General features: G+C 41.2%; 6 protein-coding genes across 14 annotated transcripts in view; 3 read left to right on the forward strand and 3 right to left on the reverse strand.

The window, feature by feature from the left end:
• Positions 1 to 3,653: 3,653 nt before the first annotated feature.
• Positions 3,654 to 20,269, reverse strand: rab15 (RAB15, member RAS oncogene family). Its single transcript, XM_085247834.1, has 7 exons — positions 19,925 to 20,269; positions 8,435 to 8,495; positions 7,018 to 7,078; positions 6,308 to 6,385; positions 5,671 to 5,760; positions 5,431 to 5,496; positions 3,654 to 5,324 (listed from the first exon to the last, which is right to left on the reverse strand). Exons 1-7 carry the CDS (start codon positions 20,046 to 20,048, stop codon positions 5,163 to 5,165), a joined length of 642 nt encoding a protein of 213 aa, XP_085103960.1. The 5' UTR covers positions 20,049 to 20,269; the 3' UTR covers positions 3,654 to 5,162.
• A 1,690-nt stretch (positions 20,270 to 21,959) lies between these two features.
• On the forward strand, positions 21,960 to 44,185 carry fntb (farnesyltransferase, CAAX box, subunit beta). The gene is made up of 12 exons (XM_085248197.1): positions 21,960 to 22,339; positions 24,087 to 24,151; positions 27,367 to 27,439; positions 29,559 to 29,650; positions 33,811 to 33,957; positions 34,767 to 34,850; positions 36,475 to 36,561; positions 36,684 to 36,813; positions 40,364 to 40,496; positions 41,044 to 41,155; positions 41,267 to 41,381; positions 43,818 to 44,185. Exons 1-12 carry the CDS (start codon positions 22,241 to 22,243, stop codon positions 43,983 to 43,985), a joined length of 1,305 nt encoding a protein of 434 aa, XP_085104323.1. The 5' UTR covers positions 21,960 to 22,240; the 3' UTR covers positions 43,986 to 44,185.
• A 2,447-nt stretch (positions 44,186 to 46,632) lies between these two features.
• max (myc associated factor X) lies at positions 46,633 to 63,606 on the reverse strand. 8 transcript variants are annotated; one of them, XM_085248202.1, is made up of 5 exons: positions 63,424 to 63,606; positions 63,104 to 63,130; positions 55,480 to 55,587; positions 50,066 to 50,189; positions 46,633 to 48,251 (listed from the first exon to the last, which is right to left on the reverse strand). In XM_085248202.1, the coding sequence occupies exons 1-5, from the start codon at positions 63,457 to 63,459 to the stop codon at positions 48,064 to 48,066; spliced, it is 483 nt and encodes a 160-aa protein (XP_085104328.1). In that variant the 5' UTR covers positions 63,460 to 63,606; the 3' UTR covers positions 46,633 to 48,063. The 8 variants fall into 8 exon arrangements, with proteins under 8 accessions (XP_085104328.1, XP_085104325.1, XP_085104324.1 ...); XM_085248199.1 differs by having other exon boundaries at positions 55,462 to 55,587; XM_085248198.1 differs by having other exon boundaries at positions 50,066 to 50,204; positions 55,462 to 55,587.
• A 10,154-nt stretch (positions 63,607 to 73,760) lies between these two features.
• On the forward strand, positions 73,761 to 84,283 carry LOC146558135 (hepatic sodium/bile acid cotransporter-like). The gene is made up of 8 exons (XM_085247844.1): positions 73,761 to 73,843; positions 76,078 to 76,284; positions 76,373 to 76,459; positions 76,843 to 76,955; positions 79,214 to 79,418; positions 80,128 to 80,306; positions 80,427 to 80,626; positions 81,509 to 84,283. The coding sequence occupies exons 2-8, from the start codon at positions 76,096 to 76,098 to the stop codon at positions 81,568 to 81,570; spliced, it is 1,035 nt and encodes a 344-aa protein (XP_085103970.1). The 5' UTR covers positions 73,761 to 73,843; positions 76,078 to 76,095; the 3' UTR covers positions 81,571 to 84,283.
• Positions 84,284 to 110,422: 26,139 nt separating this feature from the next.
• LOC146558136 (hepatic sodium/bile acid cotransporter-like) overlaps positions 110,423 to 144,179 on the forward strand; it is a 37,494-nt gene continuing 3,737 nt past the window's right edge. Inside the window, exon 1 of one of the 2 annotated variants that reach the window (XM_085247423.1) lies at positions 110,423 to 110,562. The gene's annotated coding sequence lies outside the window, so the exon portion shown is untranslated. The remainder of the gene's footprint in view (positions 110,563 to 144,179) is intronic. The other variant, XM_085247424.1, reaches the window with a different exon arrangement.
• LOC146558137 (uncharacterized) lies at positions 113,412 to 127,063 on the reverse strand. The gene is made up of 14 exons (XM_085247421.1): positions 126,961 to 127,063; positions 126,512 to 126,674; positions 124,571 to 124,763; positions 123,709 to 123,805; positions 123,559 to 123,620; positions 123,179 to 123,293; positions 122,883 to 122,944; positions 122,214 to 122,316; positions 120,411 to 120,475; positions 117,339 to 119,325; positions 117,198 to 117,257; positions 114,871 to 114,951; positions 114,218 to 114,283; positions 113,412 to 113,902 (listed from the first exon to the last, which is right to left on the reverse strand). The coding sequence occupies exons 1-14, from the start codon at positions 127,061 to 127,063 to the stop codon at positions 113,676 to 113,678; spliced, it is 3,384 nt and encodes a 1,127-aa protein (XP_085103547.1). The 3' UTR covers positions 113,412 to 113,675.

Genomic DNA, 144,179 nt, shown 5'->3' on the forward strand with positions numbered 1-144,179 from the left:
GGGAGTCTGGAGACACATTAAAGGAAAATCCTGAGTAAATCAGTGGAGAAACACAACGAATGCAGATGTTCATGAGTGGAACATTGATTCACCGAATGGTTTGATGAGCATGAAAATGATGTGATTCAGATGTTTAACCCAGTTGAATATCTTTGGGAGATTTTGGACTCAAATGTTAGACACAGAGATGTCTTTCAGCTGGCTTGGGATTGCTTTGATGTCCCACCAGAAGAGCTGGAGGAGGTGGTTGGGCAGAGTGAGGTTTTATGCTTAAACTGCTGCCTCAATAACCTAGACCCTGATGGATGGATGGATGTTTGACCACCCTACAGCAAGTGTTTTGATCCTTCCATCTTGGCAAGTCCGTCACAAGATGCACTGAACCTTAAGTGAAGGTGAACGAATTTGCTAGTCTGTGCCTCCTGTGACACCTCCATCTTCTCGGGTCTTCTCAAAATCCAATTTAGTTTTAAGCAGTCACCTCAAGGCACTGGAAGTTAAGGAACATATAATAATAGAGCCCCAACAATCAAACGACCCCCTGTGAGCAAGCACTTGGCGACAGTGGGAAGGAAAAACTCTTATTTAACCAGGAAGAAACCTCCAGCAGAACCAAGCTCAAGAAAGGGCAGCCATCTGCCGCGACTGGATGGAGATGAGGGGAAAGAAGAGAGCAGAGGGAGGCAGGACAAAATACCCACTGTGGAAGAGAGCTAGAGTTTAAGAATAACTAATGATTAAATGTCCCGAGTCCCTTAAAATGTGTGTATAAACACATATAGAGTGAAAAGAGGTGAGTGAAGAAGAAACAGTATGGGAAGCCCCCATCAGTCTAGGCCTATTGCAGAAGAAAGGGTTGAGGTTCAAGTTTATCACAGACCTCTTGCACCAATACCACAGGAGGTCTATTGATAGCCACCCATTTGTATGTAAACTTAGCAGAACAGCAGTGGGGACAGAGAATCTCCTTGGTAGATCCTGCACTTCATGGTGACCTATGCTATGGACTTGAAGGTGGCCTCTGGTGTTGTTTGCCACATCCCCACTGAGTTCCTGATGAAGGCTCTTAGGGTCCTGTTGATCTTGTATAGTTCTAGGCATTCCAGAATCCATGTGTGGGGCATTGAGTCATTGGCTTTCTTGTAGTCAATCTAGGTGGTGCTGTGGTAGGTCAGTCTGGTCTTGCAGTCTTGGGCAACTGGACTGTCTACCAGGAACTGGTGTTTTGCACTTCTAGTATTGTTGCGAATTCCTTTCTGTGCCCCGCTTATGTGCCTGTTCATCTTAGCCGCTATGATACCTGAAAGGAGCTTCCATGTGGTACTGGTAGTTGGATGGGACTGGTCCCTTCTGGAGTTCCTTGAGGATCAGGACTATCCAGGCTTCAGTCAGGCATTCTGGGTGTCTCTTGTTGACTAGCAGCTGGTTCATTTGAGCTGCCAAACGCTTATAGAGTGCAATCAGCTTCTTCAGCCAGTAGGCGTGAAACATGTTGGGGATGGTGCTGTCCAGAAGAAGAATGTTAGAAGGTTCTGTGATGAAGTGCTGGTTTGTTCTTCTACCTTCTATCTCTCTGATGTACCTCTTCAATCAACTGGCCAAGGCTGTGAGTCTTTGCTTGGCAGTTTCCAAGGCTCAGGTATGGGCACCTTGCTCTATTTCTTAGGCACCTTTCTGCAGCTCCAATTTTTGATTAAGTTTCCTCTGTGCTACCTTGACCTCAGCCTCTAATCTCCTTCTCCATGGAGGTTACTGCTCCTTGTGCTTGTTCATCTTGTAGCCAAGCATCTCAGTGACCACTACTGCTGTGGTCTAGATCAGCTGGTTGGTTTCAGTGATGGTTGCAGTAGGGATTGTCCGTAATGCTGCAGTTCCATCTTCTAGTAGACTTTCAGAGGGTACTTCATGGAGTCTTGGTAACCAGTTACGGAGGATCCAGGTTTCCAGCTTTGCCATGATCCTCTTTCAGGTCAGCTGCTCTCGCGATCAGCACTCCTGCTTCCATCATACTTAGGGCTTGGTACGCCATCTCGGGTACACATTTATAACAGTTATCATCAATGCATTTTATGTTTACTATGAAACATGTATCTGAGAATTTTAATTTATTGGGCACACCTATAATATGTATCCTTCAGCATGAATTATGTATAAATTATTGCCTCTCAGATCACGGTCAGAGAAAATGGATGGATAGCTCTATTTTCTAAAAGGAAAAGAATAAATGAGCACACTCAGCAGAAAATACGTTTTCACTAACATTTGAAGGAGAAAAATGTATGTGCGTCTGGTTGTACTAAAATTTAAAGATTCAGTAACTTGTGCAACTCACCACATTCAATGCCAGTGTCATTGTGAGAGTTGCCATGCTACCAGTGACCACCAACACTTGCACAACAGATTGTCTCATGTTTTAGCTTAATGTGGATTCAATAATTTACATACTTGTTAAGTAACAAATGCTGACAGCATCCTTAACTTGTAGTTACTGGACTGAAATTGCATTTTTTATGGTTAGGTTTATACACTGGCAACATCTGGCCAACTAGAGGGAAAGACAGTGGTTTGCTTTGATAAAGAAATTTCGAACACAATCCACTTTAGACTCATTTTCTGTCTAAAGTGAGAGCAGTTCAGCATATGATATGATACCATTACCCACACATTGATAATTATATAACAATACTGTAGGGCTGTTCGATATATAACGATATATATCGGATGATGATATAAAAACATCTATCGTTTCATTTTACGCTATCATTTGTTTCGTGGTGTCGCAAAAGAAACTGTTTACGGCAATATTTTTTCATCGTGTTGATGGTCACTGTAGTGGCTACATTCATTTCTTAAAGTTATCTCTTTCTCTTATATGTAATGTAACCACACTACGGATGGACAAGCGCCTGTTTTTATGCGTTGTGGTTAGCAACAATGAAGGTAACACCATCGCGTGTCCGCTTGTTCATGTTCCACATAAACCTTTCACAATAAAGCTCAAGATCCTGTTGAGACTTTTCAAAATAAACTGAATCACGTGAAAAAGCAGATTATTCACGGATGAGAAGTAAAAAAAGAGCCGCCAGGTGCTAAAAAATAAACCTTAGACTCAAACGTTAGAATAGGCTTTTCCCCGCAGCACGCCGTGTAATAAATACAAAGAAAACGGCGGTTGTTACAACTTATGTCTAAAAATGTATAGTTTCATGCATCGGTTAAAACACTCGACTCCGGGTAAAGGACGCGCAGATGGAAACACTTCACGCAAGTCGAGCTGCCCGAGATTCACAGAATTTACAGAAAATGTTACATTTTTGTGATTTATATCGTTATCGGGACGATAGAATTCTTATATCGGTATATGAGATTTTGGTCATATCGCACAGCCCTACAATACAGCAATTCTATGTTACTGGACACACTGCAATACCATCATCTGGTAAGAGTAATAATGGCCATTAAAAGACAAAAAGCAGGAAACGTGTCATTTCAGGGATTCTGATAATAATTATTAAAAAGGGGTTAAATGAGCAAAGGTTTTATGTTTTTGCCATTAAAATCTTGTCTTTAGTACCTGAACATTTAGCATAGTACAATGTAGTGCATCTCCAAATCATATTTAGTGATTACCAAGAAGACATCTGAGCACAGTGTCATATAACTGCAAGTATTTACTCATAAACATCAGACATCATTTCTTCAAGGTTAACATGTTGCATGTAATATAGTTACACAAATGCAATTAAAGTAGTCTGAAAGAAAGAGAAAAATAAAGTTCCTGAAAACAACACAGATAAGTTGTGTATCTAGAGTGTAGTCCAGAACATAATTCGCTACGACATACCGCCGCTTCACATGTTGCACACGTTAACAATTGTTTTGAGTAGCATTTAGTAATACTAAGTTGCAAAAAATGTAGCCAAAGTTCATCTTTCTGTGTCTACTCTCCAAACAGGCAACTCTGGTCAAATACTTCACTTATATTACGGTTAGGTGAATATTAACTTCATTGAAGTTACAATGAAAAGAAAGGAAAGGAGTGTGAAACGCATGCAGAACCCTCATTCGTCCTTTGTTAAATCTGTGAGCAAACAAAAGAAAAGGCATCTCCACTGAACTCTGTACAAAACAGCTATTAAAAGAACAAAATGATCGATACATTATTATCTTCACAAAGGGAATATTTTAGACCATCGAGAATACCCATGTGGACTTTTTATACAGCCTTCTACAGTGAAGTTCATGACGTACACTTGCTCATGAGTCTATCAATCTACATTGCTTTTAAAAACGTGGTATGTACAATGCAATATGCAGTCAGCGATCCACCTGTACTATAGTTTCTTCTATAAACAAACTCTATAAAATAATAAAAATACCTTCTGTTTGCTACAGGGAAACTATATTATTTTGCTCTCGATGTTTCCCTCGCCATAGACTGGTAAATCAGACCACTTAGATAATATTACAAGCTGCAACACTTCCTCTGTTGTCATGATATGTATGAAAACAATGCAAACAAAATGCAATAAAGTGGATGCATATATTCAGAATCATTTCGCTCCGTTGAAGGAAGCCACTGCAAGTGCAAATAAAACCAAAAACGAACGGAAGAAGACCGCTGGACATCTCGAGTGCTGTTTTTGCAATGCATATAGCACCCTCTTGTGGTAATTTCTTGTACTGGATCTAAAGCATTTGAAGGTAAAAAAGGGGATTTCAACCAGTTCCTCTGTACTCTACATCTGTGTAACTTATAAAGAAAACATTATCAGATTTTCATTTTCACCCCTTATAGAAGTTTTGTGTCCATTGCCAAATTTGCAGTGGATAGAGATCACATTTGGTTACAAAGACATGCTAAACTGTTCAGAAAATGGTGAACATTCAGCTACAAGGAGGCAAACAGTCTTTGTTCAGCAAAATATTTCTCGCTTGACCCTTAAAACTGCTCTCAAGTGACTTGTTAGCACTTTTGGCCCTGCCCCACCAAACTAAATTAAAATACTAAGATGAAACATAGCTGATATCAAAATTACAGACACGTAAGCCTCATCCTCTGGTGAGAAAAAAAGAAAAGAAAAAGGAAACACATTTTTCCAGGAGTGTGCAAAGTGTGTGGCATGTGTGACATATGTTCAGTCAGGATTCAAGGTTTTCCTCTAACACCAGCAGCCTTTGCGTTGGTCGCCAGCAGCACTGTCACAGAGTCCCTCCTCTTCCTCCAGAGCAGTGAGATTGAGCTCGTCGTTAACGGACATCCGGAGTAGATCCAGGTCCTTTTTGTTGGCTGCCAGCACCTGCTCAGCCAGTCGTGTAAAAGTCTTTGGAGGAGACACATAGACATGATGAGACACCCCGTGATGCAATTACAGGTACATGCATTTCTGTGCATGGCCTTGAGAGAAGTGTCTCCCCGTGTAACCTCACCTCTGTTATATTATGATTGGTGAAGGCACTTGTCTCAAAGAAATCCATTCCATAAGCCTTGGCCAGCTGGAAGACAGATTACGGTGAAAATGGGAGCAAATGGAAAAAAACTGAGCACGTTATGCTTCTTTAGTCCCTCTCTCCCGAATAATCCCAGGTATCTAAACAGCAAAGCAGAGCCACAAAATCGAACTCAAGTTCTGCTAGGTACACATAGCCATCGATGCCAGAGTGACCCACCTTGATGCCTTGCTCAGTGGCCACCTGCCTCTTGTCCACTTCATCCGACTTGTTCCCTACGAGGATCTTCTGGACCTTGTCAGGAGCGTACTGCAGGGGTTTGTGATGTGGACACGAAGAGATGTTTACAGACAAGGGAGAAGAGCAGAAAACAAAGCGATAAGACAGCAGAGAGATGTTTCAAATGCCAGGAGAATGCAGAGAGCGCGACAGTGTACAGGAAATGAGACCTAGATTAAAAGCAAGTGGGAAGCGTGCCAGCATCAATAGGTGATATATTTGGAGAGACCCATAGAGGAAATTACATTCATAATGACTAAATTAATAGCATAAGATCACCTGGGAAACGATAAAGGGGAGCGGAAGATGAGAGAGCTTTATGAAGAAAAAGTGAGCGCATGTGGAAAAACCGTGTTCTTTCCGATATTTATGACAAACGAAGACGAAACACCGTAAACGCAGAATAGCTGTCAGGTCAGTGTGTTTGGTTTCTATCACACCATGCCAGCCATATGTTCTTCGTCAAGCTGGAGCCTCTGCACACTCGGTCCATTTGTTACTTCGGGCCTTTCGACAGCGTTGAAGAAAAATGTGCCTGATTTATTGAGTTCTTAAATGCCAAATCACACTGACTCACCTCGTCCACGTCGCTGGCCCACTTCATGATGTGCTGGAACGATCGCTCACTCGTGATGTCATATACCAGGAAGATGCCCTGAAAAGAGACGGTCAAAGATTTTAAAACAACAACAACATGCATATTTTTCAAGCACCTTTGAGATCCATGTTTACAAAATGTTGCTTGAACCCTTTTTGGAGCATTTCATAACACGTTCCTATGATTCCCATAAACAAATCAGACTAGCACTTGGAAAACTGGCTGCCTCTACTGGCAGTGTGTTCTGTGTTGTGAGCCACAGTCTGGAAGAGAAATCCACTCAACTGTTTTAGAGCACAAAACAGGATAAAGAAACTTTCCTTTCAATTTCATTACCAGTTTCTGGTAAATAGACAATTAGGTTTCAGCCAGTTTAACCTCTTTAGCAGCCCAAAACAAATTTCATACTGCTGCGAAAGGGCTACACACTCCTTTGAGGAAAGGAAGAACATTTACGACACCACTAGTCTCAGATAAAATCCTTTTGTTGTGAAAACCTCAGGGTAGCGGCTCCACTATGATTCCTTTAAGAGAAGTAACATAAGCAGCTGTAAGGATTAGGCAAGGGTTATTCTTGTAGCTGGAACAAACTGAATCTAAAACAGATTAGACTTAAATTTGTACTGTGTGTGTGCAGAAATAATATTGCATCAATTTATGGCAGAGTAACTGTAGGAGACTTAAGCTACCTGCGCTCGTCTGTAGTACTGCTTAGTGATGGTCTGGTACCTTTCCTGGCCCGCAGTGTCCCTGCAAAACAAACATATATGAATATTCATTTTGTGATTATAATACAATGACATGGAGTGCAGGAGGCAGGTAATTAGAAGTGTTGAGGCTAAAGAGGACACTTAGCAAAATCTCGACCAGACACCTAAAATACCTTTTCAGCTTTTCAGACAATAACAAAAAAAAGGGCAAACTGTGGTCAGCAGAGCTTTTTTTAGTGACTCTTGTGCAGCTTTTGCAATGTCAAAGTTAAGACTTCAGGTAGACAGATGTATGTGAAATGTGGGTTATAGGCTCTCTAGATAAAATGCAAAAAAAACCAAAAAAAAAAAAAAAAACAGCAGTTGATCTGTGATCTGGTTAAATTCATAAAAGTCTTTTCTAAAAAAAAAGAAAGAAGTTGAGCGATTTAGCTGCATTTTAACAATTTTTTGCATGAAAAGAAAATTCCCTCATGCATTTCGATTTCTACTTAATTCTACAACGTCAGTGTGACGCATCAGTGGTTAAGTTTGGGAAAATGTCATCACTCTAGTTGTGAGTTATGACAGGGCACAAACTCCAGGTTTGGTGCTACAAAAATAGTAAAACATACGTGACTAAAATGTACGTGCTATCTTCTAGGTGAAGTCAAAACAGGTGGGCTTTAAACCTGGATGCTATCTGAAGGCCGCCAGATGAAGATAGCTGAGGTTGGAAAAAGAAATTTTATCCTATGGAAGTCTCTGGGAAAATAGTTTTCTGTGTTACAGTTTTTGGACTCAATCATTCATTTTTGATCTGGGAAACTATTAAAAAAATATTTTGTAAATCTTGGTCATACTATGTCTTCAAATCGAGAAATATCTGTGGTTTGAAATCACTCTTTCATCTGTGGTTGTGCCTTTTGGGTGACCTGTGATATAATTATCTGACAAATAGCACGGCTTATTGTGCACTAAAGTTTCTTTCAGCTTTTCCTGTTTAATTTTTAAGAAACACAGATGACGTTCCCAACACAACCCTATCAGGATTTGTCTCTCCCGCTAACTGTAAACAAGGGAACTTGTGTAGGCCAAACGTGTTAAGCACTATGCTGATTTTACTTTATTTTATCACTAATTAGCAATTATGCAATTTATGAATACACCTTGCTAACCAAGCTTGTTATCTCCACCCTTCAATCCAAATATGGTCCCTTTGTGCTCAAATAACCCCCCGAGATGGCAGCGGCCTTAATGCCTGACATGAGGTTATAGAACAGTAGTCCACATATCAGTAGCTGGCATTATGGTTTACATAATACTTTTTTAAATTTTTCACATGCAGTCTATGGCTAACCCTTCAAACAACATACAACACCTTATAATAAGATTTTGTCTCTTTCCAGTTTCTTACCATATCTGTATGCGGACTTTGATACCATCTACTAGTAGTGTCTTCATTTTAAAGTCGACCCCTGCAAGGGAGAAGATACGATGAGGAAACACAGCATCACATTCACAAAGTAGCTTTATTTGATAGTTCTCCCAGAGACAGCCTAAATGCTCTGACTGTTGTCAGAATTGTATACACTCTCCTTTCGGTAAGCGACCAACATTAATTAACCAAGCTTGTCCGACAGATGGACGTTTACCACTATCTGCTCCAGCTTTGCAACATCATAGGAAACATTAACACAAAGAGAGGCACATCATCCCTGTATAATCAGCCTGAGAGAAGGTCGAGCTAATGATCCAGTGAGCAGAGTGCTCGTTTAGTTCAGTCCTTTGTATTGACTGCGTGGGGGAGGGGTTGGGGAGGTGGAACAAGAAAAAAAAAGAGCTATATGATAACTGAGCACAACATAACAGCAAACAGGAGGGATGGGAAGAAAGAAAAGAGAGCTGGGAAGGGGTTAAGTAAGCAGTCACTCACGCTTCAGTGATCTCTGATCTATTTCAGACAGCTGAGTGTGATATTATTCACAGAAAGTCAGACAGGGGCAAGTTTATTTGTTATCATGAGGACTGTCCATTTTTAAACATATATGAGAGTTTTTAGTTTTTAGGCATTTATACTTTGCTTGTAAATGTGCAGCATTTTATGGAGACATGGACAAACATACATGGAAATGCAGTATATAAAGCAAAAACTAGGTTTTGCACAAGTCTGTTGAGCTTGAAAGTCAATATTTGGTATGAGCATTTTAATTATTCAAGCCTCAGACAAGCTTTCTTGTAATGTCTTTAAGCAGATTCAAAACTTTAAAGCTCTACTTTGGATGTTGGCTGCCTTTTGTTCTGTTCTCTGTCAAGATGATCCCATACTGCTTCAATAATATTGAGGTCTGGGCTCTGGGGAGGCCAATCCATGACTGATATTTGTGCACCGTGGCATTTTTTATTTACCACACATGCATGCTTTTACTAGGTTTGTTTTATAAAATGTTTGGAATCGTTGTCAGGACAGAAAAATGAAGCTTTTACTGCTTTCCACATCTTACCATGTTGACATATGCCAGGTTTTTCACTAATAGTTCTTTGTGAATCACATTCTTTGTGCAAAAACACTATTTCATACAATTTTTCCTTGCATTAATGAAAGCAATGCTTAAAATGCTAAGTTTTTGTTAAAGGCTTCTAAGACCAAAATGCAAAAAGACACAATTTAAAATTGGTTCTTCGCTGAGTTGGCTGTTATTTGTATACACAACACTGGTTCCCTTGAGTTAGGTGTCCTTTTTAATGCTCTAAAGACTCATAGGTAAGTCTTAAGTGGTTAACAAATTAAAAGACTTTGCAACAGTGATGTGCAAGGAGTGGACTTCAAATGAATGACAAAGCAACAAATCACCAAAGATAAACATTGAAAGAACTTCAGAAACTCTGGAAAACTCTTGTTCAATATAGCCTTAAAAATTATAAGAAATTCTGGCTCCTTAGAAAAAAACATATAATGAGAAATATATATATAATGGGAAATGAGGACTTTTTGACAGTAGTGTATATGTAATAAGACTGTAGAAGAAGAGCCTGAAGCCAGGATCTCAGAGAAACTGCAGTAAACTGAGTCCTGTTTTGCATGGCAATACCCCCAACCCCCCTGAACATCAATAATAACAAACAACTGCTATAGTAAGTCTTTAACGTTTGGATAAGATACAGTAAAATTCCTAAACAAAGCAATCAGATTTTACATTCAACTACAGTCATTGTTTTCCTCATCTCCTTTCTCTATCTATAATGCAGACTAATGCAGTTAAGTCAATACAAAGCACACCCACAGGCTTCTATAGGCCGCACTAATCCCTGGGAAATCAATTAACTGTTCATCCCAATTAACCTGATACTCAACACCCCTGTGCCACAGCCAGCATCACGCGCACAGAAAGAGCTACCGGGTCCAATCGATTCACAGAAATGGAAAACGTCCTGCTTGTGTTTTTTATTATGAGGTTCATTTTCTAAGACACTGACATAAGGAAAAGCTGGCATATCTACTACAGCTGGCCGAACTTGTTTTCAGATTATACTTGGGCTAAGAAGGAGTCCAGTGAATGTTGCTGGAGGCTAGAGTGAACTGGCTTGACAATAAGGGGCCTCATTTAAAAGTTATACTCAACCTTTGCCTTTGACCAGAGAGATTTCAGACTAAATGAAAGGTCAGCATCACAATCAGCAGCTTGCTGCGCCCGAGGCTTGAGACAAGAGAGGAGACCATTAAAAAAAGATGCTGTCTTCCTGCATTGTATTAAGCAAGTCAGATAGTCATTCATGGAAATTGTAATGATTTGAGCAGAAAATGCGGATATAGACAGAAAGCCTAATGGGCTCTGCAGTTTAGCAGTGAATGTCTACAAATACGAATCTGACCAAATCTGGAAAATCAAGAAAACTAAACTGACAAATCATTAAAGTCTAAGTTCTATTTCGAGAAAAGCAAGTCATGCTTCAGCCTACACTGTCTTCTTTCAGCTGCTAAAAAAAAAAAAAAAAAATCAACTTCAGTGGGTTTTTCATCCAGTCAGACATCCTGCCAGCCATTTTACAAAACTTATCCTATTGACAGGAAGAAGGGGTTTTTCCATCAAGCTGGCATTGGACAAGCAGGAACCTCTGAAGCTGAAAAATCCAACAAAAACTGCAGTTGCTAGAATGGCCACTTGAGGCTTCAAAAATGAGCCAGTCCCGATAGACTTTCATGTTAAAGGGCCAACTTTACAGCAGAAAAAAGTGTGTTTACAGCCTGGTAGAAAAATTGTTTGAGCCTCTTAGGACAGTTTCCCTCTTCATAACAATTTAAAGTTGTTTTATTCATAACTTATTTCTCTGCACACTGGAGTTACGAGTGTGGTCACCTTAACTTTCAGTTCATCTCCGCTAAACGAAGTTGGCTCTCCAATGTGTTTGTGCCTTTTTGAGCATTTAATGGAATAATCAGATTAATATTGATGCAGACCACCAAAAAGGTTCGTACTTCAGCTTTGCATATCTATGCCTTTTCATTGCATGTATACAGTTCACTTTGCTAACCAAACTTGCTAGCATTAGCACCCCAGCCTGTGGGCATTTTTAGCTCTAAGAAAAACCTGTCAGCGGCCAAATGGTAACACTGAACCTCCGCTATGCAGAATTCAACACCCATGCGTGGCATCACCGTGGCGACATTCATCTTTTATATTGCTTTTGATTACTTTATAACAACTGTGCGAAATGAGGCAAATTTAGTTGTAGTTGCAAAGCACGTAGAAACAAAGACAGCCTTCAACATAAAAATGTCTGTTTTCTGAGCTTCTTTTCCCCACATTTTTCAGTCTGCATTAGAAAAAATGTAGAACGCCCTGAATACTGCTGTTCAAAGACAGAATTTTTAAAAAAAAAGCATGTGTAACTGCTGTTACAGCCATAAATGTTGCAACTATCTGCAATCGGTTAAAAAAGCCTTAAAAGGAAACACACTAGTACATTTGATTGACAGTCTGTTACTATTCGAAATGTTATTGCTTTTTATTGTCATGAGGGAATATATGCTAGAGAATAGAGCTGAATCGTGTCCGTGACTTGCACACATTTGAGTTAGCGATATGAATACTGCATACTAAATCCTGCGCTCAGCTTTTGTAGCTCTGTAAAAAAAAAAAACATTAATCTTGAGGAACACCTTGAAAAAAACAAACGCTTCTTGTCAGCTTTGCTTCTTCCCTTCAGAGGCACAATGTGCACAGTATGAGAGACAGCAGTTAATTGAACACGGCAGCATTTCACAATCAGCAGTTTGAGAGCCATGTAAAAACAAATGGCTACACACTCAAAATTGACTTGACTAATTACTGGGATGACTATGTTTGACTGTGCAAGACGGATTAGGCAGTAAAATATGTCAGCGTGCTGTAGGTAATGGTGACAGGCTCACTAACAGATGGATGGACGGATGGATGCTCTGGCACTGACACCCAGTCACTGGGGGATGGATCTGACATGCATGACTAGCATTACTAGCAGAGGACAGACAACAGCTGTCAACAGCTGTTGTCTTTGGGGAACACAAGGACAAGGGGCAATCCTTCTTTGGCAATAATAAACTTGTCATTAATCTGTATTGAAACACAATCTTATTGGGATTCTTCAGTACCAGGAACACATAGAGGAAAAAAGGTGGCAAAACTTTTTTTAAATTTAAGGCTGATAATAGCACATGAGGGAATAAAAGCAAGAGCGAGGATGTGAGAGCAAAACACGGGGTTTGAGGGATGTCAAGGGAGAAAACCAGTGGAACATGTCTTTTTAACATGGCTAAAATATCTGAGCCGGAGGAAAAATTCTACAGAATTTTAGAAAAGGTCCAAGAGAAAAGGTTGTCAAGGTGTTTTATGACTGAATACCAAGTTATGCAGCCAACATGTGACTGAGGACCAGAGAAGAAAAAGACACGTCATTAAGTTAGCATTTGTAATGTGTCTATTCATAGGAAAGGGGTTTATGCTAGTTTATAGTTAGTGAAGTAGCTTTTACATTCCTTGGCACCTGTTGTATTTGACAGTTGCAGGATGACACAGTCTGCTTTAATGGGTTGAAAAGAAGGTTATCCAGGAAAAATGTTGCTTTAACACAGTATAACAAAAACTTTGGATGATTAATACTGAACCCTTGGAGTGATTTTATAACAAAGGGTCTTCTAACTACACTCAAGCCAAGTAGATGGCAGAAATGTACCTTACTAATAGATGTCAGCTGCTTCAAAGAAGAAGGAAACAAATAAGTATAGAAATGCTGAAGGCAAATGCTGATGAGTTTAAGGAATCTCCACTTAAAACCTTTTTTATCAGTACTAAAATGTCACGTCTTAAAAAAATTATTTTAGAAAGATTTAATTAAAATGAAATCTGTTTAAGGATCTTGAGGTGTATGAGTGCATGTATGAAAAACTTCTGCAAAGCCTCCAGAAAGAGTTGTGTAAAACATATTCAATTCATGGAGCTTACTTCAGTCAGCAGTGGTTGAGAGTTAAGACTGAAAGTTTGACAGAAGAAATATTTAGAGTTGCAAAAGTAGTAATCTCACAAACTTCTGTAGCCTGTACCTAATCTGTGCTTGAGGGTGGCAGCTCAGCCGTGTGATCTGAGCCACTTCTCGCTGAACTGTCTGCAGCTGAGCCACATTGTGGATGAAGGAGGAAGTTGTAATGGTGATAGAAAAAGGGGACCTTCTTCTGGTTTTGGTGCGTCAATCTTGGCTGTGCACTGTGAATCTTTTTGTGTCCGAGTAACCATTGAAAATGACTCTCAGTATGAAACGTTCAGGGTCAATTGGTCAAAAAGTTTATACTCTATGATTAAATGTTAGATACAAATTCTTGTGCACCTAATTTAGGAAAGAACCAATTCTAAATGGTATCTTTGGGGAACTGGATAACTGGAGAAAAAAAAAGGCCTAAAAAACAAAAACAAAACTAATCTACAGCAAATGAACAGCATCTGAAAGTCATTCAGAAAGAAGGAAATCATTGTCGATGTGTATGCAGGAGGTCAGCAGAGAGGAATATCACTGAATCTCTCCAGTTGTACATCTGTAAAACAGAGTGCAGGCTCTGTCGTGGTTTGGGGCTGAATTTTAGCCAGCGGTGTTGGGAATCTTTTCAAAACTGATTAATTTATGAACACAAAGTACCACCGGATTTTGTAATACCATATAGAAAAATGAAACAACAGGTCAATTTTTCAGCATCACAATATTCCCAAATACTTCAAATGCAAGCACACGTAGATAGTAACACTATCAGTCATGGATTGGCCTTCCCAGAGCCTGGACCTCAAAGTTACTGAAGCAGTGTGGAATCATCTTGACAGTGATCAGAACAAAATCCAAATTAGAGCTTTGAATGTCCTTCAAGAAGCCTAGCAAACTAAAAGACGCCTATAGTAGTAGAAATGAGGGTTGACTCAAGACAAAACGCTGTATACTGTGTGTATTTATATCTTTTTCCTGTCTTTTTTAAGAAAGACACATTAGAGACGTGACAGGAACTGCAGTAAGAGAAACATGCAGTAAAGTCGCCAGCCATCTGAAACTTCCTGACAAATACAACCTCAACTATAGCCACCTCAGCTGACATAATATACTCGTAAGATTACGCTATCTGTGCTATGGACAGGCGCAGAAAAGCCAAGTCTATGACAACACCTCTGTTTCCCTGATAACCTCCTACAATAGGATAGCCATCTGTGCTGGCCGTAATCCATTTCTGACCCTTTAGAGCACTGAGCTTATCGAGCAGCAGCGAGCTACGTGTATAACCATAACACCACCGGGATAAGTACAATGTGGACAGCTGCTTATTGAGCTATGATATAAAGCAGCACAGGGCTGATATTTTATTGGTGTTTTGACAGCCAGGAGGTCCAATGAGGCCAGTGACAAGACTGGCAAGGTAACAGTGAGGAAGATTAAACTCAGCAGTGTGACTGAATACCATTACTAAATCATCTCTGCAGCTGCTCTTTGTCAGACAAGTGTGCACGCTCCAGCCCCCGAACACAGCTATCTGTGAAAATAAAATGAAATACCTCAACAAGAGAGGAAGTATTACTCATTCAGGTGCGATCAGAACTCTTGCTCCAATTACCGTGGCCTTGTTTGACTCTTAATATTCAATCTTTCCATTTTTAGTCAGCTGAAACTAGAAAGCTAAGTCATAGTTTCTCGTTTCATACATGCAGTGGCAGTTTTAATGACTATAGCACTGATTTTATTTCATGGTAAAGAGACCAAGTGACTCACACTAACTGCCTATCGAACACCTCTTTCAGAAGGCAATGAATCTAAATATGCTGGAAGAAAGTATTGTAAAAGATATAGGAATTTTTTAAGGTAAGTAAGGTGCTTTATTTTGTGAATACTTCAAATGCTTGTGTTAAATCTAATAGAAAATAATAATAAAGGCAAGTTTCTGTGGAGTCTAATGATTTAAAAGCATATTAGAGATGACCCACTACTTCAATTAGTGCATAACATACAGAAATTTAAAAAATAAACTGGACCCAGGCCAGACATGGCTAATTAAGGAAGTGTAAATATTAAGTTCATATTTAAAAGTAATGTGGTGTTATTTCGTACCTAGTGCTTAGATTTTGATTGCTGTGGATGTGTTAAGTGGTTTCCAGTGTAACATGGCAACGGTGAATACTAATGAAAAAAGGGATCTTGTCTCAGTGCAAGAAAGACAACAAACTTAACTCAGGAGACGCAAATGTGGACACGGATTAAAGCTTGATTTAGTCTTCTGTGGGAATTTTTAATCCTACGCTGCAAACGTCTACGCCATTCAAGTCATTGCAGGTTGCTTTGACCGGACGTATAGTTACACTTCTCACAAGGTGCACATCAGGTTACGTGGAAGGTTACGCCATAAGCTTAAAAGAGGTTCCTGACTATGTCACAAGTTATAAAGTAGATTTCTGGCAGAAGATTTGTAAGTCACACATGACGGTCTGCACTGCGTGAGTATTTTGCCTTCAGAAGTGCTTTAATTCTGCATGATACAAACTTAACAAGTTGCTGGAAACATTCCTTAGAGATTTTGGACCACACCGACATGATAGCGTCACATAGTACCCGCAGATTTGTCAGCTGCACGTCCAATCATGATCAAATCTCCTGTTCCATCACATCCCAAAGGTGCTTTACTGGATTAAGATCTGATGAGCATGGAGGCCATCTACGTGCAGGATATTCAATGATATGTTCCAGAAAGATGATTGAGCTTTGTAACATGCAGTCTTGCTGGAAATAAAAACAGAAGATGGCTAATCGGCCATAAAGGGATTGAGATGGTCAGCAGCAGTACACGGGTAGGCTGTTGTGTTGGTGCTAAGGGGCTCAAAAATGGTGCCGAGAAAATATCCCCCACACCATTACACCACCACCACCAGTCTGAACTGTTTACTCAAGGCAGGATCAATCATGCTTTCATGTTGCTTATGCCAAATTCTGACACTATAATCCAAATGTTACAGCAGAAATCAAGACTCATCAGGTCAGGCAACCTTTTTTCAGTCATCTGTTGTCAAATTTTGGTGAGTCCACTGAGAGGTAGGCTCAGTTTCTTAGCTGACATGAGTGCCACCTGGTGTCCTCTTCTGTTGCTGTAGCCCATGTGAGGCTCAACGTGTTTTCACAGATGCTTTTCTGCATACATTGATTGCACTGAGTGCTTATTTCAGTTACCTTTTCCTTTCTATCAGCTCAAGGCAGCCTGGCAATTCTTCTCTGTTCTCTGACTGTAAAGTTTGGAGATGGCTATGCATGAAAATCACAGCACTTCAATAGTTTCTGAAATACTCAGACCAGCCCATCTGGCACCAACAACCATGCAATGTTCAAAGTCCTTAAATCACTTTTCTTCTTCTTACTGATGCCCTGTTTCGAATTCATGTCCATTGTCTTGATCATGTCCACATGCCTAAATGCACTGATTTGCTTCTTGTGATTGGCAGATAGATATTTGTGTAAACGAGCAGTTGAACTGGGTTTTGCAATAAAGTGATTGTATATATAGATTTACAGCATGCAAAATTTATCTTCCAATGGTTATTAAAGTATCGGCGTTAAAATTACATTAAATAACAGGCTGACAATATTACAGTGTATAGCCAATATTTTACACAGCACAGTATTGCGATGTTTTTATAGAAGGAAACTTGATCTAAATTATAGTAATTTCAGTGTAAAAATAACTGTTTAATGCTAGAAAACCTGTCTGCATGTACTTTACAGTAAATGAATGCAATTTGACAGTTTTATATTTATGTATAACTTAAAATTGCTTCCTGCAGAAATGGCAGGGACTGACCTGTCATCAAATGCCAAAGAGCATTTACAGGTCACGTGACAACAAAATGCTGTAAAAACACAGGAAAATGCAGTTCTAGAAACAGTGGGCGTGTTTTCCCAGCTATGTTTTTATAGTTTTGGTCTGAACCAAGCCTGTTAGTTTAACAACATGTCAACATGACAATATCCTCCACGCAATGCCAGCTAAACAACAACAGCTAGTTGAAATCCATCAAAACAGCTAGTTTTGATGGATTTCAGGTGTGGAAACACTTAAAAACCCTTCCCCCACAAGTCACAGCTGACAACCTTAATTCATGCTCTTGTGGCTATATGGGAGAAAATTCACCGTCTTCAAATGCCTTGCAGCAGATTAATGTCTACAGTATAACAACAGCAATGAAAATTCATATATATGTTTTCAGGTATCCACATACTTAGAAATATCTATTCATTATCACACTGTTTAGGAGCTGTTAATGTCTGCATGTTGTGATTGTAGCATTCTGAGTAACAGCAGGAGCATCAGCTTAATGAGAGACAAAGGTTTTATAGTGTTTTATGAAGGAAAAAATGAGAAGCCATGGGAGCAGCAGTTTTTGGGATAATTAGGAGCAGGAAAATGAATGAGTGGACCGTAAAGGGGTGTGATAAATAATGGAATAACCAATGAGGGGGACAGGGGAGAGAATTTATATCCCTCTGTCAGCGTGAAGGTTGGGAAATGATTCATTGAACCGCTGAAGGAAAGCACTGATGATGGTCACTCTTGAGCTCCTGCTCTCTCTTTCCCTTTGGAGTTTGTGGGCCCTGTTTATCAGAAGAATTAACTTTTAATTATTTCATGAAAGACCTCTCAGTGTGGCTTATAGGCACCACCTGCTGCCAACAGCTCTTCTGGCCCATATGAGTCTGGATTTCACTGCCTGCCAGACGGCAGATTCTTACCACATCCAGCTGTGCTTGTGAACACTGGGTATGGTCTAACAAAAGCACAAAAAGATCGATATAGTCATCATTTTCAACATACACAAACAGCTGGGATTTTCCTTGTAGGAGACAAGAGAAAGGCTTGCTGCATAGGTTGTAAGCATCACTCTCTCCAGGGTGGAAGTTTCCTGTGGAGTGCTATAGGTCTAGGACTTAAAATAGTATACTGCAGCCTTTGCAGCTGTATGCATGTGGGCATATATCACATCTGGCTGGCAAAAACATGAGGGAAGACAAGCCTTTAAATGAATTTGAGCTTAATAGAGTGTGGATTATTTACAGGAGCATTATTCAAACTAATACAAAGGCATTTATTTAACTACTAAAGGAGTCCAAAAATAAAAAGGAAGAAACAAATAGAGACACGGTCGTGTTTATATTCCCTTTTTATATTGGATCTTGTGAAGTAATATCCGCCTGTAAATACATGGCTTAGCACCGGATTCATGATTCATTGCCTCGACCTTATCTCGACAACATGTTCTGTGTGTCTTTTCACTACAAGAGTCAGTTATCACTCACAACCAGCAGGAGCATTTCCTGACTTTTTCTTCACCCACCAGCCACGGCAATGTTTGTATGCTCCCTTCTTCATTTCTGGCAAATTGCAGATCTCTCTATTAACTAAACACACACACAGAGCACAGCCTGCAGACTCTGCAGCAGCATGTGAGTAAAACCCACTGCTTACTGTATATCCTTATTTCCCTCACCTCAAAGGAAAACATGGTAATGCGCCTGTCGTGACTCTGAATCCAAACTACGAAGCGCACAGCCCATATTAGCTATGAGAATGAAGGCTGGCTCGGCTTTGCTGAGTCAATAGTCATCGACGGGGAAGTGGCAAATCTACGAGTTTGTTCTGCAAACAGAGAAGGAGCTGAACATGTCAGCCCTGTCAGTCACAGAGAGAACATCTGATTAGTGCATACCAGGATTGTGTAACTGATATTTAGTCAGTGATGTTTGCAGTTTTAATCATTTGACAAACTCTCATTTTACAAGATTTTACATTTTATTTAAAGACCTCACAGAATGGGTCACTAAATTTGTGCCAGGCATTGAGTTGAGAAGGAACTTTGATCAGAAACCACTTGCAGCCAATTAATGTACACCTGCTGACTCCAGGGCCCCAGTTTAACCGGTAACAAGGATGCTGATGCAAAACGTCCACTTCTCATTCATATATATGAGAATATATATATATATATATATATATATAAAAATCTTTTTTGTTATTTTTTTTGAATGGCACTCGTTTGCATAGTCAGTGCCAAGCGCTGGTAGTTGGTGAACTCATCTGCATGGCTGCCAAGTGTTGGCTCTTCCCCTCTCAGGGCTTCTCCAAACAATCCAATCACGCTTTTCTATTTCTGCTGTATGAATTCACTGCTATGGTTAAGTAATAACGCAGCACTTTCCCGTTCAACCTTATTGGATCTAATTGGTAAAAAATTATTGGCCACAAAAAAGGGACACACACACATATAAAACGATGAAAGAGGGTTAGGATAAATCAGGAAGCTGATCAACATGAAGTGCAGAAAACAGGTAACAAACGAGTCCTGCTGGCAGTGCAGCGTCTTACCGATGGTGGAGATGTGAGATGGGTGAAATTCGTTGTCCGTGAATCTGCATAACAAGCATGTTTTCCCAACCCCAGAATCTCCGAGAAGCAGGAGTCGGAAGAGCACATCGTACTGCTTAGCCATAGTGTTGCACGTATTGTTGAAATATAAAAGCCGGAGTCAGCTAACTCAGCGATGGACGAACGACCCCTCCCCACCTGCATCCCATATCTGCTCAGAAGCTCAGCATAAACGGCTTTGACTTCGCTTTTTTTTGCTCACTGGTGTTGGGTCGGTGGTTAACAAAACAAGGATGCCCCAGCTCCACAGTCAGCCTCCACCTTCCACTGGGCGCGGTGGACCGCTGTCAGGTGAGACTCGATGATAAAAAGACACTTCCGGTGATGTTTTTCAACATAAAAGTGGCCCTTTCGCGCTACTAGTTTTGAATTTTAACATGTTCTGTACACGCTGTTGGCTTTAAAAGTTCTGATAGTGACAACAAATAATACACCAGGCCCAAATTTCCCAGACTTTAGCTGTTTAAATCTGCCAAAACAAAATCTAAAAATGTTTATGAATTACAAAACATAAATTGGTTGTTTAAAAACGTGTTTCTAAAGCTAGGAAAAGACATAAAGCTTGTCTTTTTTTTCCTTAGGCAGGTATGGTGCTATTGGTGTCTTGCAGCACATTTCTGGGATGCAGTAATAACAACAATAATAACAATCAAGTCCAAACAATCTGCTACTTTGAGTAGATTATTATTTGTAGCATCTACAGGGCTAGGCGCCACAGAGATAGGTTGGATATACAGCCTGTATCTGTCCCGAGACAGGATCTACAACAGACTGTTCCAGCTATACTGCTACAAGGTCAGACGTAGGAAATCTTTCATACCACATGCAATAATTCTCAGCACTTAATACATAACAATGTATATGTCTGACAGACAGTCATCTCTATAATACTAACAACAACAACAACAATTATAGTCCTAAAGTTTTACTCAGGACCAAACCATGTTACCTTTGTGAATGTGACCTACAAGCATACTTTAACGGCTAAAATGAAGTGGCAAAACGTCCTGGCTTTATAATTATGAGCTACAAGCATACTCTGATGGGCAAAGTTAACCCTTGTGTGGTGTTCGTATTTTTGTTACTCAGCCAGTGTTCATGGGTCTGGTGGACCCGCTAGAGTTTTGGCTTTCCAAATTAACACTATCAAACAATTTTATGTTAAATTACTCAACAGATGTTTACTTCATCCCAATTACAAGACATATGAACAGCAAACATGGTTAATTTTTCCCTTTACCTTTGTTAGATCACATTTATGAATTAATGTGCTTCTCGTTTTTCTTTTATATAAAATGTTATAAATAAATCAGTTATAATCAAGTGGAGTGAGTGGAAAGACACAACACATTTACACGTGAAAAAATAATTAATTGTTTAATTTTTCTTTTGAAAAAACTGAACACGGGTCTCACAGACCTGAACACCATACAAGGGTTAAGTGGCAAACCGTCATACCTCCTTACATTTGTGCTGGAATGACTCTGTGACAGCAGAAATGTGCATAAACTACTTACGGTAGGACGTTTTGCCAAAGTAGGACGTTTTGTCAGAACACCGGGCCTTAAAAATAGAGTTTAGTAAATGTGCAAAAGCTTAATTAAGCCTCTTAACATATACACATAACATCAACAAACAAATGTGCAATTAATTATAGTCCTATTTTATTGTATATAGTCCCAGGAACAGCAAGATACTGCGCAGGACCCTCAACCTCCCAGGCGTCTGGTAGAGGACACGAGTTTGAACTATAGACCGCCCGCAGGGTCGAGAGAGGAATTTGTTATATGTAACCGTGAAACCCTTTCTTAAAGGTGGTCGATTTTTATCTTGAATAACTTTCAGTTTTAATTTGGAAGGCAAAACGGAACTATTTCCGGTATCCCCCCGCCCCCCACCGGGTAGTTTACCAGCAGGAATATTACCTGCGGTTACATTGACTCTCAGAATGCCAGTTAATGAAATTAAATTAAAATGGTCACAATACACACGCTCATAAACACTTAAAATGTATGTTTACCACTTTTCCAAGCGGCACCGCTCGTTTCTTTACATTCTCGCGTTCAGTGAATAAAACGCCACTAAAGAAGTTTGTTCCTTTGGAGACACCGTAACAGTTATCCACGCAGTTTCCGCCCAACAGGAAGTGAGCGGAGTCCAGCGAAAGTGTGAGTGAACTGTCAAAACAAACCAATAGCGACAAAATTATATCTTCACTCAGAGCGTCCGCACATCTAAAGAGGTCCCTTCACCACCATGGACAACATGCCTAACCCTCTGTGGTGTTTCCGTGAGCAGCAATCGGCAGAAATGTTCTTGGATGACGGGGTAGAGACGGTGACTTCTGTGGAGCAGGTAAGCACACGAGCGTTAGCTTTTCTTTTTTTATAAGGCAGTGTGGCTAATGCTAACGTGCGGCTCTCCAGTCTGGGTGTAAAAAAGTGCACAGAAACTCAGCTGCCATACACACAATGCGTTATATTGCTAAAATGTCGGCACTTTGATTGAAAAAGTAATCAGAAACTTGTTTGCGGGCATTAGTTCGCCGTGCTTTATCCATTTAGCCCATGGATGGCTAGCTTTGTTCCTTAATGAGATTAAGTTTGAATGTAGCTAGCTGCTAGCCAACTAATTAAAATAGTTAAGCCTGGGCATGACATAAAGTCTAACTTTGTCTTTAGTTTCTTCCCAATTAAAACATGATAGCAGGAGAGGGCTTTTATTTTGAAAAAACCTTATAAGACGTCAATTTCTGACAGCGTCTGAACATCTCTGCATCCTGGGCACTGTTCTTGAAAGTTACTCCACTGCAATCATTTTAGATCAGATCCAGTAACAGTTATCACTTCAGTCAAGGCACAAGTTAGAACTGCATCAATAAAAAAGGAAACTAGGATTCAGACTGCCGTTTTTGCTCATTTCTAAAAAGTTCATCTGTCTTTTTTTTCGGGGGGTGCAAACATTATTGTTATGTACGTTTTTGCTATTTTCAATCCAGAAGAGATCTTTCTCTCGAGTCTGTGTGGGAAGGTGCGACAGCTGCTGCAGCATGCACACACATCTTAATCCAGGGTGTCAAAATCACTGTTTGTCTCTTACAGTGGGTATGCACAATTCAGTGATTTATCAATATTTTAGTACCTGAATTTGTTCATACTTTAGGAAAACATTTAAAAGTGCCAAGTGAACAAATGAAGACCTGGCTGTCTTAGGAAATGAGGTGGAAATGAGAGCAGTGATGGCGGATCAGGCAGATGAAGAAGAGGAGGAGAAAGATGCAATGAGAAAAAGATAATGAAAAGATACAGGTTACAGGTACACTGTTAAATGGTCATATATAGTTTAAAAGAACTATTATGATAGTTATGTTAGAGTGTAACTTATAAGATGTGCTATTTATGTTTCTGGTCTCTGCAAACATACATAAAACTCGATCAGGTGGAATGACAGTGTCCATCTAGGTGCCTTGTTGCTTTTGCTAATTTTGCTGATTTTTACCCCTTTTGATGACACCATACACTTAAAAAAACAGTACAATCAGAAATGTATGCATATTGTAGCATATCCCCATAGCAGGAAGAGTAGTGACTATTGGTGATGTCACAAGAAATTTCACACATTGCAAAGCCCTCAAGAGGGTCAAATTGGACCCTTTGGCTGGCTTTTTTCACCCACTTGTCATATGTTTTACATCCCTGGTCTAAATTAAGCTATACATGAACAAATAATGTCAAAAGTTACCCATTTTATTATGATAGAAGTTTTAAATATTCCTGGCTGCTAACGTTGATAAAGTAGCTCACGCTCTTTCAGTCACTTTCCATAATATAGGTCATGTGTAAGGCACAAATACGAGGTTATATGTTTTGAATTGATTGAGTTGACAGTTTTGACCACAAAACACACATGAGCTGTTAATGTTCAGGGGTTTACACATCAATCGCACCTTTTCTGGATTTTGTGGCTGATGCTAGTCCAGATTTTTAAATAGGAAATAATCCTGTTTTCTGAAATGCCTAAAATATGTTTTTTTCCCCTCAAAATAAGCTTCATAACAACCAATCACATGCTGCTTTTTTTCTCTTTTTTTTTTTTTTTTTAGAAAAAGGTGGAGAAATCCATTCAAGAAGTCATGAGTGTTTACAAGCAAATACACAGCTTACCACAGTAAGTATCCGCAGTGTGTTGTAGAATACAATGGAGCAGAGTCTGTGAGCTTTTTCAGGCAGACAGCTCAGCCCACTACAGCCTGTGATGTGCCTCGTTCTCCACACTTCATATATCAAACACCACCTTCAGATTTGAATGTTTAATTAAACTGCAAATCCCCATCTCTCCCTCTGACATGTTAATGCTGATGCTGCCATGTGTTGCTGCCAACATTTTCAATCCCTAAACTGCACCAACATCTACCTGTAGGCTCCAGAATTTTAATCATCTCCCACTAATTTCTATGTTTATCCCGTTTGCGGGGAGTGATGAGCTCTCATTATAGAGATTTTGGATATCCGCTAAAGGAGGAGGGGGGTTGTTTCTCCTTTTGTCCAAGGGGAACAATTAACAATTTGAAGTCCTCCTTCACACTGCAGTACATTTTTAGAATCACACATTCCATCATACAAAATGAGGAAAGTAGATTACAGATGTAAGGATGTAGGTGATAAACACTGCCATCATTGATTGGCAATTTATTTGCCAATGGGCCGATAGCAGACAGTAAGGAAAACGTCGACCAATACCAATTTTCAGTGCATCCCAAAGTATTTTTCACTATATGTGGGATTGTGTCATTTATGGGTAATGTTGATGTTTGAAAAAGGAGACAGGATGGGTTCTTTGGAGTTCCTTGTCAGGTGACTCTTTTGAAGCAGAAAAGTAGAATTGCCTTGTCTCTTTATAAAAATCTCAAAATCTTACTTTGTTGTTGTTGTTGTTGTTGTTTTTTTTAAAGACTCAGACCTGGTTTCCTACATTGTTAAAGTCATTACCTGAAACCAGGACACTAAATTGGCCTGGTTATGACAGAAAAGTGTGCATTTTCAGACTCTTGCTGACAAGTAGGCCAGACGTTGTGTAGCCATAGCAATAATAATTACGTATTCATCAGTCACTCATAAAGGTGACTACATGAACAGCCATTATGAGGCATTTACAGGAACACCATTATTGGCCGTAGATGTTATTATGTTTTTTGTTTTTTTTACCCACAAACACCTGCTGTTTGTTTGCTATTAGAGAAGGCTGCACTGTGATGCACGATGGCTGTTATCTTAGCGGCGAGTAGATCTGCCCACGTAGTTTGCTTCTGCTATCAGCTGCCGTCGCTTCTCAATGAGGTGACTCATCTCATTTCTATGACAACTGCTAGATGTGAATGTCAGCGGTACTGCAACCAATGGAGAAATGCATTTTAGTACTACTAAAGAATCCGTGATATTCATCAGCTGAGGTCCTGCTTTTAGTGGTGATAATTGTTTTTTCAGCCTTGGCCGGGACTTGACCTCGAACAGGTGGGAGGCAAGATTTAAAGTTTTTAGATACGCTTTTTAAAACATAGTTGCAAAGTGCTTTATAGGACATAATAAGTGGATCATATGAAATATAAAAACAGTGAGTGATTTACAGGATGGGTAAAATGAAGTATTTAAGAATAAATAAAGGCGGAATGAGAACATTTTTATTATTAAAAATTACTTTCTGTAAGAATAAGTTTTGAGGAGGGATTTGAAAGTAGGGTCTTAACCCTCAGCGCCTCTGGTTAAGGGATCCACAGCTACAAGCTCTAACAGAAATGTCCTGATGGGGGTACGACAAAGCAAGTTTGGCAAGTTCTTTGAATTAGCTGGGTCGACAAAACCTATAATCAATGTCAGCAATCTGTAAAAATATCTTTTTGTTGTGCCTTCATTTTTTGTTCCGCTGTTTGTTTTTCTTTCCTTCATTAGTTTATTTCTTTAGATAATTTGCCTGTAATATTTTTTCTTTCTTTATGTGCTTTCTTTCTCTTTTAGTTCTTCTATTCTTTCTATCTAGTCTTTCTCTCCTTCTTTTATTCACTGTTTTTTTCCATAGCTTTTATTCTTTCATTAATTTCTTTTTCCTTCCGATCATTTGGTCATTCGTTTTCTTTTTCTTTTGCTCTATTTATTTATTTGTTTGGTCATTCATTTATTTCTTTAATTTGTTCTTCCCCCTTATCTTTTTAGTTGTATTTTTGTTTGTACATTTTGTATTTTGTTTTCTTTCGTTCACTAATTTTTGGTTTCGTTGTGTACACTTGCGTGTAGCCTGTCGAGCTCTCAGCATTTAAAAGGGTGGGTTGAACATATATTTGTGTGGTGGACAGACGAGGTTTTAGATGTGGAGCTCTGCTTCTGTCATGTAGTGATCTGTGACTCATTCTGTGTTGGTAGAAAGCGCATATTATAACAGGTGTAGCGAACACTGTGTGGAAAGGTCAAGCAGAGAATCAGTGGGTGGGTATCAGTTGTCATTGATGCAGATATATAGTCAGACTTATGTTTATGAAGAGCTGCAGACTGAATTTTCCTTCAAACATTTAAAGATTAACTATGCGGCTCCTTAGTTTCTGTCATTCTGTTATAGTGTTTTAAGGCATTCTTTCATTCATATGTTTATTTTTATTAGTTTTTGCCTTAATTTCCTATATATTATATATATGTCTACCTCAATTTAATTTGATGTTTATTCGGGATAAGAATACGATATGGACCAGTATCACATACCACAGCATTAATGGGTGGTTTGTGGTGCTGCTCCCTAGATAGTTTTAAGAGTTTTATGCATAAAAAATCTATCGACAACAAATTAAAAAAAAACACAGTGCTGAAAAATATGATAGACATGATGACTTTCTTTTCTTTTTTTTTTTTTTTAGTTTCGTTGAGAAATACTTTAAAACTTGAAAGGCTAAGCTGATGTTTTGGTTTGCCTGGCTTTGGTTTCTTTTTTCTTTTTGTTCTTAATGAGGACAGGCCTCAAAGCTCTCCTAATAGAAAGTGAATAAAAAATAAGGAAGGAAATAAACAGAAGTCGCTAATTAGACTGCTGAGGATCTGAATATCTGAAACGAGTGAATAAATAATGCAGAGTTTGATCACAAACCCTTGCGTAGACGATCATTTTATTTGTGTTTCTCAGATTTTGGGCTACCTGGTGAATAATTAAATTTTGACACATAAATCAGTTCTTCTTTTTTTAAAATTTAAACTTACAAATGTTAGAAAAACAAGTGAATTGTGTGTCTAAGTTTTGAAATTATGAGTACTGACACTTTTCTGATTTTGTTTTTATTTATTTAAAAAAAAAATAATTTCCAAGTTGTTTGACATTTAACTTTTTGTCCCTCGTTTGTTTTTCAGGCCAACGTTGTTGCGGGAACAACACTACCAGTATCTCAAGAAGGGCTTACGTCATTTATCAGATGCTTATGAGGTAAAGTAAATTACTAATAAATAAAGAAAACACACACAAATTATGTATTGTAGATATGTAGATGTAGTTTTATTTTTTCTTATAAACCTGTATTTCAATCAAAGTAGGCGTTGTATTTACACTCATCAGCCACTTTATTAGTTGTACTCCTTTTGCCTTCAGAGCTGAGCTGTTCAGTGCTGGAAACATTGCTCAGACGTTTTAGTCCATATTATGATGATAGCATCACACAATTGCTGCAGTTTTGTCCATCACACATCCATGATGAGAATCTCCTGTTCCCCTACAGTGCAAAGGTGCTCTATTGGATTGAGATCTGATGACTGTGGAGGCCATTTCAGTACAATCAGCTCGTTTTCATGTTTAAGAAAGCAGTTTGAGATTGTTTGAAGTTTGTGATCTGGTAAATTATCATGCTGTAAGCAGCCAGCAAAAATGTTCAGTAAGTGTTTATGCTCAGGTGGTCTTGGAAGGAAAAGCCTCTGGACTTCTTTAAGTTTCTTGAAGACGTTTCACCTCTCATTTGAGAAGCTTCTTCAGTGCTCAGAGCAACTGGTGGAGAGACCCAGATTTTTAAGCCCTGTTGGGAGTGTCCCTAAGAGGGTCGTGGAACCCCCACTGATCCTCTGCCTAATCACACGAGCCATGGTGTGAAAACTGGTCTGGGTCACAATCAGCCAAGTTTTCGGGTGAACTCATTGTGAGACCTTGCCCCACCCTATTATGTGACTTACTGTGGTCAAATGGCCCAAAGTGTGAGTGGGCGTTAAGGCGCCTGGGAAGGGATCTTGACACTGGATTTTAGATGGCAGACAGTTGGTGTCGTAAGCCACAACTTCTGCTCAAAGATGGTCATTCACAGTGGACATAGATGGCCTGTTTCACTCCTCTTTCAAACCATCTGTCCTCTCTGTCCAAAATGTGAACAGGTGCTCAGGTGGTATTAATTGAATCCCAGTGTGCCTACGCCACCACTACCAGCCCAAAGTGTTGATGCAATGCAGGATGGAAATGTCTCAGCAGAAGTTGAGACTCATCAGGCAATGTTTTAGTAATCTTCTGTTGTCCAGTTTTGGCGAGCCTTTTGGCGAGTGAATTGGAGCCTCATTTTTGGCAACCACTGTGGTCTTCTCCTGCTGTAGCCCATCTACTTCAAGAACCAGCTTGTTGTGTATTCAGAGATGCACTTCTGCTTACCTGCTATCAGCTCGAAGTAGTCTGGCCATTCTCCTCTGACATCAACGAGGCATTTCCACACAGAGAACTAGTACCGAGTGGATGTTTTTTATTTTTGCGACCATTCCCGGTAAATTGTAGAGAAGATTGTGTGTGAAAATTCCAGTCGATCAGCAGTTTCTCAAATACTCAGATCAGCTGGTCTGGCACAACCATTCCACATTCATTGTTTGAATGATTAGCTATTTGCATTAGCTATTTTGCAAATAGCTTTGTGTAACTAACAAAGTGGCTGGTGAGTGTGTGCTTAATATCGTGTGCTGAACAGTAGGACACCAACTCTCACTGCCTCTGGAAAAATGCCGAATTGTTATCCTCTGCTTTAAATAGAAATGCTGCAATTTTCAATTGGCCAAAAAAATATAGTTGTCTGCTTCTGGCAAAGTCACTGCTTTTTTTTTATCTTTTACTTTTTTAATGTGTGTGCTTTTTGTTACTCTAGCCAGAAGAGAGAAAAGCATTTGTGTTTCTCCTTTTCTTCAGCTCAGTACCTTCATTATTTCAGTGGCGTTTCCTTTGATCACACAAAAGCAGGCAGACAGCCAATTTGTGTAGTTAAGTGTACGCAGTGCTAAAGAGAACAAACTGAGTTTGAATTATATGTAATAAAATCAGCACAAAAAGCATCACACAACTAATATTTGCATCATAAATGGCAGACATAATCATAAAGTCCATTTACCAACTGCAGAAAATGAGTTTGTATGATGTTTCTGTGTGGCTCACTCCCATCATTTTCCTCCTCCTGCCCCTTGTGTGTCTGGCAGAGTTGTTTTTCTCTCATCTGTGCCTCTGACTGGCTGATCTCACAATCTCATTTATAGCTGTAATCGGTCATGTGATGCCCATTTGATTTTGCGTGTGTGTGTGTCTGTGCGAGTAGTGTCTGGATGCTAGCCGACCGTGGCTTTGCTTCTGGATTCTTCACAGTCTGGAGTTACTACAGGAGCCCATTCCTGCTGCCGTCGCCTCAGAGTGAGTCACACACGACAACAGAGTGGAGCCAAATAATACCCGTGCACTGCCAACGAATTTTGTTATTTATTGCTTTTTGCATAGTTCTCATAATTATTGCAGTAAAGCAGGTTTGTTGAAGATGCCACCCACCAATACCCCACCGCCCTTTATTTATAAATATCCATAAATAGTAAATGTAGAAATATGGTATAGTTGTGATATGCTAGCTTTACTTAACAGAGTTTTTTAGTGGATTTCATTTTCATTTATTTTTTTAAAGATTTCTACACAACATCCTTGATGACTGCATTTTTTTTTTGCTTTGCAGTTTTCTCTTTTGTATAGCAAAATCTAATATAACCACACACAACTTTCAGGTCCACCTCCTGGTAGCTAGGGAAGTGGTGTTTTTCTGTTATGGTTGATCATTGGTAGTTTGCAGACAGCTTGTAGACACATTACCGCCCCCTTCTGGTAGTAGTAGCAAACTCTTATGTTAAACTAGGCCGTAAAAAGGAGACGGTTTACAGTTTTGAGCAGGATAATCCTCCTTTCTGGCTCCAATAATGAACATAATGTAGTTTATCTTATTCCATATGATCTGAAATTACCGACCACCCTATAAGTACAGTGGTAAATGTCACAGAGTTAGGAACCTGAGGCTGTTTTCCCTCAGACTTCCTATAGAGGCCATTGAAAAAGAATGCAGGTTTAGGGCATCTGCTTCAGTTCTCAGACCCAGGGGCTATGCACATTTGTATAATTGTACATATGAATAAACCCAAAATTTCAACATATTTTTCTAAAATGCTCCAGATGTGTTTAAACGTGTTATATTGCTTAAAACAAGTTGGAAGATCAGACTACATCTGTACAGAATACAGTTATACTAGCTCTTCCTATGTCTCAGGTTATACACAATAAAAAGAGATTATTAGCTCAATTAAAATGTCCTTTATACTTTATTCCTTACGCTACAGTCACACTGTGGCAAACAGCAGTTGGATACTGAGGCACAAACAAAATGAGTGTGAACTTGTGATTTTGTTGCCTTTGAAACGGTTGCTTTGAAAATGGGGACCAGGTCTGTGACCACTTGCTGTCAGTTTGTGATTGAAGTTGGCAGATACTTAAAATTCATTTGTAACTGTGACATATTGTAAACACTGCAATTCTGTTGCCATCTACCTACAGAAAAATTCATATTAACTACTTCTAGCTCAGCGGTCCCCAACCCCCGGGCCTCGGACCGGTACCGGTCCGTGAGTCGTTTGGTACGGGGCCGCGAGAGTTGAGGCTCAGGTGTGAAATGTATGGTTCAGGGTTTTTATCGGTATTTTGTTATCGTTTTTGTCGTTAACTCGGTTTTCCTGGGTCTTTTCACATGTGTTATGAATAAATCTTCTTTTTTTCGGTACCGGTACTGGTTTTATTTTGTTGTATTTATCCGTGACGCCTTAAAGGCCGGTCCGTGAAAATACTGTCGGGCATAAACCGGTCCGTGGCGCAAAAAAGGTTGGGGACCGTTGGTCTAGCTGGAACCTCATAGATCTGGACCCAAAATTTCCCCCCAAAATAGTGATGTAGTTCCTGCAAGATGGCAGTTTAAGTGCTCAGCAACCTTATTTTTATATAACCAGAATGCAACCAGTTGGCAGCCAGTTCAGTCGAATCCCCGATTGCAAAGAGCCATGTCCATGTCACACATGGGATACACTCCTTGGTGCAGACTGACTCTGACTGACTGCAGCGTGTCAGGAATCTGACTGTTATGAATTGAAGGGGATCAAGTGCCAGCAGTGCGAGTCAGACTGCAATTGTTTGTAGACAGGTTTCTCCCACCGGGCGACCTATTCAAGAGCCTCGTGATCACAAGTGGCCCACCACAGGTTCAGGGTGTTGGACGCAGACATTATACTACATTACATGTACCAATGTTACTGTAAACTCCTCCTATCCTCTGGCTCCCTTCCTAAAACACAAGTCACCATTTTATAAAACAGAACCAGAAGTGGTAAGAGATGAAAGATGTTGATTAAATTACCATATAATGACCTTTTTTTTTTTTTTTTCCTGTCCAGCTGCAGCATTGGCCTGGGCTTTGCTGTTAAATCATCCCTTGTCCTTGTTTCCATAGCCAACTTCAAGAAGTTTAATTTATTCTCTGTAATAGAAAACTCGCAGTAATAAAAAGTTGGGGTGTTGATGTTTGAAGCAGTGAAATGAAGGTTTTTCCAAGAGTTATTATGCCTGATATGTGTGATTAAAAGTGATGACAACATTGTGCATGACTGGCAGGTGTACTTATAAGTACTTTTTTTTTATGCTGACACGGCTTCAAACACTGTTGCTCTCACTGCCACCAAAATGTCATTTGATTAAATTACTGCCAGTCAAAGTAGCACTCTGCAAACCACGTAGCGAGTCGCCGTTCCAGGCTGCCAGCCCACGCTCTCATTATAACCGTGAGGCGTGCCAGCACACCGGCTGGCACTGCCCGGGCACCAACGTGATGGCTTTGTGCTCACACACACAAAAACACTGGCCCTGTTCAACGATCTATAACAATGCAACCTACAAGAGATTGCTTTCTCTGGTTTATGAAGTGTACACTGTTCTCAGGTCAGTGTTGGCACCAGACCGGTTGGCCAAAATTAAAGTGGGCTTCCCTTCCAACTCACTTGGCTCAAAGCACTCTTACAGTTTTATTATTTTTCTCCATGGCGGAGGATGAAGAGGACATTTGTGAGCGAAGCAGCGTGGTGCATGGAGGCTGGAAAGAAAGGGACCTGTGGTAGAGTTGGTCTATGCAGTATGACACGTCAGCTAAAGTGAAATAGCCCAGTGGAGCGTGTTTTATAGCCTTCCAACTTTCTGCCGGTCTGAGATAGAAAATAGGAGCTGTGATTATTTAGTAAATGGAAACTGTGTAGCGTGCAGAAAAAGTGGTTTGTTCAAGTCAGGTGAAATAATTAGCGTCAAACTTTTAAACAGAAAGAAAAGCTGCTATACGTACATACTTATACAGACTGGAATCTGTATTGTACAGGATTACTTGACCCTCAGATGACCAAGTGGAGTAATTTATGACGTATTTTTGTGCTTATCAGCCTCATACCACATCCTTTATCTATGAAAGATATTCTAAAAATGTGCTAATGCAAGTAATCATGGTTTCTAATCATTTCTATGCAAAAGCAACGTGATCGTCACCTTCATATCATTTTGATTGTCACATTGGGTATTCGATATCTGCAGCTGCTAACAGACCTTTCTACTGAAGGTTCTACTGTTAGCCTTGGTTTACGGCAAAACATTGCAATGCAGTGATTAGAAGCAGAAAACTGCAATAAGATTGAAGACTATAATGTTTAAAAAATACACTATCCATGCCACAGTAATGGGCCACTTACTGTTTTTAAAAAAAAAGCTATAAAGCATGTAGGAGAACTACACTGACAAATTACTGGTAGTAAATGTTTTTGTGATTAAAGATGTGTAACTGCAACATACGACATGGCTGTGATCCCCATTTCTTGACACCTCCTTGAATATTTGGTTCTAAAAATAGTATTTAGATATCAGCATTATTTTTATTTATTTATTTATTTTTAGAAATCGTGTCAATATCTTGTGTAACTCAAGGAAGTGAGCATCAAAACTCATTATCTGTGCAAACATACATTTCTGCAGATTGCCTAAACGTGCCAAAAATTGCGAACCCTTTGGGTGTTGACACAGATCTGAGGTAAATGGTAACTGTAACTTGCCGTCTTAATCAAACGAATAAATAAATAAATTATGTGTTTTACAAAAAAGCTGAAAAAAATAGTAAAACAGTGAATTTGAAAGTTGATTAAAAACAGTAATTATATTTTAGCATTATTGCTGCTGGATTAGCCTTTACAAACATTAATATGATTTTTGGCAATTACTGTTAATTTAGGGCAGTTGTGGGGTAAACCTTTGGGTGGTGGGCTAGTACATTTGTTCAAACTATCAATACAATTAATGAGTGTTTTATTGCTGCCATGCAATTTCAGCAATCCTGCATGTAAGAAAGAGTATGCTGGTGTTTGTAGTACATTCATGCAGTACCATTTGGCTGCTCTTTGTGGTTGTCAGTTTGTATATTAAATAAATAATGATATTATAACCTCTGTATCTTTGCTCTCCAGTGTGTGTCAGTTTCTGGCACGCTGTCAAAGCCCAACAGGGGGTTTTGCCGGGGGACCGGGGCAACACGCCCACCTTGCACCCACCTATGCTGCCGTCAACGCCCTCTGCATCATCGGCACAGATGAGGCCTATAATGTTATAGACAGGTATGATCACACAGTGTGCTGCTAGGGTGGTAAAATGACAACATGACAAACACAAAACAGCTTCCGTTAAAGCAGCTCAGTTTGTTTGAAATTAATATGTCAGACAGCCCCTAATTTATGTGATGATATTTATTGGATTTCTTTTAGACTTGCATAGTTTATTACAGTGCTCTTATTGTATCTTGGATATTTATTTGTATTTTATAGGCTATTTAATATTGTGTCCACATGCCTGTGGGCTTTAGATTGGAATTAGCTTGCAGTTATCCTATGAGATGAATCTTTTTGTGCAGTTTGTTCTCTGACAAATAAAGATGAAACTAAACTGTGGCTGTGTAGTTGAAATTCATAATTTACGCCTTTAAATTTGTTTGTGTAACTGAATTTCCCTCCTATGCTATAACCACTATAACACATTTTCTTACAGTTGGAGGGGGTTGTCGCAGCTACGGATCATGTTAATGTTATTTAACCAGCAGCTCATTATAAGACCATTTCGAAACACTGTTTACATGAGTTGTTTTTCTCCTAATTGACTCTGCGTGATGGAGAAAAGGTGACGCTTTGCGTGTTTACAGTCGAGCAGCGATTCCCGTTTCTTCGCAGCGACGCAGATTTAGACAGCGGGTGTTGACTTTGCATTAGTGCTTTATTAAATTTGCAGCACCTACTCTTCCACCCCCTGCCCTCTCTCTCCTCTGTTTATTCTTCACTCCATCTACAGCGCCTCCTCCTCCTCCTCTTTACACCATGAACTCATCCTTGTTTCTAATCAACCCTTCTCCCCCTTCTGTTTTGACTTCCTCCAGGGAGAAGCTGCTAGATTTCTTGTGGTCAGTGAAGCAGCCAGATGGCTCCTTTGTGATGCACGTCGGTGGAGAGGTGGATGTCAGGTGAGGCCCCAGAAGATAAATTCTGATTCCTCTATCCTTGTGTTTTTCTGTAGGTTTTTATTTTTTAGAATTTGCTTTTCATCACATAAGAAAATTTATATCGTTAACTACATCTTTGATGACTGCTTGGACACCAAACATCTTTGGTGTCCATACTGTGTTGATCACAGTAAAGGGGTCATTTTTGAAGGCTAATTTCCCCTTAAGCACACTCTGCTTTGTATTTATATTCTCCTGTGTTTTCTTTTAGTGTTGATAACAGGGGAAATAATGAGAAATGCCCACATCTCTTTTACATAATAGTGGATTTATCTCATTTCGGATGTGTGTGTGTGCTTTTTCCTCTTTGAGGCTGTTATGTGGGGCTTTTTGTTATGTTTTTGTTTTGTTCTTTGAGGTTCAGTTTCCTTTGAACAAAGAACTTCAGAAGGTACTTTTTCATTCTCAGAGGAGCCTGATATCTGTTTCCAACCAATTAGCATCGAGGTGCCGTTATGTATTACTAAAACTGTCTTTCTCTTAGGCAGGTTTTGCTATTCAGTTTTTGATAAACCATTTTGTGTCACATTTTTCTAAACTGTCAACAAAGTTATCCTTATTTTGAAAGTTTTTTTAGGGGTTGTAATTACAGGATTTTCTGATTTGATGTTAGTGTAAGTGTGGTGATATACAGTGTTATGCAAAGATTTAGTTGCCTTATTCGTGTTTTCACTGTTTTTGCTAGAAGTCTGATATAGCTTAGCTTTTAAAAAAAAAAAACACACATTCAATTTAATTACCACGAACAAGTCTGGCTGCTGTCACTGTTCACGAGCAGCACTAAATGTATTTTCCAGATGAAAGTACTCCAACAAAAAGTGGCTTATACATTCTAGGGGAACTTTTTATTAGGTACAGCTTGCCAGTTCCAGGTTGGATCCTGTTTTGCCTTTTTTGTTTCATAGATTCAACAAGATGCTGGAAACATTTTCCATAGATTCTGGTCCATATTAACGTGATAACATCACATAGTTGCTCCAGATTTGTTTTGTTTCGACATCTTAACAGGAAAAAAAGTAACTTGTCTTTCTACAAACCTGGTTTAAGGTTTTTCCCAGCACACATAAGCACATCGGTTCAACTTTTATATCATATTTGAAAGAAATTGAAATCAAATAAACCCCAATTATTAAAACAGTCTTTCTTTCTAGTTATTTAGTTAACATAGTTTTGTGAACCCACATGAACTATAGCCAAGGTGTTCATCATAAAGATAGAAGATTATTTATATAACACTTTTTGAGTTTTTGGACGATCTCTGCAACCAAATAAGGAGTTTTATGCACGTCTGATACCTGAGCTTTTCAAGTGATTTATTGACAATATCAAAGATTTAAAAAACACCTTTCTTGAATTCTAGTTTAGTTATGATTCCTTGCAGTCTCAACATTGCAGGGAAACAAAATATGTAACAGTCAAAATGACTGTGACTGAACAGCAGGGGAACATAAATGGCAAACTGGATGTTTGTTTGGTCTGCTGGCAGCCTAAAACACAGTATGATGATGTTTAGCGAGAGCTTCCTGCTCCCTCTCAACTTTATCGTGATCTTTATCAGCCTGATTTGTTTTTTCTGCTTTTTTAGGAGTGCATACTGTGCAGCTTCGGTAGCATCGCTCACAAACATCCTCACACCTAAACTGTTTGAAAACACAACCAACTGGATTCTCAGGTACAACAACCGACCACAGCACTCTGAGTAAATTATTAAAGAGCATTTTTGTCCTGCTTTTTTTACATAATCCAGTGTATGGGTTTTTTTGTTTTTTAACTACATGGTTTTCTGATTTCTAGCTGTCAGAACTGGGAGGGTGGTTTAAGTGGAGTACCGGGTTTGGAGGCACACGGCGGTTACACGTTCTGTGGTACAGCCGCCCTTGTCATCCTGGGCAAAGAACACATGCTGGATCTGAAAGCCTTGCTGGTGAGCACATCCTCCCTCCCCGCCTTTTCCTCTCTATTGTAACCTCAAATGCTCAGTCTGTGTCCCAACAGCAGAAAAAGATGCTATCATTGTCAGTCACAACAGGGGCTTTGTGCTAAAGTTTTATCGCTTTCAAAGTTGGGTGCTCAGTTCTGTGACGAAGCAAGTACAAAATGTCATTAAAAATCAAATACAATGTTGCAACTCACAACAAAATTTCATCTTCTGAAAAATGTGGAGAAATCTCTCTATGTCAGTCTTTCCTTCTCCTATTCGACAAACATTAATCTGATCCACTTATTGTTAAGCTTTTCTCATACTTACTATCTTTGTGATGATATTTACTGACTTTAATGCATCCACAGGCCTCTAATTCCCAAGTTAATCATTCACAAAAAGTGCCAAACGTCAGGTGCTGGTTTAGCTCAGTAGTTGAGCAGGCAAGCAGAATAATGCAAGACCAAATGCAGCAGGCTGGGTTTGACTCTTTTGTTGGGCATCTTTCCTGTCTGCTCTTTACTGAAAGCCATCTAATAAAGGTGAGAAAAACCCAAAATTAGTCACTCAGGAACTGTCCTTGCATACATCTTTACACTACATGTTACTTTTATTGTGCACAATCGCACGTCGCAGTAATGCAAACTTCATCATGAAGTACTAAAAGGAAATAAGTATTCAGTGACTTCAAGCAACAAAATAACCACAGATTACATGAAGTGAGCGGGTCCCAAGTTAAAGAGTGAATGTTACTGCTGTTTGCTAAAAGAGGAGGCCTGAATTTATTGATGTCACCTAGGCAGAGCAGCCTAGAAATGTTTAGCTTTTAAAAAATTCCTTATTCTGATAGTTTGATTATGTTTGGTTTCTGTGATAAATTACTCATAATTTGTTTGAAGCAGTTTCCAGGAAAACTGCAACCTGCTCTTTCTTCACAGACTCGTTTAAACTGGCACAATTACACAAACGCATTCGCCGAGTCCTTGTAGCTGTCCTCTTTACACAGGAGTAACTTAAGAATGACCTGCATGTGAGCTGTTTAGGAGACATCTGTAAACTGGAGCTATGAAAAACACGGGTTACACTCTTCCTGAATCTACTAAAACTGCCGATGTTCCTTTTATGACTTCTTTACGTTGTTTAGCTGCACCATAATGTGCTTCCGTGTATTCAATCACTCTTTCTGTACTGTGGAATAAACATCTGTGCATGTAGTTACTCTCGGAGCACTCTGGAGGTTTACATTAGTTTTTGTTTTGCAACTGTTGGGATGCTTTGTTTCTCCCCTCAGGGAAATCTCATTTCCCTTCTTCCTTAGTAGTAAAAGGTTAGGAGCAGCTGCCCTTTAGCTTTGATGCAGGTCGAGCTTTTGAGTCATGCTCAGGGAAGCTGCAGTGGGGCAGATGCTCGCTGACACAAAGCTTGAGGTCATCCTGAGAAGATAAAATGATAAGGCTGTAACCAGAAGGCCAGTCTGCAGCAGTTTTTTATATTTTATTGAGCTCATAAAACACTTGATGTCATCATCCCTTAGCTTTTATTCAAATACTGTGTGATCACATTTGCATGTAACTGTGAAGTAAACCTGTTTCCACACCTGCGTGCACTAAAGTCCCTCTACCTTTAAACAACGTTAGTTATTTTCACCCAACACCCAGCTCAAGTGGCAGGTCAACAGAGCGCGCTCTCTAAGGTGTTGTGTGTCACTGTCCGTCCCTCAGAGACGCCCGGCATATGGCTCTGACTGAAGGCGGCGGGTTAGCAAAGGTTGTAAGTTGAAACCAGGTGGAGAATATCAAAAGCAGCGAGACTCGCTCTCTGCACAACTCGAGTCATAACCTAAAAATTGTATGTGAGAGAATGCATAAATCATTAACGCTGAGATACATAGATAATTCACAATGAACAACTTTCATATTTACGTGGTGTCATTGTTTATTTTCACGGGGATCTATTAATGATCTTGTGATGATCATAGTCCAGATTCTCATTAGGAATTCATTAAATCCGTGAACAACCAGGCAAATATACTCATTTTACCGCAAGCCGCGTTGTTTCTTTGCCTTGCATTTTTCTTTCTTTGGTAAAGGCGGCCACTTCTCACATGATTAAGACATTTAAAACCTTTTGAAGGTGCACTAATTAAAATTTGCCTCTGTGGCACGCAAACACCCATTAGTTCCCTCATCCAAATTTGGATGACTACATATGTGGCCAGTCTCTAACCTTTAAAAGAGAGAGGTGGGGAGCTTGTTCATTCAGGTGACTCTCCTCCAGTATCTCTTGGGTGACTCTGAGGTGAGGTGTTCCAACATGTCCTAAGGGGGGGGGGGGGGGCAGAGCAGACCCAGGACATGCTGGGGAGATTACATCTCTCAGCTGGAATGCCTTGGTGTCCATGCAGAAGAACTGGTGGAGTGGGTTGACTTTGTTTAGGCTGCTCCCCCAATAACCTAGCCATTGATCAGCAGCTTTTGTGTTACATGGCCTGGGTATTTTCACATTATTAACTCTTTCGCCCACGGACACTCACTAGGACTAACCCTTGTTTCTCTTTTCTTAACTGAGCAGTTTCTATTATATTTCAGGGCTGCTACCAGAACAAAATGACAGTTTTTTTTGTGTGTGTGCACCAAGTTGAGAGCAAATTTGGTCCAAAGAGCACTTCAAATAAAAATGTGTTGCAGTTTAGTTTCATCTGGTGTAGAAACATGTAGAGGTACAAATGTCAGGTCCCGTCTGGTCCGCTCCTGCCTCCTGTCTCGTCTTACCCTGTGAGGTTTTCAGCTGTTGGTATACATGCGATTCCACTCAGAGCTAAAGGGACACAAACACATGCAGTAAATTCAAATTCAAATTCAAATTTTATTTGTCACACACACACAACCATACACAGTATGACATGGGGGTGAAATGCTTGTAGCTGTACAATGCCCGACCATTAAATGACAGAAGAAAAGTTTTACAATATTTACAATTTACAGTTTACTACAGAATTTACAAATTAACTTAGGAATTTACAGTAAAGAATGTGCAAATAGCAGAAGAGATTATAAAGATTATAGGAATTATAGGATTATAGGAAATGTGTGGTGGTGCGTGTGGTGACGTGTGTGAGAGTCCAGTCTTTAAGTGAAGTGTTTGGGAGAGTCCAGTCCTACACCTGGTTCAGGGCCTGAATAGCCTGGGGGAAGAAGCTCCTCCTCATTCTCTCTGTTTTGGCCTTAAGGGAGCGGAAACGCTTCCCAGACCTCAACAGTGAGAAGAGTCCATTGTTGGGATGGGAGAGGTCCATCATAATCTTCCTAGCTTTGGACTTGCACCGCTTGGTGTAGATGGACAGCAGGTCAGGGAGCTCTGATTGATGCGTTCGGCTGAGCGCACCACCCTTTGCAGATCTCGTCTGTCCTGCTTGGTGCTGTTCCCAAACCAGGTGCAGATGTTTGCCGTCAGGACGCTCTCGATGGTGCAGGAGTAGAAGTTCTTGAGTTCTACATGCTTTGTTTGTTAATTCAGCGTATTTAAATGTGTGTTTGTCACCTTTCCTCCTCAGCGTTGGGTGGTCAGCAGGCAGATGCGATTTGAAGGAGGTTTCCAAGGCCGCTGCAATAAACTAGTGGACGGCTGCTACTCTTTCTGGCAAGCTGGACTCCTGCCTTTACTCCACAGAGCCTTATACAAAGAAGGTGCCTTTACATTTTGACCCTAAACTCTTAAAACAGTTCGAAATGGAAAGGTCTCATCACCGTAGCATCAAGCGGCACAAGGAAAACCAATTTAGCAAAGCGTGATTTTTGGTCAGAATTATTTGAAATGATAATATCAGCAAGTCTCCACTGACTTCAGCTGATCTGAATGAATGTCAGTGCAACAAAGATAGAATATTTTTCCAGTTTTAGTCGTTTTTCACCCAAAACTCTTTGAATAGTGAGTGATAGATTTATCAGTGTCAAAATCTTGAGGTTTGTCGTGAAGCAGTCCTTCGTTCTAAAATGTAAATCAGAAAATTAGAGAATATGTGGTTAGGAGGTCATTTTTCTTTAGATTTTGACTATAATTTGTATTGTTATTCTGTGGGGGGTTTTAAAATGTTAAAGCTGGAAATAGCCAGGTGTTCACATTTTCATGTTGAAAATGAAGTCTGAATTTTCTGTGGGATCATCCTGGTTTTTTTTTTGTTGGGTTTTTTTTTTTTTTTTTCCCCTCTTGTGACTGACCTGTGTGTTTGCTCAGGAGAGTCAGAGCTGAGTCAGCAGCGGTGGATGTTTGAGCAGCAGGCCTTGCAGGAGTACATCCTCCTGTGCTGTCAAAACCCAACAGGAGGCCTTCTGGATAAGCCTGGCAAGTCAGTACCACACCATCTGAGCACACACACACACACTACATATTTGTACAGCTTTACTCATGCGTAGCGTTTTTACATCACTGCCCTGTTTTATTGTCTTGGTATGTCCAGGTCCAGAGATTTTTACCACACGTGTTACTGCCTCAGCGGCCTCTCCATAGCACAGCACTTTGGGAACATGGACAACCATTACGAGGTGATCCTCGGCAAGGAGGAGAATAGATTGGTGAGAATGAAAGATATACATTATATGAAACTTTGACAAATGTTGGGTGTAATAAATATTTTACATAGAGGACATGTTACTTGTTGGGGAGTGGAGTCAGAAGCTGGTCTTTACATTCAGTTAAAACATGTCATCCTAAATGAGCTGTTCTACAGTTCTAACTCTACCTTCCTGTTTCGCTCAGAGTTAGATTAGATAATCAGTGCACACTCATGTGTCTGACCCGCCTTGGCTTTCTGAATAACTCTGTGAGGTCTCAGTCATCATTAGTGGAGACCCTGAAGGGGATGGTTGAGAAACACACGGATGTACGTTGCTCTTGCTAAGAGCTTTGCATCCATCGTTATTTGGCGGTCATCCTAGACCTAGAACAAGAATTACCCGAATGTCATCCCTTCCCCTGTTCCTGGACTTGTAAGCACCGACCGCATATATGAGAGCAGGTAAACGTATAGCAAATCAGTCTGCAAGAGTGGGAGCTATACTCTTGGATACTGTCCAGGACTGGAAGATGCAGGCTGACTTGGATCAGAAGCTCAGTTTTCCACCAGAGATCCCAGCACCTGCTCGTAGGCCGGGCCAAATCTCGTGGAACAAACGGTACCATTAAAGAATGCGGTGGGTGAAGCGCACGAACAGAAAAAGCTGAAATAGAATGAAATAGCAGCTGAAGCTGAAGAGAGCAACGAATGTACAAGCTGCTCCCTTTAGAGTTGGGATGCAGGGCATTTGTAGTGACATCAACAACAAGGCTCCCAAAGAGCACAGAGGTTTGAGAACAGGCTTTCTGATAAGTCATCAATTCACTGTCAGTTTGGAAAACGGACTCAAGTGGGACCGCAGGATGTCCAGCATAAGTGGTAAAAGCAGAGCAGCCATGAGAAACCGCATGTGGAGCTAGTGCATAATAATGCCACAGCAGATGAGTCCATGCGATCATAATAAACCGCTGGGGTCGCAGGCGTCTGCACAAACCCTCCTGGTCACCGTTTGATCTCAAGTTTTCTGTCATTCAGACTGTAGCAGACCCACTGACAGGACACTGTGGAACATGTTTGACAGAAACACATATTAAAGCATTCACAGGTTTTACAGAAAAGGTGCTTTTCCAAAGGCTGTTATGTTAGGGCGGAGTCCTCACCGAGTTACACTAATTAACTCCTGAGCAGTTTAAAGAGATTAACATTACTGTTAATTGTTTCAAGTCTGAAATGGTAGCTAACGACATATGTAGATTTTTGATGGCATTATTCATTCCTAAAGGTCTGTGTCAGTCTCGGCTGAAAACTCTGCATTAAATCAGGTGGTTTCATTTAAAATAAAACAATGTTTTAGGACCTTTTTGCATCAAAAACTGAAATACCAACAATAGAGCTCAAATATTATGTATGTATACAGGTTTTTATATCATGTCACGCAGTTGCAAACACAAGCGGCTCTTCATGAGTAGATGAGAACTAACTGTGCACAGTGACACGGCTGCTTGCTCATACGGGAAACTGCTTAAGAAGGTTGGCAATTTTTATTTTTATTTTTTATAACCAGGACATGATTTCTGCACTACATTTTATATGTATTTTATTTTTGTTTTTTCTTTCTTTTTGGGCAGTTTTTGGTTTATAATCCCATTATTTTCAAGAGAAGTTGCACATTTTTCTGCAGCCAGTATCTCTAAAACTGGGAAACTTAAATATTCTTGCTTTAGCTATTGAAGCTAACAGTATAATTGTCTCTTTAAGGGTAACTGCTGCTTCTTTTTTTCTTGTTTTTTTGCACCCTTTCATTTCATCACCATGCAGTAAATAATTAAAGTACTGGTTTTCTTTTATCAGCCATGGTTTAATCTGCACGCACCTGCATAAAGAGTCAAAAACGCCTCAAAGGTGTTCCCGTGCTGACTATTGAGTGCAGTGCAGTCAGGTTTAATATGAGCGAGCTATAAAATGAGAAGCTCTGAAAGATGCTCTACAATAAGTGGGGTTTATAAAAAAGAAAAAAAAATTGAAGCTACTGAAATGACACGTGTGGTTGCACGTAAAGGCCGCGGCAGTTGGTTTTGGTTTTGTTTTCCTGTTTGCTGTTGCATTACTGGCACTGACAGCTGTTTACAGCAAGTCTTCCCCTTGCACATGCATATGCATATCGGCTCGTAGGTTAAAACAGCAGCCAGGTTCAAACTGTATCCCTAAAGTGCCTGAGCTATGGTGTTTTCAGCTCAAAGTGTAGTGGGTTTCTTTGTGGTGTGCAATTCTCAGATAAATCAATAAAACAGTCTCGGTGGATGGTGGCAGCTTCCTGTGATGAAAATGTTAAAACTGCATCATAATAGTGAAACTGCAGTTCCACCCACTAATGGGATATAATAAGAAAAAAAATACATACTGCGACAAACGAAATATCTCGCAAATCTTTTGTTTTCTTCTTCTGACCAATTAGGCACCAACTCATCCAGTTTACAACATCTGTCCAGAGAAGGTGGCTCAGGCCCTGCAGCACTTTCTCCGGATGCCCGTTCCCAAGGTCAGCAGGCAGCCGGGAGGCTCCGGTGAAGACAGACCGTCAGATGCTGCTGCTGCCTCCTCATCAGCTGACCTTCAGTCCTAGTTGGTCCTCAGCAGTAACGTCACTGTGCGTTTTTAAAAAAAACAAAATAACAAAAATCAGCCAACTCTGGGGATCGCCCCTGAGCCGGGAAGCTGTTGTCAGGTATTTTGTGGACAAGCGGGATAGTTGACCCTCGCTGCAGACCAGTGCTGAATTTTGCCCCAAATAAAGGTCAACGGTTTTGCAAGGGCAGCCTCACATTCAGTTGAATATGTTTTATTTTTATTTTTTTTGCTTGCATTGTCTGTTTTCATTCTCTGAAATAAAGGTGGAACTTTATAAGGTTTCAGTAGGTTAATAAAACTTGTTAGAGCTTTTCTCATGATGGTGTTAGGGTGCTGAGGGGGTCGGTCAGGTGTTTTTTCTGAGTTTGTATGTTATACACGTATTATATTCACTGGCCAGTTCATTAGGTACACCAGTTCCACTGCTTTTGTAAAGCAACCAACAATAGGGCAGCAACTTGGTGTATTTACACACACAGGCATGGTCAAAACAACCTCCTGAAATTCAAACTGTGCTTTTTTTTATGCCACATACTATTCTGTCTATCCCTTTGTGACCACACTTGTATAGTGTATCTACTGTGTCACACATCCGAAATCATCCCGAACTGGTTTCGTGAATGTAACGGGTTCACTGTACTCAAATGGCGTCCGCAGAGCTCAATCCAGCAGAGCACCTTTGGGATGTGTTTGAACAAGCGATTTGCATCGTAGATGTGCGGCCAACCAATGTGCAGCACCTGTTTGATGCTATCATGTCAATATGGGCAAGAGTCACATGTTAGATGTTTCCACCAACTTGTTAGAGGAGGATCTAACTTGGTACTAGTGTACTTAACAAAGTGGCTGGCGAGTGTATAATCGCACTCTGTGTAATTTCCCTTTAACTTGAAGCTCAGCAAAACAGGATTAAAATTAAATTAAAAGGTAGCAAACTGTGTCGAGTCCATGATTACAGGACAAATGGGGACAAAGTACTAAGACAGCTACTTAACTCTTTCCCCCATAAAGATCACATTTTATGACCTCCTTTGTACCCTTAATGATGACTTGACACCTCAGTGTGTAACAATAAAGATGCGGTTTGATGACCATTAGGATATTTTCCAGGTTTTCAGATGACAGCTAGATGATGCAGACCCAGTCATTTTGTCCTATAAGCAGGCCTGAAGTATGAAAGACGCTCAGTTCAGGGAAGAGCATCAAGGGTTACTGCTAGTAGGCTTTCAAAAGGGTAAAGCGTTATTGTAGATCTTAAAAGGTTTACGTTTGAGGTCATTTTAGACTTTACAAAAGACAGAATAAATCTATACAAAATCCGATTTAGTTTTTCTCATCTCAGTAGTTGCACCCTCCTATTTTAGAAACTGGAGCTTTTGGACATTTGCCAAATGATTTATTGCATCAGCTTTATAAAGGCAGCGTGTCTAGGCTCATTCCATGCAAACATGTTATTTACAGTAATGGGAATGGCAGTTACAGGTGGATACTGGGGAAGGGAGACTCGGCGCTTGAATAGGTCATCAAATTGGTACATGTGTGCAACTCAGGGCAAAGAACATGACATATTAAAGCAATTAAAATATTTCCGATGCTTGTAGACTTTTCTAAAATCCAGAGAGTGGTTAAACCGGAGAGCAGGAAACACACACAAAAGTATCCTCTAAATAAGAAGGGAATGACCGTGAACAGACAAGAGTCGGCTGGGGTTGGCCGCTGCTCAGCCACCTGGTTAAAAAACGACTCTCGTGTAAAAATGGGAAATTATAACACATCAGGTAGACAAACAAAACCAGAAAAACCTGACTTCACTACACCTGCACAATAAATCAGTTAAATTCAGTTTGAGTCTTTAATGTTCCCACGTACAGCTTCGTTAAGCCGCCGCCACACATTTTTTCGATCACGCCATGTGGCTGCATTGTTCAGTTCGATTGCACATTTTCAGACTTCTAGAAACTGTTAACGGTGAAATGCATTTTAAAATTTGAAAAACAAAACATGGAAACCATAAGGATGATGACACAGGTCATTAATGACCAAATAAGATTTCATCTATGATGGGTATTTCCATTTCGGTCTTAAATTTGATTTAGAGGCATAGCTTTGTGCCAACAAGTGAATCCCAAAGAGCTGGAAATGTGCCGTATATGTGTGCAGTGAGTCCTTAAAAAATTGAGGAAATTCAACAGGTGGAGGAGGAAAGAAGTTCCAAGGCTCTTTCTTTTCAGTTGAAAATTTCAAATGTTTTTATTCTTATGGCACTGTCATGTTTAACTTAAAAAACAAAAACCTTCCAACATATTTTGGCACACAAGCCTTCATCAGGGGAGTCAGTAGATCAATTCTGGGTCCCCGTGTATGATTTATTGTAGATTTCTTTAACATTTTGTGCACATTTTTTTGAAAAGAAAAGCCTTTGAGTTTTTCGATGTTTAGTGCCTCAAATAGCAGCTAAACAGTTGACATTTAGCATTTCAGTTGATCAATCTACTGTTTGATAAGGTCTCGTCCTAAATGGTCTCATTGGAAAGGCAGCTGTCAAGAAGCCATTCTTAAAAAAAAGAAATTGAGCAGAGTCCAATATTTTAGCACTTTCACACACCGAAGGAAATGCTGATCAGTGACCACAGACAGACAGCTAAAGGATAAAATAGTTTATTTTATAGTCTCATAGTAAAGGTAGGCCTCAACTTGCAAGACAATTGTTGGCAGTATGTACAACATACTTGTAATTTCCATGGAATGGAACTGGACAAAGACCTACTACACTAATAATATCCTTCTAAATAGAAATTAAATGGAAACAATATACATACCGTACACACACATTTCCTAGACACGAAAATGCTTCCTTTTTTTTTTTTCCTTGGAGGGGGGGGGGATTCAGCAACATTGATTTTTACTGTGTAAAGCACAACACACTGACATGGACTTCTTTTGCTTCCCTGTACTGCAGGAGACGGGGGCTACTTTTTCAGATTCAAAACCTAGTTCATAACCTTGAAGAAAACTACATGTGACAAAATCAGCATCATCTCATGACTTGTGTGATCACTAAAGAAATGCATAACATACTGTTTGAACTTGAAAACATCCAATTAATGCTTTTTTGAAATATATAAAACGAGATGCCTAATGTATTCAGCCACCTAAAGTCATCCACTACTTCAAGCTAAAGGACAAAATACGATATAAGTTCAGGAATATTCTCCTTCAAAACATCAATTTCAACAGAACAGGTTTCTCTCTCTCTTTTCTTTTTTTAATCATCTTGTGTTGACAAGTGTGTGCTGCAGGAAACGTCTGCAATCCAGTGGGGCTGAGGTGGGTTATCACTTTTAACATTTGCTCCGAGCATCTTCACATTCTTTACTGGAAAAAAAAAAGAAAGCTACAAATGTTTTATTCATTTTTAAAAAGGTAAATCTTTCCAAAACTTTTTTCTTTTTTTATCTAGGTGTGTGTGTAAATTCTAAACAAAAACAAAAAAAATACATAACATAGCAGTGCTTGAAAGAGTACACCTGGCTCATCCTTCCTCCCAAAGGAAAAAAAGATAACTTGGGGGAGGAGGAGGAGCTTTACTGAGGGTACACACACACACAAAAGAGCCTCGAGTCCTTACATAGCCAAGCTGCCTCTTTTTAGGATTTGGATTGATGTTGCTAAAGAAGGGGAGGATACCAATGATGGAGAACAAAAATCAACAGAGAAAGAGGGGTGGAGGAGGAGGGGAACCTGAAGCTCTCTAGGTGGATTGAAGCAGTTGTCTTTCACCCTGCTTACAACCTCTCTCCCGTGGGTGGAGACTGGCTGGAGAGAGACGATTGTGGCGGCTGTTGTGAGGAGATTTGATGGCGACGAGTCTCCAGTGCGAGCCCATCCAGAGATGGAGGAGAGAGGATGACGAGGGAGGCCGAGGTGGTCGTTGGCATGAAGGTAGGAGAGGTCGGTGAGCCTCGAGAGCTTTGAAGGCCGTCTCCCCTCTCGCCCTCCGCTGTGCTCTGCTGCCTTGACCGCACCTATTTTTTTTCCTTTTTTAATTTTTTCGTTTTAAGACGCTCGGCTCTCTAGCTTGCCTCCACGCGCACCTTCTTCCTGGTGGGTGGCTCTTCTGCCTCCGACTCCGAGCTGGAGTCGGAGCCGCCGTCGAAAGCCGACACGGCGCTGCCTTTGGGGTTGGTGTACAGGCTGCTGTCAGACGAGGAATAGTTGGCCTGGAGCTGAGCTGAGCCCTTCACTTTCTCCAGAGCGCGGACTGCGTGGACACAAAGGAACAGAGAACTCAAATTTACTGAAGAAACGATTGGTCTGAGGAAACACTGCTGATCATAATTCTCTGCTTTTATAAGCTGGACAGAAACCTGATTAGGATGCATTCAAAGCACTAACAGATTACTTTCAGCGCGAGATCTTGAAGTAATTAAACAGATTTCAAACAGTCAAACTTAAGAGTGAATCTGAATCCTGGGGCCAGAATCGCCCCAGCAAAGATACCAATCTGGATGGCATTAGAAATTGTGAAGGAGGGCATTTACTTTGGACTCTTACCTGCAGTTTCATGAGTTTAACAACTTCTCTTATTGGCAAATAGCTCTCCCGTGGCTATTCATACTACACCAAAGTAAAAAAAGTAGTAAATCAACTATTAAATGACAAAAAAGTTACAGCACCAATTTCTGTAGTTAAACTTCTTTAGACCGACAGAAAGGGCAGCTTCTTTGGGCCGGCCCACTCAACATTAAATTGGGTTGTTTGTCGCCCACAATGTCACATGAGCTCAATCAAACTGCTTCAAAGCCTGAAACTGGACTGTTTATTGAGCCTTCTAACAAACAAACAAACAAAAAAAACCCTTAATTTTACATATATTATCTTATTTCTATCAGTTTTGCTACAGCTGGCATTTTTGTGCAATCTAATGCTTAAAAGGGGGGAAGGGAAAAAATCAGAGTGATGACGCAGGGGTCTCACAAAATTTTAGCCTCCTGAGACCATGCATCCTTATGTGGGAACACTGCACTCAGGATTTTCTGTATCCTACACTTAACTCTGCTCAATGAAGCGTATTATACTTTGTTAAAAGATGGTGACTTATTGTATTATAGTGTAAAATAAAGCAAATGCAACCATTTTCGGCTCAGTTATCAGGAGGGTTTAAGACTTTAAGAAACAAACGTGATTCATATACATATGGAAAACATCCTCATTTTGCACAAGAGTATATTAATGCACCATGTCTAAGCTACACCTTTCATTGAGTTTTGGAGGATTTTAGGTACATCAGAGAGCAGAACATGATGGTCCAAATTTGCTCAAGGTCTAAACAATGACAATATTTAGACCTTTGTCTCTCCAAAGTCTCTGAGAAAGCTTCCTGTGCTCAACAGTTAAAACCATTTTTGTCTCTTGGATTCTCCAGTAATGCTTGGTACGAAATGCACATTTGTAGGTCCTTTTGCTTTTTATGTCGAAAATCAATCTTGTTTCCATCATTCTGAGCTTTGCCAGGTTTGTCTAATCCTTCACTCTGGTTTTAGTAACCACCATCTTCGTTTACATGACTGTTATGAGCTTACTGAAGAAAGCCGATTGTAACCTGGTTACTGAGAAGCGTGGAAATATTAGCCTTAGAGCAACCTCGGCCCTGGACGTAAAAATAGACAAGCACATCTCATACATAAACTTTAGAAACATGAGGGAGAGACGTTAGAGGGGCCATTCTCTTTTAGGTGATTACATGGAGGTACAAGGAGGCATGTTATTAAACGCTCAAACATAATGATAAAATGTTGTATTTCCCCCATGTAGTTGCAGATGATCCTATAGTAAATTTAGAACAGAAAAGGGGGCAGACTTGTTCTTTTTCTAAAAAAATAAAAATAAATCTGTTTATGCGTAAAGAGCAGTGTGTTCTGAAACTATTCACACACACACACTCCTTTATCGCCAAAACATTCAAACAAACATTTATTGTTCGGCCGTCCACGCTTGCACCTATCAGGTGGAAAACCTCACAGCCGACCCAAACCAGCATTAATCAGCCCGCCTCTCCCCGATAAGAAGTGTTACCTTGTTGCTCAAGCAGTGCGTTCTGCCTCTTCAGGTCGTCGATGTCCTGCTGGTGTGTGTGGTTTTTCCGCCTCATGTACTGAATGTACTCTGTGGCTTTGTCTAGGATTTGAGCTCGAGACGCCTGTTTGGTAGACTGCTGTTAGTGACACATGCAAAAATTGAAGCAATGACGCAAGTATACAGAGTCTTTATCACATTTCTAACACAGTAACTCTAACCCCTGCCATGATGCTACGCAGACTGGCCCCAGAGAGCAGCACACTGCAGACTCAAACCACTGCAGGACACTACAGGGTATCTGAGACAGCAGTGCATTTCTCTACCTAGCTTGCCTTCTTTTAACCCCCTGAAATCTGCTAGCACTTCAGTCTGACATGCATAAGCTTTGTCATACCCCTGACAAGTTACGGTCAGAGGCCTCTCCTCGATTACAGCAGACAACAAACACTGCAGCAGCAACCAGCTCAGATTACAGCTTTGCCATCATGCCTACCTGGTGTCTGTCAGCTACTTGACCTGTACAAATTATGGCTGGGTATCACTGATTTTAAAAAAAATCATTTAAAGGCTCCAACTTACCTTCTGTTTAAGAAAAACAAGTCTAATTTAAATTAAAGTGACAGTGACAGCAAGAGGTGTCCACCATAGAGAATGTGATACAATCCCCCGTTTCTAGGGAAAAGTGAAAAGTGCCAGATGTGTATGAGTGTCAAAGAAGGTGCCGAACCAAAGTTGCCTGCAGGTTTTTCTTGTGCAAACACTCGCTAACCAGTAGCTCAGGACAACTGGAGAAAGTGCTACACTCACTGGAAATGAGAACGCTTCCCTTAGAAGTAAAAGCTGTGCTGCAGAGCTGAAGCAAACATGATTTTCATTGAATGCCAATGATCTGTTTCCTGCTTGTGACGCAACAGCTCGGAGAGTAGCTGGACCATATTTGTAGACAACTCCATCACTTCCATTCAAACAACTGCAGCAATATGCTAGCGATCAAAGCAATCACAAGGCCAAATGGTCAGGGAACAACCTAGCAACAGGTGAGTCACTGGCCGGTCTGTAGGCCTGCGTGCCTGTGTCTTTAGCAATTATTTTCCTAGCAACTGCAATCAAACCTCCAGCAACCAGTTGGGGATTATGTATCCTTCACAACAGGCAGTTACCAGGTGGTCACTAACCACTCTAAGCCCAAGGCCTTATTCAGTTGATCTTTTATTGCCACACATCCAAAATTGGCAATAAGTTAATTTCACATGGCTAGCAATGGCACGTTTACAAAACTTCAATTAAGGTCATGCGTTGCAAAGAACACGCCACTGGAAATAAATTTAAGTATATTTGGGATTTAAGCTTTATTTAACTGTCTATACTGAGGCCACTATGTAGTTTATTCGAGTTGGCATATCTGCACTGCAATTTTGCTACTCGAATAGCACTTGTGAGTGGAACTTATCTCTTCAAGTTGAGCTGCTCTCTTCCCGTCAGTTTGGCAGATAGAGGCACAAGAAGTGCTCGTCAGAAATGCACAGATGGAAACGGCACCAATCGCAGTCATTGCAATGAAATGCAGTTACCTTTGTAGGGCGATGCATGCCTGGTCACGAGGTTTCATAGGATTTTGCAGTTACAACGTACCCACAGCATAAATTTAATGCAAACATTTAAACTCTACATTACTCTTATTGATAAAGGTAAGCCAAGTAGTATGGATAAATATATGTGGACATTTTCCTCTGCCTCAGAAGGTTAACACTGCTAACTGGACCTTCACCCCATCCACAGATGTGTTGCTGCCAGAGGAGGCAAAAAATGTCCATCAGATATATCCTACAGATGATATGGATGTCCCCAACTACTAATTTCATAACCGCTTTAATGCCTTTGCAGGTTAAACACTGCGTTAAAGGGGATACGAGTTGATTTCAGCTCCTTACCCTGCAACAAAACACATTTGGGCAGAAACACAACCCAAATATCTCCAAGTCTGATGGCAGTAAAGCTGCTCTTGGGTAGCGCTTTAGCAGCTCTACTGCTGAATTACAGCTCACCCCAAGAAACTCAGAAGGCTTTAAACCTTACTTCAACTCAAAGGCAGAAGCGGACTGACATTTAAGGAACAGACGTGTTTCTTCTTTCCCAAAAAGCAGTTAATCAATGGAAAATTAGAATTTAGACTGAGGATCAAGTCTAACAGTCAGGAAACAATAAGTGTGGCACCACCAGCCTTCCTTCCTTCTAGATTATAGGCTCAACATGCTTGCACTGAATGCACTTTCCAACGCTCAACTATTTAACACGTCCACATATTCTAAAGCAGCCAACATACTAGTGTTCATTATCTTGATCAAAACACTGCTTGAAAGAATTTTCCAAGATGCAATCTATCACATTTTTTTACTCTGCTTGTTTACGACATACATTACGGCCATTAGTGCAGGGGAAGGGGAGCTGTTGGGTAAGAAAAAACCAAACACTACTCAAGCCAAAATACCAACAAAAAACAGAAAAAAGATCAGAATTACAGTCAAACCACTGCAATCTTCTGTTTAACACTAGAAGGCCAGAACCACTAGGAACGTGAAAAAGATGCTCAATCATTAAAAAGGTTTGTTTATTTTGTAATTCGTCCCATATTTAAAGAGTTAAGCCTTCTGGTTAATCTGCCTGTTTATGATCAGCACATTGGTGCAAGTGATATGCCATAAACCAGCGGTCCCCGACTTTTGCGCCACGGACCAGCCTTTAAGGTGTCGCGTATAAATACAACAAAATAAAACTAGTACCGGTACCGAAAAAAAAAAGATTTATTCATAACACACGTGAAAAGACTCAGGAAAACCGAGTTAACGATAAAAACGATTAAAACGATAAAAACGATAACAAAATAACGCTGAAAACCGATAAAAACCTTGAAAACCATACATTTCACACCTGAGCCTCAACTCTCGCGGCCCGGTACCAAATGACACACGGACCGGTACCGGTCCGAGGCCCGGGGACTGCTGCCATAAACAGCCTCATAACCATTTATGCTAGTGTGGCTCGATCAGCCACACTCATCTCAAAGAAGGTTCACAACTCCCAATCCGTAACTGAACAGGGGAAGTCCATATTCCTATTTTTTACGTTAATGCAAGTTTAAGGTCTAAAAATTGGCAAAATGTTTATTATTGGGAACTGTGACCAAAGACTGTGAACCTGCCCAAACCACAACAGACTGCCACTTGGTAATCTTTGAAACACAGACTCAGAAGCACAAAAGTACACTGATTTGATACCCAGCCATAACTTGTTTTGTTGTTTTACAGTGGGGCAAAAAAGTATTTAGTCAGCCACCGATTGTGCAAGTTCCCCCACTTAAAATGATGACAGAGGTCAGTAATTTGCACCAGAGGTACACTTCAACTGTGAGAGACAGAATGTGAAAAAAAAAATCCATGAATCCACATGGTAGGATTTGTAAAGAATTTATTCGTAAATTAGGGTGGAAAATAAGTATTTGGTCACCTGAAACAAGGAAAATCTCTGGCTCTCACAGACCTGTAACGTCTTCTGTAAGAAGCTTTTCTGTCCCCCACTCGTTACCTGTATGAATGGCACCTGTTTGAACTCATCATCTGTATAAAAGACACCTGTCCACAGCCTCAAACAGTCAGACTCCAAACTCCGCCATGGCCAAGACCAAAGAGCTTTCGAAGGACACCAGGAAAAGTATTGTAGACCTGCACCAGACTGGGAAGAGTGAATCTACAATAGGCAAGCAGCTTGGTGTGAAAAAATCAACTGTGGGAGCAATCATCAGAAAATGGAAGACATACAAGACCACTGATAATCTCCCTCGATCTGGGGCTCCACGCAAGATCTCATCCCGTGGGGTCAAAATGATCATGAGAACGGTGAGTAAAGATCCCAGAACCACACGGGGGGACCTGGTGAATGACCTGCAGAGAGCTGGGACCAAAGTAACAAAGGTCACCATCAGTAACACACTACAACGGCAGGGAATCAAATCCCGCAGTGCCAGACGTGTTCCGCTGCTGAAGCCAGTGCATGTCGAGGCCCGTCTGAAGTTTGCCAGAGAGCACATGGATGATACAGCAGAGGATTGGGAGAATGTCATGTGGTCAGATGAAACCAAAGTAGAACTTTTTGGTATAAACTCAACTCGTTGTGTTTGGAGGAAGAAGAATACTGAGTTGCATCCCAAGAACACCATACCTACTGTGAAGCATGGGGGTGGAAACATCATGCTATGGGGCTGTTTTTCTGCCAAGGGGACAGGACGACTGATCCGTGTTAAGGACAGAATGAATGGGGCCATGTATCGTGAGATTTTGAGCCAAAACCTCCTTCCATCAGTGAGAACTTTGAAGATGAAACGAGGCTGGGTCTTCCAACATGACAATGATCCAAAACACACCGCCCGGGCAACAAAGGAGTGGCTCCGTAAGAAGCATTTGAAAGTCCTGGAGTGGCCTAGCCAGTCTCCAGACCTCAACCCCATAGAAAATCTGTGGCGGGAGTTGAAAGTCCGTGGTGCTCGGCGACAGCCCCAAAACATCACTGCTCTCGAGAAGATCTGCATGTAGGAATGGGCCAAAATACCAGCTACTGTGTGTGCAAACCTGGTAAAGACCTATAGTAAACGTTTGACCTCTGTTATTGCCAACAAAGGTTATGTTACAAAGTATTGAGTTGTATTTTTGTTATTGACCAAATACTTATTTTCCACCCTGATTTACGAATAAATTCTTTACAAATCCTACCATGTGGATTCATGGATTTTTTTTTCACATTCTGTCTCTCACAGTTGAAGTGTACCTCTGGTGCAAATTACTGACCTCTGTCATCATTTTAGGTGGGGGAACTTGCACAATCGGTGGCTGACTAAATACTTTTTTGCCCCACTGTAATCGATAGCTAAACAGCGATGTCCATGTGGTGATTCGGACTGAGATAAATATAGCCGAGCGTCTTATCAAGCCATTTTGCACTGTGTGTTTCCTGAACTGAAATAAAACCCTTGTGCAGCCAGTTGCTGAACCCACTCTAAAAATTCTCTACGTCAATGATGTCAAAACAGGAAGAGAGCAACAAAATGTCCTCATAATAACTTCCCAATGCTGCTCCAAGTACTTAGACTGCATCACTGCCTTCCTGTTGCCAGTCTGCACCCTTCTACCATTTACCCTCCACTAATCAGCTGCCCAATCAATGCCCTCCACATGAAGCAACAAGACATCTGCATCTCTGAACATCTACATGCTGTTTTCTAAACATCATAAACAGTAAAATTCACATTTTAGCATAGACATGACACAATAACAATTCATTCAAATTCAAATATTTTTCATACATGAGTGTGTAGTTGGCATTTGTGTGGTAGGCAGACTTACAGGCTGAGTGTTACCAACCTTTTCTCCCTGCAGGGAGGGTACCGAGTCTCGGAGGCTGTGAAAGCTGTCTTTGATGTGGTCCCTACGCTTGCGCTCCAGCGCATTGTGGTGTGCCCGTTTGTCTGCCTGCAATGACAAGAGTCACAGGGCCTTAAGCCAGGCAGCAGAGCAGCGTGGGTAGAGGGACAGCGGGTGTCCAGCCGTCCCAGTCAAACGTTCACAAGCCGCTCTGCTGCCAAGTCGCACTCTGCAGTAAAACACTGCTTTGTGCTTTTAATTCAGTGCAGCCATCATTATTATTAACCAACCATTACAGAGGAGGAGGACTCATTTAAGATGTAGTTAATATCCCCAGTAAGGCATCAAAATTAGTTTGTCTTCAATCTATAATAAAACACTGAGAATGATAGTCACACATTTTTAAGGCCATCTTTAAACTGCTCAACAGCCTCAACCTGTAAAAATTCATTTTACTATTAAAGATGTAAATCCTTTCCTTTTCACCAACTTCAAAATTTGTGAAACATAACCCTCCTTTCTTCTTTTTTAATATCAACACACTTATCTTGTCATTTTAAAGAAATTCATATTAAAACAGGGACTGCAGTTCACTGAAACTCATGCAAATATTATCGCTCTGTAATCCACAAGATAAAAGGTTTAACCTCACAGTCCTCAACGGATTTCAATATCAGCAGCCGATATGACAGATTCTACATAGAAGGCCAGATCTTAGTGTAGACCGTCATTACTCTGATATTTTACCCAAATTTAAATATGACCAAAGGTGAGAAAACTTTTCTTTTTAACTAAACATAAGGAAGATATAACATATTTAAACACAAAATGCTTAAATTTATTAGACCAATAGTCATAAAAACAATCAAGCTAATATTTTAGAAATAGTCCAAAACTTGTTTAAATCTAAAAAATTATATTGGTATTTATTAGACAAACTGCATTTGTGTTTTTTAATACCTGCATTTATGCCGGCACACTGTACTCATCTGAGAAGTCCGAATTTAAGAACATCAGTCAACCATAGAAATCTAAATAAATAACTTTAAATTTTGCAAATTAAAGAGCATAAAGTGCATATTGGTGGATTAACAATCACAGAAACGTGAAAAATTATTTTGGTAATCACCAATAGTGTTAATCTAGTGTGACATAAACCTTACATTGGATAGTGGTCTAATAAATTTGCCAAGCACTGTAGATGCATTATTACATCTTAACATGCTAACAATGAAATGCTACTTCCAGCTCCCTCTTCATTTGCTGCAAAACTCTATTGTCTAAAATAGACCAAAATACGGAGAAATCTCTAAATTTGAACATGAAAACTAGTCACTGCAAACATGATGACAAATAATAGTGTCAGCTAACTCCCTGATGAGAAAGTAAACAGTTCAGCAGTCATGAACAGAGGTTGTTTTGCTCTCCAACCTTTATGGGGTTCGGCTTTTCACCGTAAATTTGAGGTTAATTTTAGGCTGTTGTATGAACTAAAATACAACATTTTTCATGTCTTTTGTCAAATCAAATAACTAGCTTAACTATAACAACCCAACACTATTAACAAACACCAACTAAAAACAGGCACATAACTAGCTGTTAATTCAAAACCACACATCTGAACTCCAATTATTAAACTCGAGGCATAAAACAGCTGCCATTAGCACATGACCAGAGCACTGATCAGCATGTAGTTCGGCCTGTTTTTAGGCCAAACAATTACAGCCTCCAATCAAATCTGACTCCTGACTAATCCATGCTGTCACCAGGCTGAGCCCAACTCCCAATAAGAGCCTCCAAAATCATCTGTACATCCACCATCACACAGCTTCAGCAAAGCACGAGATGTGACTAAAATATTAGCAATGAAAACAGAACAATATTTGTGGTCACGCCACAGTTTCAGGCAAAGAGAAGAGGAGACAGAAGTCAGGTGACCTTGTGTCATCTGACTCATTTTGTCCATGGATTACAACAAAAGCCAAAGTGGCCACGAGTGAGATGAAGAGCAGGTTAAGACAAGCCTTTTGCTGTGATCTCGGTGGGCGTAAAGCGTGACTCAAGTAATACTTTAAGCAAGTAAACATCCTGCTGAAGGTCTTAGCAAGAAGATAAATGCTGCAGAGCATGAACACATCCTAGACACCCTGAGTGTCACTGAAACTGAAACTTTAATTAAAAAAAAAAAAAAAACCAAACAAAACCCCACATATATACCCTTAAAGCTACCCACAATGCATATCATGTGACTCAGTGGCAGCTGCTCCTACAGTGTGTTGCATAAAACAGAGACCAACCAGAAAGGAGAAAAAACCACCAGGACCATGTGCCTCATTGTGCCAAGCACTCCCTCCATTAATCCTTGCATGAACAAACATGACTGCTATTGATGGCATGTGCAATTACCAGTCTGGTGGCTGTATCTATGGATGCTTCAGCGACGAGACAATAGATACAGAAAGTGCACGTGGTTGACTTTCTTGTTCAACGGCAATGAGGGGAAGACTATTATGTTCAGTATATTAACAGGAGTAAAGCCCAGAGTATGTTAGCATTCATTTATTATAGAATTCCTGCTTGTTAAAAGCAAGTGGTGACTTACAGACAAGCTATTTAAAACACTGGAACTGCTTTAAATACAGTTACCAATCAACGCTGGCTGGTTTACTTTCCCTTTTGTAAATGTACAGTTTATTTGGCTAAACTCAGAGCTGGACGATAAAAATGACAAAAGAAATGCCCATGAATAAAGTTTTGCTCAATATAAATATAAGATATGGTCACCATAAAGCTGACAAACCTTATTCCAGCATGTTTTGACAGATAAGACAAAAGACCAATGATAATGAGAACACAGAGCCACGTCAGCATAGGCTGACATAGGAGGTGTAGCCAGTAGCACCACATATGCTAGTGTTTGGGCTGCAGCAGTACAAGTGAGTGTGATTGAGATAAAACAAAATAAAAAGTTTAACGACGACTCGCGGCACAAGACTCAAGCTACGAGAACTTTGCTGAATGGAACTGTCCGATAACAAGACACGATGCCAGTAAGCACAGTCGATAATGTTGAATTAAAGGAACTGACCATTAACATTTCTCGTACTTTCAAAGCTGTACATGGACTGTAGAGCGACGGCTGGACAGCTGTGTCATTCTTCGCCACCACACTGGCTTTGTGGTCAAGTTGCACATCTGATCCATATGAGCGTCACTGCCCACTTTGTTGAGACGGCACTTTGCTTCTTATTCGAAAAAGAAAGTGTACTTTACTGATCCCCGTGGGGAAATTCCTCTCTGCATTTAACCCCTTCACTCAGTGAAGCAGTGGGCAGCCATTGGGCGCCCGGGGAGCAGTGTGTAGGGACGGTACCTTGCTCAGGGGTACCTCAGGGTAGCTGTTCAGGGGAATACAACCCGTTCCTCTGCTTCAGGGAACAGACGTTATAGACATAACTGTTCGCTTGTGCCTTGGAGCACAAGTGGCCCTAAACTATCTGAATGTTCTCCTTTGCCTGCATTTGAAAGGTTCTTGAATTTGTACAGACAGTCTGAATCTATATTAAAAAATATATATATATCATTTTTTTTAATATCGGATTAATATCTAGGTTATACTTATTTGGAACAGACCAAAGATTTCAGTTTTCCATTTGTGTTTGTGTTCTTGGTTGTATATCTTGGTATGAAAAAGAACCTCTAAGCTTGACCGAAATTGTGAGTCCATTTACAGCACGATTTATATTTCAGACTGATAAGAAAGAAATTATTGTTTTATGACTTTCTTTCCCATATCAGCCAGCCCTAGTTAAACCTCACAATAAACTCCAATCCAATAATTCCATAAAGCTGCTTTTGTTTCCTCATTTCTTTCCATTCGTTTAAAATTAGCAAAAATAAGCTTCACAGGCGGATTTTGACAGGCCTTTCACGCTTCTTCAAAGTCTTCGTTCACTATTAAGTGCTGATTTGAACAAAGTTCCACCACAGATATATATTTTAGTGCCTTTAAGTTACTCTTTGGCAATGTAAGTCGCACTCTCAAGAGGATGTTGAATATTTACAAAAACCATCAGAATTTGAATTTATAATAAATGTTTTAAAAGCATATAAATGTTAAATGTTCATGCAAAGTTTCATTGCACCAGTTAAAGAGGAGACAGGGTGCATAAAGACATTTAAAACCACTGCAGTTTAAAACAGTTTCAAGGTCTGCAGTAGTGACTTATAAGTATAAAATGTAAGTACTTTTTTTTAAGGGAAAAGTGGTTCTGTTCGGACAGTAAATATCACATTAGTAAAGATAAGGTTAGTCATTTCATGAAAAATTTGATTTATTTAATACCACCCACCTCATGACCTCAGAGGTAAATGATTTTTAGTGGTACACCAACTTCAGTCTGTTTAATTGAGGCAAGATTTTACCTTCAGCCTATGAATATTTTATATAATTTAATATTTTTACAAGCCCGAAAGCAAAAAAAACAAAACAACTGTATCTGAGAAGGTCTAGAGGAAACGCAATTATTTAGATTTATATGAAATGACCCAGCTGTCTGCACTATACATGCTCTAACCTACATAATTATAATTTATATTGAACACTAATCTAATAACGATTAGCGGTTAATATGAAACTGCTTTTTTACATTACAAAATTTTATTAATCTGAGTACCAGTGAGGGTACTTTTTACTACTGTTAAATGTGTCTTTGGGAAAAGAAAACATCTCAAATTCTGTTTGTTCTTGTTGTTTCTTTTGAAGGCAAAAAAAAGAGTGAAAATAAGCTGACAGAAAACCTTGTTTTGGGAAAATTAAACAATATAATTGCCCCCAAATATCAAGATGTGACCCCATAGTACCGACAGAAAAATAAGGAATCATGCCTCTTTCTGAGAGCAGATTAAAGGACAGACACCACACCCTTTACATAAAATAGCCACAAGATCTCCACGTATGTACTGTCACGTAACCTGACATACCTTTCAACAAGTCTGTTCCTTCAGAGAGCCAGGACTGCAGCAATGTTTTCTTTATTTCTGACTTGTGTAGGAAATTTTAATTCCAAGTGAATCCACTTTAAAGGTTACATCATGCACATAATTACATTTAACTAGGTCGCCAACACTAAACAGCTGCTATAAACACAGCAGTATCTGCATCGTCAAGCTACCTTGTTGAGCACATCAGGCTCCACAAAAAGCAGGTGTCCTATTACCTGCTTGCAACCATTATCACTTCACTGTAAAGCTGATACGTTCTGCTGGCGGCCTACGCCAGCTGAGCTTCTCCTCCGTTCTATTCATACCTGATCATGAGACATTACATAACACCACCAGGTGCCTAGCTGCTGCTTCCTGGCCATTCCTTGACCAACTCACCTTCCCCGCACGAAAGCCTACGCTGCTGTCAAAACTTTTTCCACCAGTAACCATGGAAACGCCACTAAAACAGATTCGCCAGCAAGTGAAGCAAAGTTGACGATTTAAAAAAAATGTCCTCATTAGGACATATTTAAGATCTTACAATGACTGGTTTCACTGTTCATTAGTTTATACATTTCTGTTCTTGGAGCTACAAAACAAATCATATTTTGCCCCTCGTACATTTTCTAACCATTACACACTGCATACCATACATACATTAAGTGCTTAGCAGCCCCTTTGCTCCATGACTAGACAGCGTTCAGTCTCTTATCTCACCTTCCAAGACATATCTACAGACAACAGGCCCACTTTCCACATCACTATTCAAGTTTTGAGAACTATTCAATGTCTGCCACACCAAAACCATCATTACATTTTATTCCTATCTCTGTTTGCACAGCTAAAGTGGTGAATTTAGCTTTTTGGAAACAGAAATTGCAATCTGGGAAGTGCAATCCTGAGAAAATACGAGCCACAATCGAATTTAAAAAATAAATAAATAACTGAGAGCATCTGAATAAGCTGACAAAAGTATTCTTGGTGGTAAATTTACTTGTCTGTAGATAATTAAACCACGAAGAGACACCATTCTGTTCTATTACTGCTGTTTGGCAAAACAAGAAGAAGGAAACTTCTTTTTATCCTTTATAAAATAATGATATTTCTCCACGCATCTGTGAGCACATCTGCCAATGTTGCAACATTTTTTTATACACTTGAGACCACTTTTTTTTTAAGCCATCTGACAAACATCCAAAATTATGACTAAGGTAACACTTCAATAATTGTGCAAAGCACTGGTGATTTTTTTCTAAAAGCAACTTGCCAGGTTTTGCTCTAAAGCTAGCTTTTCTCTAACTGTCTGAAGCAGTAAGTCAGGGTTTTCCTGCAAATAAAATTAACTGTGTTAAATATATTTACTCTTTTTTTTTTTAATGGGGTTTAATCTAGTTTAAATTCACCCCCCAGAAACAGAAAAATGCATAAACTTCTTGTAAGTAAGGCAACCATAAGCAGACCAATGGGACTTGCTTGCATAATCAACCCCGAAAGGCCCATTTTAAGCAAGAAGAAAAATGCTCCTACTGTTCAGCAGAAAACTAAATATTTTCGGTATGCATGTATAAACTAGACAACACAAGCAGAACATTAAAGTCAGTATTGATCAAAAAATAAAGAGAGAATTGCCTCAGGTCTGTTGGGGGGGAACCAGCAAAAAGGCTATTTTCTAATCTTTATATCACTTCATGTTAACATGTTAACACTAATATTTCCTAAACAGCTCTTCCGCATTTTAATTCTAGTTATTTGACAGGCGGGGAAACATGGTGTTTTTGTGTGCACCAACCAAATCGTGCAGGGTGTTTTTTTTCCCCCTAGCTTGTATGCATGCAGCTATACGTCATTCATTTAGGCTGCCAGCCTTTTCGCTGCCTGTAGAGAGAAGATGGCTCTAATCACCGTCTGCAATACAGGAAAACATCCCGCTGCACCCTTTCCTGACACCAAGCCCTGTCCGAGGAGATGCAGCAGCCTCTCTACCCGTTACGCCCCCCTCTGCATCTGCATCATGGATGCAGAACAAAATGTAAACGCGCTCTCTTTACTAAGATGACCTACATGTATGATATGCAAACCTGATTGTGAGCGGAATCCCCGCGGAGGGGAGCAAAAAAGCCTGGGGTGGAAGAGGGGGGGGGGAGACGACTCAGGCCACTAACCTGCTGCTACGGAGCACAGAAGGCTTTGTGTTAACCGGAAAAAAACAACAAACACGCGCACACACACAAAAAAAGCCTCTGTAGGGATAAAGCTTTGGTCTAAATATAGATTTCGTGTTACAGTCTCCCTATGGTCGGGTATACACAGGATGGGGGATACCCTGCAATACACTGAAGCCGAGGATTATCGCTTCACTTGCAGAGATGCATGAACAACTACACGCAAAGCAAAAAATACCGTCCACACACACATATATAAATAAATTTAAAACATACACGTGTTATCATCGAGATAACCGCACTATCACATTCTCTCTCATGACTAGCCCCCACCACCCAAATAGTGCAATCTGACTAATACACCATAATAAATAAATAAAAATTAAATAAGCAAAGTGGTGATGAATAAGTTAACTTAGCAATAATCAGAGACACATTTTTTTGTGTCGACAGTGGACAAATCCAGCATTACGCACCACAGAGTGATATCTCGGTGATTCTTCCTGCAAAGAAACAGAACAAAAAGTACAATTGTAGCCACAATTCTTCGTAAAGCTCCACAATCTCACTGTTTTCGCTGAAGAAAAGTAAGATAATTAATCAGGTCAACAATGAGCTGATGCAAGAAAGCCTACTGTTTCTTATCATTTAGCTGGAATCCCGATAAAATTACTCAGAAGATCAGAGCTAGCCAGCTTACTGCCAGCTAGCGCTTAGCCGACGAGCTAGTTGAGCTAAAACAAATTTCCAGCTGGCGGAATAACATCCTTAAAAAGCAAAAAGCAGCCATACTTACGTCACTATCGACTTCGATGTCATCGTTATCACTCATTCTTCGATTAAATAGGCTAGTTTAAACGGACGGGTGGCTAAAAAAACAACATGAATCAGCTTAGCACCGAGCGGCGCTCCTATACACGGACAGCTAACAGCTCACGTTCTGTTTGGACGGAGCCGAGGTGGACTCTACGGGCTCCACGTGACTGCACTCCACACACGCAGCTGCCACACCGCTGTACACATGCGCAGAAGCAAGAGGGCTTTTGGGAAGTGTAGTCGATAGGATTGTTTTTCTTAATTTCTCAGATGCAAATTAATATTTGTGGAGCATTTTACTACAGGTAGTATTTATAAAATATACAATTTCCCCTGGATGAGTCAAGAAAGCATTATACAGAAAGTCTGAATACCGTTGTAAATGTAAGCAGTTGTTATTTCTAAACTACAATATCCAGGAGGGATTTCGCTTGTATACTACGTCACAGCGTCTTTATTTTTCTGATTTGCATTCTGGGAATTGTGGTTGGAGTCGTATTTGTATGCCAGAAGAGCTAAACGGGCCATGGCTGAGACACGTGGATTTTAAGAACATACTGAAGAAACATAAACTCTCACATGCTCAGGCCCAGCTACAGCAGCCTACAAATATACACCAATCAGGCGATTCATTCCTAGTATGCCTCTCCTTCTTTTCTGTTTTTCTTTTTATTTCTTTTCATCTTGTTTGTGTTTTATGTGATTCGTTTTCTTTTTAGGGATCAAGAGTATGAAATTAAGATTGACTGAGTCCTGTCCAAAAACTATAACTTGTGTTGTTTTCTTAGTTTTTTTTTTAAAAAAATGATAAAAACAATAAAATATCCTTGGGTTATTATTTGGGATACACAAAATAATGTTAATGATTCAATTGATAAACTAAAATTTAAGAAAACAAACAAACAGACCTTTCTGTAATGCCAGTGGAATAAATGCAAATAGGAGCTGGTCTCTGCACAAATAATAGCAAGAGTAAGAGCAATAATCTGCTCTGGGGCTTCCTTTTTTCACTAAATTGTGCTGTAGATAAGGAGCTTACACTGTGGATTATTCTGCACTGCAACAGTGAATCAGTAATTGTTTTTTTTTTATGGCTGGGAGAAGCCTCCTCCATTCCCCCACCAGCAGGTCAAGAGACCACATCAGCTGCAGGCAACATCCTGTTTGCTTTCCCTGCTGCTTTACACCTGCACTGACCTTCATCCTTCTGTCAAGCCAGTCTAGATCATCTGCCTCTTCTATTTCTTGTATACTCCGCCAGTTTTGGGCCCCATCTACAATTTTCTTGAATCTTGTTGTATGTCCTGCAGCAGGATGGCCCAACAGGGTCACCTAGAAATATGGTCAGTAACAGCATACCTGTTTTTAATAGAAGACAACACAATAAGGCCAGGCTTTAATAATGCATCTGCTGCAGTGAAGCCTCTCCGTCTTCATGCATGACAGCAAGAAGCCATCAAGCTGTGTATGTGCACCAAAATTGAATTTAAATTACCTCGAGGGATGGGTTATGTTATAGAATAATAAGATGATGAAGTAGATATAGCAAAAGTCAAAATTTTCTGCTGTCTCACCACACCCTTAATACTGTTTCTCACAGGCCTGAGCTGAGTTATGAAGTGTGGAGCACCATTACAGTTCACAGTGTTCAGGCTGCAGGAAGGTAGAGACACTGATTAACTATAGAAGAAGAAAAAACTATTAAAATCCAGGTATAAGGAAGACTTGGCTGTAATTACAGCTAGAAAAGATGATCTGTCCAGACTGAACCACCTTCCCCTCCCCCCCGTGTCCTTACAAGATTGGCCTGCTAAACCATTAAAATGCCCTCCTTTTGTCCCCTTGCAGCGTACTGGCATACTGGAAGAGCCCCAGTATGCAGACACCACTAGAGATTTTTTTTGTCCTTCTTGCCATTGTTGTTGGTGCATCACTTATGAAAAGGAGGAAGGGGGGGGGGGGGGGGGAGCACTGCAGTGCCAGATAAATGCTAGAAAAGTTTCACTACATCCTTAAACTGTCTTAGATGATATTACTGTAGATTATTCTTGTAAACTTTTATCAATAAATCAGTTAACTATACATTATCAGTGTTAATCTAAATGGAGCAAATGAAATACAGTATACTAATGTAATATGAAGCGTGACTGTACTTAAAAATAATTCAAACTAATTTCCTGAACCCCCCCCCCCCCCCCCCCTCAAAAGAAAAAAGATAAAAGTAAATAAATAAGAGTAAGTAATGTCATCCACAGAGAGATAAGCATGTTTATCTCAACTGCGCAGCACTAATTAGTATATCAAAGTGCGTGGGTTATCAATTTTTATGATAAATACAAACTGGAAGAGAGTGCTGTCAATTGCAATGCCCAGCACTGTTGGATGAGCACATGGAAGGAAAAAGTAGGATTGTAATTAAATCATCAACAGCTGCAGCAATAAAGTGTGAAATAATAATTATGATCCAATGATTCAGTTACGAGCCCCTTAGTACTTCTCTGACCTGCTGCACCCATATACACAGTCTCACATGCTATGGTCCTCAGCTATGGGGCTGTTTCTGTCCCTCCAGCCCTATTTTCTTTATGTATTTTTGTTTATTTGAACTATTTTTCAATAGATATACAAATATAAGTTATTATTACAATAATATGATGTTAAGATTAAATATATTGTGTGCTATTGAAATAATTGAGATACTCAGGACTGCACAAGAGCATTCATCTCATGTTCAATGTTTTCTCCATGTTTTCTACCTAAATGTTATTTATGATTGCATATTCTGATTTTCTGTTTCCAATTCCAATTTCATAGGCATTAATGTACCCCCATACCATCAGAGATACGGGCTCTTGAACTGAGCACTGATAACAAATTAGATGGTCTTTCTTCTCTTTAGTTGAGAGGACATGGTGTCCATGTTTTTTTATTTGGAAAACATTTTTGCATCATATTCACACATTCATAGCCGTTAGTCTTGTACTTTTTTGGGTAAACATTGGCAATGTTGTTTTTGGATTCTTGTAGTACACATCCAAACATTTTTGAGATGCTTTGCTGCCATCAAATTTAAAATGTGGTAGTATTTTTCATGAAATAATAAAATGTCTCAGTTTAAATGTGATATATTTTCCATGTCGTGTTGTGAATAAAATATCGGTTTATGGGTTTTTGCAGATTATTGTATTCTGGGTTTCTTTGCATTTTATACAGCATCCCAACTCTTTTTGGAATTCAGGCTGTAGTACCACCAGTGTAAATTTAATAGGAACATTGTGTTCGCCATTTCGAAAAAGGACAGTTATTTCACATTATCACAGTTTCCCTCATTATGTAGAAAGCCTTTGATCAATAATTAGCATTGCAATTATTTATAAGAATTTGCTGTTTTTGCGGTCCTCATTATTGGATAACAACATGCTTTGGAAATGTGGCAAATGATTAAAATTACATGATATTAAAAAAAGTTTGTACCATGTTAGGCTCTAGTGCCACAATTTATTATATATTTTTATTTGGCTGGATGTCGACATACTTTTCAAATATTCAAATTACAATTAAATTTAATGCTGTGCATCATGTTATAGTAGCGAGATAGGACTTATGTGCTGCAAAAAACAGAATAAAGATAATTATTCTGTTTTTTGCAACAGTAACCAAAACAGAGGCCGTTTCTTCAGTGATACTAATTAGCATTTTTATCTTTCAAGCAGGTACGTTATGACTCACTGTGCCTGTCTCACAACAGAATGCAGTCTGTGCTGTATGTCAGCTGTAGATCCCTTCAAGTGATTTACAGTAAATGGTGTTGACTTTTTTGGAAATGCCAATCTCTGCTCTTTCTGCGTCATACTGGGACATCTTGCCAATTTGCTTCAATGGAGTATTACTGTTCTCCAGACTTTCTTTTTTATTTGCACGACATCCAGTACCTTGGATTACTGTGTCTAAAGAAGCACCTGTATATACAGTATCTCACGGGGTCCACGTGTTTTACTTAAACATCATTATATATATGAAATTTGTTCTATATACATATTTGAAAAATTTTATTAGTGTCTTGACTCAGATTGAATGTATCTCTATTCTATCTACATTTTAAATGCTTTTGTTATGATTTTTCTGTTTTCTTCATAAACAACTGGTCATGCAGGGTTAAGGGAAGGACGTGATTCTCACAGCGTAAAAGCTGACACAATTGACACAATAGGCCTGTAGTGTTTGGCCTGTTGATCTGTTGTAGTTGTTGCTGTTTAGAAGTTATTTTGATAATAAATGCAAATGCCATCCACCCATTCTCTTCCGCTTATCCGGTTCAAGGTCATGGGGAGTGGGAGTCTATTCTAGCTTCCATAAAGCAGGAGGCCGGATACACCCGAATGTATCCCGCCAGACACAGGGCTAATGCTATATAAAAATACACTAAATGAACTAAATAAGCTAAATGTTAATGTATTATACCAAAATCTCAGCCCACACCACTTTATAAGCTACTTTTGTGTTTATGTGTGTATCTTCTTCTTTTCAAATAAATAGAGCTACTCCACATGCTTCCCACAAGTCCATCGGCAACAGTGGAAACTCATCTTTTTTTTATTTTATTTATTTTATTTTTTTATTTTTTTGTGGTTGTCACAGTTACTCCTAGTAGTGTTTTATTTATTTTAAATCAGAGGAGACATTAATGGTTTCTGTAAATTTATGTTCAATTTATGACTCCAAAGGGACACAAGTGTGTTTGAAAGAGTTCTACTAGATGAAAAAATTTTCAGGGTCATATATCTGGTATTGTCTTTTTTTTTTTTTTTTTTTTTTTTTTGGCCTGTCCCGTTTGGCTCCCCCGCCCTCAGAACTGCCGTCCAAAGGCAAAGAAAGATGCCCAACGGATCCACCCCACCAAACCGACCATCCCAGCCTTGCCGCAATGGTCCACCCGATTCACCCTTTATCGTTCACTCTATTTTCACTTACTGAATACGGGACAGACTTGACTGGGGGAAAGAAGGGGAGAAAGAAAGAGGGAAAGAGAAACAGCTGAGAAGAGGGACGGGGGAGAAGGGCAAAAGACAAAAACCAACAGAACGGGCAGAGAAAAAAAAATGCATATATCAATCACCTGGGTCACCTGCTGAGAAAGAAAAAAGAAAGCAAGCAGAAGAGAACAAGAGTAATAGAATAAACAACATCACAATGATATATGGGAATATGACAGTAAATACTAAATGTTAAACATTATTGTGCAGCACATAAGATCAACAGAACACAGTGTGCTTTGAGGTAGGAGCCAAAAAGGGTGTAGTTTGTGGGTGTGATCACCCGTGTGTACACCTGTGAGCATGGACGCGCTTGTTTTTTGTTTTTTAAAAGGTTCCTTCATGTAATAATCTGCTAGAGGGTGTGGGGGGGCCACAGCCCCGTCCTCCAGGGCATGAAGCAGGTGTGGAGGAGATCAAAACTCCAGACATCCAGAGGCCCCCAGAACACAAGAGACCAAGGAAGACCAACAGAGGGGCAGCTGCGCCACTGTCCCGGAAAGAGCTGAGGAGAGTCCCAGATGAGGGCTCACTCAGCAGCCGCGGAGCAGAAGCCAGGGGGAGTTGCAGTGACGCGCCCGTGAGCTCCGCCGGCAGCCAGCTGCGCCTGAGTGACCGAGCCCCAGGCCGAGAGGCCGGGGGCACCCCACCTCCGAAGTGGCCCGAGCGAGCCCCAGGCTCCAGGCCCCGATAAGCGGCCGCCAAGGAGTGAGCCGGTGTGTACCTGGACGCCCATCCCCGGACACAAAGAAGCACCAATGCACCGATGTCTGAGGGGGTCCGCCATGGGCAGGGGAAGTGGTGGTAGGGGGAGATAGGCCTCCAAACCTTGGAGGGCCTAAGATGTCCCCAGAGAGGTGGCGCCTGACACCCAACCTGACATATAGACACAGACATACAGGCACACACAGATACAAACATCCATTCCCACCCTCATGCTCTCATATGCACTTACTCCACACTCAACCAACGTGGAGACAGACATAAAGAGACATTGTACACACGATCACACTCCCCAAGCGTACTCTACAAACCGGGTCTAGGTGCCCCCGCCCCTGGAGGGGGGAACTGCACCCAGACCCAGGTGGTGTTTCCCTTTTCCCTGCGGTGGGGGGAGGCAGACCGCCCCGACTCCGCAGCAGCAGGAAGGCTCCACACTCCATACCGCAGTCGGACGGCCAACTCCTCCTCCTAGCCCCCCTGCTCCAGCAGGTCGCAGAGAATGGGGGTGAGAGAAGACTCCAAACCTCCCTCCACCCGCTCATTGTAGTGTTGATGCATGTGTGTTCTAAGGTGCATTTAAAACCCAAGAGGGCATGGAGCTACCTGCCAGAGAGCAGCAGGTAAGCGCATGGTCCCTCCTGCTAGCCCTCAATGTCTACGTGTATTTAAAATTGAGAGGTGGGCAACGATGCCAGGGGTGGGGTGTACACCCTGATGGTACTTTGGACTCCGTGTATCGTGCCCACCCCCAAGATCCTATATGTATGTGTAATGAGAGTGTGAGTAATGTGAATGTCTAAGTTGTGGGATAAAATTGAGGCAGAGGCAGCCAGAAGGGGACAGAGGGGGGGGTAGCCTCCTCTGCACCCTGGTGACATACCCCTACTCCAAGACCCTGCATGTGTGGGTGGTTGTGGTGGAGCGGGAAGAGGGAGGCAGCTGGAGATGGGGAGGGAAGGAAGGGAGGGGCAAGTGACCCCTCCCTGGGGCCAGCTCCCCCGCTGACCCCAGTAGGCACCCCCACACTCCGCGACCCGCCAGGGAAAGGGGGCCCAGGCCCATCCAGACCGGGGCCCAGTGCAGCAGCGCCGCCCGGCCCCACAGAGCCCGGGACAGTCCACCCAACCCCACCACAGAGAAAACTGCACCCACCCCACCATCCACTCATCTTCCAGACTACATAAGACAATAAACACCCAGGCTGAGATCTTCCTCCACCTCTCCTGTATCTCCCCCTCCTGCAGAGGGAGCTCCTGAGGAGAGGAAAGCTCCTGCAAGATGTGACAATCTCCCCCACCAGTTGAAGAGCCCCCCAGGTGGCTCGATGCACCGGCGGCACCCTGCTCCAGGGCTGGGCCCCCATGCACCCACCCGCCCACAACCCCCGGCAACACACCAACCAACACCGGAGGCCCGGTCCGGGTCCCAGCCCAGAGACGGAGCGCCCCCAGAACCTCACGCCCATCCCAGACCCATCTGGAAACTCATCTTTATCACAACTATAACCAAAAAACATCTTAAAGCATAAAGCAGGATGTACTGTTGTCATTTCAGAGCTACTTCTATCATTTTTGGCATGGAATTATGAGCTCTTGAAAGCTAGTGAGGAACTTGGCATCAGTATTCAGGTAACAATCTGTCAGCTGTACATAACTTGTGATCATGTGTGGAGTTTGTACCTGGCAGATGCTAATCTGCTGGCAAACCAGCAGGCAAAAAGGTATCATTGCAAGTATTTTTAGCAATAAAGCAAGACTGCAGACTCCTAATGACTGAATCATCTGTTTGTATTTTTAATGTTCTACTTTTGATAAATTCTGACATTTTAAGCATTAAAAGCCCATTTCGGGTGCATCATTCCTCATCTAAAAGCAGAGACCTCTTCTTTCTGTATGTTTGTTCAGCCACTCGTCATCTGTTGAAATTTGTTTTTAAATATGCAACCCCCTGGATATGTTAAGATGGTGTTTCTGTGATTACAGCATTGTGTTCAGACAAAGGGCTGCAAATTCTTTTTTTTATTTATACTCTGTGACTCATTGTGGTCCATAACCAACGGGGCAAACAGAAAACATCTTTGGGAATCTTCCTCAGGGATTTCCACAATGTCAACTCTTTCACAGATGTTCATCTTCAAAGACACAATGCCTCTTGCTTTAAAGGGCTAAGCCAGCAAGGACACACAAAAAGAAAACAAAGACACTTTTTGACTTCATAAAGTTAGAGGAAGTTATTAGTTACCAGTTCATTCAGATTTATTTTTTATTTTTTACATTTCCATTGCAGAAGCTCCTGGATGAGCTTCACCTCTTGAGGTGCTGAAGTCAGTTGTGCACTAGATAATAATAATGGATTGGATTTATATAGCGCTTTTTAAGGCACCCAAAGCGCTTTACAATGCCACTATTCATTCACTCTCACATTCACACACTGGTGGAGGCAGCTACGGTTGTAGCCACAGCTGCCCTGGGGCAGACTGACAGAAGCGAGGCTGCCATATCGCGCCATCGGCCCCTCTGGCCAACACCAGTAGGCGGTAGGGTAAGGTGTCTTGCCCAAGGCAAGACACCACCTGATGAAGCCAGCTCGCACTTGAGAGGTTCAAAGCGCTGGGAATGAGAATCAGCACCTCCAAGTCTGAAGCCACGGTCCTCATCTGGAAAAGGGTGGAGTGCCCACTTCAGGTCAGGGATGAGTTACTGCTCCAAGTGGAGGAGTTTAAGTATCTCGGGGTCTTGCTCACGGGTGAGGTGAGAGGGGAGCGGGAGATCAACAGACGGAGTGGTGCTGTGACTGCAGTGATGTGGACACTATAGTTGTGTCCAAATTCATGGGCTGCATCCTCCTGAGGACCCGGCTCTCACGGTCTACGTGGGCCGGGTCCTCAGATGGTCGGGTAGGCCGGAAGTAAACGGCTGTGAAATTGGACAGTCTAACCTTCAGATTTGTGTCACCGCTGTCTTGGTGGAGTTTAATCAACTCAGCCGTCTGCTCTTTGCTATCTAAAATATAACAGGACACTGGTGTAAATTCTCGACTGTCTCACACTTCTGTTTAATCAGTTTTCTATTTGATGTTTATTCAGCTGTGTGAAAACCACCCGAGGGATAATTAAGTTTTATTTTATCTAATCTAATCTAACAACTTTAATCTCAGCCAAACTGATTCACTCATGAACAAATAAAACACTGAAAAAAGCCAAACAATAACATTTTTAGGTTGTCTAAGTGACTTATATATTACGTTTAACCTGAGTAGCGGAAGTCTGCGGTGATCTGAAAATGATGTGCCGGGAGTTGTGCCGTTCTCGGCAGCTCTAGTGACCCTCGAGCTCCCGGCTAGCTATCGAGCTGGCGGATAACAGACGTCTCCGAAAATGTCAGAGCACTTTTGCAAATATGTGATATCTTCATAAACTGAGCAGATATTTGAAGTTTACACAGCTACATTCTCGCCTGAAAATATGTTAAAAGTTTATTTTGTGACCCAGAAAGAGTAATAAGAGTAATATTAAAAACTTAGTAGCAGCCGCATTGTTCAAAACTGGAATTGGCTGGGCCGCGCTATGAGTTCTGGGATATGGTGGGCCATGAAGGATACACCCGACCCATCCTTCAAATTCTGGCAAAAGGAGGACGCATTTTTCGGCTGCATTCGGAGGAGTCTACGAATTTGGACAGCCGTCGTCGCGTTGCTGTGGCATAATCGGCCTACAAATGCAGCCTCAGGAGGATGCAGCCCATGAATTTGGACACGACCTATACCAGTCTGTCCTGGTGACGAGAGAGCTTAAAAGTAGCTGGTAGCTGACAGGGATGCCTACTGGGTGAGGCATGTCCCCCCAGGTGGAGGTCCCTGAGCAGGCCCAGAAGAGAGAGATTACATGTCTCGGCTCTCATCTCTGAATGTCTTGGTGTTGGGCTTTCCTTCAACTACAACAACTACAACAGCTCAACAGGCCAAACCCTACAAACCACTGCCCCATCCCTTTCTGCCTCAAATATTTGTCAGTAATTCTAAAATTTTAAGCACTAAATGACCATTTTTGGTGCATTATTTTTCATCTACAAGCAAAGCCTCACACAGGCATGTCTTTTTCTGGATATTTGTTCAAAATGCAACCCCCTTGTTCCTTCAATTACAGCTAATCAACAGGATACGCAGAAAACATCTTTGGGGACTCTTCGAGGAATTCCACAGTGCTGACTCCTTCACAGATGTTCACTGTCAAAGACACAATGCGTTCTTATCGGATTCATTCTTTGAATCAGATAAGATTCAAAGAATCTTATCAAAGAATCTTATCTTGCTGATCTGATTCATTCAAAGAATGAATCAGATCAGCAAGGACCCACAAAAACAATACATGGACACCTTTTGATTTTCTAAAGTTAGAGAAAGTTATTCGTTAATAGTTCAGTCTTTTTTTGTTTGTTTGTTTCTTATCGTTTTTCATTACAGAAACTCCCGGAGGAGATTGTTTTCTCTTAAAGTGCTGTAGTCAGCTGTGCACTAGATGGCACCTCTGCGCAAACAGAAGCCTCCATGTGTCATTTGTTACAGATAACAGGAGTGTCAACACAAAAGAGTTGATTTAATGACAAAGAGACGAGAGACGAGGAAAGGAAGAATCTGTCCCAGAAGGTAAAGAAAGCACTGAATACAGCAATATATATATATATATATATATATATATATATATATATATATATATATATATATATATATTCAATTTAAAACTGCAGCTGTTCATTTCTTGGAAATCATCTTGAGAATTTTCCTAATTTCTTCTTTTTCCTACTTTCTGCAGACTGACCTCTATATTTAGGTGTGCAATTTTCACCTTCAGCACAGTCAAAAAGTAATGCTTGACACCTTTATGGAGCTTTGCTGTGCTGTAGGGTTTTTTTTTCCCCAAACATGTTCTTGTTTATATGAGCAGAAAACAGAGATGTGCAATCTTGTGAAAGTAATTTGTGTGCACACAGCATGTGAGCATGCCAGCAGGGAGGATGTGGTTGTCACATGGAGATGGAGGCATGCTGGAGTTTGAGGTTTGAAACAAGCAAATGCTGCATGTTGTTGTGCATTAATGCACAGATTAACTAGATTTAAGTGACTTTCAGCGAGACATATGCTTTGTTTAGCTAACTATGCCATGTTAAACACGTTTTATCCAAGTGTTTTTGGTTAAATGTCAAGCACTGTACTTTTAAATGACTTTAAACTCCTTCATCTTCTTGTAAACACAAAATAAGTCATTTTATATGACTGTGTATGCAGCACTGTGTGTGCTATAAAAACAGGATGGTATAAGGTGTGTAGGCTGCAGCAGCATTACCTCAAACACAGTAAGGGAATTCAAAGGAGTTTCAAAGTCTGAACATCTACAGCACATGTAATGATTACATTAAATGGTCTCAGGCCCATATAATGTGTACTATGACCTGTACAACTACTATCTCAAAACAGGGAACTTATCTCAGGTCCACACAACATCGAGCTTTCTGGGAAAGCAAACAAAGTAGAAACCGTTAAGAGCGATTCAGTGAGGAATGAGACCCCTTTATTTGACTCTCTGATCTAGTTTTATAATTTATTTTCATATATTTTATTTAAGTGAACAAAACTAACTGATATTAAACACCTTTTTCAAGAGGAGTGCACCATAAAGCAGCTTCAACCTATCGAGGATTTCTCTGCATTAACTAGCTCAATAAAACTTAAAATTATCCAATTAGAGAACTTGAATTCCATCGTAATTATTAAGGTTTGTTTTTGCTTCAATCTCTGTGTATGCTCACATACAACAGAGTGTTTGATGGACAAAGGATACTCCTTTAAAGATGACAGTGTTCATATTCAGGGCTGAAAGCATCAATGGTTTCTAAGAGGAGTAATGGAGGCTGTTTACATCCACTGTGACTGACCATCGCTGAACAGAGACATTGTCTTATGACAACAGCTATCAGCCATCTACGATACAATCTTGCGAACCTTTTCCACTCACACCTAGCCTCTAGTGATCTCAAGAAGTCACATGATAGGGTGGGGCAAAGTCTGGTTTCACCCTTAACCCTCTAGCATTTTAATGAGCCATCCCTTGTTTCACACCTTGGCTCATGTGATGGTCCACATGATTACTAGTAGGTCAATGACCACCCCTAAATAGGAAAACCTACATTAGGAGATTAATACCTGGGCCTATCCTCCTTTGGGCTTTAGAACTGAAGAAGCCTCTTGGATGAGAAGTGAAACATCCTCACAAACTTAAAGAAGGCCGGTTACCGCTTATTTTAAGCTCTCAAGGTTATAATGACCTGGATGACTGAGACCACACAGATGTGTTTAATGCTTCATTTCACTCTTCTGTCACTGAAATTGAACAGAATGAATGCTAAACAGAACAAACCTTTCATGGAAAAACATTGAAAATAAAAATGCAGGTCCTGCAAATAAGGCAGTTGTTAATCTTGGTGATAAATATGCCAATATACATATCATTAGCAATCTGACACGTTCAACTTGTTAAACCTTAACCTCCATACATTTGGAGGTTAAAGTTGCTCATTCATTGACCTGACTTTATTTTGCTTCACAGTGCATCACTCTGGCCTAATGAGCAGCAAACATAGTACCAACTGCAAAACCTGCAAAAAGCCAAAGTTAACTGTCACAGACTGCATTGCACACAACACCAAATCCATTGTGCAAGACTCACGGTTAAAACAGCTACAATTCCAACCAAATGCACCATAAATATTAGAACAGTCACACTGACTGAAATTTAATGCACCTCTTCTGTCCTCAGGATACAAAATTCTTTGAATGAGCCTGCAAAAGTCAGCCTGCTCTATCATTTGATTTTCCACTCACAGCTCTGATTTGAAGGCACCATGGACCACACAGTGGATATTATCTCCGATCCAGATCCGTGGCTCAACAACACAAATGCAAACAGCACCTCCAGTTACATGCCTACCATGTCACCAGTAATGGACAAAACCATCAACATAATTATGATAATTGTCTTATTTGTGACCATGGTTTCACTGGGATGCACCATGGAGGTGTCCAAGATCAAGGTGACTACAGCAAGTTCAGTTTCATATGTGAGCTAAATGTAAGGAGACAATCTTATGCTAATGTGAACTTTTCTTCTTCTGTTTCCAGCATCATATGAGAAAACCTAAGGGGGTGGCTATCGCAGTCGTGGCTCAGTATGGCATAATGCCTCTCACAGCTTTTTTCTTAGCTAAGGTTGGTACTGATGCAAAGTGAAATAAGAGTATAAACACTACAGTAAGAAAGGCAGTAGGCATAATATGTTTGTACTGGAAAATATTTGTGTTCCTGTTTTTTCTTTACTTCATTTTTAATTGTCATTTCTAATGTTAGTAGCGCTAAAACAGTAAAATAAAGTATTTTCTGTTTTTTTCTGAATATATAAAATGGTCATTTAATCTGTTCACTGATTAAGAATTTATTCATGAACTATGACATTAACTGCAGAGGAATCATCAGTAATTAAAAAAAGTAATTAAAGAAAATGCTAAAGGTATTCTTAGTGCACATTTGTGTCATTATGAGATCTTGCTTTTGTTGCTTTTGCATATGAGGTTACTATGATTATTGCGTTACAGCTGTTTAAGTTGGCTGAAATAGCAGCTGTGGTGATTCTGATCTGTGGCTGCTGTCCCGGAGGAGCTCTCTCCAACATCCTGGCTTTGGCTCTTCAGGGCGACATGAACCTCAGGTACACAAACAGAAAATATTTAGCTACAAAACTGTTAATGCATTGGGTTTTTTCTTAAACGATCAAACGCACAAAGACATAAATCCTTAGAGATTATTAGTCTTTATTTTATTTGTAAAATTCAAAACCCCTTACTGCGGGAGGAAGTGCATTCCTAAATGGTTTGCTGTTAAAATCTCACATTTTTTAGGTATCTTCTTCTGACACCTCCGAATCCAGATGGTTTAATTTTCTTTGAAACAACTTTAAATATCACACAAGTTAAAGACACAAACCTGAAACCGTTTGTGTTTATTTAAATTCAGTTCTGGGAAAAGATATGCAATAAACTGTTTTTTTTTTAAGTTAAGCAACCTCATCTGTCTTGTTATCGTACCGCTGATAATCATAATACACCTTGCAGTCTGAAAAGCAGTGATACACGTTATTAGAAATGAATGTCTTACAGATCATCAACATTTTATCATAACAGAGCGACACCTAGGCGTTATACTTTCACTCGGCTAGCCTTTCACCTCGTCTCTTATCTCTCCCTTATGAAGCAACAGGTGGTTACTTTAGGCTTCGAGACAGTCCTCCTTTATCTGATATGTGAGGACCTCGTTTGGCCTGTTGCTCTTAAACATGATCAGTGAGGACAGACTGTGGGCAATGAGGGCAAAGAATGCAGATTGTTTCAGTCACTACAAGCTTGTTATCTTGTTATATAACCAAGTGCCTGGAAGAACATCGTTATCTCACACAACCCCACTAATGTTTTATGAATTAGAATTTTTGTTTTTGTTTCATTTGGGAACAAGAAAATGACCACTGACAAAACAGGAACTCTGATCAACAAAGGAATGTTAACAAGAGCGTAATGGCATGTACTAGAGTTGCATAACACAGTGTAGCAGCCAACCTTGTAACAATTAGTTGGCAAGCATGTCATGGGCTCCCAAACCAGCAAAAATAACACAAGCAATGTTTCGGCAGGATATGAGGAATTTCCAGTTAGGCAGGGTTTTGGAAGTAATGCATGAGGCTCCCAAACGGTGAGCTGCTCACAAGAAGAAAAGTGGGAAAACTGGACTGTGCTTTTGATAGCATGTAGAAATAAGAGGAACATCCACTCTGCGATCTTAACAATTAACATAAGGACTGCTCTTGGCTTCTAGAGACCTTGCTGCTTAATTTAGACATGATATTCAATTCAATTCAATTCTATTTATGTGCCAAATCACAACAACAGTCACGTCAAGGTGCTTTATATTGTAAGGTAGACTGTACAATAATACATACAGAGAAAAACCCAAGAATCATTTGATCCCTATGAGAAAGCACTTTGGTGACAGTGGGAAGGAAAAACTCCCTTTTAACAGGAAGAAACCTCCAGCAGAACCAGGCTCAGGGAGGGGGGACATCTGCTGGGACCAATTGGGGTGAGAGAAGGAAGACAGGATAAGACATGTTCTGGAAGAGAGCCAAAGATTAATAATAAGTATGATTCAGTGCAGAGAGGTATATTAACACATAATGAGTGAGAAATGTGACTGAAGAAACACTCAGTATGATATGAAGTCTTTCCACTGGGCTCTTGCTTGCTATTTGTAAAAACTGCTTTTCTCCAGTCAAATTTTACCTCATCTAGATTATAATATTTTCAATTTTCAATTCACTTTTTGTAAAGGGGAATTAAAGTCCAGAGCATTCAATTTCTGGTAAAACGGGAATGTTTCGCAGTGGATTTTTGTTGCCTTTTTGCCTTGAAACCCTAAGTAATGTACACATGGCTGCACAAATATTCTTCTTCTACTATTTCTTGTTGTTGTTCATATTAATTATTTTTTTCTTCTCATTGCTTGGCTTAACCTCAGAATACTGATACTGAATACACATTATTTATGTTGTATGTAAACACATCTGAGACAGAAATATAGTCTTTCTGCAGTTTAGAAAGAGACAGTATATTTCTTCCACATTGGTTTCTCTTCATTGGCTCATAGGGGGTCATCTGATTGCAGGGTCTTTACCTTGCAAAATAAAGCACCTTGAGGTAACTGTTGTTGTGATTTGGCACTATATAAACAGAATGTATTTAACCTCTGGAACAGTCAGAATTTGTGCAACCTGTTCGTGTTGTGTTTATGAAGTGTCTCACACTATGATAAATTTTGAATGCATTTTGTCAACATAATGCTGAGAAGGAAATTTTGAGCATTATGGTGCTACAAAAAGATAAAAGCTGTCATGGTCTCACGCTTATCTTTTTCCTTCAGCATCGTGATGACCTCTTGCTCAACGTTGCTGGCTCTTGGTATGATGCCTCTCCTGCTCTACCTCTACTGTCAGGGTTTCTCCGACCTGCAGAACGCTGTCCCTTATGTTGAAATTATCGTATCACTGGTCATGATCCTGGTGCCGTGCGGCATTGGCATCATCATCAATACCTACAGGCCGCAGTACTCAAAGATCATCACAAAGGTCTGTGCATACTCACAAGAGTCTGAAGGTTGGACAGATCACTAGAACTGATAAACAGTGTTGATTAACTGGCACAGAGATGTTTATCAGTACATCATCAGTCAAAACTTTCTTTTCTTACATCAATCAAGTGTTTGATTTTGTGTGTCACATGTTTTAAATGAATCTTTCTCATTTTTCTCACATCACATGACTACCCAGTGAGTCCTAAAGAGTTCTTTGGACCAGGGTGGTATATAGGTAACTAGGTCAATGTGAACCAGTACATGGTTTAGAGAATGGTGTTCTGGTTTTTGGATGGTAAAGGATCTCTGTATCACTTCGAAATCAGAAATCAGGCTTCACTATTTGTTACTGGATCGGCTTATTTTTGGTTTTGATCTTTTTATTGGATCTGTTGACAACAGAGTCAGGTCCTTAAGTTTTTCAACAGTCATTTTTTGTAGTTTTGCATCTGTACACAATCATGGTGGGTTTTAAATCAAGCAATCAAGTTGTGACTCAAGTCAGACTTTCAGCTTTAATTTAAAAAAAGTAATTACCTTAACTGTTTACTACTGTGGTCAAATACAAGTTCAGCTCACAATGTTTTATCTGCCACATTTGTTATGAAGTAAAAGGGAATACGCCTCATTTTGCCTTAAAATGCTTGTCAGTCAACTGTCAAATTGCTATGGAGTTGATTTGTTTCGTGTCCTGCTGTTTGCAGGTAGGCCTAATTATAATGATGATTTTTATTGTGGTGATCGTCACCTTAACCAACATTGGAATCGGAAGAGTCATGCTGACTGTGCTGTCTCCTCCGCTCTTGGCCATCGCTGCTCTCATGCCTTTGATAGGCTACTCCTTTGGATATGTCCTCTCTGCGATCTTCAGACTCAGCCAGTCGTAGGTTCTTTGGCTTAATTCAGTCATCGAGTCAAGTCAAGGCAGTCACATCAAAGATGAAAGAATTATGAGCCTTTCTGTTTATATTCATGACTCATGAACATGTGTGTCTGTCACCAGGGAGCGGAGGACCGTTTCTGTGGAAACAGGCTGTCAGAACATCCAGCTGTGCATCACCATATTGAAGATAGCTTTCCCCCAGGAAGTGATAGGCCCTCTGTTTCTGTTCCCAATGATCTATGGGTTTTTTCAGGTGACGGAGGCATTGGTGCTCGTCGTGCTGTTCAGGTGCTACCGAAGGTTCACGAAAAAGGAGAAAGGTACATCAGGTTATCTAAGGCCTTTTATGACACAAGAAAAAACATGGGGAACAAACAGGGAGAGTAAACAAGAATAAGTTCAGCCTTGACCCTTTATAGTGTTGATGATTAATAACAGTTGTTAGTGGGCATTAATCTAAGCAAGGCAGATTTGATGTAAGCTTTTATTTTGTAGGTTATAGAGACCAATCTTGAACCTCTAATGACATACCCTCATTTGTTTCCTCATTTAATAGCATCAAAACTGACCTTTTATAAAGGTACATAGAACATAGAGGGGTGTTTATTCTACTGTATATAATTTCCTTGTTATTCATCTGAACTAAAGATATTAAATATAAAACAGACTGGAGTCTGAATTACAAGTATGAGATCTTAGAATAACTTTTGTTAGTTTTTAAAACAAAGGCTGTTGTAAATGTTGGGAAGGACCAGTTTATACTTTAGTCATGCTGAAACACTGAAACAAGACTTTTCACCTTAAAAAAACAAAAAAACAATGTCACTAAAAATATAAGGTATGAAGGCTCTAATACAAACAGTAAAGCCTTGCATTTGTGTTTTTTAAAAATTGGAAGAATAGTGTTAAAAATACTTTTTGATGTGTAGCGCAAGGGAAAGCTGGACTTTTTTCCACAACATACTTTTTGACTTCTCATTACAGTAAAGCACAAATATAATTTTTCTGTCCTGTCAGCCAGCATGAAGTAGCTCTCTTAAACACTGTTGGTGCTTTTTTCTGCTTCCATGTGTCAAAATTGGCCTATTTTTTATGTAGATGAATATCCAGACCACAGAGTTTCATATTTCACCACAAGTTGATCAACTTTTGTGCAAGATCTCGGTTTGTGTTTATAATGGATCTGCTTATTTGACTCACAGAGACTTACCAGCCTGCGGTCACTGAAGAGGAGCTGAAAGAGACGACTGAGGGGACTGTGTGACCTCAATCACCACCCATGTATTGTACAGCCTACAGCTGACTAAACAAACAGAAAAATGCACAGCCGTATAGCTGGTCTTGATTTTTATACTGTATTGTGATCTGAAACCTCTAAGTGCATTAGAAACTTCAGTTTTTTATTGGTTAAGTATATTGTCTTTCTACACCATGCAAACATCATCATAGTTTTGACTGAAAATAAAATCTTCATGTACAAAAATGTATTTTTACAAACTCATTTGAAGACTACATTTAAAAGTCTGCAATCTACACATGAATCCCAAATAAAAGCACAGCCACACAATATAATGCAAGAAGGAACAGCATCCTTTAGTCAGTCGTAACTATGGCCATAAAAAGCATGAACATATGTGATTGCAACATTATAATTGCAAACATGTGCTGCTGCTAGTCCATTCAGAGCTTTTATTGTCACCAAGAGGGCCGTCTTCGTAAGCTGGAAAACAAAAAACAACTTGGACTTCTTACAGTGGAAGAATCTCTTTCTTTAGATCCTTGGAAAAAGCTCAACAAGTTCAACAAGAAATAATCAGTTATCATCAGTAAACTAACACATGTTTTTCCATTGCATAATGTGATTGCAATTTGATGATTGATGATTTTGCAGAGTGGTTTGTGATGAATCATCTGCTGAATGTAAATAAGACCAGAGAGATTGTGATCAGCTTCAGAAGGAAGAGGACAGCTACAGAACCCATCACTGTCCTTGGACAGGATGATGCTGTGGTGTGACACAGGTATCATAGAGTATGTGTATAAGGAAGGCAAGGAAACGAATTTCTTAATTTAGAGGAGCTTATTGGGTAATAGTTGAGTAAAGGTCTCACTGATGTTAAACACGTTTTCAAGAGAGACCTGAGAGCTGCACCATGAAGCAGGTTCAGGTTAAAATCCCCAGTTATCAACTTCTTATTACTTGTTATCACTGGCTTCATGCTTCACATAAAACAGGGTGGCCTGTCGTTGGACTGTCATGTCTGCAACTTAAAAGAAACGGTGATAGAAGAATATGAGAGACATCAAGACAGCAAAACTGGATGCAGGACTGCTTTTTCTGGCCTGCTGGAGGGGAGGTGATTCAAGGTGACTCATTTTCTACATTGAATATTCACTATAATACCTCAAGTGTATGAGTTTTATTAACTGTAATACCAGCAATGTACAAAATATTTGTCAGAAATCTTTGGCAAATTAAAAAAAAAAAAGTGGAGGACAAGAGAAAACTGCAGCGGATGGTGAGGGCGGCAGAGTGGGCAACTGCCACTTCACTAACCCCCCTCAGAGTAGGGCTGTGCGATATGACCAAAATCTCATATCCCGATATAAAACATCTATCGTCCAATAACGATATAAATCACAAAAATGTAACATTTTCTGTAAATTCGGTGAATCTCGGGTAGCTGAAGTGTTTCCAGCTGGGCATCGTGCACTGTAAAATGTAATATTGTGTTTAATTAAAAATATTAAAAAGGCTGAACTTAGTTTTTATCAATTTGTTATTAGAACTCGATTTAAATAAGTTACCAGTACTTTTTATGCAAACACGCTGATAAACTCAATTTATTTGAGTTGTCTTAACTTAGAAAAACTAAGTAAGATGGAAGTTTTGCTTCTCAGTGCGGAAGGATGAAAGATGTGTTTTGAAAATGCCACGTGACTACCGTCCTCCTCCCTCTCGGATCAGTTCGCATGTTCATGGTGCCAGAATTTGTTATGGAATATGTTGAGCAAACCTGGAAAAGCGTCAGCTCAAGATATTATTGTTGTCATTGCTGTGGATCTTTACCTGATACACTGACTTGGCGAGTAAATGTTTACTCTTATTCAAACTGATTTTGTGGCTTCTCTTAGTTTAGCACCAGGTTTATAATCTTGTTAGCTAGTTAGTGTTAGCCTACACTGTTCCAAAAATAGTAATGTCAAATGATTTTACTGTGTATTTTACAGATGTGTACTGTTTTTCTAGAATATCATTACATTTACATAAGTAGACTGTGATCTGACACGTCAAATGTAAAATAACATAACATCACTGTAAATGTAATAAAACACAATTTACTTGTTTGTTAAATATATTTTGTTGTACATATGCATATTTAGATTGTAAAAATACATCCAGAAATGTCTCCCATCATGCCTTGGGACATGTGCTGCTGTTTAGATGTTCTTGTTTTATTGTTTATGGTTACGTTACTTTAAACCGTTATCTTGAATGTTGTGTTTACGCCGTGGTGCAGAGTCACTGACAGTTGTTGTTTTGTAGAGAGAGTGCTGTACCATGAGTGACTTCTGTTGTGCTGTTGTTGAACATTGAGGCACATTGTAGCACCGTAAGTGTTTTATTAAGGAGCTCCCCCTACCAGCTTGGAGTTAAATAACAAGCTCAAGCTCTCTCTTTGAGCTTCTTTGTTAAGATTTCTCTGCATGCCACAATGTAAAACATTGCATGGCCACGCTGTGCTAATTATATGTATTGAAAAAGAAATGTAGAGGTAGGAATTGCAATTAATATAAATAACATGACGCTAAGCATCGGCCAATGAATGTGAACTAACAACAAGGTTGCGGGTAACGCTGCGACCGTAGGAAAAAACCCTAATATGAAGGTATTTTTCTGTGCATTTTACAGTAATGTTCTGTTCTTCTAGAATATCATTAAAGTTACGTAAATAGACTTTGACTTCACATTTTGAATGTAAATTAACACTAAATCACTGTAATGTAATACAACATAATTGTCATGATTATTAAATGTATCTGTCTGTACATATGCATATTTAGAATGTTAAAATACATTCACAAATGTATCATGATCTCACAAATATCTGTCCGTTATTTGAAAGATCGAATTCAAATGTAATGCTATGGAAAAGTATATAACATGATCCCTATAAGCTTGTGTTACATCACATAAGTATTATTATCGTTGCGAATTAGGCCGTTCGTGGCTCAAGAGTTGGCAGTTCGCCTTGTGATCAGAAGATTGCCGGTTCGCGCCCCGGCTCGGACACTCTCCGTCGTTGTGTCCGTGGTCAAGACTCTTCACCTACCGCCTACTAGTGATAACCAAAGGGGCCGATGGTGCGATATGGCAGCCTCGCCTCTGTCCCAGGGCATGCAATCAATTATTACTTAAACCAGCTGTTAACTGTATATTTCTGTACATTTACGTATTATGATTCATATTTCCACATTCAGTCACCTTGTTTATAGATAATTTCATTGTTTGATCTTCGGGAGGTGCAGCTGTAACAGGGTCATAAATCACATCTTGTTATAATTACACAAAATGTGTTCTAAACCCCCAAACCGTTCCTTTTATACCTGACTTTTAGGACCTCCAAGCCTGTAGTTATGTTCATTATCAGTTAGAGCCCCTCCTCATTCTTTTCTTCTTCTTCTTTGGTGCACTCCTATAAATACAGTGTACCCCTTTTGCCTCTCCCCTTTTCTACAATTCCCCTGTGGGAGAGGTGGGTGTCATTTCTTTCCAACACCTTAAAACACACATATAATTCATATTTAGCCACCCTGATGTTTCTGATTGTGATTTTAGTTCAATTATTGCCATTATTAAGCCTGTTTTTGTTAGATGTTATAAGTGTGTAGTGTATCATAAATGTGTTTTAGGCGCCATAAATGCTAGCATGAATATATACTCCTTGCTAGCTTGGAAGTTGTGGTGGGTTGAGCTAACCCTCTTCCCCACTGTTTGTATTTGGTCGTAGGAGCTGGAGTGGGCAAATTATTTACTTGGAGGTCTTTCTTTCTTTTACCTTTTTTTATCAGACACAACGCAGAACCACACTGGTTACACTTGGTGCCGTGACCCCTCACATCGCCAATCCTCCTCCTCCTTCTGCTGCCGCTATTTTCCCGCCTCCTCTCTGCAGCTGTGCGCTGTATGCCAGGGTCCTGTGCCCTGCGCTTTGACTCACAGGTTTTTATATTGTGCCTGTGTGACCAATGCCCCGCAATTTGGCTTGCAGGCATCTCTGTCACGTGTGAACTTAAACGGCAAATTCGTAGATGATCATTTCTGTCACTGTTTCATATTGTTGCCTCAAATTATACAGGCACGGATTGTAATTAATTAATAAATTTTTTTCTATTGGTATTGGCTTTTACAGTCTGTTTTAATTGAGAGGAGAAAACAACATTTGATTTTATTTTGTATGGTGTTTTGATTCTTTGATGTTTTTTCCCCCCCACATTTCATTGTTTTGTGAAGTTTTACATAATTGTGTGTGGGGGTTAGGCTCATTTTTTTCTTCTTTTTGCTGTTAAACAGTGATATCCCACCTGGGCCAACTTGTTAGGTGAGGAAACTGCGGATAGCGCTATGCCTGATCTGTTCTTTGCGGGGAGTAATGTGACCTTTGGTTTGGGAAGGGGTCATCAGATTGCTCCAAAGTGTTTTGGGAGGGGTAGGCCAGTAGTCCTGGGTATTGGTACCCACACTGTAGACCAGTCAGTGATGCACTCACCATTAATGCCAGCTAGCTCCACACCAGCTGCTTGCGAACGCCAAACACACACCCAGGCTGTCACTAGTGACATGTTGAGCAGCTTGATTACTGACTTAGCAAAACAAATTGGGGAAAATATCACATCCTCTCTTAACTCTATGCACCAGCCAGCCCCCACCCAGCCACAGTCTCCCCAGAATGTGCCCTCGAGCTGCAATGACCAGTCCCAGCTGAAGGTTGTTGTTCAGTCAGACACCAAAGCTCCACCATACTTCAAGGGTGACAACACAGATCTATTTCCCATCGGTGAATGGGAGGACATGATAAGATGTTAGCTGCACAGAATCAGCTGTGACACAGATGAAGAAATGTTTGCCATATTAATGTCTAGACTGACTGGCAAAGCCAGAGATGTGGTCAAGGTGTCACTTCGTTGCCGCCCTGAGTTGAATCGGAATGATCTTATTACTGCTGTGTTTGACATACTGAGGTCAAACTTCAGCGACTTGACATATTCCAGCCTGCCCATGAAAGATTTCTACAGTACTGTGCCACGTCCAGGTGAGAATGCCATGGATTACTGGATCCGGTTGAACAAGTCTATTGAGGCTGCTGATGAGTGTCTCCGCAGGCGCGGCAAGCTGGTAGAGGACCCCAGTAGTGAGGTTGTTTTGATGTTCATTAATCACTGTCCTGACCACAGTCTTGCCTTGTCTTTTCAACTGAAGGCCCCTGAGGAGTGGACTGCAGCTGAGGTTCAGAGCCGTCTGGACAACTATGTGAGGAAAATGAGACAGTCTAGTGTTTCGTCTCATAATACAGCATGTCTGTCCATCCCACATCAGAGCCCTGTTGCTGTTAACAGCCAGCCCCACTCCAGCGGTGCTCAAGCAGTCCCAGTAACACATGAGCCAGCCTCGTAGCTTATGCCCTTTGGTCCCTCTGCAGCCACATGTCAGCCTCTCTCTTCTGGTGACATGGTAAGTGTTCAGCAGCCCTCTGCTTGTCCTCCCTTGACTCCTCATGTCATGCCCCCATCTTTGCCAGTTTCCGGCCCTCCTCCAGCTGAGCCAGGTGTTCAACAGATGGTAGCACTGTTTGACAAGGTTCTGTCCATGTGCACTGCATCACTAGCCACTGGTCCTAGGTGCCCACAACCCACAGGTCATTCCCATGGGCACCGCAGTGCTCATCGTGCTTCGTGCAGAGTGTGTGGCTCACATGAACACACAACCCATGTGCATTGTAGGCTGTACAAGCTATGCCACAGCTGCTTTGACCCTGGACACATGAGGCGTGAATTCCCACAGTTGCACCAGAAACCAAGCATTTCAGTCCCTCCTCCCACCAATGCTGCTTTAAACTAGCCAGCCCATGTAACAAGAGGGGTAGCATGGGCAGTGTTGATGAAACCCCCAGAAATGCAACAGACCCAGAAGCCATATATGTTAACTGCTGTAGTAGCCTCTCTGATGAGAAGACTGTTATTATGGGTTCACAAAGAGTTGGCAGGGCTAGTGAGTTGTTTTACACTTCAGTGTCCGTCAGTGGCCGGTGCTCCTTAACAGGCATGCTTGATTCAGGAAGTATGTCATGCACACTAAGTGAAGATGCTGATAGCAAGCTAAGAGCTGCTGGTGTTGCTCTGATTCCGCAGCAGGTCTCTGAAAATGTGGTGCTGGTTGGTTGCGGTGGCCTTCTCACACAACCCAAATGCATCTATGATTTGGACATTGAAGTATATGGGTCGAGGTTTCTTGTGCCAATGTTTGTGGTTCCTGGGCAAAAAGATGAACTCATTGTGGGGAGCAATGTGATCCGGCCCATCATTCAGAAGATGAAGGCTGATACAAAGTATTGGGAGCTTATTAACTCCAATTACACTGGCACTGATTGTGAAGACTTCCTGCAGTTGCTGAGCTGTATCTCGGTGGTCTGCTCCTGTGTTGCCAGATAAAGTAGGTACAGTCAGGTTGCGGAAGAGTGTCACCCTCCTGCCACAAAAAGAATATGTAGTTTGGGGAAAGCTGCCACCTTCTGCCCTTGTGTCTCCAGGAAGTACTGTCGTTGTGGAACCCACGTCAGCCCGTTCCACTCCAAAGAACATAATGGTGGGGCGCATTATAACACCCATGTGGGGAGATCGTTGGGTCCCTATGAAAGTCCTTAACCCAACAGAGAGCCCTGTGACACTTCGTCGCAATGCTAAGATTGCGGATGTCTTTCCTTGTATTGCTGTAGAGGACCTGCCCATCACTCAAGGTCTCTGCGAGACTCTGACTGACCAGCATACCAGTTTTCCTCCCTCATCAAACTCTGTGCCTGACTCTGCACAGCTACTCAAAGACGCTGGGTTGGCTGATATTGACATTGAGGGCTGCGAAGTGTCAGATGGGTGGAAGAGGAAATTGGTGAAGCTTGTGTTGACTTACCAAGATGTGTTCTCTTGAGACAAACTGGATTGTGGTGAGGCGAAAGACTTTGTCCATCATATCCACCTCACTGACGACCACCCTTTCAGGCTTCCCTATCGCAGAGTACCCCCGGCTCACTATCATAAGTTGCGAGAGGTGCTGTCAGACATGGAGATGAAAGGCATCATCAGTAAGTCCACCAGCGAATACGCCTCGCCACTGGTAATGGGTTGGAAGAAGACAGGTGACTTGAGGATATGCACTGACTTCCACTGGCTCAAAGCCAAAACCGTTAAGGATGCTCACCCACTGCCCCATCAGGCTGACTGTCTTGCTGCCCTTGGTGGGAATGCTTTCTTCAGCACCATGGACCTCACATCCGGGTTCTACAACGTTCCCCTCCATGAGTCTGACAGACGGTACACGGCTTTCACTACACCTCTTGGCCTGTATGAGTACAACAGACTTCCCCAGGGTCTATGCAACAGCCCAGCATCTTTCATGCGGATGATGCTCAGCATCTTTGGTGACTTGAACTTTTCCAGCCTCCTGGGTTATCTTGATGACCTGCTGGTGTTTGCACCTTCAGAAGAGGAGGCCCTAAAACGTCTTGAGATTGTTTTCTCTAGCCTGAGGACCAGCAATCTGAAGCTGGCACAGAAAAAATGTCACTTTCTCAGATGCTCTGTGAGGTTTTTGGGTCATGTCGTGGATGCTGATGGTGTCTCGGTTGATCAGGATAAAGTGAGGGTTATCGCCAGTTTTCAAAAGACTGACCTTATGGATGGTGACGGTTGCACCCCTTCTCAGAAGAAAGTGAGATCCTTCCTTGGCATGGTGATGTTTTACCAGCATTTCATTCCAGGGTGCTCTCGTATTGCGAAGCCACTCTTTGCTCTAACTGCCGGTCAGAAGAGGACTAAAGGCTGCCATGGGAGTCGGAAACCTGGAACCTTTCGCAAGCTCACCCCTCAAGACTGGACTCCTGCTTGCGAGAAGGCATTTGAGGGACATCCTGATTTTGAGAGGCCATTCATCCTTTCAACTGACACTTCCATGGATGGGCTGGGTGCTGTCTTATCCCAGGTGCCAGCTGGTGAGGAGAGAGCAAGACCTATAGTCTTTGCTAGTAAGTCTCTCAGCCACAGTCAGGCCAAATACCCTGCACACCGGCTTGAATTTTTTGGCTCTGAAGTGGGCTGTGTGTGATAAGTTCAGCCACTGGCTCAAGGGTCACCGGTTCACTGTCTGGACTGATAACAATCCTCTCACATACATTCTGACTAAGCCAAAGCTGGATGCCTGTGAACAGCGTTGGGTCTCTAAGCTTGCACCATACTGCTTTGAGATCAAATATGTTCCTGGGAAGCTGAACATCGTAGCAGACACCCTGAGCAGGGAACCGTTTGTGAGGCCTTTGGCCCAGCGCCTCCTGTCGGAGCCCTACCTTGAGCTGCTAGGGCAAGTCAGTGATGTGAAAGATGCCAGTGTCCAAGATGCCTTCCGTTTGACCTGTCAACCTCAATCGATATGCAGTGCTCCACCCTCTGCTGTACTTGATGTGTCTCTGTCAACTGATGACGTGTCTTCTCTCATGTCTTCCCTCTGTGAGTGGGAGTCTGCTTCTCGCCAGCGTGCAACATCCCTCGCTGGTCATCTGACCTCCATTAGTCCACCTGACTGTGATGTCTCTCATGCGCTATCCCATGTTGATCTCCTGTCTCATCAAACAGGGGATCCTGTGATCTCCAGAGTAGCCTGCTATTTTGAGCGTAAGCACAGACCCTCCAGACGTGAGTGCTGTCATGAGAACCAACAAACGTTGCGGCTCCTGAAACAATGGGATAAGCATTCCTCAATGGTGTCCTCTACAGAGTTGTGATGGACCCACTGACCAAACACAAGAGATTCCAGTTTGTGGTACCTGACTCCCTAAAACAAGTGGTGCTGTCTGGCATACACGACAATGCTGGTCATCAAGGTCAACCTTGCACACTCTCCTTGGCTCGTCAACGTTTCTTCTGATATGATATGGAGAAGGATGTGCGCGATCATGAGGGAAATTGCCACAAGTGTGTTCTCAGCAAGATCCCAGAGCCAGCAGCTAGGGCCCCGTTGGAAAGCATTAAGACCTGTGCTCCACTGGAACTTGAGTGCATTGACTTCTGGTCAGCTGAGGACAGCAACAAGTCAGTGGATGTCCTTGTGATTACTGACCACTTCACAAAATTAGCACATGTATTCCAATGCCCGGATCAGACAGCTAAGAGAGTTGCTAAAAAGCTCTGGGATGGATTCTTCTGTGTGTATGGCTTCCCTCAGCGCATTCACTCTGACCAGGGAGCTAGTTTTGAGAGTGAGCTGCTTGCAGAGCTTTGGGTGGCGTTACCAAATCCCACACTTCACCATACCACCCCATGGGTAATGGTACCACAGAGAGATTTAATCGCACCCTTGGAAACATGTTACGGTCCCTCCCCCCCAGATGTAAGCAGAAATGGCCGCAGATGATACAGTCCATGACGTTTGTGCATAACTGTACGGCACACGAGACCACCGGCTTTGCGCCATTCTACCTGATGTTTGGGAGGGTCCCAAGGTTGCCAGTTGACCTCATGTTTCGGGATGTCCTTCATGATGACACCATTTGTGACTATGATACCTATGTCAAGTCACTGATGGATGACCTGCGCTCTGCCATGCTCCAAGCCCAGGAGCACAGCACGATGGAGCAGAGACACCAGTCTGACCAGTACAACAGAAAGGTGAAGGGTCTGCCTCTTTCACTAGGGGACCAGGTGTTGTTGGCAAACAAGGGAGTCAGAGGAAAAAGGAAGCTCTCTGACAAATGGGAACCTGTTGTGTACACAGTAGTCGACTTGGATCCTGATCTTCACATCTGCCATATCAGAGACAAAGAAGGTCATGAGCGTGTGGTGCATCACAACCTGCTCCTTCAGAATCAGAATCAGAATCAGAATGGGGTTTATTGCCAAATGTTGAGCAGGTTTACAACATTAAGAAATTGCTGCGGTGCTTCAGTGCAAACATGGTGTCATAAATAACACTTAAATAGACATGGAAAAAATAAAAGTAGGGATAAGAATTAAAAGTGCTACGTGGAAAGATATGTGCATGAGATATACATGAGATATATACATGAGAGTAAGAATTAAGAGTGCTACGTTGAAAGATATATACATGAGTGCAGGTGGTGATCAGTGCCAAACATGGAATGATACAGTGAACACAGCGTAAGTTCATGTGTTAGTGGCGGGGACAGTCATATGGTTATTGTTCATGTGTCCAACAGCAGAGGGGAAGAAACTGTTCTTATGGCGAGAGGTTCTGGTGCGGATGGACCGGAGCCTCCTGCCTGAGGGGAGCAGGTCAAACAGACTGTGTCCAGGGTGAGAAGGGTCAGCTGAGATCCGAGCTGCACGCCGCAATGTCCTGGAGGTGTACAGGTCCTGCAAAGATGGGAGTCTGCAGCCAATCACCTTCTCAGCAGAGCGCACAACACGCTGCAGTCTCTGTTTGTCCCTGATAGTGGCTCCAGCGTACCACACGGTGATGGAGGAGGTGAGGATGGACTCAATGATTGCAGTGTAGAACTGCATCATCGTCCGTGTTGGCAGGTTGAATTTCTTCAGCTGCCTCAGGAAGTACATCCTCTGCTGGGCTTTCTTGATGACGGAGGTGATGGTGGGCTCCCACTTCAGGTCCTGGGTGATGGTGGTACCCAGGAAGCGGAATGAGTCCACAGAGGTGATGGGGGTGTCAGTCAGGATGATGGGGGGGAGTGGGGCTGTGTGCTTCCTGAAGTCCACAATAATCTCCACTGTCTTCTGGGCATTCAGCACCAGGTTGTTGTGGCTGCACCAGGACACCAGACGTTCAACCTCCCTCCTGTAGGCAGACTCGTCCCCGTCCGAGATGAGTCCAATAACGGTGGTGTCATCTGCAAACTTGATTAGCTTGACAGACTGGTGGGTGGAGGTGCAGCAGTTGGTGTACAGGGAGAAGAGCAGAGGAGAAAGAACACAGCCCTGAGGGGAGCCGGTGCTGATGGTCCGGGAGTCCGAGATATTCTTTCCCAGCCTCACATGCTGCTTCCTGTCCGTCAGGAAGTCAGTGATCCACCGGCAGATGGGATCAGGCACATTCATCTGGGAAAGCTTGTCTCGGAGATGGTCTGGAAGGATGGTGTTGAAGGCAGAGCTGAAGTCCACAAACAGGATCCTGGCGTAGGTTCCTGGGGAGTCCAGATGCTGCAGGATGAAGTGTAGGGCCATGTTGATGGCGTCGTCTACAGACCTGTTGGCTCTATATGCAAACTGCAGGGGATCCAGGTAGGGGGCCGTGAGGGTCCTGAGATGGGAGAGAACTAGGCGCTCAAAGGACTTCATGACCACAGATGTCAGAGCCACGGGTCTGTAGTCATTTAGTCCAGTGATCCTAGGTTTCTTGGGGACATGGATTATGGTGGAGGACTTGAAGCAGGCAGGCACATGACATGCCTGCAGTGAGGAGTTGAAAATGCCAGAAAACACTGGGGCCAGCTCGTTTGCACAGTGTCTGAGGGTGGCAGGAGACACGCCGTCTGGGCCGGGAGCTTTCCGAGCATTCAGGTTCTTAAACTGCTTCCTCACATCTGCTTCATGAATATGAAGAGTTGTGGTGGGAGGAGGTGGTGTGAAATCCTCTTTTGTGTGGGGTGAGGAGGGGGGTGTTGTAGGTGAACGGTTTGAAGGTGGTGATGGCTCTATGGAGGGGGGAGAGGTGGGGGAATTAGTGTCCAAAGTGTCTCTATTGTTGGGGCCGTTGGAGGTGTGAAGGCTGCCTGATGGCTCGTCAAAACGACAGTAGAAGTCGTTAAGGGTGTTGGCCAAGAGCAAGTCATCAGTGGAGTGGGGGGTTTTAGGCTTGTAGTTTGTGATATTCCTAAAACCTTTCCACACAGAGGCCGAGTCATTCTCTGAGATCTGCTGCTGCATCTTCTCAGAGTGCTGATGTTTAGCAATGTCCACTTCTTTAGTGAACCTGTACTTGGCCTCTCTGTAGCAGTCCCTGTCTCCGCTTCTGAACGCCTTTCTCTTTTCCAGCCACAGCTTTTTGAGTTTAGGAGTAAACCAGGGTTTGTCATTGTTATAACTCACCCTGGTGCGTGATGGCACAATGCTGTCCTCACAGAAGTGGATATAGGAGGTGACAGTGTCTGTAAACTCGTCCAAGCTGTTAGAAGCAGCCTTCATTGTGTCCCAGTCTGTAGACTCCAAACACGTGCGAAGCTCCTCCACAGCCTCGTTGCTCCACAGTTTTTTAGTCCTCACGACAGGTTTGGAGAGCTTCAGCCTCTGTCTGTACGCGGGGATTAGGTGGATCATGACGTGGTCAGAAAGTCCGAGTGAAGCGCGGGGCACCGCGCGATAGGCCCCGCTGATCGTGCTGTAACAGTGGTCCAATGTCCTCTCCTCTCTGGTCGGGCATTTAATATACTGCTTGTATTTTGGAAGCTCATGGCTCAGATTGGCTTTGTTAAAGTCCCCAAGAGCAATGATGAGAGAGTCCGGGAATGTCCGCTCCGTGTGGAGAATCTGCTCCGCGAGTGCGCGCTGAGCTGCCTGCGCATCTGCGTCTGGCGGGATGTAAACAGCGGCCAGGATGAATGAAGCAAACTCCCGCGGAGAATAAAACGGTTTGCAGTGGATAAAAAGATATTCCAGAGAGGAAGAGCAGTGCTGAGCAATCACTGTCACATCTGTGCACCAGCCACTATTGATGTAGAAGCAGAGACCTCCACCTTTGGACTTACCGGAGAGAGCGGCCTGCCGGTCCGCGCGCAGCAGATGGAAGCCCTCCAGTTTGAGCGCGCAGTCTGGGATGTTCTCACTTAGCCACGACTCCGTAAAACATAAGACACAGGAGGAGGCAAAGTCTCTGTTCATGCTTCTCATCAGGGCCAGTTCGTCAATCTTATTCCCGAGTGAGCGTACATTAGAAAGGAAGATCCCAGGAAGAGCGGTTCGCAGTCCGCGTCTCCTCAAACGCACGAGTGCGCCGGCTCGCTTCCCTCTCTTTCGGCGTCTCGCTTTCCTGGTCAGAGTCAGCAGTAAATCTGCCGCAGATGCGACAAATATTGGAAATAAATCCACAGGCGTTGTAGTCCTGTAGTTAAGGAGCTCTTCTCTGGTGTACGAATATCCAGAGGAGTGCCCAGACACAGAAGAAATGCACAAAAACAAAACAAAAGTAACGCACTGAAGCACCAGGGCGACCATCCGCGGCGCCATCTTGGTTAACTTTTTGCCCTTGGACACAACATTGAATGACAATGCTGCACATCCTGCTGTGAGCATTGTCAGTGGCCCCCCTGAGTCTGACCTGGATGGGTCTGTGACATCTTTTGGGGACACAGGAGCTGCACCTCCTGCCACCTGTACTGTGGATTCCATCTCCAGCATTGGCGAGTGTGATGACCGCACACTATCATGGATCCATCAGCAATCTGCCGCTGACCCAGTCAAAGATGGCGTTCATGAGACCCCTCCTATGATGGGTGCTCCTGATCTTGGTGGGCTGGCTGGTGATGGAGCCTCCCCAGGCTCCTCTGCTGACTCCCATAGTTTTTATTCTCTTGAACCCGAAGATGTGGACTTGGATTAGGGACTTACCACACGTTTTGGTAGAATCATTAAACCAGTTCGGCGCTTGATCGAATCAATGGCTCAACTCGAAACACTCCTTGGTGTTGAACCTGTTCAAGCAGCGGTTATCGATGTGTGAATTTGTTTATTGCTGTATGTTGTCCATTGCTATTGTTTTTGGTAAAGAATAATAAGAGGCACAGAGTCGATTGTATTTTGTCAGTTGTGCAGTCTGATGGTGATGCCCATAGATATTATGGCCTGTTTTGTGTGGTGTAAATGGCACCTCATTTTGTCTATTGTGTGTCCTGGGATCTTTCTAGGCGCCGAGCGGGTCTCAGGTGTCTTATCCTCCTTGGAGGAAGCTATGTTGCTGATCTAATTCATTGGATATGTGATGTGAATTTGTTTGAGGCCACTGTATCTGTTGTTGTGGGTGTATTTATACATTTCATTATTTTTTTTGTGTGTACTTTTTAGGATTTTGTGTAATTCTTGGGGGGTGAATGTAACAGTGTCATAAATCACATCTTGTTATAATTACACAAAATGTGTTCTAAACCCCCAAACCGTTCCTTTTATACCTGACTTTTAGGACCTCCAAGCCTGTAGTTATGTTCATTATCAGTTAGAGCCCCTCCTCATTCTTTTCTTCCTCTTCTTTGATGCAATCCTATAAATACAGTGTACCCCTTTTGCCTCTCCCCTTTTCTACAATTCTCTGGTGGGAGAGGTGGGTGTCATTTCTTTCCAACACCTTAAAACTAGGGCTGCTCAATTAATCGAATTTTAATCACGATTACGATCTGGGCTTTCAACGATCATTAAAAATGACTGAGCCAATTATTAGCCCCTCCCTCATTTATCCGCGACACCTTAAAGGCCGGTCCGTAAAAATATTGTCGGGCATAAACCGGTCCGTGGCGCAAAAAAGGTTGGAGACCGCTGATTAAGAGGACCTGAGGGAAGCTCGGAAAGCTAAGCAGAAGTTATTTGGAGAGGAGAGTGACTGCCGTTGGTTGAAAAGAGGTTATAAAAAAAACTTCAGTGGTGTTGCACACTATTTTAAAATATTTTTTAAAGTCATTGTTAACCCTTTAAATCCGGTCAGAGCAGCACGCTCCGTTTTGTGTAACTATTTTTAAATCCCTGTAGAACCTGAACCGTGTAAGCTAGCGCAATAATTTGTTTTGTATATGAAACCGGAGGAGTTGTACTTACATCTTACGCCATCAGCTTGTCCTCGGTCACGGTTTCCTTCCACATATAGCTTTGCAAAAATTGCATAAAAAGCGCTTGCAGGAACAAAAACATAATATTCCAGAAACACGCTTTGCCGATCCGATCAGCTGTTCGTAACACTTCCCACAGTGAAACAGACATCAGCGTGAACTATCGCATGTCCGCCATTTCCTGGCCGAAACCGGAAGTGACGTCATTTTCGCGGAAATGTAGTTTTTTACTTGTAGGCCTTAAAAACCTATACTGGTCATGTTTGACTTTTCTGAATAGTTTCTGAGATGCTTAGAACTCAAATTGCACTGCTGGAAATAGTTTATTTTGACGCACCTGCTGCTTTCTTTGCAAATTTGCATCATAGGATTGTTTTTTCGTTTTTTCTGCAGTGTATATAAAAATTGGTGTATCTCCAAAATAAAACTATGAAGACACTCAAAATAAATTTCCTGTTGTTGTAAACTATTTTTTGCAACTTTTTTGTATTTAAAGTTTTAAGGGATAAACCTCTTAAATTTCTCCAAGTAGAAATATATGTAAAAAACAAAACAAAAACTATTTTCAATTTTTTTGTAGTTTATTGCACTTTTTTGCAATTAATGTAGTTACTATGGACTTAATGCATACATATTATTAAAATATGGGCCATAACAGTTATATAGCAACTTGAAATGCTCCCACAAATATATATATATTATAGCGATACAAGATGGATAATGCACTTTTTAAAACTTCTGGAACCAGTTCCTTCATCTATTCGAGAGCGGAGCTGCTGGCACTAAGAACAAAGGGACAGACCGGCATGCGACACAACATCCCGGCCGAGCTAAAGAGGAGCTACAGAGGCTGCAAAGCTGGAACGAGGAGAGCGGATCACCGGAGGCGATTCAAACCATCAATCCCGACAGTGATCATGGGCAACGTGAACTCGTTACAGAATAAGATTGATGAACTGTGCGCTCTGAACAACCACAGACTATACCGTGAGTGCAGCTTGTTTATCTTCATGGAGACGTGGCTAACCGAGCTAACGCCGCAGGCTAACGTAGACCTATGCGGTTTCACATCCATGAGAGCCGATAGGGACACGCAGGCCAGCGGAAAAAGCAGAGGTGGGGGACTCATTGTCTACGTTAACAACAGATACTGTAACCCTGGACACGTCTCCGTTAAAGTTTTGGTATGCCGTCCGGACCTGGAGCTGCTAGCTGTTAGCTTGCGGCCATATTATCTACCTCGGGAGTTCAGTCATGTGATCTGTGTGTGTGTCTACATCCCTCCGAGGGCCGCTGCAACAGCTGCCTGTGAGAAAATACACACAGTCACAGCAAGACTTCAGACACAAAACCCCGAGGCTTTCATTATTATATCTGGAGACTTTAACCATGCCACACTGGACTCTACTCTGGCTGCTTTTCACCAGTTTGTGAATTGTCCCACAAGGACCAACAGGACAATTGACCTACTGTATGCTAATGTGAGAGATGCATACAGAGCCACCCCCCTCCCCCCACTAGGGAAGTCAGACCACAACCTGGTTTACCTACAGCCACAATACACACCCCTCGTCCAAAGGCAGCCGGTCACAACGCGCTCCATCCGGAGATGGACCCCAGAAAAGGAGGATGCTCTGAGGGACTGTTATGACACCACAGACTGGGATGTGCTCCTGAGCCCACATGGTGAGGACATAGAGGGGGCGACACACTGTCTTACAGACTACCTCAACTTTTGTGTGGACACGGTCGCCCCTGCTAAGACGGTACGGTGTTATCCTAATAACAAACCGTGGGTAACACAGGAAGTCAAAGCTGTCCTCAACATGAAGAAGAAGGCTTTCAGGAGCAAAGTGAAGGAGGAGATGAAAGCAGCACAGCGGGAGGTGAAACGCTGCCTGAGGGAAGCAAAGGACACCTACAGGAGGAAGGTGGAACAGAAGTTGGAGAGGAACAATATGAGGGAGGTCTGGAATGGTGTGAAAACCATCACAGGCCACAACACCAAGAAAAGCACAGTGGGGGGGGGGGGGGGGCTGTGGAGAAGGCAAACGAACTCAACAACTTCTTCAACAGGTTTGACCAGCCCACAACCCCCCCCACCCTCACCCTCACCTTCACTACAGAGTCCAATCCCCACTCTCCTACCTCCCTCGCTTCCCCCCCTTCCTGACACCATGACACCCCCCTCCTCCAATCCCTCTCTCAGCAGCAAGACATCTCCCCCCCTCCCCTCCTCCCAAACATCTCCCAGTGTCACAGTGGATCAGGTCAGGAGACAACTGAGGAAGCTTCGCCCCAGAAAGGCAGCAGGCCCAGACAAGGTGTGTCCTAGGATGCTAAAGGCGTGTGCTGCTGAACTTGGGGAGCCGCTACAACGAGTCTTCAACCTCAGTCTGCGACTGGGGAGAGTGCCCGCCCTATGGAAGACATCCTGCATCGTCCTGGTCCCCAAAAAGAACCGGCCCAATGAGCTGAATGACTTCCGACCGGTGGCACTGACGTCACATCTTATGAAGACTCTAGAGCGGCTCTTCCTCAACCTCCTCCGACCACAGGTACAACATGCCCAGGACCCACTACAGTTTGCATACAAGGCGGGTGTCGGAGTGGAGGATGCCATCCTGTACCTCCTACACAGAGCCCACTCACACCTGGATGGGGGAAAAGGCACGGTCAGGATCCTGTTTCTTGACTTTTCCAGTGCCTTTAATACCATCCGGCCCTGTATGCTTCAGGAAAAACTGAACAGGATGGAGGTGGACCCCTGCCTGGTCGCTTGGATCTCCGACTACCTCACCGACAGACCACAGTACGTCAGGCTGAAGGACATCACGTCTGACACAGTGGTCAGCAGCACAGGAGCACCACAGGGAACTGTGCTGTCCCCTCTTCTCTTCACCCTGTACACCTCTGACTTCTGCTACAACTCTGAATTATGCCACATTCAGAAGTTTGCAGACGACACAGCCATCATGGGGTGTATCTGGGATGATCAGGAAGAGGAGTACAGAAGTCTGGTGAGGAACTTTGTCGCATGGAGTCACACAAACCACCTGCAACTCAACACCTCAAAGACTAAGGAACTGGTTGTGGACTTCGGGAGGTCTAGAGCAGGTCCACTGCCGGTTCAGATAGAGGGGGAGGAGGTGGTCAACAAGTACAAGTACCTCGGGCTGTGGGTGGACAATAAACTGGACTGGTCATGCAACACAGAGCACCTGTATAAAAAAGCACAAAGCCGACTGTACTTCCTCAGGAGGCTGAGGTCTTTTAACATCTGCAGGAAGCTCCTGAGGATGTTTTACCAGTCGGTGGTTGCTGGAGTACTTTTCTATGCTGTTGTGTGCTGGGGGAGCAGCACAGCAAAGAAGGACTCATCCAGGCTGGAGAAACTGATCAGGAGGGCTAGCTCTGTGGTCAGCATGAAGCTGGACACTCTGGTGACAGTGGCAGAGAAAAGGACATTAAAGAAACTGATGGACATTATGGACAATGCCAGGCATCCTCTGCACACGGCCATTAACAACCAGAAGAGTCTGTTCAGTGACAGGTTGCTTCTCCCAAAGACAAGAACTAACAGACTTAAAAACTCCTTTGTCCCACACGCCATCAAACTGTTTAACTCCTCTCTGGAGGGGAGAGGGAGGGGAAACAGGAGGACAAAGGAGGGGGGGAACAACTAAGCTGTAGTGCCTCTTCACCTCACTGTGCAATACCTTTTGTGCAATACTTTTGTAAATAGTCAACAGTGCAATAGACCTCAATACTTGAAATGTGCAATTCACTTGTATTTTTATTTTTTATTCCTATTTATTCTATTTATCCCCTTCGTATATTTTATTTATATTGTCTCTGTATTTATATATATGTGTGTGTGTGTATATATATATATATATAATATTCTGTAACTCTGTAACTTCTGTCGGTGCTGTGCTTTTTTGGAAATCGAATTTCCCAGAGGAACCCACCCGAGGGATTAATAAAGTTCTATCTTATCTTAAATGGCACTACAACATGTAAAAAAATAATATAAGCTCTGGCGGACTTGGTTCTATGGTAGGTCTTAAAGGGTTAAATAAATATCGTCAAATAATCGAGATCTCAATTTCAGTTAAAATAATCGTGATTATCATTTTTGCCATAATCGAGCAGCCCTACTTAAAACACACATATAATTCATATTTAGCCACTCTGATGTTTCTGATTGCGATTTTAGTTCAATTATTGTCATTATTAAGCCTGTTTTTGTTAGATGATATAAGTGTGTAGTATGTGTGTATCATAAATGTGTTTTAGGCGCCATAAATGCTAGCATGAATATCTATTCCTTGCTAGCTTGGAAGTTGTGGTGGGTTGAGCTAACCCTCTTCCCCACTGTTTGTATTTGGTCGTAGGAGCTGGAGTGGGCAAATTATTTACTTGGAGGTCTTTCTTTCTTTTACCTTTTTTATCAGACACAACGCAAAGCCACACCGGTTACACAGCCTTTAGGGGTGGGGTGGGGTGTGGGGGGGATTTTCAATCCATAGCCATAATTGACTAACTAACTATATATATATAATGTTTAACCTGAGTAGCAAAAGACCGCAGGGGGTTGAAAACAATACCCCAGGAGTTAGCTGTGCTCGCGGACTCTTATCAAGCCTTGACCTCCCGGTCAGCTATTGCGCTGGTGGATAACAGAGCTCTCCGATGTTAAGGTTCAAAATTGAGGAAGGAGAGTACAAACCACCCTTGGTCCAGAAGGTCTTGGTCAAACAATGATTTTAATGACTACACACGTGTGGGAAGAACACTCTGTACGCCGACAGCAAGTGATCTCCGACTTAATCAAAGCATAAACAGATATTTTATAGCATCAGGGTTTGATTTACTGACGCCCCTTCATGCGTCACAGATACATTTTATACATAGATCAGATCAACACCACAATGACTTTTAACCCAGAAGATCATCTTCTATTTTCATGGCTGGTACTTTCCGTTCTTGTCTTAAAGTGAATTGTTCCTCTTTCTTGCCGAGACACGACTAATCTCTCCTCTAAATAAATCTAACTCATGTGTGTGTGTGTGTTGACCCCACATGCTCTTTGTGTCACCTCTTCACCTACTAACTGTCTGTGTCTCGTCCTCAAATGCTCTTTCTCAATTCACCTGTTGCACTTCTGACCTTTCACCAGGACAGAGGCTCACTGAGACTATGTGTATGTCTTCTACTAAATAAATGTTTTAACCAAGAACCTCTACTAAAACCTTAATATAAAATGACCTGATATATAAGTGTTTTGTAAGCATGTATTGCAATTCCTTCTATGGCTCCAAGTCACTTGCACAATAGATTGTCCGGACATCGCGCCGAACAAAGCTTCCAACCCCCAATTAATTGACCGAGCTCCAACTCTTTAATAAGCACAGATATGCATTGTGTATAAAATAGTCATAACTGCACCTGAAATACAAAATTAACATCATCATAAACATCTTAAGGCCATCTTAAAGCTATCTGTTACATTGTTAAAGCCTCGTCTTAGCCTGCTGCTCAAAATAACTTCCTGCTTCTGCAAACTCTCTGCAAGCCTGTTTCCTGTCAGCCTGTGACTTTTAGCCTTTCTGAAAGACACACACTGTTCAACCCCTGAATGCAATATCCATGCTGCAGATTATATTTATTATTTAACAATAGCAGTAAAATAATTTCCCTGCTCCACACTCCCTCTCTCGACCTCTGGAACACCAGAGGTCGCAATACATTGTGTCCTCGCTCAGCAAATCAGACAACCTCATGTCATCTAATTGGTCCGGTAATAAACACCAGCTCCCCTTCGAGAACACTCCATGTGTAAGCTTAGGTTTTCTCGGTCCCTCTCTTGTGGTCCATGAAGCCTCGACATCTCCAGGATCCTCGCCCCTCCTGTGGTCGCCGAGATCTTCTGCAAAGGAAACAAAACACCTTTTCCTGCACCTCCCTAACTTATCCTATTTGGGACTCTGTAATCAAAAGCATGATCCTAATTATGTTCTTAACTTATTGACTTGTATTTATATATATTCTTCAACGTTACTCATCACTTTAAAACTCTTTAAGCCCTGCTTTTACGTCCGGTTGCTCGCTCTATTTTTCCCTTATCTGATCATCAACATCCTGTGCACAAACTGTCCACCTTGTTAACAAAAAATCATTAGAACCAGCCTATTCTACTAAAAGCTCCAAAAGAAAACAACCACTTTAATCAATTAAGTTTAAGCATATAAGCAATTACTCCTGTATACATTTCATCATAGCTAAATGCTGCCTAAAAACAACTCCTATGTGTTAACTTCATTTTAACCTCACATTTCCTATGTTATAACCCGTTTTGGTATAGCCTTTTTATTTCATTTTGCTCCTTTTAATGTAACAATACCTTCTAATTCTAGTTTATCAGACTTAACCAAAATATATGCTTTCCTTCCTCTTTGGTCCTTCTTTAAGTTCAGTTAAAAGCTAAATGAATTTGAGGCTTTTTGCCTGGAATCAATACTGTCATGTGTGTTTATGGACTCTGTGTCTGTAAGCGCGTGCAATCCTTCAATAACTTCAATAACTCATATCAAAAAATGCAATATGTATAAAAATCATTTCTATTTATAAGCTCTCCCCTTTATCCTAAAAATAAATCTATGTAATATCTGTATGTGTACACCTACATTATAACCACTACTTCTAGAAATCAAAAAAGAAATCAAACCTGTTCTACTCCTTCAACCCTCACTAATTTTCCCTCTAAGATTTATTCACAGCTTTGAAAAACCGGCATTGTATCTTCTAAACAGGATTCAGTTCTTTAATCCTTTAACCTTAACATAAAAATAACAGTTTCAGTTTTACCATATCCAAATGATCAAAAACCCCAAAAGTCCTAAAATGATCCTAAATTATTAAACAATTAAATTAATACACCCTAAACCCCCCTTTATTTTGATACATGAAATGTGTCAAAATACTATACAAAACTAAAAATGCTCAGTTTTCCCCACTCATGTTCCAATCTGTGTCTTACAAATAAACTTAAAACAGAACAATTATCAGTCATGTGTTTCTACAATTAATGGTAACTGAGTTATATCAAAAAATATTTCCCCTTTAGCATTTGGCATTCTCCCAACAATATACTATAATCCCATAATCTAACCCCAGTCAACAAAACAGAAATTTTCTCTGGTAAAAGCAAATTGTTTGTCCACATGTATTCATCCACACCTTCATCCAGTCACACATTCACATGCAGTCACACCATATATTTGCTAATAGTGGAGCGTCCCGCGCCAGATTCTCCACCCTCAGCAAAATGAGCTCAGTCATTTTTTATTTTCCATAGGAAAATATTTCTTTATGCTTTTGGACTGGATTGACTCCAACAATCCTTTTTACAGGGACTAAGAATAGTCCCTACAGGTAGCTTTCTCCTCAGCCAATTGTAATCTGGAAAGCCCCCTTATATTTGCTCTTCCCGAGAATTTTCAGCGCCGTTATTCACTGTTGCAGGCCTCCTTAAAACAGAAATGAGAAACAATAGAGCTGATTATTAGCTCATAAAAACAAAATCAAAATCACCTGACAGGTTTTCTTTAAGTGCACTGTTACAAAATAATGGGCCCAATTTTAGACATGTCGATGTTTCCTAAAACTCCCTCTATTAAAAACAACAACAACAACAACCCGAACCTTAAACACACAAAAGTTTTGCCACCACATAATTTCACCTCCTCAATACACCAAAAGCCTCATTAAAACCACACAATTTGCACACAAAAATCACCCCCTTATGTTCTTTAACATACTTAAATTCAGCATAAGACCCCCTTACGACAACATATAATCACTAAACTATAAATTTCCTACCCAACTCTGTACTTCTCTTGTCTGCCATGCTTCCTCTTCTGAAAGTCACTTCCTCAGTCACACACACACACACACACACAGGAAGTTCCTTCGTCACCACTCACTCCAACTAATTTGCATACTGAGTCATCTCTCAAGAAGTTGCCGTAACAAGAGAAACATATGTATAAACATTACCACCTTATTAAATTATTTTATTTCTTTCTACAGTGATCACTGGTTTTGATCACTTAGTACGAGAGAGCACTCCTAAGTCACTCTTTTTAAAACTACTTTAAACACTTTTTGTTTTCATAACTCACTCCCTTTGTCATATAGCTTCTTTGAGTTATTCCTCAGCTTCAAACTCAAGTGTATTTCATTAACCATTCACACCATTCTACCACTCATACAAGTAGCAAACTGATCTTCATTGCGTATCTTTGTGTTCTAAGCCAGGTTTAATCAGTATCTATACAAATAATCATCATGAGCTTGTCTTGTCTTTATAAGGTTAATGCATTTTCTGTTTGTGTATGTGAATTTGCATATGTTGCTTTTGCAGTGTGTCAGACTCCTGCACAATTTTGCCTTTAAACAGTCAATTTACTCCTTCCCAAATTTACTAACCCAAATTCTAAGTTCCCACCTTAAATAGCAGCATTCCTTGTCCTCAGCCAGAAGGTAGGGCTCCACTTGCCACTCTCCCCCTCTGCCTCAGCCCAGCGGCTTTACCCTTGAGGTCCCGTCTTCTTCACTTCATCTCACCAGTGAGTCTGAGCTCACAGGGACTGAGTGAGGCCGAGTAATCGTGACTGTGCCTGCCTTAGGTTGTCCCAGGGTTTCGAGGTGGGATCTTACCCGTCATGGGCTATCCAGCCTTCCATACTCGCCTGATACGGGGCCCAAGTGGGCAGGGGAGGGAACACACTGGCTCTGGAAATTAAAGGAGTATAAGCTGCTTCCTTCATTGCATCTTATATTAAACTATCTCACTTCTGATTCCTTCCTAGAATAATTTCACATATGGCACTTTGTGTATGTGTGTTTTCTATTCATTAATGTAATTGTCAGTTATTTTCTCTCTTCATTTTACCTTCTTTTGTTTGTTTGTAACGTTCTACTTTAGTTCTACTAAACCTTGATGTAAAAACAATACTCCCTTATTTCACGCACACACTCTGCATTTTGCCTACGCACACACTTCTCTCTCAGACTTCCTCTGTTCACACACCGCCTTGCACTCACTCTACTATCAACTTTCATAGTGTTATTATTATTTAGTATTTTGTACACATCACACAGAATCATTCAAATCGAGTACTCACAGCATTCACATCACAACCTTCAACTTTCACTTTCAATCCTGCAAGACGCAGAGATGGACATCTCCTTCACCTAACATAAAACTAAATTACCATATCAACATACAATTACTGAAATTCAAACTCAAATACACCGTCTGTTTTAATAAAGTAAAAGAGTAAACAGGTGTACCAAGTGTATGTACTTATGTGTTTTTAAACTGAAAGAAAAAGAAACTCAAACTCTTATAACATCACTCATGCATCTCTTAAATTAAAAACACTTTCAAACTTTAAAACATCCTACTTGACATCACCAAACAAATACCTCTCACCTTTATTCATCATTCAAAACCTTCTAGTCACCGCATTCACACACTTAAACTGTGACTAGAGTTGAGGAATATAACTCAAAACACACTTTTCTAAGAGTATTTTAGACATGCTTGTCATAATCAGAAAGAGCAAGTCAAAAACAAACAAACGAAAAATTGAAACCTCCATTAATTCTCACCGCACACACAAGAAATTGAAAAAATAAACCACACCAGCAACTAATGCTGGAGAAAAGTTACTACTGCAAGTAATGTGTTAGTCTTCAGTATATACAGTGCACTCAATATATTTATATATCTACATCCAAACTCAGTCAATTACTATACATCCACTACGGCAACTCAAAACTTTATTTATAACCCTCTAATGAACATAAATGGCATTTGAAACACACACTCAACAATGTTTGCAGCAGTATATGTAAAACCAACTGTGGTTTAAACAGTTCACTGCTTACTCATTTGCATTTTCACTCACACACACACCGTCTAAAAATAGCAGCAGGCAGTCAGTGCATTGCTGACTCGACACACAGCCTCCTCTCACTTTATATTACAAAGACGTCTTATATTTACAACTACTGCCAGATCTGTCAGCTTTAGCGCCTACACAATTTCGACAAATTTAAAATAACCGCCCAGCGGATAAACTCCCTGAGTTTTTTGCGACCAATTAACCAGTATCAGACTTTAACTGTTTCTGGCCTCATCTCTAAAATCCCTAACTCAATTTAAAAGCGTCAACCAACCCAAACTTTGCCTGAAGCTCTATTTTTGGCATTACACAGCCAAGGCTTACCCCGAAGTTTTAAGTTAAAGTTACACGCCCGAAGTCCAACTTCTTCTGACCAAAAAAGCGCAGGTACCGTTCCAAACGGTAAGGAGACTCTAACTCCTAGTGATTCTGGAGTGCCCCAAACTCCACAGTGACCAACTGACTATCCCTCTTCGAGGACAATGCCTAAGTGTCCTTGGCATTGGCAAGCGTTACCTCTGAGCACTGCGCTTCCTAGAACCCCCACGGTTCCGTTCTAAAATAATTTATAATACTTTGAAACAACAATCAACACCCAACACAAGTGTATGACTGAGGCAGATCTACCCTGATGGACAATGGGGACTCTAACCCACAAAATGACCAACAAAGGTCTGACCTAATGACCAACTGGGACTTTAACCCACAAAATGACCAAATTTCCTACCAAACTACTTGAGACTCTAACTCAATTTCTTTGGGACTTCAACCCAGTATTTAAACTTTTCCTGGCAGACTCAAACTGCTTTAGCAGACTTTACTGCTTTCATTTCTTCTTTCTTCTTAGCAGAACTCTAACTGCTTCAACTCATGAGATTTTTCATCAAAATCAAAACAGACATCCACCAGTAACTTCAGTGAGTAGACTTAAATTTTATCATATCCAATTTGGCACACTTTGGAAATAATTCAACAGGTAGTGCCTTACCTTTGGATCAGCCGGCTTATGTCCACTCACTTTGACCACTGGAATTCATGTCTGCCCGTCAGACCACCTAAGACCAAATTTCTCCATCTACACCTCCAATTCTCCCTCCTCAACCACCGGACGAAGCCCCCAAATGTTAAGGTTCAAAATTGAGGAAGGAGAGTACAAACCACCCTTGGTCCAGAAGGTCTTGGTCAAACAATGATTTTAATGACTACACACGTGTGGGAAGAACACTCTGTACGCCGACAGCAAGTGATCTCCGACTTAATCAAAGCATAAACAGATATTTTATAGCATCAGGGTTTGATTTACTGACGCCCCTTCATGCGTCACAGATACATTTTATACATAGATCAGATCAACACCACAATGACTTTTAACCCAGAAGATCATCTTCTATTTTCATGGCTGGTACTTTCCGTTCTTGTCTTAAAGTGAATTGTTCCTCTTTCTTGCCGAGACACGACTAATCTCTCCTCTAAATAAATCTAACTCATGTGTGTGTGTGTGTTGACCCCACATGCTCTTTGTGTCACCTCTTCACCTACTAACTGTCTGTGTCTCGTCCTCAAATGCTCTTTCTCAATTCACCTGTTGCACTTCTGACCTTTCACCAGGACAGAGGCTCACTGAGACTATGTGTATGTCTTCTACTAAATAAATGTTTTAACCAAGAACCTCTACTAAAACCTTAATATAAAATGACCTGATATATAAGTGTTTTGTAAGCATGTATTGCAATTCCTTCTATGGCTCCAAGTCACTTGCACAATAGATTGTCCGGACATCGCGCCGAACAAAGCTTCCAACCCCCAATTAATTGACCGAGCTCCAACTCTTTAATAAGCACAGATATGCATTGTGTATAAAATAGTCATAACTGCACCTGAAATACAAAATTAACATCATCATAAACATCTTAAGGCCATCTTAAAGCTATCTGTTACATTGTTAAAGCCTCGTCTTAGCCTGCTGCTCAAAATAACTTCCTGCTTCTGCAAACTCTCTGCAAGCCTGTTTCCTGTCAGCCTGTGACTTTTAGCCTTTCTGAAAGACACACACTGTTCAACCCCTGAATGCAATATCCATGCTGCAGATTATATTTATTATTTAACAATAGCAGTAAAATAATTTCCCTGCTCCACACCGAAAACGTGGAAGCACTTTTGCAAATATCTGATATTTTGATAAATTAAGTAGATATTTGCGCATTAAACGGCTACATTCTCGGCTGAAAATATCTTAAAATGTTATTTTGTGACCCAGAAAGGGTAGTCTGGGGAAAAGGAGGATCGCATTTGTCGGCCACGGTTGTCGGAGCCTGTGCGTACTTGTAATTAATGGCGGAGGAGCGGGGCTAAAAAACTTATTACTTTTTCTGGGTCACAAAATAAACTTTTAAGATATTTTCAGGTGAGAATGTAGCTGTGTAAACTATTTCATACTATTTCACGTGATTCAGTTTATTTTGAAAAGTCTGATCAGTATCTTGAGCTTTATTGTGAAAGGTTTATGTGGAAAATAAACAAGCGGACATGTGATGGTTTTACCGTCGTTGTCGCTAATGACAACGCATAAAAACAGGCGCTTGTCCGTTAGTGTGGTTGTATTAAATATAAGAGAAAGAGAGAACTTTAAGAAATTAATATAGCCACTACAGTGACCATCAAAACGATGAAAAAATATTGCTGTAAACAGTTTATTTTGCAACACCACGAAACAAATGATAGCGTAAAATGAAACGATAAGACGTTTTTATATTGTCATCCGATATATATCGTTATATGAACAGCCCTACCTCAGAGATGTTTTTACTGGCAGACTTCAGCGGAAAGCCAGTATTATCATCTCACAACAGACTGCAGTCTGAGGAGTATGTCAGCTGTAGATTCCTTTGAGTGATTTATAGTAAATATTGGTGACAAAAATTGGGTTTGAAGGCCTGATTTACTCCGTGAATCATACATTTAATTTATCACTATCTATAGTCAAAAGTTTCAAAAAAGCCTTCATGTAACAGACAGTTTTTTGAAAAAGACAAACTCAAAAAGAATACAGTCCAGTTATGTCTTTATTATCTTTGGCTAGATCAAAGATGAAAGCTAGATCACTCTGACTTGAAAATCTGTAACTTATCACTCCTTGTCAAAATATTCCCCTCTGAACTGCAGTGGGTTCTATCTGAGAGGATGTCGCCATTTGTCCACTGCATGAACTACATCTCCTTGGATGATGTCCACATATAATATCCAAGCACAGCATGCACACAAACCTCTCCAGTTGTCCAGATACCAAACATAATATGAAGATTACTTGGGGTCGGAACACCCTACCCTGTCTTAATTCTATGGCTTTTAGTTTACTTGTATTGCTATGTATCACTTTTATTTTATTTATCTCTTTAGTTTCAAATAGTTGTACAGCACTTTGTTTGAAAGCGCTTTATAAATAAAGTTATTATTATTATTATTATTATTATTACATGCTTTTGAATAGGTGGGGCAGTATTTGAAAACTAAAATATGCCGGTTTGTACACATACACGAGAGACACGAGAGTTCTTCCTTACTGATGTTTACTGTGCTTCTCTTAACGTACACAGGTACACCGTAGAACTGGTGAATACAAATGTACAAGAAAATTATATTTCAGCATTAAAACATATTACAATATAAAATTCACAAAATATAAACAAACATACCACTTTGGCCTGCAAGTAGACAAACCGGTGTAATTGGAACTTAGGGCTTATTTCTTCTTTCTTAGCTTGACTTTTACACGGCTAGACCGTCACCATGCGCAGCTTCTCTGACCTTACTTCCCAAAACAGGAAGTGACCTCTGCCCTTACCTTATACTTACAGAATTAACTGGTTACTTTCCATGTATCAAATTAACTGTACACCAATCCAGTAGGCAAAAAAGGAAAATGTTAACATGCTCAACACAAAAATAAAACATACAAAATAAAATGCGTTAGTTACATTATCATTACAAGAGCTCCGCCTAGTGGTCAAATAATAACATTTCACCAACTGTTACATAAAATAAAGTGTCTTGTAGTGCTACTTTAGTTCATTTCTTTCTTTATGTGGAGGAGGATGGTCTCCTCTTTAGGTGCTGAAGTCAGCAGTGCGCTAGATGGCACCACCAGAGGCCTGAAGAGATAAAAGAAGTGGCAACACAAAAGGATGTTTTGACAAAGAGACGAGAGCAGAGCAAAGGAAGAATCTGGCCTAAAAGGTAAAGCAAGCACTGAATACAGCTGTAAACATATCTGTCAACTGTTTATTTCTTGAAAATGCAGAGCAATATGCTTTGTTTAGTTAAGCATTAGTTAAATGTGTTAAACAGTCAAATAAAAGTTCACTGTATTTACACTGCATGCATACGATTAGTGAGAAATAGTGAAGAAAGTAGGCTTTTAAATGACTTTAATAAACCTCATGTTCTGTTTTTATTAGGGCTGTCAAATGATTAAAATTTTTAATCAGATTAATCACAGCCTAAAAATGAATTAATCATGATTAATCGCAACTCGAAATATGACCAAAATGTGTGCAAACATACGGACAGATAGCGGATTTTTACACACTTGTTAGTGTTATTTAATGCTAAGACCACGCTGAGTGGCCTGCGTTCACTCAGCGTGGTCTGACGTAGGCTGGGTGTTGTGCTGGAAGCGAATTAATCACAGCCTAAAAATTGATTAATCGCAACTCGAAATATATGTGTATATGTGTATATATGTGTAAAAATCGGGACAGATAGTGGTTTTTAACACACTTGTTTGTTTTATTTATTATTAATTGTGAGTACAAGCAGTACAAGCAGAACAGGGCTTCAAATAATTGTGAGGGATTTTTACTGAATGTTTTCCACCCGTTTAAATCTAGCACATTGTTTTATCCATATACATCTTCAAGTTCACAGAACATAGGCCTAATTCAACAAGCAAAATAGAAAAAATCTCCAATCATCCTTTTGGGTAAGGTAGATTAGTGCAAAAAAATATGAACAACAGTGAAAAGTATTGTTTAAATCACATTCAACCATAGAACAAGCTCTAAACACACGGTCCTCTGGTCTACTCATCCTTCAGCCAGTTGCTGAGACAAACCAACTTGTCCACGTTCTCTGAGTGCAGAGCAGACCTCTTCTTGTTCACAATGTGCCCTGCTACAGAGAACAGCCTCTCACAGGGCACTGTGGAGGCAGGAGTGGCCAGGTATCTGCGAGCAAGGCGGGCCAGCTGGCTGTGGGCTCCTGCATGAGCTGCCCACCACTGTAAGGGCAGTGCAGGGCTCTGCTCTGTAGCGCTGTATGGCTCTGTCCTGCTGTACCTCCTCCTCTGACTCAGAGTCAGAGTCCATCTGCAGCAGGCTCAGCCTCTTCTTGGCTGGACCTTCTTCTGCAGTGTGTGATCTTCTAGGCGAGTCTTCATGCAGCATGCCTGCCAGTGTGGTCCACACTGCTTCTCTGTCAGTCTTGGGCACACTGCGTAGGTCTTTAAAACGTGGGTCCAGTGCAGTTGCGATCTGGAGCCATGCATAGTTGGTATGTTCCTGGCGGGAAGCAAGGTCTTCCTTAAACTTCTCTTTAAACCTCACCACATATGCAGGGTCCTCATCAGTTACTTCCATGACACGGCGCAGGTGGCAGAAGGCTGGTAGAACTACAGAGCAGGAGATGTAGGCCTCTCCTCCCAGCAGTTCAGTCACATATCTGCAGTGGAATACACACACACACACACACACACACACACACACACATACCCGTTTCTTGGGTTAGAGGGACAATTTCTGAAATTTTTGGCAAATCAGACTGGACATAGGGCTATGGGGACACCGGGTTCCAGAGGTGCTAGAGCTACAATATGCATATCAAAAATCATGAAAAAAATCAGCAAACCTATACACAACTTAAAATTTAAACATTTTCTTTGCTCAACTGAGATATAAAAAAGGCTATTTTTTCAGACATTCTGGTGGTTTGTAGAGACTTTTCTGTAGCTCGGTCTATAAGGACAGTCTGGTGTACAAGGTCAGTGATGTCATCATACATATACACAAAGTATAGTCTGTTCTGAAGGGACACATGGTGTGTAAAGCCAGTCTACTGTACACACACACAGTGAGTAAATCTGGTTTAAAAGGACACATGGTGTGTAAAGCCAGTTCACTGTACACACACACAGTGAGTAAATCTGGTTTAAAAGGACACATGGTGTGTAAAGCCAGTTCACTGTACACACACACACTGAGTTAATCTGGTTTAAAAGGACACATGGTGTGTAAAGCCAGTTCACTGTACATATACTCACACATGCACTAAGTATAACCTTCTTAGAAAAGAACGTGTATTATAAGACTGTGACTGATACATCATTATAGTAAAATTGAATAAATTTGCTTAGGCTGCTGCCCCTGCGACCTGGCCTCGGATAACCGGTTGAAGATGGATGGATGGATGAATAAATTAAAAAATAATAAAAAGACTATATTTTGGTTTTCTCTGATGAGCATTACAATCTGACATACAAGCTTACATAAAACACCACAGATCATATCTGTTGTGATCTACTAACAGGTGGTCAAAGTGTCATTAAAACAACTAGAAGCATAATAATAATAATAATAATAATAATAATAATAATAATAATGGATTGGATTTATATAGCGCTTTTCTAGGCACCCAAAGCGCTTTACAATTCCACTATTCATTCACTCTCACATTCATACACTGGTGGAGGCAGCTACAGTTGTAGCCACAGCTGCCCTGGGACAGACTGACAGAGGCCAGGCTGCCATATCGCGCCATCGGCCCCTCTGGCCAACACCAGTAGGCAAGTAGGGTAAAGTGTCTTGCCCAAGGACACAACGACCAGGACAGAGAGCCCAGGGATCGAACCGGTGACCATAACACAACAGTGCTTGCATCAACTAGAACAAACTATGTATTATAGAGTTTTTCATTGTCCTGAAGAAACTGGCACTGAGTGGCTGACCAATAAAACAGCACCTTTGCACACCAGGGGTGAGTCGGGCTGACACCATGACTTATACATAAGACTTATATCAACACACAACACATTTGTTGAATTACTGAATTATATTTAATATAACCAACTCAATAATCAATTCCTTAAAAGGACAGCATTGTAACAATTATTGAAGGAAAATAAAAGTGAATCCTGGCATTAAAAGACTCAGGCTAACCACACATCAAAACAAAACACTGCCTGTGAGCACAGTGAAGTCAACTACATACTTTTTGAACGGAGAACACTAACCTTGAAATCAGGCCCAGAAAGGTAAAGGCTCAGACTGTCAAAAAGTGCATTTAGTGTTTAACATTTATTTTTTTTTTTTAAAGGCCAGTCCTCTGTTGCGCACAAAATCTCGAATGTTTTGAATAGATCTCGTCTCCAAGATAGGTTGTTCCTTTTCTTTGCACTTCAGACACTGCTGGTTGGTGACAGTGATACCGTTTTCAATAAAAGGCTTCATATGTTTCATCACCGCTCCTATCTCCTCCTCAGACCATGGTCTCTTCACACACCGCCTTGATGAAACACATAAACCTGTTCAATAAAACAAAACAAATTTGAAGTTTAAAAAGATCATGTGAGATGCACTTGTAGGTAGAGATGGTGTTCAAAACTGTGAAAACAAGCTGGTACTTGTCTAAACAAATTGTGTGTGATAATAAATAGACTGTAGACCTGATAAAATTTAAAGTTTGATTGTTTTCATTAACATGATAGTTCATCACACTGCTTGGTAAGCACAAAATACATTCAGCTTCTTTATATGTTATATAATGTCTAACCACATGATGTTGGTGTTGACTGCACATAGTGCCTAGTGATGGACATGGCATCTGATTTATATCATACCTTTAGTAACTGAGTCAGGGACAGGAGGTGAACCAGAAGTCACACAGGCATCATTCCCCTGGTCATCTAAAAAATATTGCACAGTATAAATGTATGGGCTTAAAGAGGCTTTCTGCCTACCAATCAAACACCATGGGCACAGAGGGGACAGTGACAGCCAGTTCTATTATACTAACTATACACATGGCAATGCTGCTGAACTGGATGAAGTCAACAATACCTTGGGTAATAAGTTTACTGGGAAATGATGTAGATTTTGCACAGGCCAAATTTTGCTTGGCCAAAACTGATGAAGCATCAAAATACTAGTCATAAAGCATTAGTGTCACAATTAGGAATGGAACAACTAACAATCAACCATGTAAAAATGTACTGATGGTTAGTAATATTGTTCTATTCACAATCCCAGGTTATCGTAATCAGCATAGTAGTGTTAATAGTAAAGTCTGATTTCATTTTTAATGCAATGAAAAACAGAGATGCAAGTGGCATTAATGAAACAAGAGAGCATCTTTATCATACGTGATGTGCGCTGTTAAAATACGTTACTGCACATTTCACTGGATTTGTCTCTGAACAGGACTAACTCACAGATCCCAGCTCATTACCTAAGATATGTTGGGCAAACTTTGAGTACAGCATTGAAAATGTACCTTGAGCTGCAGTCTCGGAGAAGTGAGGCAAATCAGAAGTCACAGAAGTTAATATTTCTTCATTGTCATTGATAGATTTTTCTAGCAAAAAAATAAAAAATTTTTTTATTTTATTTACACACATACATATACATATATACATATATACATATATATACACATACACACACATATATATACACACACATATATATATATATATATATATATACACACACATATATATATATATATATATATACACACACATATATATATATATATATATATACACACACATATATATATATATATATATATACACACACACACACACATATATATATATATATACACACACACACACATATATATATATATATATACACACACACACACACATATATATATATATATATATATATATATATATATATATATATATATATATATATATATATATATATATATATATATATATATGAATGAGGAAAATGAGTATTTGAACACCCTGCTATTTTGCGAGTTCTCCCACTTAGAAATCATGGAAGGGTCTGAACTTTTCATCATAGCTACATGTCCACTGTGAGAGACATAATCTAAAATAAAATTCCGGAAATCACATTGTATGATTTTATAACAAGTTTTTTGTATATTTCTTTGTAAAATAAGTATTTGAACACTTGAGTCAAACTATATTAATATTGCCTTTGTTAACAATTACAGCAGCCAAACAGTTCCTGTAGTTCTTCACCAGGTTTGCACACATTGCAGAAGGTCTTTTGACCCACTCCTCCACACAGATCTTCTGTAGATCTGTCATGTTTTGGGCCAACACAGACTTTTAACTCCATCCACAGATTTTCTATTGGACTGAGGTCTGGAGACTAGTGAGGCCACTCCAGAACCTTGAAATGCCTCTTACGGAGCCACTCCTTGGTTTTCCTGGCTGAGTGCTTCAGGTCTTTGTCTTGTTGAAAGACCCAGCCAGAACCCATCTTCAATGCTCTGACTGAGGGAAGGACGTTTTGGCCCAAAATCTCACAATCCATGTCCCTGTTTATCTTCTCCTTAATACAGTGCAGTGGTCCTGTCCCCCGTGCAGAAAAACAGCCCAGAGCATGATGTTTCCACCCTCATGCTTCACTGTAGGATGGTATTATTGGGATGAGACTCATCCTTCTTCTTCCTCCAAACCCCAACAATGGAGTTTAGACCAAAAAGTTTTATTTTGGTCTCATCGGACCACAGGACTTTCTCCCATGACTCTGGATCATCCAGATGGTCCCTGGCAAACTTCAGACGGGCCTGGACATGGGTTGGCTTAAGAAGGGGAACCTTCAGTGTGATGAATGATTTTAAACCATGACGTCTCAGTGTATTACTGATAGTAGCCTTGCCAACGGTGGTCCCAGCTCTCTTCAGGTCATTGACCAGCTCGTCCCGTGTAGTTCTGGGCTGATTCTTCACCTTTCTTAGGATCACTGACACCCCACGAGCTGAGATCTTACGTGGGGCTCCAGTCCGAGGAAGACATTAGCCTCTTCCATTCAGGGGCGCCTGCAGGAGTCTTGCAGAGGGTACACACAGTCACCTGCACGCGCTCCATCGCGCACACGCACATGCGTGCACGCGCACTGTCGCGCACCGAGCTGCTTGGCAGTGGCTCTGGAGCCCTTTCCAGCTTTGTGAAGGTCTAAAGTTTTGTCTCTTGTGTCGTTGGACAGCTCTTTGGTTTTACTCATGTTGCTGCAACACTTTTGACAGATTGTGGGGTGCACATGTGTCTTTATGAAAGCTAACGGCATCAAACAGGTGCTGCTAAATTAGAATCATGAGCAGAGTGTAGTTGGACTGTTTAAAAGCAGAATAACAGGTCTTTGAGGGTCAGAAATCTGCATGATAAGCAAGTGTTCAAATACTTATTTTAAGCAGTAATATACAAAAATATTTTAATAAAATCATACATTGTGATTTCCGGAATTTTCTTTTAGATTCTGTCTCTCACAGTGGACATGTACCAACGCTGAAAATTTCAGATCCCTCCATGATTTCTAAGTAAATGGCCTGCATTTGTATAAATGGCCTGCATTTGTATAGCGCTTTTTCTAGTCCATAGGACCCCAAAGCGCTTTACACTACATTCAGTCATTCACCCATTCACACACACATTCACACACTGGCGATAGCAAGCTACAGTGGGAGAACATGCAAAATAGCAAATACTTACACAGCAAAGTACAAACAGAACTGCAATAACATTATCTAAATATATAAAAATGTAAATTTTAAATATTTTATCAATACAACTACAAAGTCTATAACACAGAATACAATAATTTCAGTACCTCGCAATGTGGAAGCATCAGGGAGTTGCTGTGATCCAGTAGCCATCCCATCTATGTCATCTATAAAATTGAAAAAATGTTATTAGACCAACCATATTCACAAACACCAAGCCGATTTAACAACATATAAACCATGCATACCACCAATTTCATCCAGAGTTTTTCCTTGAATATCCTTCACAGTTCCCTTCTCCATGGCCATGAGCAACTTGGAGATCTTAGCCAGCTGAATTGTTGATTGGGGCAGTCGATAGTATTCTCTATGGACCCTAATGTCATGGCCGAGGAAATTGGCCAGCTGGTCTAGTTCATTATCTTTCAAGTTCATGACTTGGCTTATCGTGGCAATCTGTTTGCGAAGGTTAGTTGATCTGAGGTTCTGAGGATGTTCAGCTCCGCAAGCATCTGCAAACTGACCAAACTGCCCTCTGTAGTGACCATCACTACAAGGAATGGCGAAAAGGTACATATTGTTTTCAGATACCCCGCACTCTTTCCTCTTACTAACGAGGAGTGACAGGTTATCGGTCATATCAGAAGTCAGGATCACAGCCACCTTTCGTCCTTTTTTCCCCTTCAGTTCCACTCTGGCAAACTGTTGGCAAAGCCTTTTCTCAACTTCTGTAAGCCCAGAGCTGATGTCATCGTTTAGTTTGGACATGTCACGATCTTCAAAATTTTTGACAGTCATACGTGCTACTTCACCTTCCCTCCTCCTATTGAACAAAATCACTTGACAAAGGATCACCTTTGCTAGTGCTGCATAAGTTCCTGCTGTTGGGTTATCACCTAGTTTCTCCCTAGCTGATTCCACTTGCTGACCAAGATATAACTGCAGCTTCTGAACATCTCTGGTCAGTGGAAGGCTGTCGACCTTGTTGTATTTTGCCTCACTCAGGTTTGATAAGGCTGAATGGGAAACTAATTCAGACCACTTTGTTTCATGAAGTGTGTGAAACCTCCTGATTGAATCGATCGCCTCTTGATCCTCTTCCATGAGAGCACGACACATGATAATATCACTTATTTTTCTGAGAGAATGTCCAAGCTTCAGGGCCAAACTTGGGGCTTTGAATGTGCTGGTTTCAGTATCAAAACCTGAAACTCTCTTGACAGCATTAGTAAGAATAAAGAAGTTGGCTGGTTTTATTGCCTCTTCCATATTATGGATTCTTGTTGTGTGACGCAAAGTCACAAGTAATCTCCCAAGTTCCCTTACTTTCTGTCTTATATACTCATGCTTTGATCTGTCACTTCCATGCTTATTAAAAAGAGACTGAGCCAACTGCATAATATAATGATCATTCCTTATTGCACTAGACACATCATCCTTGTGCATCTTGCCCAGTACTGAGTAGAGTTCACTTGAAATTGGCTGAGACATTGTGGATTGAGTAGATGCTATACCAAAGACTCTATCTTTCAGCTTCTCTTCAGCATTATTCTCTGGTCTTAAAGCACATCTTTTCATATGCCGAGAAACTTCTTTTCTGGATATCATACCCTTACAGTATAAGCAGTACTCGTATGTCTCAGCGCTGCTGCTGCTCTTTTTTGAGATCCTTTTCACTTTAAGACAACCTGATCCTGTGGTTTTAACAGCAGAGTTGTGCTTGAAGTTACCAAGGTTTCGTAACCTTTCAAGATGAACTTTTCTGTCCTTTGATGATTTGGGTAACTGAAGCACCTGGGCGACTTCAGCATTTTCATTTACATGCGTCTCCAGATGACGTGCAAATTTTGTTTGAGGTTTTCCACACACAAAACAAAAATTGACTGTGCTTTTGATTAATTTTGTTGACTTGGTTGGGGATTCATTTTGGCTAATATCCACAGTACTCTTTTCGCTACATGCATCTTTTGTTTTCTGCTGGCATGACTCTGAGCTGTCTGGTTCTTGGTCGGGATGAAGATCATCAGTAGTTTCAAGATCATTCAAAATGTGCTCAAAGTTGTTCTTAACATCCATGGTCTGTTCTTTTTCAGCAAAAGTAACGCATAAATCAGGCATGCTAGCAGCATGGGAGTTTTTTGATGGTCCAGGTAACTCAATAGACAACTCTGTTCCTGAGCTTTCTGAATCTGATGCAGAATTTGGGATGTATTCTTCATCAGATGAGACATCACCCTGTTCGTAGATACAGCATAGATTAAATAACAGAAATAAACATGGGAAGGATAAATGCTAAATTGTTCACGTCACAGAGCTCGGGACGTAAACCAAAGTCTCTAGATGTCTTAAAAGTACTAAGAAATACCTCCTGATTTAAAGAAGAAAATGTGCAGCAGATATGTATTTTGTGCAAGTATTTTGATTCTGCTTGATCAATTTGCAATCTGTGATCGATTCAGTACTTTTTTGATATTTGTCCCATTTCTAATATCCAATTTATATTTTTTGAACAATGACATTAACAAAAAAAACAAACACAAAACAAAAAAAACTAAGACACCAGCCCTAACCTGGTCCCGGAGCCCCTCCCACAATGACCCCCACAGATCAAAATTTGTAAAACCTTTGAGACTAGATTGTATGAAACTGTTTTTTTTTTTTGTTTGTTTTTTTTACAAAGGATTATAATAAAATCTAAGTAATATTTTTACAATGTGTTTATTTCTGGCCTCTCTCACATAACTTCTACACTCTATCCAGTCCAAAATCCCTCTGCTTTCAATTCTCTATCTGAGACAACACTTACAAAACTGATTATCCTTATAATTTTGTGATGAAAGAAAAAGGAAGAGTAAGCAACATGTGGCAATCTTCACGAACTGCATCTACGTCAATATTAACTATATTATAATGAAGCCTGCGTAAATTCAACCTGGGAGAAACACCTGCACATCATCTCCATCATCATCATCATCATCTCAACTCCCTTCAGCTGCTCACTCCGGCGCAGCCAATCCGGAGCTCCCTCGCACCTATGCCTCCATTCAGCATCCGGGCATTTAAGCTCTTTCACCCATAGCTCGGCCTCTCAGCGTTTTCGCATCCCTCCACCACCCCTGCACCCCCATGCTTGCCCCCTGCCTCCATACCACCACCAGTGTCCAGACCCCAGGGGAAGACCTCCTACTTCAATCAGCAATGCTTTTATCAACAGTTTTCCCGCCGGGGTCTGACCGCCAAATATTTAATGTTCAATAAAGCATGTCTAATTCTTTCTCCGTATCTGAGTCTTTCCAGGTTGAATTTCACTGTACACTTACGTCGGACATATCCCAGTCTTCTGAAGATGTCTGGAGGCAGATCTTATGCCACACACAACGGCATTCTACAAATACAAAGAAACAGCATTAGACAACAACCGATGATTCATTAAGTTATAATTTAAAAAGTAGCGATCCCACACATCACAAATTATATTCACGAAGACCACTAAATATAAACAAGCATAAAGTGAATTTAAAACCAACGCATAATTCAGAATAAAAAGCAGATTTTTTTTTTTTAAGTTTAAGACACATTTTAAACTTATGAATATGATATACTGAATCATCCTAATAATAAATTTTTTCATCAGATTTGAGATATAAAACATTGTTATTTTAAAAACAGACTAATTGACAGACAGACAGACAGACAGACAGACAGACAGACATACATACATACGATCTAATGAGAAACAAAAGCTAAAATGTTTATCCTACATTAATTAATAAGGATTGAGATGAAAAGGACTTCTACTAAAAAGTCATTGAAAATGTGTAGAGACACCATCAAGCATTTGTATTGCAAATTGCCTGATTGATCTATTGGAATAGGTCTGGATTAATCAGACCCAGTACCTTATTGGGCTTCCTATATTGACATTGTAAGAAGTTTGCAAGTTTGATGCAATGTTTACTCAAAGGGTTTATTATCATCAAACATCATCTTCCAAGTTTGTGTGTATATGTGTAATTACAGAATGACAAACAGACTTGAGGGCAGTTTACTTCATACATGTTGATACTCTCTTAAATATAATTAAACATTTGTGCATTTTGCTTTATCTTTATATAACAGATCAAATCAGGAACTGTGGTTTTTGCATTGTAACATCACAAATAAGCTAAATCAGCATTGTCAGTACGCATGCACGACGCGGCCGGGTCAGAGTACACCACTACCCACGATGTAAAGGCTGAATTATACTTCTCCGTCAGATATAGGCTTGGTTCTTTTAATACATCCATGGATATAGGCCTACGGGGAAGTGCTGTGCCAGGGTTGCCAGACGTCAGTGGCCAAACCCCGCACGAGCGTCTCCGGGCACCACAGAGGCTGATGGCTCCGAATATGAGGCTTTGAAAGTGAAAGTTTATTTGCAGCTGTTGATTCATTGTACCAACCTTCCCTCAGCTCTAAGGGATCTGGAATTGTCATCTGACAACTGTCAGTCTCGATCTCGAGCAGAGACTTATATCCAAGGTAGCATAGCCTCCCACTCCTGCTGTTTTGTTAAAACTATAGGGGCTTTTTGTAGTGAAAACGCCCAAGCGAGGGCCACGAATTCTTTCTTTCTCTTCCCAGCAGCACTGTATCCCCGTTTCGTACCAAATTCTTTTAAAACATTGACTTTAGGACGCTCAAAATATTCAATATCGCTATCACACGCGGCAGTGTTTACTGTTTACGATGCACGCTGGGTAGTCGTGACCCTTGACCCGGACCGGCATGCCTTGCGCGCGGTGAGATGCTTATTTAGCTTATATGAGCTTGATGTTGAAAGAGTGAAACAAAGATTTAAAGTTGTAAAGTTCAACAGTCTAATCAACAAAGAGTAAGAGGGCAATATACATTATTACAGTATGTTCTCTGTTCTCTGCCACACTAAGCAGACAAACTCAAATGCATGATATGTGATAGTATCTGCCATTACACTGTGTATCATTGCAATGGTTTGAATTGATAAAACTTTGAAGTGATTTTTTTTATTCTTTACATATGAAAATGTAGACCTGACTCATGGTAACTTATGGTATAGTGAAAAAATGCATTAATTAACACAAGATAAATAATACACTTACGCTTGCATCTTAGACCGTGCCATCTGATAGCTGTCAAAGGTGAATGGCATATCCCGCATTTGTCAAGTTTCACCGATTCAAATACCAGCCTATGAATTGTACACTGGAAAAAATTAAAAACATGAAATGAAACATAAAACATTGTTACCCAAATATTTTATGACGAATTAAAAATAATGTTTGACCATTTTACATATTTTCTACCAATCCTTCAGGAGAGATTGAAAGGGAGATAGGAGTTACTTTTTAGATAAAATAGTGAAGCATATCTATTCAATTCCTGAGATTTGTGAGTTAGAGAGAGGGGTATCTATTTAGATGAAGCAAAAGTAAAATACCAAGAAGCTAAAGTGACTGTGAGTAAAAGGTGCATGTATATGTCTGACACAGAAAAACCCAAGGTTTACAAGGACACTGGCCATCAGCCTCATAATGACATCCGAGCTCAAACTGATGCTTTCACTGTTTCACCTCCAGTGTGTGGCCACTCAGTAAAACACACTTGTTAAGGGGACACTGTGGTTAGAAAAGACCTCCTGTTCTAAATAGAGGACATTTCCACCACCGCTGCCAGATGTTTGCTAAAATACTCAAAATGGAGTTTCATGTAAACACCATAACACTTCTAACCATTGGTCAATTTTAAAACAAAGGTCAATTTCAACTCACCTCACAAGCAGAGTCGTTAGGCACAGCTCTGGATGATTGTGGCACCTCTTTCGATTTGCTCTCTGTACAAGGGAACATAAGGAGATTCAGTGCTTGACTTTCGTTAAGTCAAAAAAAACACATCTACGCATAACGCAATCAATTCACATCCCTGACTGTTACAATTCTACTCAAAATATCCATCAAGACACTATAGAATCATCAGAAATGTCCCAATACTGGCACATTTTTCATGCAGCAAACCTTCAGGCATGTCATGCATTGCCAGAAGTTAACAACATTTACTCAAAACTGACCACTGGTAAGTTCTTCTGAGAACGCTTGGGGTGACAACTCCTGATACTGGACACCAACTTCACCAATTAACTCTTTCAGAGAAGAAGTGCCACGCTGACCTCCAACAGAATGCACCTAAAAAGATGCAAAGATGAACAAGCATCAATGGTACAGTGTCCATCTGATCAAGAGGGACACTCTCAGTCAAACCTTAAAACACCCAAATGATGTTGAGAGGGAAATGCAATGTTAAATGATGACTACCTGTACTTACAATGATTTAAAGACTGCACATGCAGTATAATTGTAATCAATTGATAAACATGATCTTTACAAACCACACTATTTACCAAACTACACATTGATACAATCTTTAGTAAACAGATGAATCCATGCTAACCTCATGCTCAGAGTTGTCTGCTGTAGGTCTAGATGACTGACACTCTGCTCTTAATTCTCTGTCTGTAGAAGAGAACACAAGACATGGAGGCATAGTGCTTTGCAAGACCCCAGGGTTTAACAGGTAGTGCTTACTCAAGCAGGGACTCACCTGTGAATGAGTCTGTAGAGATCACATGGTGCTCCACGTCATGGGCAATAGGCTCTGCAACACACTGTTGACCAGAAGGGATGCTTGCGATCTTTAGCTGGGTATGAAAAGTAGAACAAATATTGTAAACATCTGGCAGCTACAGTGGAAATGTATTTAATCCACTACAAGTGGTCTTTTCTAACCAGTGTCCCCTCAACCCGTGTGTTTTTCTGAGTATGCCAAACACTGGAGATGAAACAATGAAAGACTCAGTTTGAGCTCAGATGTCAGGACAGTGTTCTCACATACCTTGAGTTTGTCTGTGTCAGACACACACACATAGTTAAGCATTTTCTGTTTCACCTTCAGTTAAATACAGTTCTAACTCTCACCCTAACTGCAAGGAAACAGAGTGATTAACCCTTACCTAGTTAAGTGAAGCCAAAGTAAGACAATACTAAGAAGCTAAAGTGACTGTGAGTAAAAGGTGCATGTATATGTCTGACACAGAAAAACCCAAGGTTTTCAAGGACACTGGCCATCAGCCTCATAATGACATCTGAGCTCAAACTGATGCTTTCACTGTTTCACCTCCAGTGTGTGGCCACTCAGTAAAACACACTTGTGGAGGGGACACAAAACAGATAAGCTTGCAATCATCACTTGGGAAAGTCATACAAATTCAAGATTTAGTTAAACCAGATTGAATACCACCAAGAGGACATTTAAATATTGTGACTAGGGCTGAAACAACTAATCGATTAATCGACAACTAATCGATTATTGAAATAATCGTTAGTTGCAGCCCTAATTGTGACATCTAGATATGTAGGTTTTAAACAACAATTCATAGGGGGAATTTTTTTTTTAAATGACCCACCTTTTTCCGCCAGGGCCATTCTTTCCCACCATAGTCATAAGTAATTTCACTTCCTGCCGCAATTTCCTTCAGTGCAAAAAGGCAGAGATGTGGCTTCCCTTCTGCTTCAATCAACTTCATTCTGCAATTTGGTGTCCTGTGTTCATCGTTTACTAGTCGCCCAAATGACCCATCTTCAAGTGCTCCATCAATACTGCAAATTTGGAAACATACATTAAACAAACATTTATAGTGACACGCCTATGAACTATACTATAATTTTTAAGCACCAACACAAACACAACATCCAATACAAGTTTAGTTGTTAAATGCATAGTTGATAAGTTAAAGAGGGTCCATCAGTCAAGGACGCGTTGCTTTCTGACTGAGATAAGTGTTTGCGCTTCTACTTGTGCTTAGAGCTTAAACGTGGTTTTGTTGTACTGTCGCGCTGACCTAGTAGGTGTAGGTGTGGCTGTGGCTGTTACTCTTCTCTTCCTCCTCTTGCCCACTACCTGCTCTGTGCTGCTGCTTGCGCGTGGCCGCTGATTAGACCTTGTGCAATCTACAGCTAAGCGCAGCCTGGTGCGCACTGCTCCGCCAGGTGAGTTGAATTAGAGCAATCAAGGGCGGGCGTGCCTAGTAGACCTTAAAATGCATGCAGCAGTCATTTGACCCGAGCGTGACATGCTGAGAGGACAGCAAACCAAGCACAATCCACTTTGAGGAAGACTTTGAGTTAGACGGGCTATCGGTAAGCTTGGACTCATATTTGCTGCTTATGTTTGGGAACTATGGAAGCTCAATTGTGGAAATGTATTTATGCTTTGGGAAATAGTTACTGCATTTAAGTTTAAAAAATTATATTGATATTAAAATAAATGTTTAAGTTTGAATAAACTGTTTATGTAGATAGTGTTTCCCACACTTATGTTAATTAATACTAAAAGCAATTACCCCAAATCCTTGGTTAAATCTTAAAACTAGTGTAAATATGTTTGGTTTAATTTAAGGAAAATCTTTGTAAAAGAAAATCCTTGGTTAAAGTCTTTATTAAAATATTTGTAAACTCTAAAATGTATACTTTAAAAATGTAATTGTTACAGAAAGTGTAAAAAATGCAAGGTAGACCACAGTTTATTTCATCTTTGTTGTTTGAAATTACTCACCTCTGATTCAAAAACTAATGAATGTAAAACTAAAACTAGGATAAATGATAGTTTAGACAAAAGTGGCTTTACTGAAGTGTATATTTTTGTTATTTCATTTGTCTTCTGTATAATGCATTTATCTGAATGATTAATGAAATGTTCTTTATTTTTTGTGTTGAAAGGTTTTTCACCTATCCATCAAGCCATCCATCTACCTACCTCACAGACAGAGAACACTTGACATGTACTATTTTGGCATTGTACATATTATACAGTAGTTTTGGACACAGTATAACAGTGCACGAGTCTCCGTGTCCACATGTGCCAAATGCGCACAGACACAGGGGCGCTCATTCAGCCCTGGCCATTTGAATTTTCTCTTATTATTTTCTCTATCTCTATATTATATTTTAAATCTTCACAGCAGCGTGAGCACACTGTCTTAGCTGTAAAATGTAGGCTTATATTATTACCCCTCTAACCCCGTACATTACGCCCGTGAGTGTGTATTAGAGAAGGCACACACAGGCTGAATACGGGGACTAACGGGCCCTCAGCATATGTGGGAGTCCCGTCAGTCCCCAGTACTGCGAGTTCCCGGGGACCACAGGGTCACCGGGAAATGACGGAGCCTCAGTAAGAATGAGATCCTGCTATTCCACGGGTCCGTCACTCCCCCTTCTATAGATTCTGGGGACTGACGGGGCCGGGTACTAGAGGTAAGGACTCGTTAAAGAGCAATATGAGATGTTTGCTTCAGAAATCCTGACCTTGCAATAGAAATGTAAACATTCAGTCATTTTGAATTTACCACAAAGTCTTCTGCTTCCATATGAATTCAAACATGAAGACTGAACATGCGCTGGGGTACAGGTTACGTCTGTGTTCAGCTTCAGTTGCATCAATAAGCTCCCCTCTATACTCGACCACGAAGTCTCCTTGTTTGAAATTGGCTAAAGTGAAGATGCCACGACCTGAAGACACAACCATATTAGAGACACAGGCGTGGCAGCACTGCAAATCAATTCATTAAATATGTATATCTGTAAATTGCAAGTATGCAATGTTGTGCTTTTTTCAATTCTACATATATAATAAAGAAAACATGTCCAAGTGCAGAAAACATAAATAGCCAGGCTCGCTAATAACTAAATTATTATTAAAATACCTTAGATTTTAATTTATATTGATGTTTGTACAGGTCACCACTGGTGATGTGTAACCCCTCAGTCTAGCCTGCAGTGTGTCAAAGTCACTCACCTTTAACTGAATTAATAAATTTGATTTCTAACATTGAATTCTTGTCTCTTCTTGCAAGGATGTGATTAATGGCATCCTGAAGGGGAGTGGTTCTCCGTGACATGATTTGCTAAGGAAATCAAGATAAAAATGTAAACAACATCAAAACTTCAAGCCTTTATGCTTACAAGGGCATTAGTAAAGCTGAATGAGAAGCACCCCCCCCCCCCCCCCCATGTTAGCGTATTATTAGTTTAAGGTTATTTTAGTTTGGTGATGAGTGCTGGAGGGATTCTGATTAACAGATAAATGGATGGGGGCGAGGCTGTATTTGTGCAGATTAACTTGACTGTGTTCCACCTGTGTTGATTAAGTCAAGTTTCTGACATGTGTGACGCCCACAAGTGTATGGTCACAATTGTAATTTTTTTGTGGATTGTTTTGATGTAAAAGACCTGATTTTATGGTGGTATTGCACTTTTCATTTAGCGTTATGGACAATGTAATTGCGTGGCATTGCCACAAGGGGGAGATAGTGGTGAGTGCGATAGGCTGTTGCAACGCGTCTCGGCCTCAGACGAGGAAGAGCCTGCAGACCGAACACAACTGATGTCTCCTGTCTCTGCTTTTCTGTTAAAAAAACAGTTTAAAAACAGACCCCATCGAAGGCCTGTAACATAATTTTGGTGGCCCGTACGGGGATCAGCATGCTACGTGGGTGACTGCTGATCCTTTAATCAACGAACCAGAGACAGCCATCACAGGGCAGGCGTGTTGGAACAGCAGACGTGCAACTGAGGCAGCAGCGGGACCTGTGTCGAGGAGGGGAACCCCTGCTGGAGAGGTGACGGGCTGCGTGTTTGAGCTGACTGCACTGTGAGGAGTGCTAGCCAAAAGACACAGAATGGAGGACAGTGAAAGAAAAGAACTGGCTTGGCAGATCAGAAAGAGTCTTTATGCACTGACAGCAGAGGAACTCTTCCAGATTGCTACAAACATCACACCAGTACCTGATGTGGACCCCGCAAGTGTAAGACGTGGTGATGAGGAAAGTTGTTTTGATTATGTTTGTGCTTATCTACGCTGTAAGACATTGCTTGACTTAGAGGATCAGGGGTTTTCACACCTACTGCTGTTGAAAGATGCTATTATTCATCTCATTGATAGTCATGCCGCTGAAGTATCTCACCCTGTAGTCTCAGAGGAAAATGTTGTTACTCTCACAACACTTAAGCACCCGGAACAGAGTGATGTACTTACCTCAGCTATATTGCCTCTTGAGTCTGTTAATCCACAAATAACAGAGTATGAAATGCTAAAGGCTAACTACGAGGCACTTGGTAAAAAGTTAGCAGATTTACAAGTGACATCTGCAACACAAGACACACCCACCCCCACTATTACACAGTCACTCCAGCCTCGAGCTGAGAGCGTGACAAACAGCCGCTCCACCACAGACATGCGACAATCTAAGCCTGATCACATGGTTTCCCTAAGAGACCTGCCATTTTTGCAACGCAGAGAGTTTAAAGTACATGGTGGTCAGGTTGGGGACATTGCATCTGACATTAGCTACCATGGACTGTGTAAGCAGATTGAGGAGGGGCTCAAGGTGAAGCACACAGAGGGAGAGATCATTCAAGGTGTGCTCCGTATTATCAAGCCTGGACAGTTTAAGGACATGTTGATCAGTAAAGATGACTTGACCCTCATTGAACTCAAAAGCTTACTACGTTCACACCTGAGTGAGAAGAGTGGGAGTGAGTTATTTCAGGAATTGTTGAGCACTAAGCAACATGACCATGAAACTCCACAACAGTTCCTCTACAGGATGATTGGACTGAAGCAGAAAGTCATGTTTGCATCCAGGCAGGATAACATGGACGTTGCGTATGAGACACGTACGATCCAAAATGTATTTCTACGCACCATTCATCAAGGTCTTCTACCAAAATATAGTGACATTCGTAATGAACTCAAGCCACTACTATCAGACTACAGTGTGTCAGATGAAGCCTTGATAAGGCAAGTGAACAAAGTGTCAAGCGAAGAGAGTGAGCGACAGCGAAGACTGGGATATTCCACTCGACAAAAGGTAACACATGCTCATACTGCTCAACTTGAACCTGCCAAAGACACTGAAATGACTGACTGTAAATCTAAGAGTAAGAATAAAGTCATAGAAGAGCTGGCTGCGAAGGTGGAAACCCTGACCAAAGTGGTTGAGTCTCTCACAGCCAGTCAGGCTCGTGAACCCACTTGTCAGTGTGCACACCCAAAGCAGAAGCCCAGACAAACTGCAAAACAGTATGGCTGTCCCAAGTGTATTGAAAGTGGGGCTACTTCATGCACTCATTGTTTTATCTGTGGGGAGACAGGTCACAGGGCAGTGGGATGTCTCAAACGAAGCCAACCCAGAAGCTCTAGTTGGCCTTCGGCTGATACACACACTCCCAGAACCAGTGGACAGCCAGACCCAAAATCACGAGGTATGTGCTCAGAAGAGTTTGCTCATGTCAGAAGTAGTTGGGCGACCCTTCCAACGAAAAATGCAGACACAGGGGCAAGTGAGAGAGTGGCACAGCTTGTTGGGAAAAAATGTAAAATCAAGTGTTACATTCATAGCTTTGCAGTGGACTGTTTATTGGACACAGGTGCACAAGTGAGTCTCATTGATCGCCAGTGGGCAAAAACCTACCTCTCTGACCACAAACTCCGGCCACTGACAGAACTTATTGGAGATAAGGCTCTTAGTGTGCTTGGTGTTAATGGCCAGCCATTACCCTACGACGGCTGGGTGGGCGTGATGGTGAGTCTCCCAGAGAATAGTGACCCAAACTTGACTGTACAAGTCCCCTTTTTAGTAAGCAGTGTGCCCATGGACTGCCCCCTGATTGGTTTCAATGTAATTGAACAGCTGATACTGGGGCCAAATGCTAGTACAAACCTCATACCCACCATTGTGAGCCTCCTGCGCAGCGCGATGAACCTCCAGGATGACACCGCGACGGCACTGGTCAACTTCATCCAGACCAAGCTTACCAGTGATAACGTGGTCAGCCAGAGTGTCCTGAAAGTGGGCCTGTATGATGTAGTAATCCCGGCTGGTCAAGTTAAGTATGTTAAGTGTAAAGTCTCCTCTACAGTTGACATGTCCAACCCCCTCGTGCTCTTTGAACCAACTGAGAGCAACCCACAACTGCAACAGCTTGATATTGGCAACAGCCTCCTCACAGTTTGTGATGCCAGAGTCCCATATGTCAAAGTACCTATTGGCAATCACACTAAGCATGATGTGACCCTCACCGGCAGAGCAGCCCTTGGAACTATTGAACCAATAGCAGGAGTCGTACAAACTGACTTACCAAACCTCGGTGAGCCCAAAGTGACTCAAGATGTCGACCCTGATGTATCTCAAATACCCCAGCAGTGCGGTGAAGATCAAGCAACACAGGAATGGGATCCACCTGTTGATGTTAGTCACCTGACTGAAGACCAACAGACTGTTGCCAAGAAAATGTTAAGGGAAGAGTCAGGGGCTTTTGCACGTGATGAGAATGACATGGGGTGCATTCCCAGCTTGGAAATGACAATAACACTCAAAGACACAACCCCAATTCAGAAATCGTACACCTCAATTCCAAAACCCCTCTATAAGGAGGTTAAAGAGTATATTGAGGACCTCTTGGCAAGAGGATGGATTGTAAAGTCTAGATCCCCTTACTCTGCGCCAATAGTTTGCGTGCGGAAAAAGGATGGCTCCCTAAGGCTCTGTATCGACTACCGTCTCCTGAACCAGCGCACAGTACCTGATCGCCACCCATTACCAAGAATCCAGGACCTCATTGACACCTTGGGAGGGTACAACTGGTTCTCCATTTTGGACCAGGGAAAAGCCTATCACCAGGGCTTTATAGCAGAAGGATCCCGCCATCTGACTGCATTCATCACCCCCTGGGGCCTTTATGAATGGGTGCGAATTCCCTTCGGTCTTACCAACGCACCTGCTGCATTCCAACGCAGTATGGAAGAAATGCTGGCTCCCCTTCGGGATGAGTGCTGCATTCCATACTTGGATGACATCTTGTGCTACGCCAAGACTTTTGAGGAACATGTGGAAGGGCTGAGGAAAGTCTTGAGAGCCCTGCAGAACTACGGAGTCAAACTCCGGCCGACAAAATGTGACCTATTTAAAAGAGAAGTGAGGTATGTTGGGCGCTTAGTGTCAGCTGAAGGAGTACGCATTGACCCAAAAGATCTCGAGGCAGTGTACGCCCTGAAAAAGGAGACACCTGCCACAGTGGGAGATGTGAGGAGGATTGCTGGGTTCCTGAGTTACTATCGCTCATATATCCAGGATTTCTCGAGAATAGCAAAACCCATCTATGAGCTTTTGCAACCCAAGAAAACCAAAGAGGAGCATCTTCTGGGGAAGGTTACAGGACAGAAGGGGAAAGGCGCACAGTTACCATCCAAAACACCAGTTGAGTGGGCAGAGAAGCACCAGGGTGCACTGTGTAAGTTGATTGATATGTTGGTAAACCCCCCTGTACTTGCCTACCCGGATTTTGAGCTTCCCTTTGTCCTTCATACAGACGCATCTGATAAAGGACTTGGGGCCGTTCTCTACCAACATCAGAGTGGGAAGCTAAGAGTGATTGGATACGGCTCCCGAACACTGACACCGGCTGAAAAGAATTACAGACTCCACTCGGGCAAGCTTGAGTTTCTCGCCCTCAAGTGGGCTGTCTGCGAGAAGTTCAGGGATTACGTGTTCTATGCCCCGTATTTTACCATCTACACAGACAACAATCCCTTAACTTATGTCATGAGTACCGCCAAGTTGAATGCGGTTGGGTTCAGATGGGTGGGAGAGCTATCAGATTTCAGGTTTGATATAAGGTACAGACCTGGCAAAGTAAATGTTGACGCAGACACCCTGTCGAGGAGTCCCCTTGACATTGACAGATACGTCACTGAATGTACAAAAGAGCTCTCCAAAGAAGCTGTTGCCGCTACTTGGGAGGGATGTGGAGCAGGCAAGCATGGAGATGTCGCATGGATCGCTGCTCTGGTTTTAGCGCAAGGTGACCAGCTTGAACCAGTAATCCAAGAAATGGTCACGCCCATCAATTTGGATGAACTACAAAGGGCTCAAAGAGCAGATCCTGCGATAGGTGAGATCATGAAAATGAAAGACTCAGATCAAAAGCTGACAGATGACATGAGACGGAATGTGAGAGGTCCGGCAAGGAAAATGATGCATGAGTGGACAAAGCTGAGCTTAGAAGACGGAGTTCTGTATCGTAAGACTGCAGAAAAGCGCCAACTAGTCTTACCAGCTAGCTTCAAATCCCTGGTCCTGAAACATCTGCATGATGACATGGGGCATGTCGGGGTAGAAAGAGTTCTCAGCCTGGCGAGGCAACGGTTCTACTGGCCATACATGAGGCGAGACATCGAAGCCTATGTCACCCGGCAGTGTCCGTGCATCAAACAGAAGAAACCGGTGACACATGTCCGAGCTCCCATGTCCAGCATTACCACAAGCTCACCAATGGAATTGGTTTCAGTTGATTACCTCCACTTAGAGCCAAGCAGGGGCGGATATCAGTATATCCTAGTTGTGGTAGACCACTTTACTAGGTATGCCCAGGCCTATCCAACCCGCAACAAGAGTGGCAAAACTGCAGCTGAAAGGATTTTCAGTGATTATATCCCCAGGTTTGGCTACCCTTTAAGGCTGCACCATGATCAGGGGCGGGAGTTCGAGAACGAGCTTTTCCGGACTCTACAACAGTTGAGCAATGTGGGGCACTCTCGAACAACTCCGTACCACCCTCAGGGCAACCCAGCTGAACGCTTTAATCGTACCATCTTGCAGATGCTGAGGACCCTGAGTGAAGAAAAAAAAGAAAGATGGAGAGAATATCTCCCACAGATGGTTCATGCGTACAATTGCACTCGCCATGAAGCAACGGGTTACTCGCCATTCTTTCTGCTTTTTGGTCGACATCCACGAATGCCAGTAGACCTCCTGTTCAAGTTGGTTACTGATGGAGAGCCACAAACTGCAAGAGGTTATGCTGAGAAATGGAAAGAACGAATGACTGAGGCTTACAGGATTGCATCTGGAAACAGCCAAAAGTCAAGTGATCGTGGAAAGAAACACTATGACCGGCATTTGAAAGGAGTGGTACTCCAACCTGGAGACAGAGTACTAGTGCGGAACCTGACTGAGAGGGGTGGTCCTGGCAAGTTAAGGTCCTACTGGGAGAACACCATTTATGTGGTGAAGGAACAGATCAATGACAGCCCAGTGTACAGAGTGACCTCAGAGGCAAAGGGGAAGAAAGTGCGTGTTCTGCATCGCAATCTATTGCATCTTGTCAATGAGCTTCCTGTGGACTTGCCTGCTGTAGATAAGGGGGACGGGCCATCCGCCGTCAAGAAAAAGAAACCAAAACCAGCTCAAGGAGAGACAGAGTTTCAACCCCACTCTGACGCAAGCTCCGATGAGGATGAGAGTTCCATGTATTATGAGTTGAGGTATGATTTGAGAAGTGGGAACAAAGAGGATGCACTACATACCTGTAACCATACTGTTGGACCCCCAAGAGGAACAGCTGAGTTCAGCAGAGTGGTCAACTGTGGAGCACCTCAGCCAACAGAAGCAACAGATGAATTGAGGGAACAAGGAATGGAACAAGATGGTGGACACCAAAGCACTGAACTTGACAACGACATGGGAGAGGAGGAACATGAGAGGGTACAGGAATCAGGAGTCACTGAAGTGCCTTTCACAGTCGACGAAGGAGAAGTTGGACTGCCGCTTTCAGAAAGGGCACAGTATACACCTAACGTGGCCCCGCCGACTAATGAATCAGTTCTAAGAAGGTCTACTAGAGAACGACGGCCTGTTACACATTTCACATATGACACCCTTGGCCAGCCCTCTCTCCGGGTGCATCCATCAGTCAGTTGTGCTGAAGTGCACGAGTCGCCAAACACAACACACTACACCATGCCACCATATCCCCTGTTACCTTACTTCCCCCTAGTGCCATATCGCATTCCAACATCTCACTGTGCACACCCAGGCACCTTCCCTGTATATTATAACTGCCCAATCTATACATGTTAGTACACAAGGAATGTGGGTATGTGGGAAGGGGATGTGATTTGAGCTGTTTGAATAATGAGTATAATGAGTTTTAGAGGGTAAGAGGTTAAATGTCAGGAGCCATTTTCTTTTTGTTGGGGAGTGTGTGACGCCCACAAGTGTATGGTCACAATTGTAATTTTTTTGTGGATTGTTTTGATGTAAAAGACCTGATTTTATGGTGGTATTGCACTTTTCATTTAGCGTTATGGACAATGTAATTGCGTGGCATTGCCACAAGGGGGAGATAGTGGTGAGTGCGATAGGCTGTTGCAACGCGTCTCGGCCTCAGACGAGGAAGAGCCTGCAGACCGAACACAACTGATGTCTCCTGTCTCTGCTTTTCTGTTAAAAAAACAGTTTAAAAACAGACCCCATCGAAGGCCTGTAACACATGCTCCACCCAATTTTTCTTATTTCACTAATAGCATGGATACTGAAACTGTTTCAATTGAGTTCTATGCTTTCATTACATTCACATAACAGACACAGACAAGGCTGATGTCTGAGTTGTTTTAACAGAAAGCATGCACTTGCAGATATTAAAGATACTTAAATGTCCTAATTTAACTAAAGCCTAACTCTGACTTAGCCTAAACCTGTCTGTCAAACTAAGCTTTAGATCTCTCAGGAATCATGTGCTTCATCAACACAACTATAAGAGCAAAACAAATGTTTTTTTTTTTACAATATTTTATAAACAAATGTGTGCAGAGTGACACCAATACTGTCTCAATTTAATTTCATAAATCTACAAGAGTTTATTTGTATTTGCCTTCCAATGTTTCCTTGGTATTTGGGCAAAGATCATCTAATAGCAGTAGCAGCCATTTTACATTAAACAAGTGATCTTGTCGTGAAAAAGGCCTTCTTTCAAACTCAGTGAAACATCACACACTTGTGTAATTTCTTACCTTGAAACAAGTGATGAGATTAGGCCAGGGTAAAAATAACCCTGGGACAGTCCGGGAATCCCCGCCCCGCGTGTTGCTGTGACCTCCGTGAACCGTTCCGCGTGCTCCGGCCCGCTCCGCCGTCCTCACCTCGTTGTGGTCCGGTCCCCGCGGTGCGCTCTCCGCCGTATGCTTTCCACCGTACCTCGTCGTTCCCTCACCTGCCGCCTCACCACGGCTGTGCCTACTCTGAAGCACTGTGTCTGTCAGAACGCCCGTCTTTTAAAAGTTTTATAATTACCTTCTTACCTTTTCTCCAAAGCGTGTCAAAACTCTGCCAAAATTGATGGATGAATAAGAAGCGCCCAATCAGTCAGTCTAAATCATTGATGTAAATATCAATGGTCTAAATGGGTAATGTTAAAATGCGCATGCGCAGCTTCCAATTTCGCGCCATGTGTATAATGTCCCGCGCTCGTGTATAATTTCCCGCGCTTGTGTGTGCGGCATGCAGGGACAACTCCAACCGACAGGGGGCAGTGGCGGACACACAAATATACAACATATGTCAAGTTTTTGGTTTACAAAGACTTTTGAGAAAAACACTTTTTGGGTATTAAAACATGCCCAGAAACCATTTTAAAAGGTCAATTTTATGAGGACAGCAAAATGTCCTCCTGTAACAGAGGGTCCTCATAGCTCTTTGATTTGTCTTGAAAATTGTCCTCCTAAAACGAAAAACAAACACACACACACACACACACACACACACACACACACACACACACACACACACACACACACACACACACACACACACACACACACACACAGATAAGACAGCAAATTAAAAAAAGCTTTTTAATACTAGGTAATATTAATAAAATATTTGATTTCATTTATTTTTTAAATAAGACATTTTCATAATAACAAAACTGATTTAAGATGTATGTTTGATACATTTAATCTAAACCTACAATTATGGTCACAATGACAGGCTCACCTGCAGGGCTCTAGAAGTGTCTCCAGTCTCTGGAGTTTGTCCCACTCTGGAGGCGTCAGGAGGACAAGTTTATGCTTTTGTTTATCCAGAGTCGCGGTTACTGCAGTTTGGTTGCGGATCAAGCGCTTCACCATCTCCAGCGTGGAGTTCCAGCGCGTAGGCACGTCCTGGGCCAACGGCTCCTGCTTGCGCCCCAGTGACACCTGCTCTGCGTTCAGCTCTGCTGTGTTTGCTGGGCTGTGCTTAAAATGGCCAACAATTTTGCGGCATTTGGCCAGCGCAGTGACAAAGCCACTGTCTGCGAGACTCACTGTGACAAAGCCACTGTCTGCGAGACTCACTGTGATGCATCTCTGTAGAATGTGCGCGGTACACGGCATGTGATTGAATGGCATGATGCGAGCCGCGGTGATCATATTGCGCGCACTGTCCGTGCCTACTGTTGTCACCTTCTCCTCAATTCTCCACCTGCGAGCAACAGTCTGGAACTGCTCTGCACAAGCCTCCGCAAAGTGCCGCTCTTCCGTTTTCATTATAGTCAGCGCAAAGGATGTCAGACCCCAGGCTTCAGTGATTAAATGCGCATTAACTCCCAGGTAATTGTCATTAGTCAATGATGTCCAGTGGTCTCCTGTCAGAGCCACGCATTCTGTGTGAACTAGAGCCTCTTCTTTTTTCTTTTTCTCCGTTTCATACAGTTCGTGGATTCGAATTGTTATTGTGCTTCTCGCTGGGGGCTTGTAGGACGCGTCCTGAGATGCAACCTTTAAAACATCTGCAAAGCCCTTGTCCTCCACAATGCTTAGCGGTCTACAGTCCTTTGCTATCTATTTGGCTATATTGTCGGTCAGTTTGTCCAAAGAAGACTTACCGAGTGGCCTGCGTTCACTAAGAGTGGTCTGACGCAGGCCGGGTGAAGCTGCTGCCCCGACAAACGCGTGTTTGGCATTAAGGTGGTATTTTAAGGTCGAATTTGAACGGTGAAATTGAAACTCTTTACTACAGTGAGTGCAAATTACAACGCGTTTGTTTATTGTCCCATCTATGTTCTTCTTGTATTTAAATTCCCCATCCAGAAGGCCATCCTGTTCCTGCTTCTCCATTTTCAGTGGCGCGGTAAACAAATCAAGTGGAATTATGGGAGCGACTTATCTGCGTGTTGCGCTAAATAGTTAAATATTCTAACGTAATTAATTCCAAAATTTAATTATCGCAATTAACACGTTAATTTCGACAGCTATAGTTTTTATCCTAAATTAACTCCTAAAATTAATTTTACTAAAACATCACCTTGTTCCATCTTGACTTCTTTTCTTGAACATTTTCACATAGCCAAACTCTCATAATCTATCATTACTCTTCTTCGCTTCTTGTATTTGAAATGACAGTGGAAAAAAGTAGGAATGCTACAATAAGGGAGTAACAAGTCAGGCTTTTACAGGAAAAACAAATACTTATACTGTAAGTACTGCATAATTTCTTGTGTAAATGCTCTGTACTTTTTGAGATGTGGGCTGTATTATGTATCAACCTTCCTTAACTTGCTGGTATTTTGCAGAAAATGAGACCCTTGTTTTGAAGGTTATGTTTGAACAGTGATTGTAAAAAACATCGAGTTAAATTAGACTTGGCTCCATCATTATAAGGTGATGTAACCCAGCAAATTTACATGGTATTTATTTTTTCTTAAAAGTTGGTAAGGGAAAGGCAAGGCTTGCAAAATTTCAAAATCCCTGGTAGCCCTTTGGGCAGGGACTCTTCAGTTTTTGGTAGCCCAAAATAAATTTAAGTAGCCGGAATAAAAAAGAGCAATTTTTTGATTGATGTTTTGTTTCCTGCTTTGTTTCCTTTACAATATTATACATTAAAGTATAATATTGTAACGGAAACAAAACAATCAAAAAATTGTTGAAACACAAATTACAACATTGTATAAAAATTACAATCATCAACTCAAATACTTGGTTCTAATTGAACAGAAATTTCTATGAACTTATAAGAACTGTTGTCAGTGATTTACAGTTAACAAACAGTCAGGTGAATAATCAACACTGAGACACTTGTGTAGGTTAACGTGCTGCACGGGTGAAAAGCTCAGAGCGAATCACACCGAACTGCAGTATTCGTTTATTTTTATAGGTTACGTCGTCAATATGCAAATATAATCACATTTCCTGTTACACAGGTCCTGATGCTGTCTGTGTGTGTGTGTGTGTGTCACAAAGTATGTGTGTTGCAAGTCAATTTCTAAGGATAATATAATGCAAGTCAACTTCTGCGGATATGTATTTCTGTACTGGTCTCTTGTCAGTGTCACAGGGTCAGCTTCCTGTTTCAACAGAAAACTGTGTCTGGTGAAATATGTGTAACATAACTTTTGAAGCATAAGCAAGTAAAACAATAAAAACTCCCTAACAACTGTGTAGAACATGAATCAGTCTGTGTCAGATTCTGAATTTGAAATTTCCACTGAAGTCACGTGGAGGCAAGTGGAACCAAGATCGAGGCCATTTGCTTTTTGAAGTTTGCAAAGACTGCTAAATTTTGCCAGTGGTAGTTCACTCTTTGCAACATAGTGCGCTGTTCTAAACAGATTTTTCAGGTTTATTTTTAGTATGTTATTTGCAATTGGTGTTTGTTCTGGGAAAGATATTGCAGACTGAGCAATAATGCGTTTCTTGCATTTCTCATGGGTTCTAATGGGGGCCTTTCTTAAAATTACTGGTCCCAGTAAGAAAGGCGCTTGTCGACTCAGAAATCGAGGGAAAACCAACAACACACCTGGCAGAACATTATGTTATTTACACGAGTGCACATAAGTGGTCCGCATGTGCGCATTCGCTGTCAAAATAAAAGACGCGCACCAGATAAGAAGTTGCAACGCGCGTTTGTGTCCATATAAAAGTCACTGTTTTTGTCCGCTAGAGTGGGATTTTCACGACACATTCTGCACCACATCACTGTGCGCAGTGGCGTGTCTAGAAATTTTTTGTTGGGGGGGCCAGGTAGGGGCACAGATTTGGAGAAGGGTGGCAGATGTAATTGGCAGATAATGTTTAAAAAAAAATTCTACCAACCGTTAACCATAATTCAATAATCCTGTAAACCTAATAACTGAATGCGCTTTTAACTCTTATTAGAATGAGATTTTAACCACTACGGTGCAAAGTTTTTAGATACTGCGTTGATAAAGTACAAGAGATACAATCAGTGCTTTGTCAGTGTTTACTCAGCAGTCAAGGACAGCAATATTTGCATAGTATTTTTACTGACATATAGTTCACATATGTTTTGGGCAAAAACATTTTTAATATTAAAATATGAACATTTGTAACAAACAATTGACAAATTAGCCAATGCAAAACTTTATCTGCCTGTTAAAAAAAGAAGATAATCTTCTCACAAACTGGTGTTTGATTTTGAAACAGGAAAAAAGTGGAGAAACAACTGAAAAGACTAACATTTGAATAAAACCTGAAAGCAAGTAAATACTTTCTATGCTGGCTTATGGTCAACTTTGGTAATATTGATAAAGAACAACACTGGCTGATGATGAAATACAGTCAGCTGGCATGGTGACACTGCCAGTATTAACCTGCAGGGCTGGACTGGGACAGAAAATCGGGCATTTTGACTAGAGACCGGCCCACCAGGTATTAAAGCCATAAAGCCTTTGAATGAAAACAAATGCTGTTGTGACAGTGATGTACACAGTCTTGTTGGTATATGTATGATTTCTATACATTTTACGTCAAATAAAAACTTTGGTTGTAAGATTTAGAGTTACCAGCTGTCAGCTGCTTAGAAAAGGATCCTGGTGTTATTTGTCTCTCAGAAACAGTTCATAACTTCCCTTCAACTCATTCATGTGAACTAAAAGGTAAACCTGTTTCTCCATCACCTGTTCAGCTCTGATGATTCAGTAAGGACATCTCCTGGTTTCATCTTCATGTTTCCCTCTCATCACATAACCAAACCGATATCATGACCAGCAGCTTTACAGCTGTGGCTCCAACAAACATCAGCTGATACTAGAAATTAATATTAAATAAATTCTAACAACAGCTGATCAAGCTTAAACGTGCTGCTGTTGTTTAGAGCGACATCTGCTGGTTTCCTCTTTCTGGCGCAAAGTGGGCGATAAATAAACAAGAGAGAAAAGCCGATCAGCTGATCATTGATCAGTTTAATGATTGAAGTAGCAACAGGGGAGGCAGGGGGAGAGAATGAGAGAAGAAGAGGCAGCTGTGCAGCATAACGACAGAATAACTCCTTTGTGTCTTTTTTTCATTATAGCTAAAGTCCGGGACAAACTGCGTCTCTTCTCAGCTCAATACGAAACGTGTAATATTTTCTCTGAATGAGGGACCATTCCATTTTTTAAGGAGCCATTGGCAACTCTACTAACTAAACTTATGAATAAAATAAAGTTCACTATCAGTAACATCATAGCACCCACCCAGCTGTATAAAAACTCCGTCAAGCTGGCTAGAACGCAGTACGAGTTATTGCAACTGACGGTAAAAAGTCAGCACAACGAAAATAAACTCCACCTAAACTTGGTTTATATCTGACCCAGATAGACTGCAGGTCATAACTTCTTACCTGAAGTTCAGTTCACCTGACACTCGGACTGGCGGCTGCCTCGGGTCTCTCCTCCTGCCTCCCCTTCCCTCATCCACCTGCTGGCCTCTGTGGAAGCTCCGTCATAGCCACCACCAAACAACTGAGTTATTTTTACACATCGACCTGCATCTGGCCAATCCACCACCTCTCATTGTTCATGCCATTACAAAAAAAAATAAAAAATAAGTCACCAGGCATATGCCCGGTATGCCCGATGGCCAGTCCAGCTATGTTAACCTGCAACCAAATCTGCAGCTCCATACAGCAATGTTACGACTTAGATTATATCTTATAACTCATAACTCTTATGTTAGCTGCCCTCAGTAGCCTACTGTCTGAAATATTCGACGGCTGCAATAATTCTTCAAGTGTTATTTTTTCCTTGGTATTCTAATTTCACCGAAGTTTACTAAACTCAACAAACTTAATATTACTTACCGGGACATTTATTCTGTCCTCATTTTCTTTCACCGAAAAATTGTTTCCTGCTGTGCCATCTTTCGTGCTTGGCTCTCCTACCTTTGCTAACGTGATGTAGCGCAGAAGCCAATGCTGCATTCACTTACACTCAGATATCTCAGCTTCACCGTGAAAACATAATCGGACATTTGATATTTGATTGAATTTTATTGTTTTGCCTTTGGGGTGGCACCTGGGGTGGCCAGTCTGGTTGGGGGGGTGGCCTGTGCCCCCCCAGGCCACCCCGCTGGACACGCCACTGACTGTGCATTCATCATTTGTTTGAAGCCAGCTCACCTCCTGCAACCTCTTTTCCGAGAATACGCGCTTCTTTTGTGGTTTGGACTCCTTCTGACATTTCTTTGGAGGTGGAGGAACACCAAAGTAATTACTTAAAGGAGCTTGCTTCTTCGACATCGTTAAGAGTTCTAAACAAATGTCTGTCCTCCTCCTGAAAATCTTATGCACACAAACACGCATTGCAACTTCTTATCTTGTGCGCGTTTTTTATTTTGACAGCGAATGCGCACCTGCGGACCACTTATGTGCAGCCCTGGTTATTTAGCTTGTCATATTGCAGTCACAGAAACCATAAAGCTGCACTTTCTTTTTGCCTTATAGTCTGATTTGTCATAACTTTTCTGTTTTGTGGTCACTTCTTCACCCTGACCTGTCTTATTTGGCTCAGCAGGACTAAAATATATATCCTGCTGCTTTTACACATGCACTCACATAACGCTCAGCGATTTTCTGCACGATCAACCTCTCACATGTTTAAGCTTTCTGCGGGAGATTTCACTTGTCATGTTTGCATAGTAAGCTAATGATTGATAAGACAATGTCGGAGGAATTGGTGCGCAAATTATCGTCACTCACAGATCAGTGCTGTCGCTCTCTATACACAGTTCGCGCGATTGCAAAGTGAAAGCAAAAAACTAGTGCAAATTCAAACGCGATCTCAATATGTCACATATTGACAGTGGCTCACCGATGCCAATGACATAATTACCCAGCTACATTTCTGAAAGAATGCAAAAGCATTGACATATATTTTTCCTTCCTATGATAACCCGACGGGCAGGGCAGAGATAGATTTTGGCAGCCCGACTGGAAAAATCGCTAGCCCCGGGACGTCGGGCTAGCGATTTTGCGAGCCCTTAAAGGAGTCCTTATCACATGCATATCAATGTAATGAATATTAAATAAAGATGTAAAAAGGCAAAAGTAATCCATTTTATAATATGGCCAATGCCATATTGAAAATACAACATATTTTTAGAGTAAGATAGGAAAATATTGTTTGTTTTTCTGCAAAATTACCATGAAATTAGAGAATACTTCAAATTACTTATGCACAACTTAAGTTTACTTACAGTATTATTATTTCCTTGTTCATGTAAAAACATAAACCCTTTATTCTGGTCTGCCTACGTTTAAGTATTTAAGTGCAATTACATTATAATTTTAAATGTAACACATTGGAATTTCATTTAATTACAGGAATTTCCCCCTTAGTTTCGAGCCGTATTATAAAGTGCTATCCATAAAACCCCTAATTACTGTATCAATCTTGTTTATTAACACGGGCTTCCTGCTTCAGTCTCTGTGCATGCTGATGTAAAACGGGGTGTTTGAGTAAGAAAAATGATCACGGCAAAACACAACACAGGTCCTGAGAGAAAGGCAGAAGACCAGTGCTTCAGAAACCAGTTAATCCTAGTATGAGATGTGTTTTAAGTAGTCCAGAGTGTACTGTTGCAGTTATTGTTTCATCCCCAAAGTGTCAGCTGTTAAACTTTAAACTCGATCAATTTGAACACAAAGTTCTTAGAGGGCATTCAGGTGTGACACTCTTACAGAGAGCGCACAGAGATTTTAAAGTGGTTTTATTTATTTATTTATTTTTTGGACAAATTAAAGTGAAATCATTCTCTGTATTGAATAGTCTTTACTACAGTGCTGTAACATATGCCAGATTTGACAGAACATTAAACCAAGCATAACAAACAAAAGTACATATACATGAATTTTCTGCATTTATTTCAGCAATTTATTGGCTTCTTTAGTTTCTATTACTTAAATACAGCTTAACAAACTGCATCTGAAAATTATCTTACCACAGCTCAGAATCTATATCGTAAGGATATCTCAATAAGACAGAGTGTGAACTTCCTGCTAGAGAAGTTTTCTTCACTAAGTTTAAGGACTGACTTAATCTGAGCACAGAATGTAAACAAACAAAGATGCTGGTATTCTACTTAACAGAGGTGTGGACTCGAGTCACATGACTTGGACTCGAGTCAGACTCGAGTCATTAATTTTATGACTTTAGACTTGACTTGAAAAAATGTTCTAAGACTTGTGACTTGACTTGGACTTTTACACCAATGACTTGGGACTTGAATTGGACTTGAACCGGTTTACTTGAAAAGACTTGATATTTTACCCCAAATATAAAATTTAACATGCATATTATATAGAGATTGAAAATGTGACGTCATTCACGGGTAGAACCGCAAAGGATTCTGGGAACTCGTGGCAAGCGGTACTAGCGCACGCAGGCTTTCAATTAAAATCAGTTATACAGCGATAAAAAGAAACACAAAAATGTCAAGAAGCCGTTGTATTATTAACTGCAATAGCCGGTCGCATGACAGCCACGAGAAGCTGACGGGTAAAGAGATCGGTTGTTATCGGATTACGTCGTTGAAGAGAAATTGTTCAAGCCATGTTTCCGAAGTAACAAAGACGCGACGGATGGCCTGGATCGCAGCCATTCAAAGATCAAATATCCAGAACCCTCCAGCTCACAGGTTAGTCTGCTCCAAGCATTTACACGAAGGTCAGTAGTGTTTTTTAGTAGTTAATACGTCATTTTCATAACATAATTAGTGATATAGGTTACAAGCAAGTCTGGCGCTGAACAGAAATTGTCGCGCTATGCTCCTTTATTTATTGTGCATAAATAGTGAATTGTCCTGACACAATATTGCGTTTCGCTTCTGTTATTATGGTACATTGACAAAAACATATACTTTTATTCACAGGATAAAACAGTTGTTTTGTATCACTAATTGCCCAGTGCGATTACAGCATA

Source organism: Mchenga conophoros, linkage group LG15 (assembly GCF_057382185.1).
Source record: "Mchenga conophoros isolate Kocher_MC1m ecotype Shallow Benthic linkage group LG15, M_conophoros_male_GT1.1, whole genome shotgun sequence".
Lineage (NCBI taxonomy): Eukaryota > Metazoa > Chordata > Actinopteri > Cichliformes > Cichlidae > Mchenga > Mchenga conophoros.

What these genes read in the sequence shown, in the direction of transcription:
- rab15 (XM_085247834.1), bottom strand. Translation starts at nt 20,048, where the DNA reads ATGGCTAAGCAGTACGATGTGCTCTTCCGACTCCTGCTTCTCGGAGAT. An exon ending in CCACTGAGCAAGGCATCAAG is followed by an intron (nt 5,497 to 5,670) that starts GTGGGTCACTCT and finishes TCTGTCTTCCAG; the next exon opens with CTGGCCAAGGCTTATGGAAT. An exon ending in CCAATCATAATATAACAGAG is followed by an intron (nt 5,325 to 5,430) that starts GTGAGGTTACAC and finishes TCTCCTCCAAAG; the next exon opens with ACTTTTACACGACTGGCTGA.
- fntb (XM_085248197.1), top strand. Translation starts at nt 22,241, where the DNA reads ATGGACAACATGCCTAACCCTCTGTGGTGTTTCCGTGAGCAGCAATCG. An exon ending in GCCTATAATGTTATAGACAG is followed by an intron (nt 33,958 to 34,766) that starts GTATGATCACAC and finishes GACTTCCTCCAG; the next exon opens with GGAGAAGCTGCTAGATTTCT. An exon ending in GCAAGGAGGAGAATAGATTG is followed by an intron (nt 41,382 to 43,817) that starts GTGAGAATGAAA and finishes CTGACCAATTAG; the next exon opens with GCACCAACTCATCCAGTTTA.
- max (XM_085248198.1), bottom strand. Translation starts at nt 63,459, where the DNA reads ATGAGTGATAACGATGACATCGAAGTCGATAGTGAC. An exon ending in AGGTTGGTAACACTCAGCCT is followed by an intron (nt 50,205 to 55,461) that starts GTAAGTCTGCCT and finishes TGTCACTAACAG; the next exon opens with CAGTCTACCAAACAGGCGTC. An exon ending in CGCACTGCTTGAGCAACAAG is followed by an intron (nt 48,252 to 50,065) that starts GTAACACTTCTT and finishes GTGTCCACGCAG; the next exon opens with TCCGCGCTCTGGAGAAAGTG.
- LOC146558135 (XM_085247844.1), top strand. Translation starts at nt 76,096, where the DNA reads ATGGACCACACAGTGGATATTATCTCCGATCCAGATCCGTGGCTCAAC. An exon ending in CAGCTTTTTTCTTAGCTAAG is followed by an intron (nt 76,460 to 76,842) that starts GTTGGTACTGAT and finishes ATTGCGTTACAG; the next exon opens with CTGTTTAAGTTGGCTGAAAT. An exon ending in GTTCACGAAAAAGGAGAAAG is followed by an intron (nt 80,627 to 81,508) that starts GTACATCAGGTT and finishes TTTGACTCACAG; the next exon opens with AGACTTACCAGCCTGCGGTC.
- LOC146558137 (XM_085247421.1), bottom strand. Translation starts at nt 127,063, where the DNA reads ATGTCACGGAGAACCACTCCCCTTCAGGATGCCATTAATCACATCCTT. An exon ending in CAGACAACTCTGAGCATGAG is followed by an intron (nt 123,294 to 123,558) that starts GTTAGCATGGAT and finishes GCATCTTTTTAG; the next exon opens with GTGCATTCTGTTGGAGGTCA. An exon ending in TGATGCTTCCACATTGCGAG is followed by an intron (nt 114,952 to 117,197) that starts GTACTGAAATTA and finishes TTTTTTTGCTAG; the next exon opens with AAAAATCTATCAATGACAAT.